At 40.4% G+C, this 144179-nt stretch overlaps 1 protein-coding gene across 2 annotated transcripts; it reads left to right on the forward strand.

Moving 5' to 3' along the window:
* Positions 1 to 30097: 30097 nt before the first annotated feature.
* rapgef6 (Rap guanine nucleotide exchange factor (GEF) 6) lies at positions 30098 to 113760 on the forward strand. 2 transcript variants are annotated; one of them, XM_030746995.1, is made up of 27 exons: positions 30098 to 30670; positions 31927 to 31944; positions 63339 to 63470; positions 69605 to 69785; positions 71437 to 71573; positions 74227 to 74385; positions 75453 to 75605; positions 76683 to 76847; positions 78255 to 78362; positions 79148 to 79351; positions 80981 to 81089; positions 81247 to 81490; positions 86798 to 86955; positions 89271 to 89285; positions 92500 to 92740; positions 96116 to 96283; positions 96827 to 97042; positions 99298 to 99509; positions 100042 to 100165; positions 102521 to 102741; positions 103736 to 103909; positions 104375 to 104521; positions 104793 to 104909; positions 106544 to 106802; positions 109612 to 110147; positions 111127 to 111483; positions 111728 to 113760. In XM_030746995.1, the coding sequence occupies exons 1-27, from the start codon at positions 30098 to 30100 to the stop codon at positions 111748 to 111750; spliced, it is 5151 nt and encodes a 1716-aa protein (XP_030602855.1). In that variant the 3' UTR covers positions 111751 to 113760. The 2 variants fall into 2 exon arrangements, with proteins under 2 accessions (XP_030602855.1, XP_030602856.1); XM_030746996.1 differs by lacking the exon at positions 89271 to 89285.
* The last annotated feature ends 30419 nt before the right edge of the window (positions 113761 to 144179 follow it).

Consider the following 144179-nt stretch of genomic DNA (forward strand, 5'->3'; position numbering starts at 1 on the left):
GTCTGTGTCTGTGTCAGACTGTGTGCACAATCAGAAAGCGGTGTCCTGACTCACAGATGCTTAAATGTTGCTGTTCCTTTCACACACACTCTTAATGTTTTGTCAGCTGGTCTGATAGAGTACTATTTTTAGGCTGTGGTTGGCTGTAGACGTGTGTCTCGACGCTGTCATGTGCAAACACAAGTATTATGCCTGCCTGTTTGGTTTCAGGGTGTCAATCTGACAGACAGCGTTCGGCATAGTTCAAGTAGCTCCTGTCAAATCACAGCACTAGATGTGATTTACACGATTTACGCTCACTCTACACAAGGAGCTAATCTTTAAAAAGCTTTCAGTTTTCAAACATCGTTCCAGCAGATTTCACAGACTTGTGTGTTAATACGCTGTAAATCATTTGAAAAGACAGTGAAACTTTTTTCACCAGTGTATGTGCCACAGTTTAGTCTGTACAATTACTTTTTCCCTCATGCGTGCGTGCGTGCGTGCGTGCGTGAGTGAGTGAGTAGAAATATGAGATAATTTAATATTTTCATGGTAGATAACATCTTCAATATTGGTTTCATTTCCATCCTGCAGGACCTGCATACCATCTACTGCCACCTGTACCACATGGATGTTCTCTCTCACCTTAGGGAACACCAGCTAAGGTGAGCCATTTCCATTTCACTGCAAAACTTAAATAAATAAAACCAAGTTTCACTCACCGCTGATAAGTAAGTAAGGTGCCAACTTAATTGTAGCCTTATGGCCTGCTTTCTACACAAATTGCATTGAATTGTATTATATTAAGCATATCATAGTCAAACAGGTTTTACAAATTGTTCCTGCAGAGGTCTTATGTTCCACGTGGGTTTTCTCCACCCTGGCGTCCTCATTCATATTAACCTCAGAGTTTACTTCCACACAAGCACATGTTCATACCAAACAAGCTTAAATGTTGTTCCTGTTAGTCTGATGCAGGTGAGGAGGTGACAACAATGGCATCTCAGAGGAAGTGCTTAATTTAAAATGTGAGTCTGATTTGTCACCTCACAAACAGTGGTGTCAGATTATAATCCAGGGTGTTTTTTTTTTTTTCCTGGGAAGATATCCATGTACCCACATGGATATCTTCCTGGGAAGATATCCATGTGGGTACATGGATATCTTCCTGGGAAGATATCCATGTGGGTACATGGATATCTTCCCAGGAAAAATATCCATGTACCCACATGATTGGTCCATGGAATGTAAAGGCCTCTTTATGTTAAGGTCTCTGTTACTTGAACTGATCAGTTGATCCTAATAATTCTGACCCTTTGCTAAACAAATCCCATTCTTAAAAAAAAAAATAAAGTGGGGCGCACTGTAACTGTGTGAGCTTTGGTGACACACAGACTCACATAGACATCTAATAGACTACCCAGTTATCAAGATAAGGCATATGTGACTTGAATGTACAAACTCCAAGTTTCACTGACCAAATGCAAATTTGGGGCTGTAGCCTGAACCTGAGAGGCAGGTGACCTAAATTTTTTTTTTAAGCTGGCGGCCAGAAATCAGGGAGCTGGTTGATGCCTGAGAAATAAGTATGGATGCAACAATGGGCTGGAAGAGCCAGAAAAGTGCAAGATATGTTTTAAATTGAGAAAAAGTTTCTCTCTCTCTCTCTCAGGTCGATGTGTACATCTGCCAGGTATGAAAAACATGAGGCTAACCACGTCTTGTTCTAGTAAGTACACATTCTCACACTTGCACCAAATACTGCTACTTTGTATCTTTACACTCATGTGACTGTCACGAGCCACGATCTGCTGTGCTTACCTGCTCTATGTGATTGTCTTCTACCCTGCTTCACAGTCATAGAATCCTTAACATTTACACTTCATAGCCGAACAGAACAAGTGTTTGCAGCCTTTTTGGGACTGATCATGTGAGGCTGGTGGTGGTGGGGAGGTTTGCGGAGGCTTTGGTTCAGCTCTTGAAAACCACTGGCCTAGAATAACGATCCTTTAAAGCAGCTGCATTGGGGCTCATCAGCAGTTTTCTGCATATAAACATTATAGGAACAGAAAGCTAAAGGTTTCTCCCTATTTTTTCTCACTCTAGTTTTCATTATCCAGATGAAAACACCAATAGCTGTTATCTTACCCTTTTTCATTTTTGACTTCCTGTCATGGGGTGTGTATACATAAATACTGAAATAGATGAGGTTGATGGTTAATAAAATTTGAGCATCATATACATGGTGGAGTTAGAGGAAAACTAGAGAAGAAGAAGGAGAGAAGACAAATGAGAGATGAGCGATAGGCTTGTGAAAGCAGAGGTAACAGAGGATGATTAAATGAGGAGAGAGTTCACAGTGTAATGAACAAAGGCGATGAGAAGAGAAGGGAGTAACAAAAAGTAAACATAAAGCTTCACGGGGGTATATTAAAATGAGAGGAGTGCATGATGAGAAGGAAAGAAAACGAGGTAAATATGTTCAAGAGGAAGAAGGAGGAAGGGATAGCAAAGTGAAGAGGGAGGCAAGATGACAAATGAACTGAGGGCAGGAATGTGAGCGCAAGGCAGAAGAGGGATGTGGAGGAAGTGTGAAAGATGGAGGGAGGACAGAGACAGATGAAAGGATGAGAGATAACCTTCACCTGTTATTAATGATTTATCATGCTCACTGGAATCACATTAAGCACTCAGTGGTTTCATTTAGCATCAAGTAAATACACAAATCTCTCTCTCTCTGATACACTCCATTGCCTCTCTACCAGAGGCTTGTCATGTGTGCCTTAACCCAGACCATGTCCAATTAGTCGTCTCTTACACACACACACACACACACACACACACACACACACACACACACACACACACACACACACACACACACACACACACACACACAAAAAAGGCTGCAGATGAAAGCAGTCGAGGTCTCTGCAATGAAAGTGCAATAAAAGTTAATCATGTTAACCTATATTAAGCCCAACAATGCAAAAACAAACTATTTCCTCTGTCTGCTTTTAAACATAATTATCTTAGGGTATCTGCTTCCCTGCGCCACATTCAATGATTAAAAAAAAATACACAGAAAACATCAAATGAAACAACTTGCAGAGAAGTGGATGTGATGCAGATGAGATTAAGGCTGTAAAAAAAGATTATTTTTGCTATTGGTTTTGCCACTTGTTTCTCCAATTAAATCAATACAGCCAGACAAATGTGAAAAATGCCCAGGGTATCTTCCAATATTTTTTTTGGGGAAAAAAAAATCAATTTACCATGAAATAAAGCAAAAAAAAAAAAAAAAAGAGAACGACTGGGTCATAAGGTTCTGTGTCTCACTCTTTTCATTTCATTTTTTTTTTTAAACCACATTGGCCATTCTTGCTTCTTCTGTACTACAAAGAGATCAGTTCCAGTTACGCAAAATGGATCAAATGTATCACCTTGAATAGCATGCACTGGCATTTGTTAGGTCTTGTTCCCAAGATTGGGTATTTGCAACAAATGTGAAGGCTTTGAACCGCTTGCAGGCTGAATGAACACACATTCACTACAGAAATGACTACTTTAATTCAATATTTATCATAGACTCTCACTTCAATACATGATGTGAAGGCTACCCTGAAATCATGTTTCTCACATCAGATCTCCTCAAACAAACGTTTGGGGAAATAGTGAGGCTCATGGTGACGATGCACATAGATGAAAAGAAAATGCATAAAGGGAGATGCATAATGATAATTTTCAGGCCCTGTGTAGATTCAGGTGAACGTGAGCTCACATACAAAGTTCGGTATTTTTTTTTTGATTGCTCAGGAAGACTAATGCAACAGTTACACTAGGGAAAGGAGTGGTTGGAGTCCGTGACATGGCCAGAATAATAGCAACCGTATTCAATGAATTTGCAGTCTAGCTGCTTTTGAAATGGTTGCTTCAGTGACGGGGAGCAGGTCTGGGGCCGTCAGTCGCTGTCTTCAAAGGGACTTTGGTGCAACAAGACGTGTTTTAAACTGCAATAAGACAGTCAGTCTGCTATCAGATTGCTGTTGAATGAATTCAAGTCGACAATTACGTGCAATCTGTTAGTGATAATATGGCGATTAACTGTGATCAACTGATTAAAATTGAAAATCTTTTGCCGTCTGCATACACAGAAATTTGCATTAAACTTTTTAACCTTGATTTTTATATAGGAATATAACCAGAATACAACCAGTTGGCAACCAGTTGAGTTTAGTTCCTCATTACAGAGAGACACATTGTAGACGAGTTGCACTTACAGCACAGATGTATTCACACAAATTGCAAAGTGTTGGCAATCTGTTTGCATTTCTAAATTAGAAGACAGTTATTTGCTAATCTGAGAGTGATTGTAGTCAGTCCGAGTCTAATGTTATGCTCGCATGTAAAATTCAGTTTCTTCAAACAGGAGTTGACAACATAAACGGGGGGTGTGGAGGGTGTGGTGGTGGTGTACCCTTGAACATTTGATTTAGAAGAAAACTGAATCTAGCCAGCCCATAATTTTTATGTAACCCTTTGTTTTAAAATTACTTTATTTATAGTAATTTATTTCTTGAAATTTAAATTTTAGTTTAGTAATTTTCCATAGCTGTCAATTAAAGATGAAAAATGTCTGATTACATTTATATTAATTAATCAAATTTGCAGAAATTGCTATTCTGCGTGTATAGAGTACATCAACTGTTATGTGTTTTGGTGTATTTTCTTATAATTCTTTGCTTTGGTACAACTTTTCATCAGCACTTTTTAAATACTTCATATTCACACCCACGGGCTCTGATACTGTGTTTTCTCCCCCGACTCGCCGCTTCACGTATGACTGCATCTTCACTTACTGCTCACATGAGCACTTTGTTGCTGCGGCGTTAGACTGGTGTTTGCCATTACTGGATATCATATATACAGTGTACATGGAATACCATGGAAAGTCACATAGCACGTATTTTGGACCTGTTTATTTTCAGATAAAATAATTCCATGTCGCAGCTTGGATTGTGATACTTTACCAGCTCTGTTCATCCCAGACCTGATGTTAATAGATCATTTGCATCCTGCAGTGATGGCACATTATTATGATTCTATAGCGCTTGACATCCTAAGCATGCATTTATGCTAATGCACGATGCAGCACTTGGGATTCAGAGTGCAAGTGTGATTTTTTTTTTTTTTTTTTTCCCTTGCTCTTCAGTCCTCTAGACACGACTCCTGCATTTTTTCAAAGCCCTGAAAAAAATGTCTCAAGTATCTTAGCTTTTTTTTATTTGTTCTTTTTAGCCATGTCAGTCATAAATGTACAAATACAAATGTGCAAAATTAAACAGATTTTAAATTAAGAGTCCATCTGTTTTATTTATATATATATATATATATATATATATATATATATATATATATATATATATATATTATTTTTTAAATCTGCTTTGTATGGGATGCATATGAATCTGTGGTAGAGAGGCAGAGCTCACTGATGGACATTTTCTTCTACTTGATATGCCTTTCAAATGTGTCTGTAATGTGTCTTATGACAACCTTGGTGAAGGCCAAAAGCCAAAACATGTCATTCAAATATTACAGGTATTGCTGGAGGTTTAACCTCTTCAGACTATATGCTTTTCTCCATTCACCTTAGAAATATGTGAAATTGTGCCGGGAACCTCTGCTCCTAACAGATGAAAGAACCTAGACAACCAAAGGAACTGGAAAGCTGAATTGAATAGCCTAAGGAAAACCAATCTACTTACCTTCAAAAAGCACAAATTTAATTCATTCATACTGTAACAGAAGTTCTGAAATGATGCCGGAGGTTCACATGGTGTGCACTTCAGACTTCAGTATTAATCACTGCGTTTGACACACGTGATGTTTCTCTCTCTTCCAGCCCAGACAGCATTGCTACCTGTTGGTACATCCTGCTCTCAGGATCGGTCTTCGTCAAGGAGCACATGTACCTGGCGAGGTGCTGGTATGTATCACTCACTCAGAAGAAAAACAGCATCATGGGGTGAGACAAGGTGACATTCAGTCTAGGGAGATGAGGTGGGATTAGATATTAGACATCTACACTCCATGTGACATGCTGCCAAGATAGTGCAGCTTCTTACAGTACATTCTTTATATGCTTGCCTTCACCTATACACTAGATAATGGAAGTGGCAGAACTGTGAGGTATGAAAAGATGGAGCTCTGTAAAGGAACTGTTTGTGTAAATGTGCACGCACAAAAACGCACACTTGTATAGCATGTTTGGAAGTCCATGTTAAGCAGCATGGAGCAGATTCTTTTCTCACATTCTTAAACAGTTTTTTTCCAACTCAAAATGGTGCAAATATAAAAGTGAATCTCCACTTTGTAAATCTTCTTCTTTCTTTCTTTTTTTTTTTTTTAAATAAGTAACTTTTTAGCCAACAATTATGGTGTCTCTGCGTGCAGTGCTTACTAAATCATTGTAAACCTGGGACTGAGCGCTTGTTTTCTATTCTGAAGAGAAATGCCTATGCAGGAAGTGTAAAGGTACAGCTGGGTAACAAAACACCTGCTCATACATTTATAGCTTTGTAGAGAACATGCTAATATGTTTGGTTTATTTCATCTGTACAATTTTATGACTGGTTGTTGTGTTGTCGTGGCGTAACTTCTGAATCTCCACTCATCTTTCTATCAATATTGTACAGTTCAAAGTTATTGGTCCTTGGCTGTGACTTGCCTATGATTGGTATAGTACTGAGATATATTATACTAAAGTGCATCCATAATGGTCATTATGTGAAATCAAATGGGAAGGCTGTTTTAAATGTGTTGAAAAAAACCATAGGCTTTCCTGGATAAAAATGATGGTACCTCTACAAAAGACTGAAAATAACTTTGCCACAGGGACATATTAAACTAAGGTGTGTCCTGTAATTAGCATCACAGGTGTTTTCTAACTTGGAAGCAGTCAGTCTGCCTATTTAAAGGTTGAAAAGTAGTCACTGTGCTGCTTGTTATCATCGTGTGTACCACACTGATAATGGACCACAGAAAGCTAAGGAGAGAGCTGTCCCAGGAGATGGGAAAGATAATTATTGACAAGCATGTTAAAGGTAAAGGCTACAAGACCATCTCTATGCTGCGTGATGTTTCTGGGACTACAGTTGCACATATTATTCAGATGTTTAAGGTCCATGGAACTGTAGCCAACCTCCCTGGATGCGGCTGAAGAGGAAAATTGATCCCAAATTGAAGAGATGGATAATATGAATGGTAACCAAAGAGCCCAGTAAAACTTCCAAAGAGATTAGAGGTGTTCCAAGGTACATCAGTGCCAGGTCGCACCATATGTCGCTGTTTGAGCCAAAGTGGACTTAATGGAAGACGACTGAGGAGGACACCACTGTTGAAAGAAAATCGTAAAAAAGCTAGACTAAAATCTCAAGCCTATGAAGCCATTCTGGAGCGAAATGTGCTTCCCAGTGCCAGAAAGCTTTGTCTCAGTCACAGGTCGTGGGTCCTCCAACAGTATAATGACCCAAACCACACAGCTAAAAACACCCAACAGAACACTGGAGTATTCTGAACTGGCCCTCTATGAGCCCTGATCTAAATCCTACTGAACATCCATGGAAGGAGCGGAAACATGCAGTCTGGAGAAGGCACCCTTCGAACCTGAGACAGCTGGAGGAGTTTGCTCATGAGGAATGGGCCAAAGTACTTGTCGACAGATGCAGAAGTCTCATTGAGAGTTACAGAAATCGCTTGCCTCAAAAGGCTGTGCAACAAAAAGTTAAGTTAAGGGTTAAGGCACTGAACTGTGACAGCTGCTACATTTTGGTCATGCCCCATGTTTAATGACAATAAAAGCTTTCTATTTCTATTCTATTTTTGTCCAGGCCACTTTTATTAGTTTGTTTTTTACCATAATTCTGTTAAACCACAATTTAAAAGCAACGTCTGATTTTCATTAGTTAATTTTCAGTAATTTTTATTTGTTATTACTTTTGTCAGTTTCAGTTATTTCAGTGGTCGTTTTTTCTTTCTTTAACGGAAGGGTACCAAAAATTTTATCCATGTACGTATATAAGACAGAAAGGTTTGAAAAATTTTGTATGTCGGTCGGTAATCTCTCTTTCAGTGAGAGAAGATGGTTTTAAAGGCTGGGTGGAGATTCATCAGCAACATTTGTGATTTAATAAGCCCATATCGTATGAAAATGTCAACCCTCCTCGCCTTCAGGGCGCTCAGACTGCCAAAACAAATTACAGTACTTTAAACAGCGCCGTTGCACCTGTTAAAACACCGGAGCTGATGGTAATAGAAAAAGCTGTGACAGCAATTGCTTGAGGCCGGCTGTTCGCTTCATGTATACCTTTCCCTCTGCTGTTGTAGTTGGACTAAAACAGAAGCAAAAGGTGCCAAAAACAAAAAGGAGAGGACCTTCTGTTCAGTAATATCTAAAAACAAAAGAAACAGCTGACTTTTGGCTGACTGCTTTATCTGTTGAAGTAAACTAAACAACCTGACAATCATGGCTGAAGCATGGTCTCACACAACATTTAAACAGGATCATAGATTCATGTGTTTTTTGCACCTATGGCATTGGTCTGTGGTTCTCCAGCAATTATCTACAGTTGGAATTATTATTTACAATGTGAGAACATTTCAGAGTTGGAAGAAAACTTTGAGGATTCCAATCAGAAGTCAATCTTACATCCTTGAGATGAGCGTTTCCACTGTTGCCATCTTGGTTGTTTTAAATAAAAAAAAAAAAAAAAAAGTGGATGTGACTGGTATAACTATGAAACCATTCATACCACAGATAATCCTATGAGTAATAGTATTACCAAGATTAAAAAAACAAAAAACAAAATTAATTTATTCATTTTTTATTCAGTTTATTCAGTTTTACCATAGACTTCTATTGAGGGTTTCTCAGGCACATTGCTCGAGAGTTGTCCGCCATATTGGACGCGATGCAACCACTGGCTGCTAGTTCCCTGACTAGGTGGTAATGCTTCCTGGAGTCGGCTCACTGTTATTGGGTGAAATCCTAGTGATTGCTTCGCTTGCTAGCAGATTTCCCCAGATGCCTGTAGTTTTTCACGTGTGTCTGTAAATAAGTAAAGTGTGAAAAACGTGCAAGCAAATTGGAAATGGAGGCTTGCCTTGAAAGTGAAAGTTGTGCCTCAGAGCTGCAGCCAACATGTTTCAAAAGCCACAGCTTTTACTTTGAAGGCAAGTGGTCCAAATTTCTGGTTTGTGTTGCACTTTTTAGTTTGACTACAGCTCGGAGAGTAGCTGGTAGTAGTGTTTATAGAAAGGTTCGTCACTGCCATTAAAAATATAACCACAGCAATATGCTAGCAGCCAAAGAAATCACAAAGAGATTGTTGCCAGCCAGTTGGGGAATACAGATCTTTTTTTCCCCACCATCAGGTGGGTCTTTAGCAATCATTTTCCCAATAACTGGTAGCAACCACTTGCAACTGGTTGGGAAATATTCATTTTTCACTGACGACTGGTGATTGGTCTGGGACTGGTCATGTGTCTGCAAAACCTCAGTAGGACTGGGAGTCTTTTTGTAGCTTTTGGCCTTCAGATAGAATGCAGGTATAAGGCTTTCCTGCATTGGCTTAATTTTTCCAACCCGGATGCTACATCCAGGTTTCATACTGGGTATGATGCCACCATGCTGATGAAATAAATAGGAGTAAATAGCTAACAAAGGCAACCTAAATATACAAGTGAGCAAAATTCAGAAAAAAAAATATGATTGAAAATGCAAAAATCACCTTAAAGTCTAGTTAACAAATATTGCTGTGGCTACAATCAGTAGCCACAGCAGGTTTTGTTGGCTGTTTTTTTTTAACTTTTGATCAGTGTTAGCAGGGTAAGCAGAACTGAAACCTCCGTTCAACAGTTAGTGCTGTTTTTTATAATAAAGACTTTCTTTTAATTGTAACACAAAGCACCAAATGACCAACTGACAGAATTGTTGGCCTAGTGTCAATAACATCAGGGCAGCTAGGATTGTGTGCATGTGTATCATTCCAGTGTGGCCCAGTTGATAACATAGTGAAGGGTAGGATTGGCGGGGGAAGGTTGGCTGCCTGGAAAGGACTGGAGGGCGTGTGTTGGAGTATGAGCAGCAGCGGGGGGGCTTGAAAGGGGTCACAGAGGGAGCTAATAGGGTGTGTGTGCGTGTGTGTGTATGTGTATATGTATATGTGTGTGCGTGTTCGTGAGTGGGAGAGTGAGGAATGCGGAACCCCTGGCAGAGCAGTGGATGACCATGTGTTCCTGAGCAGCTTGCCTGCCTAGAGCCTTGCCTGCCTGGAGCCAGCAGGAAATGAGCAGACTACACACACACACACACACACACACACACACACACACACACACACACACACACACACACACACACACACACACACACACAAAAATAGAAACCTCCACTGGAGCCAGCGGACAGACAGACAGAAGTGAACAGAGAGGGAACACACTTCTCGCTGAAAGCAGCTTCTGCTTTCTGAGGAAACTTCTCACTTGTTCACACTTTGGAGTGCAAAACAAACACACTTGGATCTAATCCTGGATTATCTAAATAATGAACTTTTCTCTCCTCCTCACTGCGGATAATATGTTGGATATTATTTCACATGCAAGGAATCCAGAGGAGTGGAGCCCCAGTATTCCTGATCCTGGTTAGTAATGTTGAAGCTTTCGTTGCACTCTTGCTGTAATGCAGTGTTGACTGTGGACTAATTCAGGAGAGATTTTTCAAAACTCCCTCGCTCTTTCCTTATGCATTCTTCAGCCCAGCACGCTTCATTTCCTGCCTGCCAGCCTTTAACCAGCTGGACAACCAGGATCTCCCTAGGGCACTGTGGCATAGCACTTATTTGAAAAAGCATGCTACTGAGTCCTGTGTGTTATCGTACGTAGCTGCAATGGCTTTCTTAGAGAGGTAGAAACACCTTTAAACGTGTATATAGGCTGAAATGCAGTATGTAGTGAAGAGTGACCAACGCAGTGGAAATTCAGTTTGTTACTAAACATATTATTTATGATGTTATAGATACAGAAGAAAAAATTGTCCACATTCAAATGTGAACACACAAGCAAAATATTCAGATTTTTTGGTGTGATTACTGCAGATACTGATACTTCTTGTCCAAGAGTTCACACAAAACTGCTCACTTCTCTTTGTTTTCAGAACATTGCTGTGCTAGGAGGAAGTGAAGATTACAACATCACATGCAGGGGAGGAATGAATGAACGTTAATTTTGTTGAGTGTGCAGGATTCATTCTCTAAAATTTGTGAAAACTCTGAGTCAGTGCACTGGAGTTGAGCAGTAGTTCTTGCTGGTGTTTTTTTTGTTTTTCTCTTTAAACCCTGATGTGGTTACGTTTGAGGTCACCCTTTTAACTGATAGCTGGTCTACACATGAATATGTTGTGATGATTCTGAATGACCCACTGCATCATTACTTGCAGACCGTCTGGCAGTCTTTTTGTGTGCTGGTGGTCTGATGGTGACTGCTGGCTAGCGCTCCACTCTGAATATGAGTCAGAGCAGTCAGTGTTAGCCAACCAAGCACTAAAAATCAGAGGAAGAACAGCCGAGGAGACTGAAAAGTAGAAGTGTGTGTGTGTGTGTGTGTGTGTGCGCGCGCGCTAAGCTGTGGCCTGTGGTTTTCTTCCTGTACTGCTGGTCATTATTACCATAGAAACATGGGTGCCAAATGGGCACAGACCTCTGAGGTTTAATTAAGGTATTGCTTTCAAACTTTCTGTTGATTCAAATTACACACTCAGATGTCCAGTATAACGTAGCTCGTCTGTTTGGAAGTGGAAACTTTTCTGGTTGCTTTTTCACACATGGACTAGTAGAGTTGTAAGTGAGACTGCAAATGTTTGAATCAGTTGAACTGGATAATCAACGGACTCCTGCCAGTTTAGGGTCTGTGTAACGTCAGGGCCGATGACTGAATAGCACAGGTACCTCACAGTGAGCGAATGTGCATCATATCCTGCTTTCTATATGCTGTACTCAGGCGCCAAGCCTTGCCAAAGCCAGAGCATTTCCACTAGTGAGAATGCATCTAACATTAAAAGATCTGAGTGATAGACAAAAGGGCAGCTTGTACTCATTGGATTTATTTGTGCATCAACGCATCATGTAGTTACATTTCTAGGGAGGATGCATGTCAGGTTATGGCGTATGGTTTCAGAAGAATCAATATCTGTGGCATAGATTTAACACAGAGGTATAAATCCCCTTGTTAGATCCCCTAAGTATAGATCCCTTTTCATTTACTCTTTCCAAAAGACACCTCCCTTACCTCTTGAACCACAACTTCACTGTGGAATCAGAAGGTAGAGTGGGTTGTCTCCTAATCTGGAGGTCAGTGGTTTGATGCTCTGCTCCTCCAGTCTGCATGTCAAAGTGTCCTTGGGCTAGACACTGAATCCCTCTTCCCCTGACGCATCCATGTTAGATTAAAGTGCTGTAAAAGTGTTTTAAATGCTCAGTAAAAGTAGAAAAGAGCTATTTACCATTTAATTAATATTTTGTGCACAACTGAGCATTTTGTTGATTTTTCCAAGCTTCAGATAATAGACAGCTCAGGCTGTGTGGATGTGTGTGTGTGTGTGTGTGTGGTCAGTTTCTATGCCGGCTGTCATGGTTTATTGCCCAGGGCACTGCAGCTGTCACTGAACCAGCACTGAACCTGTTCTCAGCTCTGCCGACAACTTGTTTTTGCTGGAAAAGAGGGGAGAGAAATCATCACCTGCTGAAATCCAGCAAAGACAGCTTCAGTTCTAAGGGAGAGATTTCTGTTCCAAAAAAGATGAAAGAGATGACAAAGATTAAAGTTGATTTATTTTAAAACTACTCCTCACTTATTAACTTAAGAGGGGTTTATTATTTAAAGCTTTTGTCAAAAATGAATGCCTCACAGACATAATAAATTCAGCCATTTAAAATAATCTGGATATCCTAAGGGGGATTTCTTTAAGAAAACAGATAAGGAACATCCATCCATCCATCCATCCATCCATCCATCCATCCATCCATCCATCCCTCCATCCATGCATCCATCCATCCATCCATCCATCCATCCATCCATCCATCCATCCATCCATCCTCCACTTATTTGCCTCTATTTGGAGCCTATCATGATGATAGATTTTGTGCTGTGTGTTGTAATATCTTTAGACCAACATATATCATCCATTAATGCAGTGTACTTTATTGATGTTTCTGCTCCATAATTGCAGGAATGCATCTGAAAGGTAATTTCCTATCATTTACAACTCATCTGGCACGACCTGAACTGTTTGATATTGACTAATGATGTCATCTATCTGGTATTTTATAGAGGTCTGAAGAATATCTATATGTTCACACCACTATAATAAATGGACTGGACCACAAAAACTCATTTTATAGAAAGGTTATTTATTACTGTATGAATAATACTATCTCTGAAACAAACAACAGACATACAAAAGAAATGTCTACATTTACCAAAAGAACCAGAGTTTTTATGCCTCTATCCTGTTGTATTTGGTAGTTTGGAACCTTCCTGCGCTTCCTGTACTTGTGCAGCTGTTTGCTGCTGTTTGGACAGTGCTGTATATGTTTTCATGCAGCCACCTATGTCTTAATAGCCAAGACCTTTCTTAAGTTTAATGGTACAACTCAACAAATCACTAGTTAGAAACTAGTTGGTAATTAGCTTAGGCCTCAGTAGCACAGGGCAGAGACTGGTTGTTGCTGGCTGTTACTTAATGTAATTAGTTGCAAAGAGGTGTATGGTGCTGCACCAAAACCTGCTTGCATTTGCTTTGGTAACTAGTAGGTTGCCATGGCCGCATGTAGTTTGCATTTAAGACCCCGACTTGTTTGCAAACACCTGCTAACTGCTCGCAGAGCAGAACTGTAAAAAGTGCGACTCAAACAGAAGTGGAAACCGTTCGCCTTCAAAGTAAAACTTGCACCTTTTGAAACATATTGGTTGCAGCAGTAAAACACAGCGTTTTACTGTGAAGGCGAACCGTCTCCATTTCCCATTTGTGTTGCACTTTTTCAAGTTTCACCACCACTCAGCCAATATTTGGTGAGTGTTTGCAGAAAAATCGATGTCTTCAATGCAAACTGCAGGCGATCTCAATAATTTGCTAGTGACCAAAGCAGTGACTAGGAGTTTTTGGTGCAGCACCCTCTTTACAACCAAGATTACACATCGTTGCTAGTGGATGTTGCTGGAGGTCGCGCCTGCTCTCTGGGCCTGTGTGACTGAGGCCTTGGGTAAACTTGACATTGGATTTTGTGGTGCAGCTAAGCGAAGAGCCTCAGTAGATATTCTTTGTCTGTATGAGACTTATTTTTCAACCATCAGCTTCTTCAAGTTTGCTCAACAAGAAACTATTTTCATGCAGAAATAAAGAATAACTACCAATGAGCTGGAATGCAGTAAGACCTCAACTATTGCAACCCCACACACACCAGCACTGTACAGAGGAATGTTTTGTGCAGCGGTGTTTGTCAGCGTGTTTGTTTCATGAGTTAATGGAACTTTAAAACCACTTTCATCCTGTGAGATTGAAGGCTAATTTTTGGCCGTAGTGTGGTTTTAGAGGTCTGTCTAATTTCCTCTGTGAGGTACAGATTCACACCAAATGACAGCAGAGAGAGATCACATTTCAGTTCAGTCAGGGCAGCAGCATCATTTGGTGGGTACGCGCATGTGCGCCCACACATAACCTCCGTAACTCATAGTTGACTCAAGTTTGTTTGGCTCTTGTCCCTTTGTGGAAATGTGGTATGGTCAAAAAAACAAAAGAGAGAGCAAGCAAACACAAAGTATAATACTGTGGATGTGAGAGGCTGAAATCCTTTCTTCTTTAGCAATAGCAAACTGGATCTCTCCTTTATTTCTCTGGCACAACCTGTCTCGCTGCCCTGTGCACACCCGCCCACACACACAGTGAGGAGACAGGCTTGGCAGGCTTTGTGTAGCGCTGACAGGGACCAGGCGTCTCGCCTCAGTGGAGTGTAGAGAGATCCTGTCAGAGTCAGCCTGACCTCCAGGCTAAGGGCTCTGAACAAACTCCCTGTCCAGCTGACTGCATTCCTCACTGGGAACAATTGGGTGTTCATGCTCTGGTGGGAGCTGCCGTACGGTTAGTGTATGAAATTCATCATATTTGTTTATTCACTCACTCACTTGTGTGCTTCTGTTTTTTTTTCTAATGAAATCAGTAAAGAGACATTATTGATTTGCAGATATGAAAACAAGAAAATGCTGTGGTGTGAAACACCAGGATGGAGAATGTAAATTGGACCCGATGGTCAGACCCATGTGCTGTGTGTCACTGATGGATGAGAGCAAACCTTTTGCAGCTGTAGAAATGCTTTCTGCAGCTGATTTCTGCCTCTTACCTGTAGGGAGGAATGAAACCGCTTAATATCATCAGAGCTGCCCAATAAAGTATTGTATAATTAATTGATTCAAATACAGTAAGCATATATAAATGCTATCAAATTGAGAAAATCAATGTAACTGATGCCCCCAGACTCACCTGACCAGAGCACTTTGTGAAAACAAGTGTCTCTTATTTTGTAGGCTAAGTGAATAATTTAGTTTTCTATAGAAAAGTTAGTGTAAATCTGTTTTTATCCTTTTATCATGCTGTCAAAAAAAAAAAAAAAAAAACAGTCAGTAAGGGGAGTGCCTCTGTCTGAGTGCATGGGCCAGGTACGTGCCAAATAAATCCACACACAGATAATTTTGGCTTATTTCAGGTACAGTGAGAGATTTCCAGCAAAATTATGTTCATCCAGTGACGGCTTCCACCATCTCCTGCGGCTGTAGATTTATTTCCTCCCTCCCAGATTTTTGATTTCACATCCTCTTCACAACACTTTACCTTTAATTTTTCCTGGAAAATTTGTCTGTCGGAAGAAAATTATGTTTAAAAAAAACAAAAAAGAAACAGGACTTTCATCATTGTTTCTATCATTAGAACACATTACAAAGACAGACTTTTATGTGAGCCCTAAATCCAGAGTGTTATTTGTGTTGCTATGAAGCTGTGGTTTAAGATGTGATGAGATGAAAGTTTGCTGTTTCTTTTTTTTTTTTTTTTTTTTTTTTTTTGACCTAGAGAAAGCAAAGACCCGCAGTAAAAGGAGTGAAGGAAATGATCAAAGGGAATACAGAATGAGATAAGGAGAGAGGGGAGGAAAAAATGATATAGAAAGGAGATATACAGGGAGAGAGGAATTGGGCATTGGAAAGGAAGCACATGAATAAAAAGAGAAAAGGAAACATGAGGTTAAAGGGAATTATTTAGAAGTGACAGAATATGGGTAAAGGAAAAAAAGGGAGCCATCGAAAGGTTAAAGATGATCAGAAGAGAAAGGGGATGGAGGGGAAAGTGTGGAGCTGAAGGATAAAAAGAGATGTATAAAGGAGACAAGAAGGATGTAAGTGAGGGAAAACAAAAAGCTGCAAACCAGATGGACGCCACCGTGTGACAGTGTGAGAATGAAATCAGAGAGGAGTGAAAGTTGGTTCTCTCCCAGCTCAGCACGCTTCCATGATTAAAACCAGCCTCTCCCCCTGTCCTCAAACAGTGCTCTGGTGCTTATTTTTTTTAACCTCACACACTTTTCACACACTCACAGGGCATGGGAAACATGTATCCTTGCTTTACGTGCGTGTGCCAACAGACATAAAGGTGCATTCAGAGTATGTCAGCAGTGCTTCAAGCACAAGTCTCAAAAAGGAAACTTTGAACATCCAGATGATCATAATGATAGTAATTTGATTTTAGTCATCAGCTCAGTATGGTTTTAGAATGAAGTTTCATCAGTTGTAAATGGCTGACCGTTTCACAGTGCTGTAGCATTAAAGTCAAACGTAGTTTATTTGTAACAAAGATTTGATTGTACCATCTCCGTGTACAAGAAAAGGACAAACTTACCCACATGGTCTCACCACAACATCAGCTGCTCCTCTCCTGCTCATCAGTGGACAAAATTACCCAGCTAACTGTTGGGGAAAAAAAAAAAAATTGTATTTGTAATGCTTGTAATAAACATCCATGTTCCCAATGGATCTTCTGAATTTAGCTGTTTTTTTTTTCTTTTTCTCTAGTTAATTGAGAAGCACAAAAGTTCTACTTCCATTATAAGTGACCAATTTTTTTTTGTGCTAACATACACCGTGGTAGCACATTGACAGATCAGATCACTCAATACGTAACCACCAAGACCCCAAATGATCCAGTCACTCAAATCAGTTGGTGATGTGGACTGGGACAAATTTGGCCAGGATGTGCTGGTCCTTTCTAAGAACTGTTAACAGACTCCTTGTGTAAAAAGTTCTCAACAAGTACCTCTAAGATATATATATATATATATATATATATATATATATATTTTTTTTTTTTTTTTTTATTTAATGGTCATTGAAGTTGGTTTAATATGGATTGTATTTTTAGTCTCTCTGGAAAACATTAAACACAGATGTTTGGAGAGTGCAGTGGGAGATTGACAGACGGATTGGTGTGGCATCTGTTGTGTGGTGGTCTGCTGTGGTGAGGACATAGCTGAGGTCATGACCTGTGGGTGTACAAATGGTGTAAAGGAGGCTCTTCTGAAGAGTGGGCGGAGCTGGACTGAGAGGATACCTGCCACTCCTCAGCATTGAAAGAAGCCTATTGAGGTGGTTGTGGCCTCTCAGTAGGATGCCTCCCAGGTGAGGCGTTTCAGGCATGTCCAACTGGGCGGAGACCCCCAGGGCAGATAGAGGACGTGCTTATGAGATTATGTCTCTCAGCTGGCTTAGAGTGCTGCACCCCCAACCCAAACCCAAGCGGCATAAAATGGATGGATAGATGGATGGATCAAAGTGGAAATCTGCCTTTCAAAGCTTGCATTGCTGCTGACACACACTGGCTAGCATGGAGCTTGAGTTTTCTATTATCACACACGCATTATAACTAACTGTAGCTCTTCTACTGTGCACAGTGACTTAGATGTAAAAGAGTGTCAACATTGCACCAACTGAGCAACTGCCATTACACATAAAATTACACACAGCTGTGGCTGTCCTTGAAAACTGCATTGTTAGTTGTCTTTATTTAACATAAGAATAATATTGATTTATGTCCAGAGGCTGTACCAGCAGAGACAAAATTCTTCACAATTATGGATAAAGACCATTAACACAGAGAAGAGATTACTCAGATATCAGTAAAAATATTTTTTCTTGTTTGGTTTCTCTTTAAACACGTCAAAACAAACAGTAAAACTGGTCATTATCCTAAACGGATATTTCAGCATTCAGTCTCTTACCCTTTATTTCCTTTTACATCTCATGTTGCCCACAGCTCTTTCTGTTACACTGAGTTCATCTGGTCTGAAATATGTGTGAGGTGCGCACACTGTCACTGCGCATTCTTCTGCCTACCTGTTTCTGTGACGTATGTAATATTATTTGTGTATAAAAGTTGCACTGGATTAGTCTTAAGTCAGAGCAACACCATAAAGTGGGTATAGCACAAAATTGTTGTTGTAAATTCATTGGCCTATAATCCTGGTGGTGTTGTCTGTGGGTGGGCAAATATGATTGACCGCATCTGTTTGTGCTGTCACTGTGATATTTGTGTCATCTCTGCAGTGGCTTTATTTCTGTTTTAACGCTCACTTTGTGTGCACCTCTGCGCTTTCTCCGCAGTTTTGGCAAACAGCTGGGAGGCAGACGAGGCTGTGAATGCATCACTTTGGAGCCATCAGAAATGATTGTGGTGAGTAGAGACACTGGCTCTCTCTCTCTCTCTCTCTCTCTCTCTCTCTCTCTCTCTCTCTCTCTCGGACTCAGTCTGCCTTTTGTCCCTCTCCCAAACACCTCCCTTTTATCCTCCCATGCACTCTCCCATCTCTGCACTTTGATAATAATCCTGTTTTTCTATCTTTATTTGATGTCTGCAGTACCTTTTCCCCCTCCCTTCAGCATCATTGTCCTGATCATCCTTTTCATCTTTTTTTTGTCCATGTCTACTCTTTCTTCTCTGTATGTTCTGTGTATATCTCTGTCCTTGCATTCAAAAAAGCCTTATTGACAGTGCATAATTTATTTCTTTTCCCCCCAATGCATTTTCTTATAGCACAACATCCACATCATCTGTTTGAATATGTAACAAAATTTTAGCTGAAACAGTATGTAAACTATATACATCTAGTTTTGCCAGTATTATAAAGACATTTTTAAAAAAAAAATTAAAATTACATCTAGAAGGTGAGAGTTATTTATATTCAAGAACTACACTGTATACTCAGATTTTCTGCTTTGCACAGAAACTAGCAGAGCTGTTACAAAAATTTGCCGGCCAATTTTAAAGACCCAATCCTACAGACAATCCTAGTCTAATTCCAACTTGATAGATACAGACTTTTATGTATGTTATATAAGTATTTGGACAGTAATACAATTTTTTTGTAGTTTTGCCTCTCTGCAGTTTCATGACTAGGTGAGGCCTGTTCGCTCATTGTTTCATGACAGATTAAGCAGATAGTATTTGCATTTTGTAGCTGTTCCCTGGGAACTCTCCATATGGAACCCAAAGAGATGTCAAGGAGGCCATTGTTAGACTGAAAAGGCAAAATAAAGCTTTACAAGCATTAACAATCTGATACATTCCTAAAAAGGAATGTGCTGGCCAGCTCGGCAACATCAAAACACCTGAAAGATCACAGAAGACACCTAAAGTGGGTGATCGTGGAATTCTTTCCATGTTTAAGAAAAACAACTTCACGACATCTAACCAAGCCAAGAACACCCGAGGAGATATACAGGCGTATTATACAGAGGGTTTACAACAAGGTTCAGACCACTGGTTACACACAAGAGCTGGAATGGGCTCATTAGTATTTGTTGATGATTTGACGGCTGATAGAATTAGCAGGGTGAATTCTGAAGTTTACAGGGCTATACTCTCTGCTCAGACTCAGAATAGGAGCCATTCTCACCTTTAAACTTTTGTGCACAAGCAAGGATGCCTGTGGTGCCGCAGTGAAATGGGTCCCCACTGAAACATTTCCAGACACTGCTGCACACGTTTGTTGGGCCATGGATATGATAACTGGGGTAACCTATGAGGCCTCTGTGAATCTGGATTCATTGTAAATGCCCAGTCTGACTGGGATCTATCGTGTTTGTAGGGCAGGTCACTACCTTCAGCCCTTTCTTATGTTGATGCAAAAGTTTATGAGGAGTTTTTTCAGTGTAGCCAAGCTCATTTTCCTGTTAGGAGATGGGGTGTGTACCATAGCCATCAGGGATGTTTTGGTGTGCAGCAGTCTTTGAGAGGGCGGTATCTAAATAAAAAGGACATCCACATGAATGCCAGCAGAGCATTGCATTGTAACAGGATTAATGCTATTTACTTATTTACCTATCTGCAGTTTTAATTTTATGGCTGACAGTAACACAAGGACTTCATTCAGTTTGAGTTTGCCATAACATTTAGTATGTAAGAATGCTGTTTTTGTTTGCCTCCACAAGGTTGCAGCGCTTACAAATTTCTATCCGCTTCCTACCTAATTGTTTTTCCTGTTCTCATTTTCCCCTTTCTCCTGAGCTTCTCTAGCTGAGGGAACAGAAGGATCAGATGGGATGAGACAGGATAATTTGTTTTACACAAAAAGAGGGCAGGTAACACTGGTTACACTGATGCTATTGAAAAAGAAAAAAACCCAAAACAAACCTTAAACAAATTCAACCCCATCATGTAACAATGAGGCTGAAGAAAAAATGAAGCCTAATGTAAAAGTTTTGCAGCCATTGAGGTACATAATTACACCATTAACTGTAATTTCTGTAGTGGGAAAGTGATGAAACCCTATTATCCTTAGACAAACTGTCACTCTCTTTACTTAAAACTGAGGCAATAATGTGCAAGATTCTCATGCAAATGAATGCCAACTATTCCTCCTTTTTATCACCTCCTGTTGTACACAAAAATGAAAGTATGAGTATTTAGCGCTCTGGGCAGAAGTCATGCTTCCAACAAAAGAAAAAATTAGTATTTCTTACAAAGGCTTGAAAAGAGATGCACACCCATGGGCAAGTGAGGAGATAAATTGGATATTAATCGAAAATATCCTTTTACACTGAATGAGCTGTGTTTGACACTCTGTCTTGGCAATGGACACTTCTAATTGAGAAATGGTATACCACATTACACATTGTTATCCTGTGTATATATATATATATATATATATATATATATATATATAGACACAGTGAAAATTGTTGTTATTTTGATGGGATAAAAGAAATTTATGCCATAAAAGTTATAACAAACACACAAACTTGTGTGTGTGTGGTTTTTTTTTTTGTTTTTTTTTTATCATAGATAAGAAGCCAGTCATTATCAAGCAGTTTGAGTTAACTCTCATATACAGTTGTACTTATTGTATATGGTGTTTGATGTCTGTGAAGAAAGCGTAGAAACTGGGGGGTTGTTGTAGTGTTGTAGTCAAGACCACCTAACCCGAGACCGAGACAAGACCAAGACCAGAGGGTATCGAGACCGAGACAAGACCAAGACTTTTAGGGTCCGAGACCAGTCGAGACCAAGACCGAGGGGGGGCGAGACCGAGACAAGACCAAGACCAGTGCCTGACACTACATGACACAATAAAATGTGAAACATGATCAAAATCACTTCTCAAATTGATCTGAAAGATCCGCATTCCCATAAAATCATCCTGATATTAAACACTCACAGCTCAAATAAATATAACCATCTTTATTTAATACTCCTGGGTGACTTCCATCATTTATCACAGAATGTAAAACAATTATTCATAGTTCATCACAATAGTCTTAACTTTTCTCTGCCTTTCATAAACTATGCATAAAGTTGTGTTGTTTTTAAACCAACAACCTTTGTAAAAATGGGTGCTTTTTCAAAACCACATAGCTAAATGTGTAAAACTGAAAAAATGGCAAACACTCATCAACAGTAAGAACTAAAGCCTTTAATCTTATACAGATTAAAGCTGCAGGATGTAACTTTTATAAAAAATCTGGTTTTTACATATTTGTTAAAACTGTCACCATGTCAGACAGTATGAGACCGATAATCTGCGAAAAAAATGGAGCTCCTCCACCTCCTCCCTGAACCGCTCCCAGTCAAAAACAACCAGTCAGAGCCAGGAGGAGGGTCTTAGCACTGTCAATCACTCCTGGTGTATGCTGCTCAATGTAGTTGTGTGCAACACTTCATAATTTGGTATCGATCCTATGTAAAGTAAACACAGGGCCATTATCACCGATACTGATACCAATACTTTTTAATAATTATGAAGAATTTCCATGAAGTTTAACTGGTTTGAGATTTTTTTCCTTTGGATCATTAATTAGTTAAAACCCAGGATAGAATTGGGCAAAGTTTATATGTAAGTAGAAAATACTTTATCAAAATAAAAGTTATTGTTCTGAAACAATAGAATAAAACAATTTTCCCCATACATTGATGTCTGGAATTTTTTTCATAAATTAAGTGTACAAAATCATCACTCAAGAACAAATGCAAACTTTTTTCCAGGTAGATTTTTCAGAAAGTATAATAAAAAAATTTTATTAAAAATGTCCCTTCATTCACTAATTTTCTACAAATTTACATTTAAATTTGATTTAAATGTTTCATAGCAAAATCCTTTTTTTTCCCAAATAAAATGTTATGCATCACATGACAGTATAACAAAACACTGTGGGGAGGGGAGGAGCAAAGTGCTCTGTGCTGTGACAGGAGCGACACTTAGACAGTCAGCCCGCATCTTTGATGAAACTGCAGCACTGCATACAGGAGAGAAACTGAAGCCAAAGTATCGATCTCATCACACTGATATTGATCAATACCAATACCAACGTTGGCATCCATATTATCGATACCAGGATCAATCTGCCCACCACTAGCTCAATGTACTAATGGCGGAGAAACAACTTACTTACTTCTCTGCTGTTACCATTGGTGGTGGCCATGGTAACTTCCGGGTTCTAGCAAGAAATATTTCTCACCCCAGCACTAATGCTAATGCTAATTAGTAAGCTAATACTAACCACCAAATGCCGCTCCCACTTGTTAATTGAGTGATGGGGCCTAAGACATAACCAGAAAGCAGTAATCAGTTTTTTTGGACGTGTAGTTACATTTCTCGAGGTGCATGTCAGGTTTGCTTCAGAGAGGATTTTCAGTTATACACAAAGGATCAATGCAGAACTCTAAATCAGGCCTTATTAGATTGATAGAATGATCATTTTTGCATATAATCCAGAAAAGTTACATTTATACATCACGCATTTAATGTGTCCCAGAGTGCCGTTTCCTTCCACTGTGTTTGCAGAAATCACATAAAAAAATACACAACAAAAACATAATCCAGATTCCTCGGCTGCTAATAGCATTTCCTACATTTGAATATCAGCCACCATATTGTGAGCATAAACTATCACGTTTTTAATGCAACAATAGGAAGTGACATCATCTTGCTGGGAACTGTAATATTTTATTCTTGAAGGCCTCTCATAGCTCTACTGGTGCTGAAAACTAATGTTTGAATATGGCTTTCTGAATACAAGTAGGGCTGCAACTATCAATTATTTTAGTAATCAAGTATTCAGTTGATTACTCTGTCAGTTAATCAAGTAATTGGATAAGAAATAATTTTTCATTTTAACAATTCATCAGCATATTTTAACTTCCGTACTGCAGATGTTTCTCTGTGTGAAACAAACAGGGTGGATGGAGCAGCTACAAAGTTCTCTGTTCTTCATGTTGCTGATCAGGTGGTTGATAAAAACATTTTGACGGAGCCCCTTTGTACTGATGGTGGTGGAGGGGGCACCGAACGATTGCTAGTGCTAATGGCAGCCCCCCTTTCCCCAGTACACTGTGGTTATAGATCTGTTCTGGTGGCTACAGCTGACGTAAAGAAAAAAATAACAGCTGACATCCTCTGCACAACACGCGCACATTCAAACATGCGCACTCACAGCACAGAGAAGTGGGGGCGTGAAAAAACATCTCAGCGATCCACTCGCGTTAAAGGGTCGTTTTTGGTTTTTTTGGAAATGCTCCGCTTACACGGAGACACCTGAGCTGCAGAGCTGAAACGAAACATCAAAGCAACAAATTTGTGTCGAGGATTTTTAATAATCGAATTGCGTTATTCCAAGAATCGTTGCAGCCCTAAAACTTGCATTAAATTTTTAGTTTGTGTATCAAAATACATGAAGGTTGGTATTTACCTTTCATGCTGGGATTTTTTTGTTGAATCGGAAGCCTGAAATTTTCCTTTGATCTTCATTTTCCCTCTTACTTCTCTTCGTGTTCATGCCGGTTGTTATTTCGATTTATGCAGGACACGCGTGACCATAGTGAGATCAAACGTACACACTGTGAATGAAACTGTCCGTGCTCTGTGGTAGATTGCAAACTGCGGTGAAATGATACAGGCGTAAGCAGCGATAATAGCAGCGACCTAGCCGGGGCGGAGTCTGTGAGGTGCGCTCCTTTGAGAGGCAGAGGAGCGCAATCTTTGTTGGATTTGAATCAGTACGTTTTGCATCCAATAAAAGCAAAGATGTTAACAAATAAATTGGACAGTATTCTGGCAATTTAGTGATATTTCCACAGCTGTGGTCTTGACTGGTCTTGAAATAAAATCCCGAGTCCGCAAGGTCCGAGTCCATGACAAGACCGAGACCATCAAAAAGCGGTCTCGAGACCGGTCTCGAGACCAAGACCGATCTCGAGTACTACAACACTAGGTTGTTGTATAGATGCACACTACAAACCAACAACTAGCCTTCATTTTAACGAACTAGTCCTGTGAAGGAGCTGCAGCAACTACACTTAAGAACTTAAAAGTACTTGTTGTGTTTTGCAGAGCTAAAGAACAACAATTATGTAATGGTGACAAAGCAACAACTGTCCCACTGTGTTTTTCCTGTTGCTGCCCTTTCTCGAGTTCACACAGTCTATCTCTTTATCTGCTCAGCATTTCTAGTTTGGTGATAAGGGTATTATCATATGACAAAAAAAAAAATCTCAGTACTCACATGTTCTTCGTGGCTTTTAGAAACCCTACATCAGAACTTTCCTGGAAATGTTCCACAATGAAAAAGGATCATAATAATAAGGTGCTCTTTCAGCAAGGCACTCAATCCTGAACTACACCCGTGGGTCTGTTCAGAGGCTGTGGCTACCGTAAAAGAGAGCCGTGATACTGTCTTCCAGATATGATTGTGATAGTTTGTGAATGTGAAGTATGGCATTGGGAAGAGAAGAGCCAATTTCATTATGAAAAAAGAGTTTGTGGCTGGGGGAATGAAATTGGTTTGAATTAAACTGACCTTTGAATTAAACCACTGAATTAAACAATTCACTGTGTGTGTCATTGTGGTAGAGTGAAAAGAGCGGGTGAGGGTTAGGAATAATGTTTTTTTTTTTTTCTTTGTATATGACATTAACCATTTTTGCTTTTTTTTTCTCTGGGAACTCAGAAACTTGATTGTTTTGAAGATTAGTTGTCTATATAAATGCCCGGCCTGGCTTATGTTACAGTCACATTATGGAAAACGGTGGTCAGAGGTCGCAGCATGACGTTATTGCGGCCATGTGCAATGAACTTGCAATCTTGTTGCCTTTGAAATGGTTGCTTCGAAGACAGGGAATAGGTGTGTGACCACTTGCAAGATGGTGATAAAACGGCAATAAAAAAAAGCTCAATAATTGCATGTTAGGTTACGAGCAGTGGTGCCTTGGAAACTGGGAAGTGAGATTGAATGATAATAGCAAAAAAGGCAAAGAAAACAATAGTACACTATGTGACAAAAGTATTAAGCCTAACCTCTTTCTTCCCTCCTAGATATGCCATAATCAGGTGTATGTGTGTTATTGCAAAGTAGAAGCATTTAGGAATGAATGACCGCAACTCAACTTAAGCCACGAAGTGTTAGACCGCGTAAAGTTAAAGAGCAGGTTCCCCGAGCTCTGAGACGCATAGTTTGTAAAAGTCACTCGGCTGACTCAGTAAGTGCAGAGTTCCAAACCTCCAATTGCATTAACTTCAGCACAAAATTTTGTGTTGGGAGCTTCACTGTATCAGTTTTCATGGCTGAGGACCTCCTTTAGGTGCAATTTGGCTATATGCCAAATTGAAGGAAAAAAAAAAAAAGACCATTCCTCTGGTCACAGTAGTTGACAACTACAGTATCTAGAAAGTACTGTGTAAAAGCACCTCAGCAAGTAAAAACTGGAGAATTATTGAATAAACACTTAATTGGATTGCAAAATGACAAGAAATGCTAATTGAAACACACACTTCTATACACACATACACACAAACACACATGGGCAAATAAGCAAGTGGACAGAGGGACCGTGGTCTAGTCACACTGCACTGCAGCCAATCAGCTAATTAGGGCCATGGGAATAGTAGAGGGAATGTAATCTGTAGCTTCTGTCATGATTCTGGTCACAGGATGACAGGCTGGCATTCAAAGACTGTCAGGGTGGGGTTGTTTGTGTATGTGTGTGTGTGGAAATGGAAGGGAATTAAAAAGAAGTATGCAGCAGGAAGAAGGGAGAAGGAATGAATAAGCGGAGCAAAAAAAAAGTACCTGATGCATGCTGGCGGGCAAATGATCAGATAGACAGAGTGGAATGTAAACCGAGAGATGAGTAGACGTGAAGTTAGTCACACAGGCATATTAAAATGTTTAGAGGAAACTGGAAACTTACTATAGCAGTGACTGCCAGTCAGAAACATAACTGGTGGTCATGGGGTAGAATAGGGGTTATATTCAGTTGAGGAGACAGAGAGATATGTGTTACAGGCTCACAGGATGAATGTGAAAGTGTAACCTTCCCCTCCACAATTTTTTTTTTTTTTTTTGTGTATAACCTTCAGGCTCTCTGTCTCATGAGGCTCATTAAAATGAGGCGAGATGGCATTTTTTGTCGTGAGAAGGGACACATTGATGCCAATCCCCGGCCCCTTTTACAACTGTTATTTGGTATTTTATTGCTGAACTATCCTTCACACGGTCGTTTTCGAGACCATGACAGCTAAACTGCCCACAACACAGTTTTAACTCTGTACATTAGAGCAGGACTCCCTGAGACAAGGTTTTTCATCTGTCCATTATAACCCAGAGCAGCTGTTGAGTCCCTTTTCTACTGTGACAGAAAACCTTTGGGTCAGTCCTCTCTTTGAAAGCTGGCTTCTGATCGATTTGCAAGATTTTCTAAACTCAAACTGCTCTGTGGTGTTTCCCTTATGAGTTTTGAAGTAAATTTTATTGTATGCGAATACATGAAGGCTAACAGCACAACTGGGAGTCTCATCTGGTTGTTCTTTAACTCTTTGTCTTCTACTTTTCTCTCAGCACACAAGCTGCAGTCATTCCCTCATCATCTCTCTGTGGTTGGTCATGGGTCTGTATTAAGACCTCTGTTAATGACTGACACATGACTGACCGGAAGACAAAAACACGCAGTGGTCACATACAAAGGCGCTGTTTGTGGTGTATGTGTGCTATGATGAAATCTGTGATATGAAACATGTTAGTGCGAGTTCAAAGACTGAAGAAAAAAATCATAGCTTCAAAAAATAGCTTGTTTTTATATATATATATATAAAGTTTGTACAATTCCAGCAAGCTTGAAAATCAACATTTGTTATGATCACCTTTATTCTTCAGCACAGCCTGAACTCTCTGAGGCAGCTTTCTTGTCATTTCTTTAAATAGATTTCAGGAATCGTTCTCCAGGCTTCTTGAAGGACATTCAAAGCTCTTTGGATGCTGGCAGCCTTTTTTCCCCCATCCTCTGTCAAGATGAACCCACAATGCTTCAATAACGTTGAGGTCTGGCCTCTGGGAAGGCGGGTCCATGACTGATTTTTTGTGTGTGTGTGTGTGTGTGTGTGTGTGTGTGTGTGTGTGTGTGTGTGTGTGTGTGTGTGTGTGTGTGTGTGTGTTTTGATCCAGGTATGCTTTTACTGCATTGGCAGTCTGTTTGGGATCATGCTGAAAAATGAAGCTGTGTCCAGTTAGATGCTTGCCACATGGTAGTGCGTTGTGGATCAAAATCTGACTGTACTTTTCAGAATTCCTTCAAATTTCACAAGATCTCCAACACCACTGGCAGAAAAGCAGCTCAAACCATGACAGAGCCTCCACTGTGCTTTACAGATGGCTATATGGCTGTTGGCTGTATGGCTGTTGGCTGTATGGCTGTTGTACCTCTCTGGATTCATCACGTCATAAGACCTGTTGCCACTGATTTTCAGTCCACTGTAATTTGGCATTCGTTGGCCTTTTCTCCCTCTGTTTTTTTTTTTTTGATAACTAAGTACCTTAAGATACAATTTAAAACTGCTTCTTTGCTAAATTGCCTGTCATGTGTAGACAGTGCTGTATATGAATACATGCGAACTCGGTGTGTTGCAGCATTTTATGTGTTAACAGTTCTTCAGCGTATTATATAATCTGACCAAAAATAAATAGAAGATCAAGGGGTGAAAGAAATTTCACAAGCAAGGAAGTGAAATTAGAAAAGATAAAAGACAAGAAAGCACAGATAAGAGAGAGAGAGGAATGGAAAGATGACGCCTATGATGATGTTTAAACATCAGATATCAACTGTGTCCTTCACTTGGCTCGGCCTCTTAGACAGGCAGGTTTGTTGACAGAAAGTGGATCAGTGGACAGGACTGCTTTTAATCTGACCAAACAAATAGAAAAATAGAATCACGTTTAAAGATGTCAGATAATTTAGTCAGGATTTTTTTATTTTTTTTTAAATTGGCCTTATCATGACAACAAAGTCACAAGAAGGAGTTAGGTCTTTGTAATGTAAAGGCAGTGGATCTTTGTTACCGTATTTGCCACCAATCTGTGCCATTTCTGGCCTTTTGATAGATAAAACTGTGTTATATGCTCGAGGACATGAAAACCTGGTAAACTTCTGCTGATTTTTTTTTTCCTTTGCTTCTGGTTATGCCTCTTTAGGGGGTGTTAAAACTTCAATAAAAATCTTTTGTTGGTGTATGAAGTGGTCTTTCCTGACTTCTTTGTCCTGTTTCTTTTCTCATTTAAAGCTTTATTGGCCACTGTTGGTATGGCACAACCACACATCTAACCAGACTGTTTCCAGTGTGTTTGTTTTGTTAGTAAGTTTTTGACAAGGAAATAAATTAGAATAACTTTCTCTGATCCTTGAATCACCATGACTTTGACTGTGTTATATAGCGTGTCAGAGCATCTAGCACAAAACACATTATAAAACAAACAAAAAAAAAAAAGTTGAAGTAAATTTAAAAACAAATCCAAGAGTCTTGAAAAATCAAGACAGAGGAGCTGAGTTACATCATTTATTTATTAAAAAAAAAATGTGTTCATTACTGGCATAATAAGGCTGTTGACTTCACTTAGCATTATGCAATGAAGAAAGAAAACAAACTCCTCCTGCAACAACAGACCCGCACAAAAGTCTAAGAGGAATGAATTGTATGGCCGGAATCTGTGCTGTGCTGTTGTTTTTTTTTTGTTTTTTTTTCTTCCTGCCTGACGAGGATATTTGTGTATTTACGGTTTCCTGGAGGAAACTGGGGGCTCAGTGTGTGCTCTGCGCGCGTGTCATACGGAGGCAGAGTACGAGCAACCATGTGAGTAAGTCTGTCAGTATGCAACATGTCGAGCAGATGAACTGTGTCTCGAGGAGGACTACTCTTGCCAAGTTTGAGACAGAAAGAGATGCGGCGCTTACTTTTCGGTCCTCGTCGTCCATTTGTTTGTTCATTTAATTTGGTTCCTTTTGTTTTCGCCCTCATTCTGGATGAGTGACCCAGAGGATGAAATGCTGTGGGATCCCCCAGGATTTTGGACTTTGTTTTAAATGTTGGACACTGCAGTTCTATTCATCTTTTGTATAAGAGTGTTTCCCCGCTGTTTTTTGTTCCCTTCCCCCTGTGGTATTTCCTGCTTTTATGTGTTGCTCTGGTCCTGTCCTTGAGTCCAGATGAGTGTGCTCCGCTGGCACCGGCTCTCTGCGCTCTGGAAGAACTGGATGTTCAACCAGGAGCCAACAGAAGAGCAGGGCCAGATTTCAGAAGCTCCAGGGCATGAAGCAGAGCCAGGGGGAAAGGAAGGGAGCACATTCGGGGGGCGCACCTCTGACTTTCAGAACGTGACGGAATCTAAAACCCAAAACTTGGATTATAAGAAGCAGAAATCCGAATCTGACACCCAGAATGTGGAGTTTAAAAATATGACCACAGTCCCTAAGATCCAGAAGTCTGAACTGTTAAAACGTAGCTGCTCCGAGCCATGCCCTGAAGTCTCGTACTGTGAGGATCAGTCTTCCAGCTACCCCCAAACACCTGAAGGTTGTGGGGGCAACTCCCGTAGAAGTTTCTGCTCTGAGGAGAATGTTCCATGTGTCTTGCAGGTGGATAATAGCAGCGAAGGGGACGACAGCTTCTTGCAGAGGGAGGGTTCCCAACGCAGGTCCAGACGGCGCTTCAGAAGGGTCAACCCCAAGGGAGAGCGGGAACTGATCACAGACGGCCAAGACCCAGCCAGCTACAACACGGTGAGAATGACAGCTTTACTAACAGCAAAGGCTAATGCTAACCGCATCAGGATTTACATGTTATATGTGTATTATTGCTTCTGTGTTAGTGGCACAGCAACCAAAACATACTCTTTGCTCCTGTCCATTATATTTCTTACACCGAGCAGACATGGCGGGTTGGGTATAATATGTTTAAATTATTGGTTTTTGAGAGAGATGTTTGGTCTTCTGAAACTTACTGACATCCCAACTAATGTTTTCAGTTTTAGCAGTGGCAGGTGAGACTGGTTTTAAAGTGTCCTCATCATGTGCTTAGTACTTTTGCACAGGGTGCAGATAGCCATTCAGTCTCAGTACAGTTTTGCTTTAATGAATTAAACAATACATTTAAAAAAAAATGGACTAAAAAGCTGCAGATCAATGGTAAAGCATATGGGGGAACACTGCTTTGCAGTTTGCATGTATTGTGCTAGTATTTAACTTACTTGCCAATGTGACAGAGAAGAGAAATGCCTGAGGCATTGCAGTCTAACATACATTAAATCTGAACTTTGTTGGAAAAAATAACATTGTCTCTCTGAAGGCCTGTTGATGCGCTGACACTCTCAGATGAATTCTCTTGAACCAAGGTTGTGTAGGAAAAGTCTACACAAGAAACCGCATCTGTAGGAATTTCCCTCTCTCTGATAGCATCACAGTGTGTCAGTTACAGTTTCAGCTAATCACTAGAAGCCACACTTTGCCACAAACACACAGTCGCAAAGGCATACAGACACATACACAAACACTCAGCTCGTATACACACTTTTCCCAGCTCATTCAAAGCTCCTCGGAGAATTACGAAGGGGCTTAATGGAGAGCTTAAAGCGTCCTCTGTCGACCCTACCTGCCTCTGTAGTCTCTTGGTGATTGTTCCACTTTTTAAAATTACATTTCTAGCCTTCAGCGTTGCCGAATCCCACCACATTCTTTTCTGTGCCTGCGTTTATTATGTAAAGCCAATCCGCTCTGATGTGCTAGCACAGCACTGTTCCAAAGAAGCAGGACTAAAACCGATGAAATATAGAGAATTGTTTTAGGAGTGCATCAAATTGGACATGTATTATACTCATTCATTGTGAGGTGATTGAGTGGCGCCTTTGGCATGCTAGCTTTTTTTCTTTTTGAGAGCGATGTGCTGTGTTATGCTAATTTCATTTTCACAATGCATAGTTGGTATATTTTTCTGCTCTCATTATTTCTTGTTTCTCTTCCCTTTTCATGTATCCGTTCAGGACTATGTCAACAACCAGGTAGGACGAAATACAAAAAATGAAACTTTGCCTTTGTTCCTGTATATATGTTCTTTTTTTTTTTTTTTTTGGGTCTTGATTATTTTCACATCTGTCAGGACTTTTTTGTTCATGTCTCTGTCAAGTGTATGTGTGTGTGTGTGTGTGTGTGTGTGTGTGTGTGTGTGTGTGTAGTTTGTGAGTCACTCTAGGTTCAGGCACCTGTTGTGAAAGCAGTGTTGGGGAAAAGCAGGTCATTTAGAGGCTGCCACACACATGCACACACTGCTGTCTGCTTACACTGTGGGTGGTAGATAGGACAGGCGGGACGGGTTGGTGACAGAGGAATAAACAGATGCATGCTGGGAACAACAGAACAACAACCGACTTCCTGACAAATGGAGGATGATTAAGGTTTTTCCAGTTAAACCTGAGAGGACACTTGATGGTGTAAGTGTCAGATTCCCCCTCAGATGTAAGCCACATTGTTAGCACATATGAAAGTGGAAACCTGTGATTTGTTTTGTGCCATGAGGGCTGTCAGTGGTACCAGTTGTAAATTTCCATGCATTACCTGTTAGAGGTTTGAAAAAAAATCCCTTCTTGCGTATAATAATTTTAGTGTTCAAAGGTCAGCCACTGAGACCTCATGACCTCTCAATCTTAAGAATGTGATACAACAGGAATTCCTTTACAACTGGTGCAATCATCCACTTGGACTCACAGGTGTAGTTTTTAGAATTTATTTGACCAAAGGTCAAGATCACTCTGAGGATGCTGACACACTTGTGGCATACTTGTGACAAAATTTCACAGAATTGTCGGAAACGGGGGGTCTTGAACCTGCAGCTCCTCAGCCGCATGCGGCTCTTTAGCCCAGCTCCACTGACTCCGTGTGGCACTGACAGAAAACTGAATGAATAAGGACATATGCAAAGGTTCATTTTTTTTTTTTTTAGCATTCTTTATTAGCATTGTAGTAATTCTTTACATTCTCAAAATTTAAAAATCTTTAGCCTATACAGTGGGGGGAAAAAAGTATTTGTTGACACTTAAATTATGCATCATGTACCCTGTATCTATCACTTGGTGATAGATACAGGGTATCTATCACCAAGTGATAGCGGTGGCAGTTAGCGGTGGCGGTCTTCAAAAAAAAAAAACCCTGAATGCAGAAGTAAATAGAGAATTTAAAAATGCATCAACAGACTTGTTTGCTGTCACTGCCAATGCTGTTGGCTTACTGGTGTATTATCTGGAAGCTGGACTTTTTAGTATTTATATTGTATTGTATTTATTGCTTATCTTATGATCAAAGTTGGCTATAAATATGTTTTCCAGCTTTGTACCAATTTTTTTTTTCTTGGTCAGAACTTGCTGAAAAGTGCCTCTTTTGATGGTTGAAAGGTTGCTGACGCCTGTTCTAACAGAAAAACACGATAAACTTAATTGGTTGGCAGCGGTATACAAACGTAAGGTGGAGACTCTGTTTCTTTACTGTTAATTCAGTGCAACTTTAGGGGTTCCCCAGTTGTGATGTTATAATAACAATAGAAAATGCAACCCATTCTGTAAATGCATACTGTACATACACACATCTACACACATCTACACACATACACACACAAAGCAGCGCTGTGGTTCTGGCAGTGGATCAGAGGATGTTGTTTAGAGGCCTTATTGAACCATAATAACATCAGTAATCCATTATCGCTGCTCTGTACTAGTGTCTGGCGTGTCTTGCTCGCTCTTAATGGCTTCTGTTGGAGTGAATGAAGTTCCTGAAGCTATGAATTAAGAAGAGTCCAAAAAGGTGATTCACAAAAAAGAAAAGAATGGAGAACAGAGAATACAGCACAATGCTGGCTTCAAATTTTAAAGTTTTAGAGGCAAGGATAAATGGCTATGCGATCAATATTTATTTTATTACCAACTGTTACTTCTTTTATTCAGTGTGATGACTGATAGGGCTGCGATTGATCCAGAAACCCGACTCCCCTGCAAGCAAGGTGCTAGACAGAAGATCCTGCGCACTCTTATTACTACAGCAGACCACTGGGATTTACCGATGACTCAGATTCACACTGCACACAGACGTGCACGCGCTTGCACATGTTGCACAGAAACAGAGAGTCACTCTCACAGAGAGTCACTTCATTTAGACATCAGATGCTTCACCGGGTTACTGCCTTCCTCCTGCTCGGGAGATAGATGGATGAACCCATCACCTCATTTGCCTTGCAGGGGAAACCTGCTCTATGGGCTTTTACTGCCAGGCTACTCCATGGAAGCCCGGGATCATTAATTTAACATGATGCAGGTTCAGCCATCTGCACAGTTCACCACTAGAATCAAATCAGGAGAGTGTTGTTATGCTTTTTGTTTCCCAGTTGGGCCACTTGCTCAATTTAACTCACTCATTTTTCAAAACGAAGCTAGTAACACTGTGGAAATATAAGTGTGCAGGTTTTTGCACATTGGATTCGCTTTAAAAATGTGATTTGTTTTCAATACTGTTTTAGGGCTCGTTTGTCAGTGTGTGTGTGTGTGTGTGTGTGTGTGTGTGTGTGTGAAGCCTTATGTGGCTTATACAGTAAGCAGGTAAATTTGTGAATGCTTGTGGAGCATGAAGCTACATCCTCTCGGCTGTTTTGTAGCAGGCGAGCGTCGCTGCACAGCAGGTCGGAAACATACTTGTCTCTTGCAACGTCTGTGGTTGGTTAATTTCCTGTCACAGGAGGCAAAATGTCTGACGTACCCCCCCCCCCCCCCCCCCCCCTCCCCACTCTACAAAACACTTCAGTATTTGTTTTGTGATCTCAGGCTGACTTGGGTCACTCATCTCTTGTAGATTAAAAGCTTGACTCTCTTGTACATGTTGTGAATGACCCCTTGAAGATTTTACATTAGATTGCTGTATGCTCATAATTCATATGATTCCAGTTTCTGTTTAAGGATCCATTAGGAGCGTCTTTTGTGGTATCCTTGTGATTCAATTTGATGATCTTGCGCTCGCATTACTTAAGTTACCTCACTGCTTAGAATCAGGTTTAAATCTAAGGTTGCGTCCCTCGTGCACTGACTAAGCGTGACTCATGTGCATGCTTTGTCATAGCAGTGTCAACCCGGTGGTGTGAGAAGTAACGAGAAAATTACTCTGCATCATCTCTCAGCCTCCCCTGAGATTGGAAAGTCACCAAGGTGAGGTGACGGAAAGATGCTTTCTCATGTTTTGTTGCCAGTTTTGATCAGGCCTGGTTAGCAGACTTCTCCGATTTTCTCTTTGGCTGGTAAAAAAATTTCCTTAAGTTCAGCAGGCTGCTTTTAGCTCACCAAATAGAGTTTTTCTTGGCATCGTCGACAGATGAAGTTGTTAACTTTCCGATAATATTCCTGGCTCCATTTTCATTGTCACTGGTGTGCTTGCGTGCGTGGTTTTTTGCAAATCGGTGTGTTTGTGAAACAGCACATGTGCTATGCATATGCTTAATTCTTAGTGTTTTGGGATGTCTGGCTTCTCAGTCGTTTAAGTGCTTCACAGCTGTGGGTTTTAATGTGAATACTTGCGTTATGGCAGCTTCATATTTATCTGTGTTGCTTCACTAAGCCGTGCTGGACTGTTTGTGCTTTGAAGCTCCTTGCAGATGTAATGCCACCAGTTCTGAGCTCTCATGTGGACTCATTCTATCAGAATGCAGGTGGGGCCAGTGAAACCCCAGGGTCTAACCAGTTCTGCCACTGCTAGCCCCCAGGGAGAGCCCGAGAGCCGGGGAGAACGGGGTGGAAAGAGAAGGATTGAAATTTTCACTCATGAAATATTAGATGCCTAAATTACATTTTTATTAATTAGCGATATAATTAAAATACAACAGTCATAATTCCATTATCTTATCTATAACTTATTTGCAGTGCAAACTGTTTATCTTGATATGCTGACAATTTTCCCATTTGCATTTGAGCTAGGCATAAAAATAAACAGTAACTGCTTTCTCTTGTGCCAGATTTCTTGTAAGTAATCAGATAATTGCTGCATTACATTTCCTCCTTATTTTTTTTCTTTTATAAAATGCCATCTTTTCTTGACAGCATTGTAAAAGGGGCAAAAATCTCATATCCTCCTGACAAGACAGCTTTATTTTGACGTAGATTGTCAAACGTGTCCTCACTCTCTCACATTTTGTAAGGCAGAGATGCCATAACAGCAGCCTTTAAAAATATCTAACAGGGAGGGAAGAGGGAGGGAGGGAGGGTAGGAAAGAGTGAATTGGAAATGGAAGTAGATGATGACTAGCAGAGAAGTAGGTGAGAATGCAAAGAAGAAGTGGTGAAAAGGGAATGGGGTGATAAGTAAACAGGGATTAAGAAAAGATGGATATATATCTAGATCTAGATCTCGATGAGTTGGCTGAAATGAAGCGGATGAATTAAGGAAGGAACAAGGAATGTGAAAAGAGGGGGTTGAGAAGTAATGGAAAAAGATGAGTGGGTTTGCAGCAGAAGGTGGAGTGGTAAGTGGTGGGGATGGTTGGCTTAGAAAGAAAGGTAAGGTTGTGGGAAGGTCAGATGGGAGTGAGAGAAGTGGGAGGATGGGGTGAGAGAAAGGCAAGGTCAAAAGGTGTTACGGAGACCAAAGGAGCGATGCTATAGGATGAGACTCTAAGGTAAATTAAAATGTTAATTCTTTTTTTTCTTTAGCACTGTGAGGAGGGACAAAAAAAAAAGTGATAAACTGTTTAACTGCCAATGAGTAGAAACAAGCAAAAAACCCAAAACAAAATATTTTACACGAACAGCCGGCGGGGTGCAGCAGTTGTGTGTCAGTCAGTGATGTGTTTACTTCCTCAAATTCTGACTCAGACCCCAAAAACTCTCAGCTAATTGTTGCACGTGTGTCTTCAAATAGCCAACAAAACCACAGAGCTGAACGGTGCCCCGGCTCTGCTGCTGGACTCCTGCTGCGTTCTTTGTTATGCACAATGCGCATATTTAATACATGGGCTTGTGTAAATGAAAGGGGCATGCAGCTCAAAGAAACCTTTCTTTACACACTATAGAATACACAAAGCATTTATTTCAGTCGGCTTTCAAAACGTGCAAAGTGCAAATTGTACATCCTGATTGTGTGCACGTGGAGTACAGTATGTTGGGCAGGGCATTGTACCAGAGGGGGCACTGTCTGCGGCTGTTGTTGCTGCTAATTTTAGGGATTACATCAGCAGCACTAAGATGACAACCTTGTTGAACTCTCAATATATTTCTCTCTACTTCATCTCCCCTCCTCCCTCCCTCCCTTTCCTTTCGTTTCTCTTTTACCTTATTGTGTGCTTTTTGGGGCCTTTCCTTGATTTTCACGCTTTCCTATGAATTAAACACAAGCCATTGTCTTGAAGCCAGGAATGTTGTCCCTCAGTCCTTGACTCAGAGGGTTTAAAATCCAAATAAGCCCTTATTTATAATAGCATCCAAAGCAGTCAGGTTGAGCTGAAGGATGTTTAAGCCTCTCTACAGATCATTTTGTTAAAAAGGCTCCCCACCAGAACAGGAGAACAAAATCAAAGTGTCATAGCCGTAGAAATAAATTGAAGCTGAGCGCTAAAAAAAAACACAACCAACATCCTGAAGGAAAAACAGAGCCTTCACTCTTCCTCCCTTAACTCTTTTTTCATCTTGTGAAATCTTTTTGGCAACTCCTCCCAAACCCCCCACCCCCACCCCCGCTCCTATTTGTCTTCTTTTTACGTCCACAGACCTGCTCCTCTCACTCAGACATATTTTTTTTGTTTTTCTGTCTTGTGTCCTGTTCTCTGACTCACTGTCTCTTGTTAATGGTTTTCAGTATGTCTGAAAACCATTAACAAGAGACAGCGTTGCATGATTATGATGATGATGATGATGATGATGATGCTTGCCCATTGTGTGTGTCACATCAGACTTCGTTTCAAGGTTTCATTTTGCCAGTTTGAAAATCACAGCCAGAGTGAACCTAAAGAACGGCTCCAGTTTATCTGCTGCAGTCGTTTGTTTACCTTTTGCATTTACTTTCTATGATTTCACTCCCAGTTTAATGTGTTTGCACCTAGACCTTCTAGACTGGAATCTGCGGCAGCCTCTCTCTGCAGAGACCAGTCGGAAAGGGAAGGGCTGGTTTAAATAGCAGGAATTCCTGTCCTGTCTTCCTGACAGTTACGCAAACACATGCTGAGTGCGCACACACGCCAACACGCTTGACGACATGGCTGCAGCAGGCAATGATCGTAGCTGATTCTTTGTGTGGGATACTTGAATGCATGTTTCTTGCTGTGCTTTGTGTACTGTTGAATACAAGAAATGGATTAGATGTGATTTTGAGCAGTGTTGCAGCCATGTTAGCTGGTGTAAGGGGGCATTATAATAATAATAATACCCAAAGACACAGAATGATGTTTGTGCTAATCCCTGGCATTTGAAGGAATTGCTTGCTTTTGTGTGGATGGAGATGTTTTTAGGTGTTTTTGAAAGTGAGTGAGAAGTTAGCCAAAGTTTCACTGGCACAGCCACTCAGAATGGAAATTACTGGTAAATTGGGTTTTGGGACTTGGTATATGTCTGCTTCAAATGGGTTATTTTCACAGTTTTCTGGCATTTTATAGACCAAAATATTAATTGCTTAATTAGAGAAATAACTGCTACAGACTATATTATTTATTTGTTGCCCAAGTAGATTGTTTTAGTCATGTAAACTCTAAACTTTGGTCTCACTTCAGTATTGGTGACACCAACCAATAACTTTCAATAACTCATCACTTCTTTGTGCACACACAGCTCTGTGTTAAAGAGCTATTGGGGCTTTAGTCAATTGACTCTTTTTAATTAGCCTGGAAGAACTGATTGGCTGAGACCAGATGGCTGTCTAACACACACACACACACACACACAAAATATATATATGCAATTGGCCACTCTCTGTTAGCATGTGTGTATACAAATCAGTGTGTGGTGTCTCACGGGAGCATTTGTCCCAATAGCATCATGCTGAATGAGAAAAGAGATACAGGGTCCCTCTCAGTAATCACTGATCCATGCGGCGCCTCACTGAGCAACACGCAGGATGCTGCTGTATGTGTATGTTTAGTCAGTGCTTGAGTTATTCATATGTTCCCGATTTTTTTGTCTTTTTATTCTAGTCAAAACAACTCTCTTCCTGGCTTGATCTCTCACTCTCTCTGTGTTCCCACCCCCGCTACCCCCTTTCCCATCCTTCCCTAATTCTTGCTTGTTCATCTTCAGATCCATTCTAATATTTGTTTTCTGTCTCACTTTTCTCTGCATGTCCATAAAGCAATTTCCTTACCAGACAGTTGCACACGAACGCACACATTCGGTCGCAGACCGACTGTTACTGTTCCAGGAAGCGTTTCCTGTGTGACGTGCATCCTGCTCTGTGTTTTGCAGAGACATTCCACATCTTTATGTACAGTTACAGTAAACAGTTGTCTCAGACGGTAGTGCGTGTGTCCTCACATTTTCAGTTTGAACTGAAAATTGGATTAGTCACACATGGCGAGACGACTGACGACTCTGAAATGTGTTGTTTTGAAGCTGCATAATGGTGCGCTTCTGCAGTTAGTATGCGGGACTTTTTCTTGTTATGAAAGTTTTAAGTTGAATTGTAAGGATTTTAGGCTTGTGGATGCTTTTAGTTTGTTTTTGTCTCCCTGTGCCACTTTTTTTTTCTTATTTCAGGTCAGACCCAACATATTACCAAATCTTCAGAAAGGCAGGTGTTCTATAAAACATAACAATATAATATACTATATCAAAACTGTTTTTCTGTACAAACAATGAATGCTACACTAGGTTAAACTGTTAAATATGAACCTTTAGGTCACTTTCCTAGTGTGCATTCTTGTAGGTCAGTTCGGACTGTCTGAGAACAGCTTTATTAATATACAGTTTCCAGGTTCTTGCATCCTTCAGTGTAAGTTTCTTTTTGATTTTTTATATTACTGTATTGTGACTTTTATGGTGAATTTTCTTTTCTGCCATTGTGGTATCTAACACACCACAACTGCCACTCCCAGACATGTAAGAGTTATCTGATTTATCAGCGTGCAGCAGAGATTTTTTTTTCTTCCTCCCCAGAGTTACACGAGATAGAATAGACAACTAGATTCATAAGGATTAATGGGTTTGTGACTTAGCTAATGGTTATTAATTAATCAGTATTTCTGTTTTTGCTCTAAATGTGAACTGGACTAGCATTTATATAGTGACCGCTCAAAACCCTTCAGGCTACAAGCCACATTTAACCAAACATTCACCATCTTCTTGTTCTTCTATTGTCTGCTCCCTTTAGGGGTCACCACATCTCATCTACCCTGTCCCTAGCATCCTCACACCAACTCTCTGCATGTCTTCCTTCACTACATCCATTACTCTTCTCTGTGGTCTTCATCTTTTCCTCTAGCCTCGCAGCTCCATCTTCAGTATCCGTTGTCCAATATATTCACTATCCCTCCTCTGTACATATCCAAACCATCTCAGCCTTGCCTCTTTAACTTTGTCTCCAAACTGCTCAACCTGAGCTGTCCCTCTGATGCACTCATTTCTAATCCTGTCCCTCCTCACAAAAACTTTAATTATTCTGTAGACTTATCTACCACTTATCAATGGCCAATTTAGAATCCCCAGTTAACCTAACATGTTTGGCATGGAAAGAACATGCAAACTCTGCACAGAAAGGCCCCAGCTGGGGTTTGAACCAGGAACCTTCTTGCTGTGAGGCAACAGTGCTAACCACTGCTAACCATTGTCTGTAACTGCCTTCAGGGTGTTCCTTCAAACCCACAGGAGCATAAATAAAGCAGCTTCAAACTTTGTTATATTTCTTTACACACATCAAACATTGCAGCTCTGTGTGTGTGTTTTTGTGTGTGTGTGTGTGTGTGTGTGTGTTAATTAGGGCTGAGTCTTTTTGAGGGCAAGGAAAGGAGATGATGTAGTGCTGCACATACTAGCATACAAAAGGGAATATACTGCAGCTTTTAAGCACTAAAACACACTTAGTCGGATCATGCACTTACACACACACACACACACACATACTGTATACACGCACTGACAGAGCCCTACATTTGTCCCAGAGTCTTTAATCCATTCAGTGTTCTGTAATTTCATTCATGTGGAGAAGTGGGGGTTAAATAGTGTGTGTGTGTGTGTGTGTGTGTGTGTGTGTGTGTGTGTGTGTGTGTGTGCGTGTGCGTGTCTTTGTGTGGTTCATCTTTTTAGTCCACTTCAACCTTAATTCTGTCTGTCTCTCTGTGTCTTTATCGCTCTGTCTCTGTGTTTGCCTACTTATTCATCTCTAGCCCCCCAAAACCCCCCACCCCTCTCTGTCTGTCTCTCTTGTGTACATAACGCTCCTCTGAAGGCTGGGCTCCATGTGCTTCCATCTGATTGGCTGCAGAGTAAAACGATGATGTCATTCCTAGTTGGGAGGTGTGTTTCGGCTCCTATGCACACCCACGGAGGAGGGAGAACTGAGGGTAGAGATCCTAGTGCTCAGCAGTGAACAGAAGGAGTAAAAATAGGATCCTGGAGACAGAATGAGAGGTAGACAGATGTAAAAATAAATAAATAAAAAAACAGAGAGGAAGGTCGGAAAGCCAGAAATGGTGAGAAAGATTCTCAACTGTCTGAAGTGTCTCCTGATGCAAGCTGGCATCTCTCCTGTGTTATAGGAGAATTGGCCATTCAGACAGCCAGACAGCTCCTATTGTCTCTGCTTTCAAATCTTCCCTCCACTCTGTCATCTTTGTTTGTGCATCAGAACTGCTTCAGCATACAGGCTGATACTGCAGGAGGAATTAAAGAAAAGAGGGGGGAAAAATAGTGTGGAAAAAAAAAAAACAAAGATGTTTATTATCTAAGTAAAATAAATATATATGAAATTATTGACAGCTTTGCTTCACTTTTATTTAAAACTATTTAAAAATGTAGTTTGAAAGGGACAAAAGTGTTAAATTGAACTAATAGTAACGTTATATTTTGTATAATGTTATACTTTATTTTTCTAAGATTTAATTTAGATTAACTTAGATGAATTTTTATAACTATGAAAAATTATCCTGTGGGCACTTAAACTTCTTACAGCTTCCTAAGGAGGAGCATATATTTAAAAAAAAGGAAAAAAAATAGCTTGAGAACCACAGAGTCATAAGATTTTTATAGGTCTCCATTAGGGGAAAAAAAAAATAAAAGAAACATTTCAGAATCCAGAGAAAACTAGTATTCTGCACCCTTGAGGATTTCACCAAATATTATTGAAATATAATGGCCTATATACATACATTCAAGATGTGGGTTTTCCATTTGTTTTTGCTAAGTTTCTGCATCACTTGCTCTCATTAAAAGCATCGTTATTCTAATTAGGAGCTGATTTGGTGATTTGGAAAAAAAGACTTGTAGTTGTTGAGGTTGCATGGAACTGTGTGCCTTTGATTGAAAGCTGAAAAACCAGTCTTGGGTACTTCTGTCAGTCCCACTTTCTTGGGTGGTATCCCACATCTGATGCATAGTAGAATAAACCCCGCTCAGGATTATTTGTAGCTCCTGTCAGAACCAGGTCTGCTTCAAATTGTTTACAGCTGCAGTTCTGCTCAGCCTAATGCCTTTATTACCTCAGTATTTTTGGCCAGCAGTGTACTGTATTAGAGTGAGTTATCTGTGATTAATGCCTTTCTTGTACTCAAATTCTGTCTATGGTGTCACAAATCTTCTCGATAGGGGCTTTTTAAAGGGGGAAAACCTATTATCGCCTTGTGCTATTGTGTCACATGTTCACATTTGGCAAAATACTGCCAGCGTCTGTCTGTTGTATCTAATAGGGACTCTGAGATTTATGCCCCCCCCCCCTTTTTTTTTTTTGTAATTTATGCGGCATGCTCAGAAAGGGGAGGAGGTTGCCTCAATATACTGAGCTTTATGTTACCAGCAGATCAATAAAGATGCTCCCTCGCTTTCCTCTTTATCTGTCTTTCCCATTCTTCCTCTCTGTCCATCTCTCTCTCTCTCTCCCTCTCATCCACATGTGCTCAGCAGCCAATACATCTAATGCAGTTTCCCCCTGCTATCTTCATCCCTGCCACCTCCCATCCCATCTCTTTCTCTCTCTCTCTTTCCCCGTCTCTCTCCCTCCCTCGCTGCACAGGTGATGTCATTCTTTTCCAGCTGGATTCTCCTCCCTTCTCCCTCCTCCCTCGCGCTCACTCTCTCCTCCGTTTCCCATTAGCGGCTGTCTCTCCAAAGCGCAGCATCTATCCATGGTAGCTTCTTTCCACGGGTGGGAGGGGGAGGAGGAATGCCGGTGTGAGGTGTGAGCGCTAACCAGGGAGGAGAGCTTAAAGCCGGGGTACAGGAGCGGGATCACTGGCTCTATGCCATGGAGCTGCACTGATGGGCGCACACATGCACCACTGGAGCTTTATAGACAAGAAAGAGTTGCAAGAAACAGAGAGAGGAGTTTGACAGTGAATGAAGATCAGAGGAGAGCTGCAGGCAAATGATCCAGGCTTTTGGGAGGTGAGGGGGCATTGTTTGGATGAGTTGAAGCCAGGCAAGAGGCTCCTTCCCAGGGGGGCTGCAGATGCACAAACAAACCCCCTTTTTTTCCTGAACTGGCTCATCTACTGAAGAGAGAAACCTGTGCTTCATTAAGAAGTAAAAGAAATCTTGAAGAGGGCACAATTGGCTTGATGAGATTTTGCACTGAACTTTCAACAGAAAAATCTGCTAAACTTGCATGTTGAACTGGATGGCTTTTTCTTTCACCGTGCAACTTCCTTCTCCTTTGGATTTAGTTTTGAGCATTCAGCAGAATTTTTTTTTCCCTCAAGGTTTATCAGCTTCTCTGTTGCAGTTGAATCCTTGAGCGAGAGAGAGAGAGAGACAGAGAGACAGACAGAGATAGAGAGAGAGAGAGAGAGAGAGAGAGAGAGAGAGAGAGAGAAAGCATAACACATGAATGGATCTGTCTTGACTCTTAAATCTCCTTCTGTAGTGACATCTGACAGTCATCCAGCGAGACCTCTGCCTTTTACTGCCAGATCAAGGAAGAGTTTTTTTAACAAACCACCTTCTGGACAGTTTGTCTCTTGCAGCACAGAGAGAGACGTCCGCCTTTGCCCTTCTCTTTTACTTATTTTTTTTTTTTCTTCATTTATTGGTGAACGAGGGGAAACTTCCCCTTGGTGGCACCCTCCCTCCTGTGGAAATGGCTTTCCTGGTCCGTTGCTATGCCAACTGCTTGCAGCCGTGGTCCTCCAAAGTAAGCGATGTCGTAATCCCTTTTTTGGCCAGTGCCTCTGGCTTAGGATGCTGCCGCCTCTGTCTGCGTGCGTGCGTGCGTGCGTGCGTGCGTGCGTGCGTGTGTGTGTGTGTGTGTGTGTGTGTGTGTGTTACTGGGAGAAAGATGGGGTGGGGATGAGAGAAACTGAGCTTGATTCATATGCATATATATTTTATCTGTTTAGAAATGCCTGCATACTGTGCTTGTGGCTGTAATTTGAATTTTAACCAGTGTTCTCTACTGAAAAGGACTGATATCCACAACTGCTGGAACCATGCCAAAGCTTTTCCCACTGTATTCAAGGATGAATTTAAAAACTATTAATATGCACAGAATAAAGCCAAATTGTGTCAATAGTTCATAAATAAGAGGAGGAGTTTGTATCTCAGGATGACTATGCCTCCTTTTATTTGGACAGTGTTCAGTCATCCAAGAGAATGAGCCTGACATATTAATCTCCATTTGATGCTTTGATCTGTTGGAGGCAATTTTTTTTTCTGGCTTTGCACCAAATATTTTATTGTTCTCAGCAGCTGCAACAACAAGAGCAAAGTGACCTGAGGGGCTTCCAAAATATTTTGCTATGAATTATGTGTTTGATACCTTTTTGAAACTTTTGTTTATAGTATGATGATTGCAGATGTTGGGACAAGGGTTATGAAGAAGACTGCACTGATTGAAACATATATGCAAGTCATAAAACCTGGTAGCATTTGTTTTTATAGCAAAACCTCTGCATGTAAATTTACAAGTCCTTGGTTTATGCAAAACATGCAGCCATGGCCAATGATGACAAGCGTGTTCATTGGTGATTTGCTTTCAGTCAGTCCATACATGTTAGTCATCTGATCTGATCTGTCTGCTGTGTGTACGTTGCCTCCCAGATGTCAGAGCTGAACTGGTAATGATGTCGCTGTGTGGATAGTTATCAATTACTTTTCCTAGTTTACGGTTCTTAAGATAATCTGCCAGAGTTTGTTTCTGGTGAGCTTCTGGTGGTGCAAGGAAATCCCCAACAGTGAAGTATCGGTTCTGTTTTTTTTTTTTTTTTTTAAATATTTAACAAAAAACAAAGATCATACAGGGTCATGTGCTGTGCCTTTGCTTCAGCAGAATGACTGTTGCTTCTACCCTATGTGTGTCTCTTTGGGAGTAACTGTCTAGGTGCTGAAAGCCTCAGAGATGTTTGTCTTCATTGTGTGTGTGTGTGTGTGTGTGTGTGTGTGTGTGTGTGTGCAGATGCTTTCAGTAGGATAAGTAATAATTAGGTCCCTGGAGATGAAAAGGGATAAAGAGAGAAGATGTTAAGTCTAAGAGAACACATTAAATCTGAACCACACATAGTACAAAACTAGCTCTTAAATACCTTGTTACCCTTCTGTACTGCTCTCCATCCCTGCTTCCTGTCCCAAATTGTACATGGAGCTCTCTCTACTTACAACGTATAATGTATGTTCTGCCAAAGATCAACCTAAATCTAATTCTGGAGTTTTTTTGTTTGTTTTTGGCTCATTTCAGATTCTGATAGCTCAACCCTGCAGCCATGTACCATTTAATGGCAGCATTGCATTCAGTTTGCTTATTTTAAGTGGACTTCCCCATGGTTTTCTGTGCATTGGGTTGGGTTGGATGATCATTACTCACATGTTTACAGTATATGTAGAGAATTGCACAAATTGGACTTTTGAGGCTGATGTCATTCAGTTTTTCTGCCAAGTCTTTTTTTTTTTTTTTTTTTTAAGCAATCAAAAAAATATAGTCACTAAAATGTATTCAGAATTAATTAATCAGTATTACAATTTTATGAAGCCTAAGGTGATGTCTGTTTGTTTGTTTTTAGTTTGTTTATTCATTTAAACGAGTGATTGGGCTCTTTCTTTAATCAAGTATTAGTTAGTGAATCCCTAAAATGTTAATTATCATTGTTTTTGCACTGGCTTAGCTTGAGCTTGTTTATCTTTATGTTATTACTGTTCCTTCTATGGGCTGCACATGCAGAGCTAATTTATCGTCCATCTACAGCTGTTAAGGTTTTATCCAGCATGGCCTGTTTGAAGTCGGTGCTTAATTGGTCGGCGTCTGTGATGAGCTCACCTTTTGGAAAGGTTAATTAAATTTCCCTGGTTTCTCTTATTACTACTGCTCTTTCTGAAGGTACAGTTGCAGTGCAAGAGCACTGCTCTGTGGGGTTAAAAAGAAATAGAAGCAAAGTGATTTGATTTTTTTTTTTTTTTTTTTTCTCCTTCTTATGACGGTGTAAATTCATCCATCATGAAATCTCAGGGAGGAAGGGATAGGGAAACAGAGAAGGCGTGATTTGAAGATAAGAGAGAGAGAGAGAGAGAGAGAGAGAAGAATAAATCAAAGCATATAAGAAAGTAATTTGATTCCACATGAGGTTTTCACAATTTTTTAATTGACTGCCTTCTCAGAATGGCAGCCAGTTATTTTCTTCAGAAGCGAGTCTCCTTTTGAAAGTTTTGGCTGGATTGAACTAGCTAGGAATGGTGATTTCCTTCCTTGCTGTGATCTTGGTTTCATTTTGAGTGATCCATCAGCCGGCACAGCACCAGTGCAGTCCGCGCAGCTTTGCAATGAATGACGACAAGTCCGAGCTTTAATTTGCCTAAACACAGTTATAGCTTGAAAGCTGAACAGGCTTGCCTACTAAAAGAGATCCAAAAGACCAAAAACATAGTGTAGGTTATTTGATTCAAACAAATCACTTAAGTTTACTTCTCTACAGGGACTCCACAGCTGCCAGCTGGCTTTTATGGTCTGCAGCTTAGTTTAATACAGTCTTGGAGAAGAACCATCTTGAATGAGCAACAGTGGAAATTAAGCAGTTTATTTTGCCATGTAGGTTCTTTTCTTCAGTATTGTTCCACATAGCAGCTCTTACCGGATACCATTCTTACTTGGTCTGACTTCAAACATCAGAGAGTAGTTACTGAAATATTGACTGAGTGACTGGAAATTTGGCATCAGATGACAGGCAGCCAAATCTAGGCCAGTGAAGCTGTTCTGTGAGGCCAGGAGGGTTTCTCTTTTGAGGCATTGAGGCCTAGATTTATTTACTTCTCCAATAAACAACCCAGAACATTAAACCTGAGGTCTTTTTTTTTCCTGGGGTAGTCCTCTTTAGAAGGCAATCACTTGCATACTTTAAAAGGCTTTCAAGGTCTTGCTTAGATTTTATTGTTTTATTGTGTTGCGTTTCTGGACGAACTGTCCCTTTAAATCACATCCTGCTCATCCCAGTGGATCACAACCTCAGTCTACATCCTCCCGATGCTGGAAGACTTGTCAAAATGTTCTGCTGCTGAACTCTCTGAACCTCCCTGCTGCTTACATGTGCTCTCTGTTGGGCTTCCTCAGCTTCCTCTGTTTTTTTTTTTTTTTAATATTTTTTTTTTGGTGTCTCTTGCGTTTTCTCTGACTCTATCTTTAACTCTCCCTTCTGTTAGCAAGAGGATATCTTGCCGCCTCTTGCCCCTTTCCTTCCTTTCTCAGGGACTCCCTCCGTCCTCTCCTACTTGTCCACCTCTTCTTCTCCCTCTAGCTTTCCATCTCTCCATCTGCATCTATTATTAAAACGCCAATAATGGGGCTTGTTTTTGTTGTTGCCGTCCTGATGCTGCTGTCACTGCTGTTGCTACCCTGCTGGGTTTTATCCTCACTCATGTGCACCTTCCTGTCTTATAAATCACACCAACTCCTAAAACCAAGCTCTGCACTCTGTCTCTGCACCAAATCCCACCCATGACTTATTAACCTTCCAGATGTCTGGTATTTCCTTTTCGCTCCTTTTGCTGTAGCTCAGTATCAAATCAAACTTAAAATGTTATTTTATCCCTCTGTATTATTGTGGTGTGATTTCCCAAGTTTTGGCATTATCAGCTCTATAGTAAATGGACTGGCACTTACATGGTGCATTTCTGCTCTAACTGAGCAATCAAAACACTTTTCACTGTAGTCACATTCACCCATTCACAAACCCATTCATACGGCACTTTAGTCTATGCCTTTAAGAGCTTTCTAACTACCATACACACACTCACACTGCAGTGGATGCATCAGGGATAGTTTGGGGTTCACTTTAACGTTCAAACCCAGTCGCTGGGATCAAACCACTGACCTTCTGATTAGTAGAATAGCTGATCTTCCCCTGTGCCTGAAATGTCTCCCTCTGCTTTGACTTAATGGAATAAAAAAAAAAAATACATGATTTTGATATTTGGGTGAACTCTCTGTGTTTAAAGTCATCTTACAATCTGCAGCACTAATTCACGATTTGTTTATTCACACTTCTCTGAACGTTCTAGTTTTTGCTTAATTGATGAGTATTTTTTCCATTTTGACTCAAGTTTCATAGGAAGAAGCGAGGCATGCTTCATAAAAATGACCTGGTAAGGAACCCCAGGTTGGCATTTAATCAGTTTTCTTTCTTTGCTAATTATTTGTATGAGTTTGTTCCTCATCTTTTTTCTTGTTTTACTTGTACTAGACCAGATGAGTTTGCTTTTTGAAACAGGAAATGTCACACATTGCTGATAAAAGGATTCGTGTTCAAAACAAGCGCATAACTTAGGTTGAAAGCAATTTCCCCTCAGCTGCAGTTTCTCTAACAGAGGCCACCAGTTTCAGACTCATGGCTGACCCAGGCCGCTGCATTTGCTTCACTCAGCAATCAATGGGTCTTGCTGAACATTGACATAATCAGCTTGTATGGACCCATACTGGGTCGAATAGTAATGGGGCTTTAGAGGCATTGGTAGGGGAGTGCTAGCGTGGGATGATGGATTTAGTGCCAGAGCCGGCAGATCCAGGCAAGGCAGGTCAGACAGATGGACAGGTAGAGAGACAAAGCATCTGGCATGTGCAAATAAGTGCCAGACTTTACTCGCAGCAATAACAGGAAAACTCCACAAACTCGTTATCATGCAAGATGGAGCTGAGCGAGTGAATGGTTGGTTTAGTAGAATTTAACAAGGTCCAAATGAGATTTGAATGACCCTGAAATTATTTAACCTTCCAAAATACTTTGCATGTTATGTAAGATTTATATGATATATGATTTTAGCTACAGTTACTGATCTACCATCATCATCAGATCAGACGGGATAGATGGCTGTATTAAACTGCTGAAACTCTATTGAGTGGAATGCAGAGATTAATTATTCGTCAGCGCAGTCTATTGACCCTTTGCTTAGTGCTGTGGCTTCATGCCCAGACAACCATACAAGTCTGATTAGGAACTGAACACCTCAAGCATTTTTCACAAAGGGGTACTGCACGTGTTGCTCCAAGGGACTAAAATAACCCACAAGTTATTAACAAACTGATTTCATTTCAGAGATAACGCTCTTGTTCTTGACATGTGATTGCACAGTATTCCTAATTGTAGGACTTTTTCCATACTTGCGAAAATACTGGTGAATTTGCAGCTGTAACATAGACCAGTGTGATTGTGGTAATTTCATTTCATTTTTCAGCATCTTCTAAGTAAATATTTTATTTTTTTTCTTTTTCTTTTTCTCAAAAGAAAATACCACAGCCCACAGGTTGAAGTCAGAGTAGCTGTCAGTCATAAAAAGCTCTTTGTACTACAATCCTCTGCATCATGAGATTAGCCGCTGAAATATTAAGTGTTAGATAGATGCACCTTGGCTCCCCTGGCACAGGAATATGTTGACAAAACCATTTTTGTGCTCTCAGAAGATGACCTTTGCCAGGTGAGGTAATGCCACTGCCTCTTCACATTGGCCTTGACAGATTTACCCTGACCTCTGCCCTGCAGACAGGCTAATAGACAAACTGACAGAATTCACAGGGGCCGTCTTTGTAATGTGGCCTTTAAGCTCAGTAGATGGGGAGGAGGGGCATCCAGATAGAGAGAGAGAGAGACGAAGTGACAAAGGCAGAAAACAAGGAGAGCGAGAGGGAGAATTTGAGTGAGAGACAACAATAGAGAGAGAGAGAGAGAGAGAGAGAGAGCTTTTAGCATACCAGGGGAGGTCTAGAATATCATATGCACAGGAAGTAGGGGTGATAAAGATCAATATAGATTGCATTAAGCCCAGCCATGCCCTGCTCACCTCCCATAAGTCATAAATTACTTTTCAGTCCTTGTAAACAAAAACATGCATTGCTTCTTTCTCATTTCCATGGGCATCTTCTGTGGAAGTCTAGAAATTTTCCTAAACCAAAACATGATTACACATTGTGCAGTCAGACAGCAGTTACTGTTGTACCATTCTCTATGTGACAGTGAAGGCCTCAGACTGCATTTGGATCTCACAGCTTTTTTGAGAGTAGGAACTATAAGACAAAAACCATTGTTACTCCATTGGTCAGAATGGCCACTCAGTTTGAGTTATATGTTGACTGCAGGATATTCAGATAGACTGCACATTTGCATTCAGTCTGCTGCTGCTTCTTTGCAAACCCCCCCAAAAAGTATATGTTTTGGTCGACAGTGCAGCATTCTGATTGACATCAATATCACTTCAAGAGTTCAAATGAACTCTCAGCTTTACACAGGTGTACAATGTGAGAAGTCAGTAGGCATTTGGATGTGTCTTTCATGTGCCTTGCTCACTGACATTAAAACTGTGAAGCTGGTGTATGTGAGAACCAAGTCTTGGTCCAATGGAACAATAAAGGACTTTAAACCCAGAGTGTGAAAGAAGAGCTCAATGCAGTTTGAGCACACTTGCTGAGTCTGAAATCTTTTTTTCATGCTGGAACAACTGACTGCCATGTGATGGCTTGTGTACACTTTTATACTATTTTACCCCTGCGTTTGGCTAGTAGGTTGTCCTTGTCAAGCTTTTGGAATTTGCTAATTTGCTGAGAAGCACGTTGTTCCTCCTATTTACCTTTTGCAATGCAGGATATGCTTTGACGCACCACAGTATATTAAAATTGAAGTTGCTATGAAGCAGGGCAAAGAAAAAACTCTTGCTTTCTTAGTACTTTACCACACTTTCCTTTTTCATGCAATAGTAAGGGGGGGGAGCTGTGCGATTGAATGTTTCAGTACTTAGCGGCATAAAAGGGCCTGTGTTGTATCCTGAATGGTGTAATTATTGTCCATTAGCTTTGATAGGCTGAAATTTTAGAGTGAAAAGCCCACTCAGGCCCCGTTTGTGTTCACTTGCCCAAGCTGGTCAACATTACAGCATTAAAAGGAGCGAAAGTGAGACTGCTCATATGGAGACACTTTGTGCATAGAACACACACACACACACACACACACACACAGTCTTATCATGTGTCAACATCCACAGCCATACATGTGACCCATGAACTCAGCAGCCTTGCACTCACATGTAGTTTAACACTCACAGATGCATAAATACTGGCCTACATACTGGCACAGTACAGTACCCACACACATACAGTAGATATGCAAATAGAATCTCTTTGTATGCACAGACCCCATCTACCTACAACTTCCAGACTACACATCTCCAGCACGAACACGCGCACACTCTAGTGCTGATATTTAAGCCATTCATTGCTCCCACCCACTCAATTTCACTTGCTCCCATTATTTCACTGCTATTGATCCACATCCCCTCATCTGCCTGTCGATCCAGAGAGCCTTTACTGGATAATTTTCAAGGGCATTTATAAATGTAGCATTGGTGATTGCCACATGGGTGTGTTTTTTTTTTTTTTTTTTTTTTTTTTTTATGCTGTTGGCCATTTGTGAATTTGTGTGGTAAAATAAAAGGGAAAGAGAGCGCAGGGACGCATTTAGAAATGGGGCTGGTCGTAGAAGCCTCCTTTGTGCATTTCTAACTCCCGGGAGTTAAATGGGTGAAACTACAGCAATATTTGACATTTGTGTGTTTCATTTGTTTTGATTTCAGTTGAGTTTAAAGATTTTTCTTTTTCCATTGGTTTTCAGGCATTATTACAGCCACTTTGCAGCCTTAACATTTTCGAACTGAATATTTAAACATATATAATTCTTTTTAAAATGCAAGTGCACATCTGTAGCCTGTGTTGTGGCAGGAGAATGAAGTCAAATGATTTTTAGATATATATACAATAATGGGAATAACGTTTTCAAATGTAAAGAGCAGGTCATTTGTATATACTGCCATTGATGGCAAGAATTGTTTTTGTGAAGTAGAATAAAACTAAAGCTCTGGGGCCCGGGATTAGTTTTTCTTTCTTTTTTCTTTTTTTAAACACAAACAAGAAAATTTCCTGTGATACCAAAACTGCAGTTAGTTCTGTTTGTCTGGCTGAGGCGAGCGAGCGAGCCAACATCGGAACAGGATCCAACATTAACAAAAACACCACAAGAGAACCACGGGTGGAGCTGCCCCTCAAAGCGGCCCCTGGGTCAACCTGTAGGGGTGCCAGGGACATGCTGTATGTGCGTGTTTGTGTGTGAAGCATGGTGGATTGGGCTTCAGGGCAGGAAGCATCTGTTAATGCAGGGGGCCAGGAGGTAGTATGGTATATTTGTGTGTGTGTGCGCACATGTGTGTGCATTTGCATTTGTAAGCGTGTGTGTCTGTTTTGTATCAGTATTAAAGCCCAGTGCTTTGCTGTCCCTCCTGTATCCGGCAGACCTGGCCGTGGCCCACCTTCCTCAAGGGCTCAGACAGAGACGCCGTGTAGCTTCCTCTGACACACACTCTCTCTCTCACGCACACGCACACACACACAAACAAAACCAAAGAGAGATAGTGTTTCACCCCAAAGGACTTTGTTTACCAACAGAGAGGGAAAATAATCCCCCATAGCATCCATTTGAGAGATATAAGTTGCATATGCAAGTGAGCGAACTCTGCATACGCTGCAGAACACATACAGTCTAAATCAGGGGTCTCAAACTTGCGGCCCGTCTCAGACTTCACTAACTCCTTTTAATTGGAGGAGAAAGCAAAATGTCAAAGAAGTAACTTAAAGGGCCAAATTGTCTTATATTTTTGACATCAAATCATGGACCCGAAGTAGGGGGCGGGGCCGGATGTGCCTCGCGGGCCGCGAGTTTGAGACCCCTGGTCTAAATAGTAGCACCAGTGAAGCTGTAGCAACAACTTCTTAACACCAAATCTACAGATTCAAAATTCCTCCTGTAACTTTTATCTTGCCACAGCTGTTTAAACTAAAGCAGAAACAAAAAGAAGATGATCAATGAAGGAGAGAGGTGAAAGATGGGAGAGAAAAGGCTTCATGTGGCAGGAAACAATCCAGTGACAACTGGAAGATCTACTGTACCCAAAAAAAACCCCTCCTTTTTCAACATACTGCTTTTTTATCTTAACAGTCTTGATTGCCTAATCCACACAGTTTGACTCCTCTTCACGTGCCCTCCCTTCCATGAAAATGTCCTCACCCAGGTGTCAGATCGAGTGGAGAAGGAGGGCAGATGGGTTGTGACAGGCTGAGTTGTCCTTTCAGAAGCAACCAACTCTTGGGCAGCGACTACCGTCTGCTACCTGCTGCCACAAATATGCGCGCACGCGCTCGCACAACACACACAACACGCTAGATGCCAGCTGGAAGGAATTTCCACTAAAGCCTGGCTGTAGTACTTCCAGTCTGCCAGAGAAAATTACTGCGGGGATACCGACCCGTGCTAATTATCTTCTTCACTGTGTAAGCCACCAGATGACTGACTGAGTGAATGGTAAAAATTGTGTAGGATGACTTAGCATGTAGCCAGTTTAGAGCCCATCGTATTCCAAGAAAATCCAGACTATTGCAAGTTCACACTAATGAAGGGAGGGAGGCTGAGAAGTAATTTACCACCACTCCAAATATCTCAATTTATCCCCTAAAAGTCACTAGTATTGCAAAAGAAATTAGCACTTAGGTGTTGGACTGGCACTCAGGATTTCATAGCCAAGAATTTGGGATTTACTTGCATGTTACAAAATTAAAAACTCCATTCCACCCCCTAGTAATTTTTAGATTTCTCATTATTGTGTGGGCCAATCAAGAGCCTTTGAAGAGCACACCTTCTGCCAAGGCCAGTGCTATTTTTTTTTTTTCTCTCAGCTTTAATGAAAGCGGTCAGCTCTTGCCTTGGCAGACAATAAAATATTTGAGTACAATAGCTCCAAAGTAGGGCTGGTTCAAGGTGATGACCATTTCTGCCATCTCCAAATACTTAATGGTCACGCACGCTCATAAATACATTCAACACGCATATACCAATTTCACCTTCCATTGTTCAGGGGTTAATCCCTTTGTTTGCCAATACAATAATGTGTTAGGATTTTCAAATCTGTGGATGATTCATCTAATAAATGAGGACAACACACACATTAAAAACTTTATATTCTTCCCTGTTTGTCTTTCCATTTTCCTCATGCTCTCTGTAGGTCCCCTTCTTTCATCAGACTACTGGGGCAAAAGTCACAGGCCTTTGGCAGCACCGGTGCCATTCAGCATCCCGTCTGTCACAATGCTGGCAGCACACAGTGCGCAAACTGCCAACTAATGGCTGTTTATCCACTGCAGAAACTTGCCAGCCAAGGATTGTTGAACCTTGTACCTCACAAACTAGTGCCTGCCAAATCACAGGATGCAGTTTCTTTTTCTCAACTGAGAATTAAATGGATTTCAGAGAGTTTTGGATGGATGCAGAATTCCCAGCTCTTTTTTTTTGGGGGGGGGGGGGGGGTGTCTTTCTTCCATGTTGTCCCACTTTCAGGTTCCAGCAATTGGTGCCTAATTTCTCTTCCAGAACATTTTTTAGCATATGTTTCTGAAAGAAAATAAAAAATGTTTTTTACATCAGCAGTATATTTTTTTTGTTCAAGATTGTGCAGCTGAAGCTAAACAGCTCATATATATATATATGCTCTTTCCCTACACAGTGTGTTGTGTCTATGTTTAAGGTGGTGCATGCTGGCTTCAGACTCAGTATAACTTCTAAACATACTACCATTCCTTTGTATTCTCCTGTGGATGATTCCTTATTCCTTTTCCAGCCGTTTAATGTTTGCTGTTTGTTGTGCAGCAGAAATGACGTGGACAAACCTTTTGTTTGGGCGTTCATTTCAGAGTTTATCTTGCGAGAGCCAACTTTTAGAAAGTAATGCTGAATGTGGAGATAAAGTGGAAAGTCAGGACAGTGTTTATGTGTGAGAATCCATTCACATGCAGTCTTCTCTGCTTGGCAGTATTTGAGTCCTCGTCTCCTCATCTGGTCCCTAAGTCCTCACTTTCTTTCTCTCTATGTTACATGCTTGCCTTTGCAGTTGTCACCTCTAATTTCAACTTCAATTCATTAAATCTCCCCATGCTCCAGCTGGTGCAGACACTGTCTCGCACATATGTGTACACACACACACACACACACACACAGTAACAATGCCAGAGATATGGCAGTCTGGACTGAGGTAGAATTGGATTCTTAAGAGAATATTGGAGACTTTTTATCTTCATCTGTTCCCTCACTTTGACTTCATCCTCATTCTACCCCACACTGTCACTCTTATCAGAGAGAGCGTGAGGCAGAGTGTATAACTCTGCCTCACGCTCTGCTACCTTTACTCTATCTTTCTCTTTCACAAAGCCAGAGATACACACTCATTTCAGGTTCAATCATATTCTGCACTCTTGCCTTTCTCACTCTCGCTTACACTTCTTTCTTTTGGCCCGATTTCTCTTTGTCTCTGTCGCTCACATTCACGTCAGGTCTCTCTATTTTCTCCCCATCTCCATCTGTCTCCCTGCACTGTATCTTAATCCAACTGTCTGTGGGCTTGCCAGTAATGGAGTGGAGCATGGCTGTGTGCTGAGCCCATTCAGTAATCTTAGTTCTCCTGAGTGAAACCCTTAGGTGCATGCAGTTTGCAAATCGCAAACTCTGTCTGAGAGTGTAGGTCTGCATGATTCTGTGTCATATTTTGTTGGTGATGTTGTAGGCTTTTATATGCATAAGTGTGTGTATTTTTTCTTTTTCCATTTGTGTGTGTGTGTGTTTGACACTGTCCACTGCTTGCAACTTCAGAGCTAACAGTGGCCTCAATTGATCAAAGCTTTCTCCAGCGCTACAGGGCTAAATCCGGAGCTTCAAAATTTATGTGTGCGCGTGTGTGTCCCTGTCCAGACATCAGAGCCAATGTTCTCACCTAGCCAGTCTGATGAGGCTACTTGCACTCATTTTACTCCTTTTTGCTCTCTTATGCAAGAATGAACAGAATCGTCAAAAACTAGGCAGCAAATGGGTAAATGCCAGAAAAGAAGGTGACAGAAACCAAGACAGGAGTAGTGATGGGCGGACTAGACAGCAGAGGTTGTAACGAGGGAAAAAAAAACCACCAGAAGAAAACAAGAACTGTGGTGATAAACGACCAAACAGAAGCAGAGAACGCAGAAAACCAGCGGAAATCAGATTCAGGGATTACGCAAAGTGTTACATCAAAGAAATTATAGCTCATTGTTTCTCTGTGCGAAGGTGCATTGCTGCCGTCTCTGTGGTTTCTGGTTTAACAGCCTGCTGCTGAGAGCAAAGTCAACATGGTGATAGCTGTTTTGTGTAAAGAGTTACTGTCGCCAAGGCTCCCGGTTTTGAAGGATTAGGCACTACAGTAAATACACAGGGGGAAAAATTTTGCAAGTTTCTAAAGCTTCTCTTTACCAAAATATTGCTAAACTTGTCGCCTTCTTGATACGTTTTACTTGGGTGAACAATTTTTGGACATGTGATATAACTTAAGTTCAGTTATACATGTAAACACCATCAAGTTTATTTTTGAGTGTTTAAGCCTTCTAAAAGTCATTTTAGGTTATTAAAAGTAGAAGTTTTGAGCTGACTTTTTTTTTATTTTTTAAAAATGCATTTTGAATATCAAGCTTGGCTCTACAGCTCAGGTCATGTCAAGGCAGTTTGTCACTGCTGACATCTACAGGCCAACCATGTTAAGTGTCAGATACCCCACTACTGACCTCACTGTGCATCGACATGCTGTAGTTACTCAGCTATGAGGTTATGAGTAGTGTATAGTTGGCACTTTGAGCTCAGCATGGTAGTAGAAATGAGCTGGCAGCTTGGCTGCCTCGATGATTAATGGCACTTGAGTCTTGACTTCGGTCAGACTCAGCCCTCTGCATCTATATTAAGAACCGTCATGGCCCATTTTTATTGTGTATTTTTGGATGTTACAGCAGTGAGTTATAAACTTTTATGTGTGGTTTTGCTTGGCTTGTTCAAGTGTTATTAATAACCAGGATAGTGCTATACATTAGGCAGCAGGCATTAAATGGTACCGCTTTTGCAGAGGCAGTGTGGGCAACTCTTTGTGAGCTAAGTGACACATGAATATCCTGATTTCTCCTCCCTCCCTTCTTTTCTATACCTTTCACTATGTGTACAGCTGGGCTCAAACGAAGATTTCTCATTGATCATCAGCAAAAAGATAATATCATTCTGTTTTCTCGTGGCATACATATCACAGTTGTCATTAAATACTCATTAGGCTTTGTTTGTGTCACTTTTTTTTTTGTTTTTTAACCCACTTTAATCATCATCCTCATCAGGATTCATCAGCCTCATCGCACTTTCTTTAATTTCTTATTTGTCCTCTGTATTGTTCATCTTAGTGTAATGTTCTAATTTATTCTCCTCTGTTTGTCTCGTTTTGATGTGCCTTGCTTTTGATCTTTGCTCTATCTCTGTAACCTCTTCCTCATGGTAACGCTCTCTGTTGTTGTTGTTATCGAGATATCTGATGGTGTACAGGACTCTCTTTCTATCTGATTAGCAGCAGTTTAGTGAAGTTTCAGGAGTCTCCTGCTGAAATAAACAACAAACATCACAAGTATATTAGAGCAAAACATAAGCACCATCTTCTCTGGTGTTTTCATATTTCAAACCAACCAGCATACTATAGTAAATGGCCCATGTCATCCATTAATGTCTTCAAGACCCCACAACATCTATTTAACCCACAACCTAGTAAAGATTATGCCAGCACTAAAATGCTTTTGGGAAAGCCTGTCTCTGATTTTTGCTGGCAAATGGCCAGTCTGAGCTTTATAGCCCACTTTACCACTGAGGTAATAGGTGGAACAGAGCATTCATGTCCACAGCCAGTTAATCTCATTGTTAAAACTGGATGCAATAAGCAAAAGCGGGTATAGTTTTCTAGAAGAACGGAAGAGAAGATCTTCATAATATATTCCGAATGCTATGGTTTGCTTTCGGGGATTTAAGTAGGTCTCCAGAAAGACAAATGTAGTTATAAAGAAGGCTTAAGATGCAGAGCTGCAATTTCAGTGTTGGTAATGCATTTTTCTCCTTTTTGGAGGCAATGTCCTTATTTAGGTGGTAGCCTGCAATGAACTATGATTTCATGTGACTGCTGGCTTTTATTCAGACAGTCTATTTATATTAGTTTTTCTACCCACAAAATCTTTATTACTGCTTAGTGGGTGATTATATGAATACTAAAATAACAACATGGTACCTCTATGGAAAGTTTCAAGTGGTGGTTTTAACATAAAATAATGTTGCAAAATGATCATGCATATAACTCATGTCCCGGTGAATTGTTTAACTCTGCTGCATTCAGTTGGCCTGTTGTTCATCTACAGTACAAGCTGCTAATGATTTGGGAGCTCCTCATGGATTCTCACCATCATTGGCCTCTGCATCTTACTTAGGCTAAATCTGTGCTACACCCATTATTTCTCTGGAGTTAATCGGGCCCTATAAATAATCGCTGCTGTGAAAGCTCGGTTTGTTTGGTAACGTATACAGCCTGCTTGAGCCTCTTATGATTGCGCCTGCTCGTTGACGTGATAGAATTGTACAGCTGAAGGAACCTTTCACATTTATATTTAATCTCCTAACACTCATCCTTAATGCATGAGGAGAATGGGAGAACCAGTCAACCCGCCCCCCACCCCATGGTTTGGCCTGTTGGGAGAGGAAGGGAGGGGGATTAGGGCAGGATTAAGTCTGGGAGCCACGAGACCGCCACAATTATTCACTTCCACCATCGCTCAACTTCTCCCCTCCAACCTTTTACTCTCTCTACAAACCTACAAACACACGTCACTCTGTATTCTTTCTCGCACCTCTAAAGCACACATCAGAACCAAAGGATGATTTTGAACTTTTTAAATATTGGACACCAGCCAATATTTGAGGGCTTCTGGAGTAGCTAGCAAAATATCTGGGCCAAGACTTTGTCCCTTGCAGTGGCCATTGATCATAGATGCAGATAGCATTTTTAAAAGCTAATAAAAAGTCAAATCATATCCAAGTTATGGTTCTGAGATCACATTTTCAGCTAATTTGTTCCCCATTGGGCCCAAAGCCTGCTCAAATGGGATTTGTCAACAAGAATCTGGAGAATTTGAGGTACTAAAAACTGAGTTCCTTGTTGACAGATTCTTCATATTCAAATACTGAATTTGTTTACAGAGATTAGTTAGATCACTCTGGTGTCTTAGTGTGGTGACACTTAAATTCAGCTGCTGTAATAGCACGATGCAAATATTAAGACTTTCAGATCTACTGCAGATGGTCTTTGAGTGAGCACCTTTTGAAAGTTACAGAATCTTTTTGACATAATTTCCTGTCTGTGTTTCTGTGGAAAGGGTCTCTCAAACTCTAAAACCGTGAAGTTCACAGGGATGCACATTGATTTAGATTTGATGATTCTGAAAGGTGATTAGTTCAAATTTACAGCCAAGTCTTACGATGAAGTTTTTGCTGCCTCAGCTTACGTGATCAATTTTTTTTCAGACCTCGTTGAGCTTAACCAGTTAATCGATCAGGATCAACATTTTTTTTCCTCACTGATATCCTCTGTGGGTGTGTTTGCGAGTCTTGATCCGGCGAGCAGTTTGATACATTAGTCTGTGCCTCTGTGTGAAATCTGAAGAATGTGTCTAATGGATTAGGGTAGGAGTTTCATCATCACTGGCTGATAATTGCTCCGTCACACAGAAATCAATACGTACGTATTTGTAATGAAATTAGCAGTTGCTCTTTGTCCTGCCTCACGCTTTTTCTCTCCCTTCTTATTCACAAAGAAGCACAACAAACAGCGATGAGCGTTGCTCAGAAATAAGCATCAGGACTAAGATTAGTGACTTATGCTGTTTATGTGTGAGTGTGTGAAATTTAGTCAATAACATCAGAACAGATTAGGAATATATGTTGTCTACTGGTCAGTATGCTTACATGGCTGTACTGCAATAGGAAATGGATTTTACTTAAATGCTCTTTTAGTCACGACTTAAACCCCAGGCCTGACCCATTACATGTGTGTGAATGATATAAAAGGACTCTTTGTAATTAGAATCCTGCTATTTAAATGCCACAAATATGACCATTAACACTGGAATACTTAAGTGACAGAAGGAAACACAGCAGTTTTAGAGTCATGTACTCTCAGATTTTTGAGTATATGTAAACATATGAGGGAGAGTGAATCTGATGAGCAAAGCTAACAGAGTTAGACTGTCTACTCATTCACAATGAACCAAAAGTGAATGGATTACTACTGCTTCGAGCAGTGCTGGTTTCCTCACATGGCCAGGTTTTAGCCCTAAAATTCATGCATTAATAATAAATCATTCCCTAAATTTTGCTTCACTACCATCTGTAGCCCTACGTATTGAGGTTGAGCTTTCTCTCATTCCAGTTCAGGGAAAGAGGTGTCTGTGCACAGATTGGGAATAACTTGTAATGATTGCAGGATAATAAGCGCACTTGGAACAAATATGCCTGTTAAAATTCAGTAAAGAACTGGCAGGTTGATTTGTTAGCATGTACCTGCTGTTTTCTACAACAACAGTTTTTTTACTGTAAAAAAAAAAAAAAATCTATATATTAAAAAAACATACTGTTTAATAACTTGTAATGAATGAATGCACACATGCCGTAACATGTGTTCTGTTGTTGTTTAATCCAGTACATAAGGATTCATAAATTTGGGAGGGGAGACAAATCATTTTGAGGTTGCGTCGGGAAGGGCATCCAAAATCTGCCCAATCAAACATGCGTAGCTACCCGCTGCAGCGACCCCTCATGAATAAGGGAGCAACCAAAAGCAGCATATGAATTTGTAAATTAAACGCCTCCCACCTTTTAATATGCCACACATTAAGAACAAGCCATTAAACTGTTTAGACTCCACCCCTCAGTACGGATGTGATTGCACAGTACAACAGGCCTATTAGAAGAGAGTAGTGAGGGGGGCCGTACCCCCCAGACTCAATGTCTTTAATATTGCATGTTGGCACTATGGTTCTGTGCAGCCTCGCCTAGCTTTAGATTGGCTTCGTATGGCTTTGCACGTATAACCTATGGTGGCATATGTGAGTGTTTATGTGTGCGTATGGATGGCCAGTGCTGTCTGATGTGACCATGGAGGAGGTGTGCTGTAGGTTTGCTCAGTGTCGCAGAAGGACATCCTCCCTCACCCTGACACTGTCCCGATCCAAACTGGTAAGGCTTGAGATTTTAAAGACTGTCTGGGTTGCTTCTAGAGCAGAGAGGGCAGTAAATACGTTGGCCCACCTGCACACAAGATTGAGGTTAAACCTAATTGCCCCACTTTATATGAATGTTTTTAATTCCTCAGATTCCCACTTTGTCATCCTCATCTGATTGTAGACTAGCTCTGTTTTTTCTCTGCTGTTTAGCACATAGAGACAATTGTTTTCTAATTCTGAATCTCTCCAACCTTGAGTTAATAGATTTGTAGTAAAATCTGGACCTGACCTTTCGTTGAGCTGCTTGTACACAGACACTGTTCAGACAAGGAATCTGTTTCCAGTCTCGGAGAACTCCACAGTTTTTCTACATTGCATCTCCGAACAGTGATTACCGTTATTCTCTGCTTCAGTAAGAGCATATCAGCTTTCTGTTTCATTTTCCCTGAAGGTCTCTATATTGGAGGGGCACTGGGGGTATTTTTTCGTTTTTGTAGGAATTTTCCTACTGGTGTGTACTGTGTTGTGTATTTGTATGCAGTTAATATAGATTTCTCTAAAGGAGGGAATTCAGAATATCACTAGGTTTGTGAATTCCCTTACCAAGAGTTAATACGAGGTTAATTAATTGGTATTCTTAATCAGTCACTTAATTAAGGGAGGAGGATGTCAGTAGGACGTTAGTTTGCTCACCTTCACAGAAACTGAGGACCGAATGTTTTCTTACTCCAAGGTTGTGTAAATATTTAAAAAATAAACTGCATTCACACACTTATTTAAAAAAAAAAAAGTAAATTTAGCACAGTTCAAAAAGAGATATTTAGATTGTTTTAATTGCACATCCTTGAAGTAGCTTTATGGTATTTGAAGTGAGTGTGAAACTTGCTTCACTGAAAGTTATGCAGATGTTTAAAAGCTATGCCAGTGAGGCCGCTGGTTAAGGCTACAGTGCTTCAGTGCTCTTGTTTTTAGAAACCTCTTGACTGTCTGACTGACAGTTTTATCTCATTCTGTGTCTGGATTGGTGTGTTATTGAAGAGTGAGCTCTTAGCAGTTCAGATTTTGAAGTGTGTGTGTGTGTGTGTGTGTGCAATTTTCTGAAAATGCGATAACAAAATATAAACAAATTGATTTTGTTTGTATCAAAGCTCAAACCTCTTTGTGCAAATTGTCTTCTTCTCTAGAAGTAAACAAACTGATTGATCGCAATGATTTATTTAGGGAATTTACTTTCTTTGTGGCTGCTTGTATTTTCTGATTTAAGTGTTTAACATGTAGTTGCATGTGTGTGTTTTTGTGCTTATTTTCTTTGATTGTCACTCCAAAAGTATAAAAGCAGCCTCCAACCTTCACTGTCTACCAGAAAACATATCAGTCTGCAGCCCAGCTAATAATTCACCAGCATGTGGAAGATCCCCAGCTCCGTCTTCTTTAGGTTAATTAGCCTGGAGCATGTGAAACAGTGCCAGCCCAGCTGTGGCTTTTCAGGCTGATGAAACAGCTGTACGTGTGTGCGTTTGTCATTGTTGAACTGTATGTGTGCATGTTTGCCTCTTTTGAACCCTGTGCATGTCTTACCTCAGTTGAACTCATATCCTTTTCACCCTCTCTGTTTGTCTTCTTCTGTATCTCTCTTACTTCCTGTCTGTCTGAGCAGCTTCCTGCCGATCTCAATAAGATGCACCTAACAGACCATGCCCACCAGCAGGTGATGCACATGCCGCCCAGCCAGTCGGGATGTAGCATCGCCAGTGACTCGGGGAGCAGCAGCCTTTCAGATATTTACCAGGTGGGTGCTTTGCTGTTTGTTTAAATGATTTTATCGTAATAGTTTATTTTATGTTTTCTTTTATAGAGTGCACACACAACTGGTGGAAAAAAAAAATGAAACAAAATTTAGTGTACATGCATATACATGCAGGCTGTGGATTAATAATAATAAAATACAACCGCCGCATGAAAGTAAATAGCATTCGGTTTGTGAACTCAGCAGAGACTTTGAGTTGGTGGAAGGTCTGGACTGCAGGCAGGCCAGCTCAGCAGCCAGACTCTTCTACTACAAAGCCATGCTGCTGTAATAGATGCAGTTTGTGGTTTTAGCATTGTTTTACTGAAATATGCAAGGCCTTCCCTGAAAAAGATGTAGTCTTGAGTGGAGCACATGTTGCTCTAAAATCTAAATAGCATTGATGGTGCCTTTCCAGATGTGCAATCATCTACCCACTACCCACTACCGCGCGCTCAGTTCTAACATTTTTGTTCTATTGTGAAAAAAATTTGGGATTTGCAAATCATTGCGTTGGGTTTGTAATGAATGGAGTGCTATAAAACATCGTGTTTTTAAAGTTTTCTATTCAAGTTGGGGGATTTTTTTTTTCTAAATTCCTTTTTACTTTTGCTTTGAATAATGAATTTGAACAATCAAAGTCAGTATTATGTAAAATAGAAAAACCAGGCCACAGAAGTAAGTTTGTTAAAATAACTCTTGTCTCTCAAATGAATTCTTTAAATACCATCATGCTTTTTCTGCCAACCTTTTAAGAAAAAAAAGCTTATGATTAATGACTTTTTAAAAAATATTATTATTATAATGAACCCTATCCAATCTGGTGGCACACCCCTGTCTATTGTCAATGCCACCACTACAGTACACTGCTGTAATATCTGGTCAGCTTGAGAGTGCTTTAGTGAAAGGTGGATTCTTTCCAGCTTCGTATCATGTGCTCTGTTTGCCTTCCTACCTGTAGCATATCTATCAACCCTCCACCCACCTTCCTTCTAATCCTTCTGTCTCTCTAATTATTGCGCATCCTGGTGACTCGTCTCCCTCTGTACTTCCTGCAGCAGATTAAAGGTCACATGTAGGAAATGAACCTAGTCCTTATGGAATTATCTTTATTATCAGTGTAGCCACATTAATAGTGATCATTTTGCAGGTATGCATTTGGTCTTCTACTATGGGTAATAGTAAAGAGTGCCAGAACAGTTAGAAAGATTAAAGATTTGGATGATTTAGATTAGTGTTTATTATAATGCCCCATTTAGGCTACTGTGAGGAATCCATGAAACAACTGTGAGTAAATGCTTTGGCATCAATTTCAAATTTGATGTCAAGCAGTGCTTTTCAAATCACAATGTAATTAGGAGACCAAATGAAATGTGTGATTGAATGCCTTCTAAAAAAATTCATATCATAGGAAGCAAATAAGACTCATTCATTAGCAGGTTAAAAGGCAATTAGCAGATTGAGAGGATTCCTTCTGCTGTCATTAAAGAAGCCCAGTTTATCAGAATGCCTGACTTCTTATACTCTTTCACATCTACATGACCAGAACCAAGTTCTACATCCAAACATTACCAAATCAGAGCATGCTAGTTGAAGATATTTCACAGATTGTGTTTCAGTCTTTTTTCCATTATCTTTCATCAATGCCTGAGCCCCCGTGAAATCTGGCTTATTCTTTCTCGTTAATCTGAATCTTCAGTGACTGCTGGGGGGGCACGGTGAATAACAGCACACTGTGGGTTCTGGACTTCAAAGTGGTGTGCAGGACTTGGCGAGCTCTGCTCAGATTTTTATTGTTTAGAACAAACATATCTAAAGCGAGGCACTGGAGGCTTTTGGAGCCACTTCTGTTTCATGTAAATAGATTCATCCATTCTTGCATTTTGGCTGTAATTACTCCCCTTACTTTCAATGTCAGCATTAATTTAAAGGTGCAGTTTATTAAAATCACTCAGCTTGATGCACAAAATGTAAATTCCTACATGTAAAAGTAAAATAGACAAAGAAGTCTAACTTTTTCTGTCTTCTCTTGTATCTAACATTTCTGCAGCATTTTTGGTAATTCAACAAACTCTTAAGTGTAAAGTATCTAAACGACTGTAAACCAGTAACCCATGAAAGCATACATAAGCTTTCCATGTAATCATTTTAATCCCTCAGCTCTCCTAATCTCCCCTCTTTACACAGAAAGTTGAACTAAATCCACCAGCATTTCAACATTATCTTTCAGCTTTGACTGTTCTTTATACATCACTGCAGTGATTTGTTGCTGTTGTTGTTCCACTTCACAAACTACATGCTATATTCTGCACGTTTGTGAATATGTGTATAGTTCTTTTTGACACTAGCTTGTTAGCGCTGTTGGCTTTAATGGGAGCCCGCGTGCTCTGTTTGCCACACACTAATGAGCTCGTTGATGTGCCGGTGTGATCTGTGGGCACTGCTGGCCGCAAAACTAATTTGTTTGTTTCAGTGAGGAATGTTAATGCATCCTGTTTTTTTTTTTTTGTGTGTGTGTGTGTTTGTTTTTTTCAGGTGCTTGTACATACTGTAAATGTTATAACAAAACTTTCAGCAACAAAATAATGATTTGATACTCAAAGGTTAGGCAACATGGGAGAGCAATAAAACCAGACAAACTGAGGAAATGCCCACAAATTACTGAGGTCAAAGGAAAAAAAAAAAACCTTGGTGAATTAAAAACTTTACATAATATTTTATCCTCCTCATTTCCTGCCCCCTGTCCTACTCAGGCTGAGTGTGAGTGACTGCAGATTGATGTAAGTCAGGTCAACCCGGGTCAGATGTTTAACACACCGAGACCCAATCTGCTCATCCTCAGATTAGGTATTTATCACACGGATCTGATCCCATCACTTGTCGCTGACCCGGCTCTGTGTTTGTTTACAGCTGTCTTAAAGTGCTGACCCTCCAGTCAGCTGTGATCCGCGGCTGTCAGTGCAACAGGCTGCATCTGTTGTGGGTTTCTCCTACACATTCTTTCTTCCCCTCCACTCTCTCTTTTATCTTGGCTTAATACTCGGCAGCTTTTCTTTCTTCTTTCTTTCTTTCTTCTTTCTTTCTTTCTTTCTTTCTTTCTTTCTTTCTTTCTTTCTTTCTTTCTTTCTTTCTTTCTTTCTTTCTTTCTTTCTTTCTTTCTTTCTTTCTTTCTTTCTTATGCTCTCATCTTTTCATCACTTTCTCCATCTCCTCGTAATCCTCTCGTCTGCCTCTTCATCTCTTGGCTCTATGGTATGTCGTGGTCCTGGACCAATCCTGCACCCCCCAATTTTTTGAAATGCAGTAAAAGAATGCAGTGGTTCTTGTAGATCTGATGCCACTGATCTCTAAGAAATGCCCTCCTGGCTTAGACTTGCTCTGAGACCAGGGGTATTGGACTGAAAGGGCACACGATGCATTCTGAATGAACTGGGCTCTCAGAAGCACTGACGGATATGTCAGTGACAGTTTGATGACTGGGGAAGAGAGTGAGTTTTTGCCTCATGTTACCACTTTTCACCCACACTACCTTAATTTGCACTTTTTTACATAAAAGTGTGAATTTTCAGGAAGCATTCAATAACCTACACACCAGCCTCTGACTGACTAACTAGCAATTTTTTTTTGTCTTAATCTTTATAACGATGTTGTGATGAATTCATGAGGCATATTAAGTCCCTGAACTGATAGTTAGAAGTGAAATAAAGTTGTTTCTTTCTTTTATGGTAGATTAAACTTCTGTTTTATAGCAAAACAATATACAGGATAGCTGTTATTAAACTATTTGGTGTTTTGTACAGCTAATAAAAAATGTAATTATCTCTGGATTGTAAAGCTTGTGAGTTTTGCAGTTCAAGATATTAAAGATGCTCCATAGACTGGCATTTCATTTAATTATTACAAATCATTCTCTGTCATTTATTATGTTAGTTGTTTTTCATTTGTGCACTTAAGGAGAAAAACACATGAAAAAAAAACAAAGTTAGGTTTTATACTTTTCAGCAGTGTTTTTCTTGGCTTGTTGTTTTTTTCATCTATTATTCAACCAGATTAAATTCATCGGGTACACCGGGAACAGGAAAGAGTTCAGGAGCAGGTCTGTTTTAAAAGTCCTCTAAATGGTTTTCTCAACCTAATTTATGAAAACAACAGTCGGCCTGTGTCTGAACTTTGAATGGACTATTTGCTCAGTACCCTTGCCTTGTTATATTATGCCTGCCATAGAACACACATTGGCCATGTCCCAACTATCTATAGAACCTAAGAGCTTGATTGTATTGTTACGTAGCTGGCAAAAGCCATCTTACAATCTATAGACTAGGAGTCTAGACTAGAAGATCCCAGAAGTTTCTGTCTGGTGACCGTGGAGGTCATTTGAATACACTGAACTCACTGTCATGTTCAGGAAACCATTTTGAGATGATTTGAGTTTTGTGATGTGGTGCGTTATCCTGCTGGAAGCAGACATCAGGAGATGGGTACACTGTGGTCATAAACGGTTGGAAATGTCTGCAGTAATACTCAGGTAGGCTGTGGCATTTACTGGTATTCAGCTGGTGCTATGGGACCCAAAGGGAGCCAAGAAAATATATCCCACACCATTACATGCCCCCAGTGGCCTGAACTGTTGACATAAGGCAGGATTGAGCCATTCTTTCATGTTGTTTACATCAAATCCTCTAGCATCTGAACATTGCAGCAGAAATCAGATTCATTAGACCAGGAAGCATTTTTCCAGTCTTCTGTTGTCCAATGCTCTTCATATGTTGGTTGTAACGGGTGGTTATATAAGTTATTATTGCCTTCCTGTCAGCTTGAAGCAGTCTGGCCATTCTCCTCTGACCTCTGGCATCAACAAGAGCATTCTTTGTACACCAAAGAGATGGTTGTGTGGGAAAATTTCAGTGATTTGCTGCCATGTTATTGGTTGAACAGGTGTGCCTAATAAAGTGGCTGCTGAGTGTGATATGCATGTGTTGGATCTGTAGAAAGATCCCTGTCAGTACTGTGCGTGGCTGTTTTAAAGTGCTTTCATTCTCACATTAATTCTTATAATAGTAAACCATAATTGCAGTGCAATTCTCTTCCCTCTCAATGGATTTATTTTTCAGTAAAAATGATAAATGCTGGAGCTGTGAGCGAATTCTCTGCCTAAGTGAGCACATCAATGCAAGTTACTTGGAGAGCAGACAGAAGGAGCGGTACAATCAGGCTCATCTCTGCATTTTAGGCCCACCTGGAAAAGCTAACAACAGGCAGCGATGCTGCCGCTACCAGCAGAAAGGTCCTCTGTTAACCTTTAGGGTGATGGTTCAATTCCCAACTGATCTGAAAGCCCTTAGGCCCCTTTAGATCCATACTCTGCCACCCATCTGTCTGCCTTTAACAGGAGAAATACAGTGAAATATGAATTATTACTGATGGATTTAAATATTTGGCTGTTGGCCTTTTTTTTTTTTTTGGCACTTGGTGTCTGGGTTCAGCTCAAGGTCATGGCTACAGCTGCTTTTTCCAAGGTTATTTTTCATGTTTTGTGTGAATAAATTGTTACTGAAAACCTTAAACTATAAATTTAGAACTGTACGTTTCTGCTGTTGCTGCTTTTTTGAGTCTTTATACTGTTAGTTGCTACAAATTGAAACTATAGGAAATATAAAGATTGCACCCTTTGAATTTAGCCACTTCAGCATTACTTAAAATGGCTTTTGTGTGTCTGTCTCACATGCGCTTTTCATTTTTCAGAAGTTGCAAGTAATTGATCAGTGTAGCACTCTCTAAACTGTCTTGTAATAGCATTGAGTATCTTTAAACCTTTTTTAGAGAAGATTCTTGTCATTGTAAATATCAATACCCCCAATTTTAATTTCTAGGTCACATTATTTTTGGAATTGAAAGGTCTAAATTCATGTGAGTCGAGCCATTTAACACTAAGGCAATTTCAGCCCCATCAAAAGTGATTGAATTTCATAATTTCATCTTTTTCATAACCCAGAGGAAAGGGCCTTTCACATTTAATATGTTAAACGTTCAATTCATTTCTCATTTTAATGAGACAAGATGTACTTCAAAGACATCTTCCTTCCTTTCTAAATGTTACTAACCAGCCAATGTTCTGTTCTTTTTTCTTTTCCCTTCAGGCCACAGAGAGTGATTTGGGGGATGTCGACCTGTCTGGACTTCCAGAGGCTGCAGTGGACAGCGAGGAAGAGGAGGAGGAAGATGAGGACCTGGAGAGAGCTTCAGACACTCTTCTCGGCCGAGACCTGGTCCGAGAGTGTCTAGAAAAAGATCCAGTCGACCGCAATGATGACGACATTGGTCAGTAGCCATGGTGCTCTGAAATTAATGAATGATTTGATTTAAATAAATTGGGATAAAACTGACCTGATATAAATTGACATAGACTTGGGCGTTCTCAGTTGCTATTTAAGAACTGTCATTTAGCACACACTTAAGAGTGATACACAAATATCTCATCTTTCATAAAGGCCGCTTGCAGTGGTCCCAAAACACCAATACCCTTCCAGTATGCATTTTCAAGCAGGCAATGAGAGACGACCTCATTAGTGGAGCCCAGTGTGGTCCTAAAGGAGAATGTGGCCACACCAGATAACTGAGAGAAGCAAAGACCCGGCCTGCTGTGTGCCTGTAGGGAGACTGGCCTTTTCATGGCCTTCGCTATTACAAACATAGAGAGCAGCTGAGGGGATAACAGAATGAACCCAAATTCAATCTTGGCTCACTTCAGTTTAGTTTTGCAAATTTTTATTATTCTATTTGATGTTATCATTTTTTTTTTAATGCTATCAGAAACTCTCTGGAAGTCTTTACCTGAATAAACAGACAGAAATATTTTCAGTTGGCTGTCAAATGTTTAAACAGACCTGCACCCCAAAGGGTTGATAGATACATTATTGAAATTAAAAGAAAAATAAAGCAAGAGAGGTCACTTCTAGGAGAAGTGAGGATGAGGATAATTTTTTTCTTTCACACTTAGGTTTTACACCTCTGTGGGCCTCTAAAAGTTCAAATAAAACAGTCTTGGACAGAAGGAAACTAAAGTCTTCAGTTCACAACCTAAAATATGTTGAGGGGATAAATGAAGCCATAGTTTTTATTTTACACTGTCACAAGATACTCCAAACACTATTGCACTTTAAGCTACTTCAGACTGCTAAGAGACAAAGAGGACACGAACGAGGTGATAAAAGCAAGAGGAATGAAAAGGAGCTGCTGAGCCAAGTAGCATAGTTTGCAAGTCGGAGCTGGGTCACTGTGTTCTCAGCTACAGTACAGAGGAGGCAGAGTGAAAAGATGAGTAGGAAAGGAAGAAGTTGTAAATGTTTCTCAGGAGCCGTGAAACCTAGCAGTTCACACCGAGCCGCTCATGCTTGAGGGATAGAACTAAACTGAGAGTTTCAGTGGAGGAATGTTTTTCTTCGCTGTTTCTTTGTTTGTCAGCAGGGGCACGCTAAAACTGTCCAGCCCGATTTCATAAATCTTGGCAGGGAGGCAGAACGTGGGCAAGGGGAGACTTAAACTTTGGTGTTAATCAGGATAAGACTGCAAAATGTGTCGTTGAGCTCTTTGAGCGGTCTTCTAGATAGGATTTTTGATTTTAATAATGGGTTGTAACATATCATTGCTTAGAGCACCAATGCTTGAGGCTGCAAATATCCTAAAATGTTTTGTTTGTATTGGAATTGACAGTAGCTCCGGTGAAGTGTGTGAGTAACATTTGCTTGCAGAAGGGACCATTTAAAAATCCATAGATCGTTTTGGGCATTTGAGCATTGATCATCAATGAGCATTTTACCCTCAACACCTGAGATGCCTTGCTTTAGATCCACAGTTTAGATACACGTTATAGTCAGTGCACACTCTTTTCAAGGTTCGCAGGATTTTATGTTTGTTTCTTCTTTTTCATTTGAGTTCTTGTCTCTGCTTCTTTTCTTTTTGTGCCAAATAGAGCAACTGCTGGAGTTCATGCACCAGCTGCCTGCCTTTGCTAACATGACCATGTCTGTGCGGAGGGACTTGTGTAGCGTCATGGTGTTCGAAGTGGTGGAGCAGGCTGGTACAATCATACTGCACGACAAACAGGAGGTATGAACAGACTAAAAGCGGACACAGAGAAACTGAGTCAGTTTTGTATAATCTTCAGAATTTAGGGCTTTAAGAAGTGTAACCGTTGCTTCTGCAGCAACTAGTGGTGTTAATTTTTTACCATCCTCTTTTGCCACTTTACTGAATTAGATTAATTGCTTCCAGTGTAATTATGGCATGCAAAATGTGTTTTTATTAAATCTGCTTCAGTAACACCCCAAATGCCTTTAACAGTTAAATGAGTGTTTATCTTTATTCAGTCTGACACAGGACGTGTTTGCTGGCTTGCTGAATCTTAATTGGGCGATTAATATAATTACAGTTGAAAACATCTTAACTTTGTCTTTTATTATCACACAGAATGGTGATATAAGCTTTTAAAAACACACATAAGTGTACACCAGTTGTAGTATGGATGCAAACATGCAGAAGTACCTATAACGGAAAGCGGTCATATAGATACGGAAACACATGCAGCCTTGCGTGCACACACACACACACACACACACACACGCGCATAGGAAAAGAACAAATACAAAGAAATGCATGTTCTCTTGTGCAGAGATGCACACACACACATCCTCACCGTCCTAATTCACAAGGCAAAACTGGTGCGTGCAAAGTCACTGCAGCATATAAGCCCCGTCAATCACTCGAGCTGCAACACAGCTAATTAATTAAGTTACATGCCTGAGAAACGGGGGCCCTGTCATGGCTGTTTGGTTACATGCAGCAGCATTAGAACTGACAGGGTGATAAATGGCAATGAACTGCCAGCCGCCAAGCTCAGGGGGATGGGAAGAGACATCAGCAGGACAAAACCATAAACACACACGTTAGTGGAAAGAATACACGAATAGGCGATGTGCATCCTGTATGTGTAAGTAACTCCATACTGTCTGTGTCGAGGCAGTTGGGGGGCATTTTTCCCTCCACTTCACTGTCTCTCTGTGGGCTCTGTTTTGAAGGTCAGAGAGAAGCACTTGGCCCCTCTCGGAAGTGAACATGACTTTGCTAAGTGAATGTGAAGTGAGAAAGGAAAATAAAGATTCTAAAGTGGTCTTACAGATGTAGAAAATAGAGGTAAAGTGCTTCGGTTGGCGGAAAGGAAGAGAAAATGGACCATGATGGAGTCAAGGGAGAGTCAAATGGAAGGAAGGAAGTATTTTTTTTTTTTTTTTTTTTTTTTTTTAAACTTGTCAAATATTTGTTCTTATAATCAGGGGTTAAAGTAAGATTTCACATGTCAGAGAAACCTCAGATCAGGTGTAGCAGCGCAGTGTGAAGAAAATAATTGTTTAGAAATAAGTAACATAATCATTGTTTTGTGAGCTCCTGTAGATTTTTCTTTGTTTACAGACTCTGATCGTTTGTGTTGAGCTCACCTGCGCTGCTACTCCGAGATGTTACGCCAGCTATATAGTTGATTTCAAAAGGTACCTTTAGGTGATCTAAAGGTCCAGCAGCTGTACCTTTAGATCACGGACGCGTTTTAGGACAAACTGCACGAAAACAGTTTGTGTGTTTGCTGATTTTTGTTGAGCTGTTTGAAAAGTTTCATTCGAAATTTCCTTTCCATGAAGAAAAAAAGAAAAACACTTCCTCTGTTTATGCTCGCTCTTCTTCTGAAGGGCTAGCTTTATGTTTGCACCATGCAAAGGTAAAGGTGCTGAAGGTGTGAGCAGGACGTGGGATGTCTCCGTGCTGTCCAGGCTAGAGCACACTAAAAATTAACTCATTCAGTAGTATTATGCAATAACCTGCCTATTAGATTTAATTACTCATTAACTGAAGGTGCCAGAATGCCACTGTGGATCGTTCCAGCCCACTTTAACCCCTGGTTATAATAGGATATATTAATAATTGCTGCTCATGGCATTGATATTCATGACAATAAATTCAGAGTGTATGTGCCACAATAAGCATTATATTTGTGTAAAAAAACTGCCCCTGAAGAACTTTTGTGCACAGTGTGTCTGTGGGGGATCAGGTACCACACCTTATTAGCATTTTATGATGGCTGAGGAATAAGATTGACAGGCTGACTGGTGGAAATAGAAAGTGCTGGGGGAGCGAACGTGTGAAGTACAGAGGGTAGAACTGGAGATTTGCTAGGTGAGAAACAGCAAGAGAATAAAAAGGCAATGAGAAGGAAATATCAGTTATTGCTGCAGAGGGAGCCCAGGGCTCGTTCACCCGCCCTCCATCCACTCACACTCAGGATGAATGGCTTGTTATATTATGCCTGCCAGCATTTCCTTTTCAAAAGCCACCACTAGAGACACAATACCTCTTCACCACTCTACTCATACCTCACACAAAGCGCATTATGCTCACAATTTACTACATGTCATTTAGTAATCTATTGCCATTTTAATAGACATTCTAGTGCAGCTGTAAAGGTCTATAGAGCTAATGATTCAAGATAAACCTGCGCCAGGTGATGGTGATGATTCATGAGTCATTTGGCTCATCTGCAGTCGAGCCGTTGTGTATTTGACACTGGTTTTAAGAGAAGTACATATATTAGAAAAGTCAGCAAAAAAATAGAAACAGTAAACATTTCTGTTAGAAGTAGAACCTTTCCAAATTTACGTTGCGTATTTTGATCTTTTTTTTTTTTTTTTTTTTTTAATCACTTCTATGTCTCCAGCTGGACCTTTGGTATGTCATCCTGAACGGAGCAGTCGAAATCAGCCATGCAGATGGAAGAGCGGAGACTCTCTGTATGGGCAACAGCTTTGGCATCTCACCCTCACTGGATAAGCAGTACATGAATGGGGAGGTTCGCACCAAAGGGGACGACTGCCAGGTAACCCCCCCCCAAAAAAACAAAGAACACTTTTTTTTTTCTTTTTTTTAGCTGTTCGGTTTACAATATTACCAAAAAAACACATCTTTTTATAATTACACTTTTTCACGGTAACTTTTAGTCATTATATTTGCAGTAAGAGAAACTCTGAGAGGTTTGTGTTTTCTTTGAACTCTTTCTGTGTCTGTCATTTTATGGAAAATGTGTGCCACAGTTCAAGAATCACAAAGTGAAGTCCTGCTTTCATTTCTTCTTTCAAGTGCAGCGTAGTGGCTTGAAATCACAGCAAAATACCACACGTCAAAAATAATACATTTTCCCTTCGTCCATAATCTTTTAAGAAAAAATACATTTGGCATGCTTAAATAAAGCAACTTTAAAAAAAAAAAAAAGCTTTAAAATACAGCATTTCAGTTGTAAAGATGGAGGCATAATGTGCATCATATTCCTCACATCACGTGTACTAACACTCTTGTGTGTTTCTAATAGCCTTGTGGGTTTCTCGGAGAAACACAGTCTTAATATAGAGAGGGGACCTGAAAGGCAGAAGAAGCCTAGCATGTACTCGCAGTGCCTTTGTCCACACTGCCTAGTTCCTCTGCTGCACACATCATTTCCTGTCTTAAGCTGTAAAGGAAGTTGCAGAGGTGGGCTTGGTTAGACAAATGCAGAAACTGATGATTTAGTCACGGAAAGCATACCAAGAGATGATGCTTTAGAGTAGCACGGACTTGTGTCACTCTGCTTTCTTGTCATTGTGGTATAATGGGAGGTTAGTTAAGCTCTGGTGTGCAACTGCCGCAAAGGATGCTTCTACAAAATGGCTATCTGAGACGATTTTGGACCACTATAGGTACTTAAATTTAGCCATATTGTGTCAGGTTTAGTTTTGTCAGAGAACAGTGTTGGACATTCCTTCCTTCCTTCATCCGTCCATCCCTCCCATGCCTCTCTCTGCCCTCCGCAATGCTTCTTCTATGCTGTTGTTTGAGTACCCAAATGTGGTGCAGAGCAGCGTTTTGCTTTACTACAAGTTCACTCGCTGTCCCCATGTTATCCTCGACCAGTTTGTCTGCATCGCCCAGGAGGACTACTGGCGCATCCTCAACCATGTGGAGAGGAATACGCACAAGGTGGAAGAGGAGGGGGAGATTGTGATGGTGAAGGAGCACCGGGAGCTGGACCGCAGTGGGACCAGGAAAGGACACATTGTCATTAAGGTTGGTGATTTTTAAATGTTAAGCAGCAGCAAAGGAGTCACAGAACAGGATTCAAGTGAAATCCAAACCAAATCTACTTTACTTTTTACATGAACCCAACCTCTAGCAAAGATCAACAGTCACGTGAAGAGGTCAAAGATGTTTGTTCAAAAGAACGGTCAAGTGTGCGCCAACTTTTGACTCAGTGCAGAAATACAATTAACCTTTTGCAAGAACATGCCCTAATCAAGATGAGACAGGCAAAGACACGCTGAAGGATTAACACCCAAGGTTAAGTTTAAGCTTATAATCATGCCAGAAGCTAATAAGCATGTTTAATCTCACCCTGAGACTGTAACATGACTTGCTTCTGAAACCAGAAAATTAAGTTTTATCTACTAAAAAAATATCGAAATGCCCTCAATTGATTCGAGTACTACATCATTCTAAATTGACCATCCCCTCACATACATCATCTTGCAAAAGCACGAGTGTAGCTGCTTGAAGCTGTTCAGTGATCGTTAAGAGACAGAGATAGCACTATTAGTGTTTGCCGGAGCATTTTTTATTTTTATTTTTTTGTACGCTACATTGTAGTGCCTTCCTTAAAGCCTTTTGATCTTTTCCCTGAATCTCCAGTGGCAGCCAAGGTATTGATCGGATAATGGGCCTGAATGATTCTCTTGGCTGCTGCTCCAAGGAAAAGCTCCCGGCTCTAAAACACGTTCAGCGGATAAGAGTCGATTCACAAGTGTTAGCATTTCCGCTACTGTTTTCGGCTTTGTTCTTTTTTTGTGTCTGACAAAAGTGGATTCCTTTCTAGTTTCTGTTCCCTGTCAAATGAAGCATTTCCCCCCCAGAAACCTCTGCTGTGGTGGCATTAACAATAACAAACTGACAGAAACAAGAAGAGTAGAGTTTATACGTCACGGATACTTTAAATCTGCTGCTTCGGAAAAAAATTCTGCACTGAAATCAAGAATGTAGTCCCAGATTTTTGAAATATTTTATCCCCGTACAAATCTAAACCAGCAGTAATTCTGCAATAAAAGATTGTTTGTGTGTGTGTGTGTGTGTGATGTGTCTTTTTCACCCCAGGGAACCCCAGAGCGTCTGATCATGCACCTTGTGGAGGAACCATCGGTGGTGGACCCCACCTACATCGAAGACTTCCTGCTGACTTACAGGACATTCCTTTCAAGTCCCATGAAGGTTGGCAAGAAGCTGCTGGAGTGGTTCCAGATGGACAGCCTTCGTGACACAGTGAGTGTGTGTATGTGTGCATGCATGCCAGCTTGTGGCTGGTTGTCACTTTCTCACACACCTTCAGATGTCTGTTTCAGCTTAGTGACTTAAAATAATAATAACCTGCACTCTAGAGTGTTATGTTAGGCAGGTGTAATTGTGATGTTTAAGATGTGGTAAAGGGCTTTCTGATACTTTCACATGGTATGTGGATAGGTGTGTGAAAGCCTGTATAAGCTGTGCATCAGCAGGAGTGAGAGATGTAAAAAGCCACATAGTCTAGTTTACTTTAATGGGAATGGCAAGGCTGATGCTGCAAAGGTGCAAAGACACTTAGTTAAACCTGTAATTATACAGCAGTTGTTTAAATGATGGTCCCATGCTTATATGAGCTCTCTCGATTTTTTTTTTTTTTTTTTTTTGCATTAATTCATGTTGATGGACATCCACGTGTTCTGCCACTCACACGCCGATCAATACAAGTTCAGCAAGCTCAGCTGTCTTTGAGCTCTGTAGCAATTCGTTCATGCCTGACACGCCCGTTGTCCACAGCTGCTTTAACCTAAGATTAGTCTTGTACAGTCAATAGTCTTTATGTGGTTGTCATTCAGGCTTATAATTTTCAGTCCCGTTAAAGAGGATCTAATCTTGTAGAGAACGAACAGAGAGACAGAAGCAGAATATGGAAAGTGGGGGGGGGGGGGGGGGGATGACATGAGCATAAGCTGCCTTAGAAACACGCACATACACACACAAAAAAGAGTGGAAAGTGGAGTGTGTATATTGATCCTCTTTATTGATGCATTGTGTTCTTCTCTGACCTTTTGCAAAGGTTAGAACAATGTTCCCACCAGTGTTAATTTTCAGATCTTATATTTTCCCACTGCCTTTTTTTTCTTTTTAATTATTGTGACACAGAATTAAGCAGTCAACTAGTAGTTAACAGCTTTTCTCTGTAGCCATGCACCCAGTTATTATATAGCCTCCCTGCTGTTTCTTATATGTTACCAGCTACTATGGATTCTTTTCTTTTCTCAGAAACTAAAAGCAGATATCTATAACTGGACAGAATTAACAAAAATCTCTCCCCTGGGTTTGCATTTTGTTATAGTAACAGTCATATTATTTATCGCAAAGCTACCATTAACTATAGTAAGAAAGGTTGTATTTAATAGACTCACATTTCCAAGTATTACGCCCACTAAAGTGTCTTTGAGAGTCTGCCAGCTCCATAACACCTGCAAAGTAGATAAATATGACCTCTGACCTGAACAAGCATTATAATTAGCAATCCAGTGCTTGTAACAAATTTCATGTCAAAGCATAGTTGAAGGTCTTTAGAGAGTCGAAGTATGAAAACATTTACATGAACTTGATTTGTATGCTTTGCTTCACCACCGCTTAAAGCTGCTGTTGGTTTCACAGGTAACTAGAATAGTGCTGCTGTGGGTCAACAACCACTTCAATGACTTTGAGGGTGACCCGGCTATGACGCGCTTCTTGGAGGACTTTGAGAAACATCTAGAAGCCACAGTAAGACCAAATGAAGACTGTTAACCTTTCACTTCAGTGCATTCAGGCTCTAAATTGTGTTAAACGTTCATCAGTGTTTTCTCAAATAGTGTGTGTGTGTGTGTGTGTGTGCTTGATTTACCTCAACTGCAGGCTTGTACAGTTGGTCATATTTTTAGTAAAGTGTCTTGTTTTGATCTGCTCCTTGATTTGCCTTATCAAAGGTGCTGCATTTCCCTTTTAATAAACAACACCTCCAAAGCCCTCAATCAGAAAAGCTTCATTTCATGCAGTAACAAAGACATCAATAAATAATAAGTCTTTAAATGCTAATTCAGATGAACAAATTCTTGAAGGTAGCAAGGCTGTCTCTGTGAATTTATTAAATTATCCATTAACTAGCATGCACATTAAAGAAAAGCACCAGGGGTTTTTCCACTCTTTTTTTTTTTTCCCCCTCAGCTTTTTATGTTTTTCAGATTAAATTGCCTACTTTGTTTATTTGAAGCAATACTGTAGATTTTATGCTGTTCCTGAAAATGAAAAATATGTTTCAAATATTAAAATCATCATAACCATAGCTAAATCTCACATGTCTAGTTTTATTGGTGTATCATAACAACTCTTCATGGTGCAGATTCCCTGGAGTGGAATAGTAGATAAGGTCAAACAGTTAATACATCATCATTTGTGTTCTTTTTATTTTTTCCCTCATTCTTATCCAAAATTCTTGCAAGCCTTAGGATACAAATGTAAATGCGGGTCTCTTTCAGTTCATAATTTTCAAATTTTTACCTCATTGTCAGAAAATGAAGGGCCATTTGAGGCTGCTGAACATAGCATGTGCAGCCAAGGCTAAATGGAGACAGATCACTCTGCAGAAAGCGTCGAGGGAATCGCCGCTCCACTTCAGCGTGCAGGGCGGCAGTGAGAGAGGATTTGGCATCTTTGTTGAGTCGGTGGAAGAAGGAAGCAAAGCTGCAGAAGCAGGACTCAAAAGGGGAGATCAGGTAAGAGGATGTCTGAGTTAAATCAGTACCATCACTAAGAAATAGCTATCTTTGCTTTTGTAAGCAATTACACTGCCACAGCTGAGTACTACTGTCTGTAAACATGTGCTTTTAAATATAATTTACACATATGTCTTCTAAGCAGAAGGACAGATCTTTCACCGCTGACCAGACTGTCATTTCAGAATAGTCTCATGATCTGGTTAGTCCAGCAAGGTCAGCAGTCTTATTTAGATGATGCAGTGTGACAGTCTGGTTACCATACAGTGGACCAGCAGACAGAATCTTCCCATTGCTGGTGTGTAATGAGCCTTTCATCAGCAGACTAGCCAATTAATTACAAAGTCAGATCATGTTTAGAAACTTCTCTAAAAGTAATAAACAAAAAAAAAAATGCAAATCGTATCTCGGAAAATCATCTTTTCTTCTTTGCCTTACTATACCGAGAGACTGTGTTGACAGAATCACACGTTTCTTCCCAGCAGCGGGAGCTTGGAGGCTGGTCAGCATTTAGGGAACGGAAAAAGGAACTAAATACAGAAGTGATATCCTTATAGATAGTCTGCTCTGGGGTTTGATTTACATCAAACTGGAGAAAAGATTTATTTCTCAGCACAACAAAAAGCTGCTCACAAACATTTCAGCAGCAGGAGCTTATAGGCCGGTCAGTATTTAGGGAACGGAAAAAGGAACTTGAAACAATAAACCAAAGTCCTCGCAAATATCTGCCCTCAAACTTGGATGAAGATTAACTCATTGGAACAGCACTGGAGTGGCTTTGAGAGCTAAATGTAAATTTATTCTGCAACTAATGATAATAAGCGTCATTAAAAATGATATTACTAGCTGGAATTGAATTTTATTTGATACGTAGTGAAGATGTTTGAAATCCGTGGTTCTGTTACATCTGTGCTTAAAGTGAAGGTCTGGTTTCCTGTGGCTACACATCTCGTTTGGGAATATAGGTACTCAGAATAACTGCTTACTGACTCATTTTGTTCGTGTTTAAGCTCTTTAGTGCGGGTGCTTCTTGTTGACACATTTATAGCTCATATATTCTTATGCTGAATGTGTCACAGTGAGGAAACAGGCCTGAGCTATTTTAATTTAGGACTATTTACTCTTGATGTTGTTGATGGGGACAATGTGAAAGAGACTGAAATAGCTCATGGCTGTTTGACAGTTTGTGGAAGCACAGCTTTTTTTTTCACAGTCCTACTCTAAGGACTCCTATTGGATGCAGATGAGCTGCTTTCACTTTTTTTTTTTTTTTTTTTTTTGGATTGATTTACGGCTTTTGTAAAATAAACTGTTTATTCTCAGAAGCAGATTCTGGTCCTCTAAAAATGGCACGAAATGCACATTCAACATCATTTAGAGAGAACTACAACCACCATGTTAACAGATATGTTGAGTTAAGAGCATTAATAATACTACCAGACAAGAATCATGCCAGACAAACCAGAATCCAACAAATATGTTTTCGATTTGAGTCAGAAATGAGGGAAATGATGATTTTTGTCAGGGTAATTTGATGGGTGTTTCCGAGACAAATGGCCACATTCACTGTGCTTCAGGCAGTTTTGATTCTATGCTCTGTTTTTCATTTTTCAATCTGTCTTGCTTCAGATCATGGAGATTAATGGTCAGAACTTTGAGAATATCTCCCTCTCCAAAGCTGCTGACATCCTGAGAAATAACACACACCTCTCTCTCACAGTTAAAACCAACATATTCGGTGAGTAAATTTGGATTTGTGCTCACGCATCATTCCGCTTGTTGCGCGCCAGCTTTTGAGTTCCTGTCACAAGTTGAAGAAGATGTCACAAATGTGCCAATTGGTAAAACGAAATAAAACAAGGGCTGCATTTCTCTCTGTACCTCCATCCATTCAGTCTTCAAAGAGCTCCTTAGCAGGCTCACGCACGAGAAGAAAAACGGCGGCCTTCACATTCCCAAGATCCAGGAGAAAAAAGGGAATCGTTTCTCCATTCCCGACCTTCCCGGAGACATGGAGTTCCCTACTGACAGCAAGAGCACTCGCAAAATGAAGGCCAACACTGTGTCTGGAGGACGAAACAAGATCAGGAAGATGCTGGAGAAGACACGTTTCAGTATACTGCCACCTAAACCATTCAGGTAGGCATCCACAATTAAAGGAAAATGAGGTAGAGAAGAATGAAAATACTGTAATACTTTATAAGCAAAAAGGGTGAGAGGATGTTTTGATTTTGGCAGAAAGTGTGGTAATTTGTCACAAACGTAGTGTGCTATGAATTGAAGGATTTATGGGAGAGCATTATAGCATTAGTGAGCTCAAGTGGTTTTCCTTGACTGTTTCGAGCAGGGTGGCCTCCTGTGTGACTGCATCAGTTCGCTTCCATTTCCATTGGTTGTTTTATTTGTACAAAATTTTCTTCAGCATGAGTAGAATTCTAACTTTCTGACTGAACCAAGTCCCTTAGTGCGCCTCAGGAAGCATTGAAAAAGCACATTTTACTTTCTTCTTTTGGCTTGTGAGAGTAGGAAGCTGAGCAATTTGCTGATGACTAAAGTGCCCGCATACATTTATGGGTAAGTGGTCATTCAAAGACCAATCAATGCAACAGAAAAATTACAGGAACCTTCTCCTGAAAAAGTGGCTTTCACTTTTGTACCTTAGCTGCGTGAAATGTGAGATTTTCATCAGTAAGCACCACAGTGCAGGTTTACAGCCTTTCGACTTTGGAGGCAGCACTGAAAACTTCCAGGAACTGTTGGGTACGGATGTGGAATTTTCATTTCTGGAAGTTTTACAAGCTTAAGAAGCCTGGCAGTTCAGCCCCAGTCTCTAGCGTAATTGTTCGCTTATTTTCAGATGCTGTAATGTATATAACTTCCAAGCAAATGACAAGAACACAAAAAAGCGTCTTACAATCATTGCCATCCATAACCAGCCATTGTACTGGCAAGCATCTGGAGCAATTGTACAGATGAGGCTCACATTCAATATTCCTCCCGTAACACGCTCAGAGAGGCTTTCATTTCATCATTTCATGCCTCTCCAGGCCTCATTTAACTCCATACTGTGTCTGTGTCTGTTTGCGCCCTGTTAATTACAGAGCTCGCTCACTTCTCTGTCTCGCTGTCTCCACTCTATCAGTTTCCATCTCTGCAGTGATGTCCACAAAGCCACATAGTTCGCATGAAAAGTAAACGCACTGTGTCTCATGACGCAACACGCTATCACACAGCTATCGAACCGACTTTCCGCTATCAAAGCAAAAGTACTTTCATTGCTTCATTTTTTTTTTTTTTTTTTTTTTTTTTCCCTCTGCAAGTTGGCACCATTCAAAAGGCTCTTTGGTTCAAAGGAATAGATGGCTGATTAAAGGGAGTGGAGATGAGAATGGAGATGAGACTGGTGATTTGGGTCAATCATGATTCATCAGTGCCTGTTGTGGGATGAAAATTTGAGGGGAGGCCATCATGTGAAGCTGTCTACTTTTCTGTGTGTCCGTTTGTGTGTATATGTATATAGGAAAGGTACAGGCTGTTCCGAGGACAGTGCAATTTATAATGTGCAGTTTTAAGTGCGCGCACACATACACACGACTCACTGTCATTTTAAAGACACAGTGACTGTGCAGTCTCTCTCTCTCTCTCTCTCTCTCTCTCTGTCTCTCTCTCTCTCTCTCTCTCTCTCTCTCTCTCTGTCTCTCTCTCTCTCTCTCTCTCTCTCTCACTATTTACAATGAAGTCAGACAACCTTGTTTTAACACTTAAGGTGCTCTTGCTAAACTGGGTTATTTACAAAGTGAACGTCACAGTGGCAGCTTCTTCTGATCTTGGCCATCATTGTACTCCACTTCAGACTAGAATTTTATATGACAAGGGGACGCTGGCAATAAACATGTTGTTTCTCTGCCAAATTAAGCTGTCCAGCCCTGTACACATCCCATATTATTCAACCCAGATGATTTACGTTACACAGATTGGAAAGCAAGAGACAGAAGTTTTAGCCTCTAATCAACTTGTCTCTGAAGTCTAATTGATTTAAGGAGACAAAATAAACCCAATTATTCCCACAGTCCCATGATGCCATTTGCATCCTCCCTTTTTTTTTTTTATACATTTACATGTGGTAACTCGTGATATGCACTCCAATAACTGTTGTGTTTTGAAGCGGTTGTGTCCACCAGAATTCATCAAGATATCCACATTTTATTGCAGTTACTGCTTTACAATGCTGCTGCTACACTGCCTGAAAAAAGTATTGTAGCGGGAAATTATTGTTTTTACAGATACTGACTTACCTGGACAGCAGATTAAACAATAGTAAGAAAGTTTTGGACTAGTTAGAAAATGAGATTTTGTTGCAGAACTATTAACAACTAGTAAACTGGAGCTCCTTCTTGAATTCTGGGTTGAATGGGCATCTTGATGTGCTGTTTGGTAGGCAGACCATTGAGTTTTGGGACAGCACTTTCAGATTATGGGAAAAGTGGTGCTACTATGTATTTTGTTCAATATTTATGTAATCTAAAGACTTAAAAATATGAGTTATGACATAAGGAGGCCAACAGTCGGACACAGCAAGCATGATGTGTTGGTAACTAAGACGCAGTGCTCATCTGGTAAAGAAAGGCACGGCAGCAATGAAACAAGTCTCCAACTGCTGTATTGATGTAGTGTTGTAATTATATTATACCACTCTATGATGTTTCACTGTTTCCAGTTCATCAACAGAAAATGGAGCAGAAAATTCAAGAAAGTAATTTGCTAATCTAATCTAATCTAATTTAATCTAATCTAATCTAATCTAATTTACATTAGATCTGGATTTCAATAGAAATAACTATGTAAGTTTGATCCTTCTGTTAAAATATAGGTACTTTTAAAGGATCAAGTTTATCAGTTACACCTACAGTAGCTAAAACTCATGCAGTGTCTTACGTTACAGCTTCATGAAGCTTCTCAGTGTCAGTTATTGCTCAACAGCAGGAACTTGTTGGTTTAATGTTATGATAGTCTCTATGTTGCTGTTGAACTGCATTACATCACACAGAGAGGTGATTCTAATATTTAGCCTACTTTCAAATGGGATAGACGTGTGTGTATGTGTGTGTGTGTGTGTGTGTGTGTGTGAAATCCTTACGTGTGTCCTGCTGCTTACTGAGGTCTCATGTTGGGACTGAATCTGTGCTGGCATTATGAAGTTGCTGCTGACATTTTTCTGCTTATTTATTTCAGCAAACCTGTCAGTGTCTAAACTCTGGCTGTCGTATACCCCGTCGGCCTACACGTTTGTTTGCATTGTGCATGTGTGTGAGGGAAAAAAGAGGCCCTGTCATACACAGGCATTGTCACACTGCTGCACTGATTATTGCTGAATCACTTCAGCAGAATTCTGCTTCTCTATTTTTTTTCTTTTTTTTCTTTTTCACGCTTTTGAATGTTGTCTCTCTCCCGTTTGCCTCCGCTGCTTCAGGGGCCTGTTTGGGTAAGACCTCTTGCGTAACTCCCCATCCTCCAACCATTTTACTCAGTATCCATCTGACAGCAGGCAGCCACACTCTCGCCGGCACTGCTGACCTTCAGCAACATGACTAGAGGACTACATTTGTAGGTTTCATGCTAATTCCTTAAACACGTGAATACCATTTTCCCACTATGCCACGGTGTACTTTGCTTCATTTTTATAATCGCGCGAACTCCACAGCTGCATTTGTGTTCAGGATTTTATTTGAACTCAGTTACAGTGCGTTACACAGCCTAATATATTCTGCAGGGATGCTGCAAAAAGGCTACAGACTGTTTTGGTCCATTTAACAGTCAGGACACTTGCCATCTAAATACAACAAATGAGTATTTGAACTATAAACAAATGACCTTCTTAAAAACTTTGTAATTTCTATCTCAAACCAAAATAATTTGGATTTTTGGATATTGTATGCTTGTGGTGCAGGCTCATTATCATTACTCAAAGTCGTAGTGTAGTCTTTTGAGCCCCACGCTATCATCATCTGTGTCAATGTCACCATTGTCTGCGTTCTAAATCTTTCTTTTGTCCTTTTCTTGCCTTTTCTTCATCCACCTGTGCCCCTTTTTTCCGCCTTTCCATCTCCTCTCGTCTACTCTTTGCTCCATCGTGTCGGTGCAGTACCTGTCAGCTGGGTGATCCAAAGATTACAGAGGCTTTGCTACAGCAGCGTGCAGCTGTGTTAGTGGAAGCTATGCATTACTGCACCGTGTTCCGTACATGCTGTACAGACGCTCACACCTAGAGGGAAGCTACAATTAGTATGCAGGCAGACTGAGATGAACCCTTATTGTCAGACACTGCAGTATCTCAGAAAGATTCAAAGCCAGATTGATCCATTTGCAATCAGCAGAATATCCAAGCTTTGTTTCTTATTTTCAGTCTGCAGCATTTTAAATTTGCTGCTTTCAATCTAAATTATAATGTCTAGGAGCTTCCACAGGTTTTTCTCGAATGCTCAGGTGCCCCATTTTTCATTTGAGGTTGGATTTAGCCCGTAAAATCCCAACTCCCGCCCTGTGTTTTAGTCTCCAAAGAGTTACCGTCTGCATCACATGCATGCCAATCAAGGAGGTTGAATGATGCCGTTAATGTGAAGGTTGAAGTTTGCATATCCCTGAGCGTAGCTGAGGAGCAAAGTATAAAGGCACCTGTCGCTCAGACTCAGTTTAGGGTCACAATCTGTCCAACTGGAGACACACAGGAGGAAATAAAAGAGCCAAATCCTGACACTTGTCTGTAAAAAGCAGAGCAACCTACACAAATGCAAAGTAATGGTATTTATTGGATTGACCAAAAATCCCATGACTTTCAAATGTGCTCCTCTGAAATGTTCCTATTTGTGCTAGCGTGCTCTCATTGTCTCTTTGTGTGTATGTGTGTGTGTGTGTGCGTTTGTGTTTGCTGAACATTTGGTGTGTCTCTCCCTCTCGCTCCATGAATGCTCCTTATCAGTTCCTGCCATTCATGAAATCTCCTCATGGATGAATTTCAGTGTTGTGACTGCTGCATATTAAAAAACAAATATAATGATATTGATGTTTTGTGTTTTCATTTTGCAAGAGTAAACATTTTGATTAAATCTGTTTTATTCCGTGGTGTTATGAGTTATGATTTTTTTTTTTTATATCTATACCCACGAGATGAAGGGAAATGCATCCATTCTAGTACCTATGCTTAAAACTCATAACATTCTTTTTAATTGCCTACTGCTGAAAAATAAAACTCTGCTGTTATTATAGTTACAGTTTAACTATAGTGTTGTCTTTAATGGAATAAATCTAATTTTATGTCTCTCTGTTTTCTCTCCTTTCTCATAAAATTACACTTTTTTTTTTTTTTTTTTTTTTTTTTTAAATACTGCCCTACCTTTCCCCCACTACAACCTTTATCTCCCACTCCACACCTCCTGATTTTGTCTCCAGTGATGGCGGCTTGGGTCACTCTCAAGATGACAGCATTGTGGGTACCAAGCAGTGCCGTCACAGCGTGGCCATCATGCCCATTCCTGGAAACCTCTCGTCAAGTAGCCCAGACCTGCTGCAGCCAGCAACCAGCATCCTGGACTTCTCCATCCCTGCAGGTAAGAAAAAAAGTGTTGATGCAGTAAAATCTTCTGATCTTCTTTTTGTGTGCTTTTTTTTTTTTTTTTTTTTGTACACACAGGTGAAAAAATATTTTACGCATATACACAAAAAAACAAAACAATTTTTTTTTAAAAAACCAAACATTAAAATTATTCCACAATCAATGTCCATCACAATTAACAGACAAGTCTGCTAGTTCATCTGAAAAAATCCGTAGCAAATATTGTTTCCTGAGATTTAATAAGTTGTTCTTTCATTTTCTGTGGCGTTTATGAAACGGTTTTATCACCATTCACGTTTAGCTGTAATAGTCTCCAGCTGTGAGCGGTACCTCTAAATGCTTTATGCAACACGCTGTGATACAGTAATGCTGATACTCAAACGAGTGCATAATTTGGGATTGGAACATAGTTTTCTTTCTTCTTTCCAATGACAGGCGATTACTGACAAATCGTTTATATTTACTTTTGGTTTTCATTCACAATTTTTCTCAAAGCCCTGTCGTTGTAAAAGTTCTGCTTTTCTCATGTTTCTCAATAACATAACTAAAGGAAGCATTAGCATGAATGGGCAAAAAAAAACCCCAAAACTTTTATTTATTGTATCAGACAGAAAGTTGTGGGAAATTGTGCTTTCTTATTAAGTGAATGATGATGATGATGATGATGTTAGTTGTTTTTTGTTTCATTTTCTTTCTTTGTTTTTTCGGTGCTTACTGAGTGACGCTCTTGCAAACAGCCCGTCACCCTTGAATGTGTAAAGCATCTATATGGCAAGTGTAGCGTTGTGTGCACTTGGTGGGCTGGAGCACGAGCCCTTCATCTTTCCTCTTATTATTTCACCTCGAAAAACAGGCAAACTCCTCAAAACACTTGTGCTGACAAAGGAGGTTTGAAGCAAAAAGTTTACATACCTAGTAATACAAATACACACATCCTGAGTTATTTCTTTTTTAAGCGTCTGACAAGACCTGACCTCCGCTGGACTTTTTAAAAATCCTTTCCTGTCAGGCGAGTTCCTGAGCCTATAATTATTTAAACTAACATGGAGTGCTCCCTGTGGATTTATGCGTTATTTATGTGTGCGCATAGAGAAAAATTGAGAGAAGGGGCAACAAGAAAGAGAAAGTGGAAAGGGGGGAATATGGTCTTGATTTATTTCACTAGCCATTTGTCAATGAGCTGCACACGCTCAGACACACATGCACGCACTCTGTAGTTTGCAGACCTATACATCATATGTGGTTGTGCTGTACTAGAGTGCAAACACACAACTGTGCCGCATTAATCATCTGCCATTAGATCAAATTTCCTTCAGTCCCGTGGCCTCCCATTAGCTTTAATAGTAGAATGAAGAACAGCTTGCAGAAATAAAAACCTCCTTTTCCAGATGCTCTGCAGAGCTTGTAATACCCCCAACAATGTCCTGTCTATGCACTAATATTTCTTCCCCCTGCGCCAAACTGGGCAGTAGGAACATATAAGCTGTGTGCTGTCAGTGCTGGCTGCCAGTGTTTAGGATTTTTTTTTTTCATGCCTTTTGTCTCATTAAGTTTTGAATTGATTTTCATTTTGATGGTTTTAGACTTTTCTTGGTCTTCTTTTACAGAGACCTTTAAGTTGCATTTTTAGAATTATTTTAACAGAACTGTTTCTTTGTTCTTTAAATAATATTTTGAATTCATGTTGTGGCATTTTGTGTTGTAAACCGTTGTCATTATCGCCTGTCTTATCTCATGGAGGGTTTTTGGTGTTTTAAAAAAAATATCACCATTAATGTCATTAATCAATATATGCATATATGGACAACACACCTTATGTTGCCCATACATCACAAGCTGAATCAGTTGGGGAAGCTTTGCAGGTAGAGTACCTGTGTTTTCTCCGGTGGCTGCTGTTTATGTCCTACCTCATTTTGCAAAGTGCCGTTGTGTCTGTGTGCCTTATGTATAACTCTGTGTGAAGCTAAACTCTCAGCTGCTCAGTTTCTTCTGTGTCTTTGTGCCTCTCTGTCTCTTTTTTCCCCCTCACTTCTCCGGTCCTTTACTCTCTCTCCTCTTGCGTGTTTCTTGCTGTGATTTTAAACAGATGTTCTGGTGTCGACATGTTGAGTCATACTCTGCCTCTCTGGTTTCCCATGAGCAGATTCAGGATACACTAGAAACTCCGCTGGTCTTCCCTCCTTTTTTTTTTTTTTTTTTTTTTCTTCTTCTGTCATAATGTTTCCAACTGCTGTGTCTCTTTGTGCTCCTCCCACACTTTCTTGTACTTGTAATTACTGTGTTTTCTCTTTTTCTTCTCTGCTTGCCAAGCTCTGGGACTCTACTGTGAGTATAAGGATTTTCATTGCCACTGTTAGGATAAATAAAATATAGCTCCCAAATGTCCCCCGGCATCTTGATATTTTTTTTTTCTAAATCAGAGATTATTTCTATGCTTATTATGCATGTAGGGCACTCTTCAGGTTTCTGAGATTGTGTGTACCCCGTTGTGTGTTTCTTCTTCTACTTTTCGTTTGTTATTGTGAAAACTTAAGAGTGTCTGGGGGAAGACATTTCAGTCGGTTTTAAGCAGTCACCTTTGGGGTGACGTATACATGTTTGTGAGATTGATTTGTTGTCAGCAGAACATGGACACTCACACTCATATTCAGCTTTAAAGAGGATGAAGGAATGTGGCATCTAATGCGACTTTGCGATTTTTGGAGATGATAGTGGGATCAATTCACTGAGACCACATAGTCATATTATTAAAAACACAAAGTAATAGCATAATTTCCTTAAAGGTGTATGCTCAGGAGGATATTCAGGTGTCAAACTGAATCAAACTTTTTTTTTTTGTTAGCCACCATGTTTGACCTCAGCTCCTTCACTCTCCTCTCAGGAACCTGAACCATTTGCCTAGCTCTCTTCTCTCTTCTGCTCTTCTGGATGCTTTCACTTGTGATTTATGACTTCCGACTGTATGATGGAGTAACTCGGAAAAGCTCTGGCAAACAGTAGAAAGGAGGGTGAGGAGGAGGAGGAGGAGCAGACTGGTGGGAAGTATGCAGCCTTTGTTAGTGCTGTGTTTGCAAAATCCCATGAAGCCTTTCTTTCTCGTGTCGAAATCCTCTTTGGCTTCTCTGGTGTTTATGTAAATGAACAATATTTTATTAAAGATTATAATTGATTGGATGTTTGGCTGGGTGGGCACTATTGTCCTCCTGTGTGGCAGGTCAGGTCATAGCTCACTGAAAGGATTAAACATAATTAGGCCCCCTGGATATGATAGCCAGCTATTTATCTGAGGGCTTTCCACGCTCTAATCACAAATTACAGCTAATGAGACACAAAGCATTTAGCCTCCAGTCGGCCTTCTCGCAACACCCTGCTGCACATAAACAGAGGGGTGGCTTCTACTGCAGCATCACGGAGGGAGGAGGAGAAGCTGCACTTAAAACTCTCTAATGCAGTCTTTGCCAGGATACCTGTATGCCTACCTCCATCTTCAACATAAAACTCAGCAATCATTTGAATCAGCATATGAAGTGTGTATTTGTGTTTGGAATCAATAAACACACAGTCCGTAAAGAGGTCATTGATGTCCAATGAAGGGGTGCAGACATCATGTCCTCATTTTAGGAACCAGTGAGTGCAACGTAGCAAAAGGCAGGGAAACATCTGGAACCTGCTTTCAAATTAAGCAATGACTCATGAGTAGACTACAAATATGCACAAATATTACTCGGTGGCAGGTACAGTTCAGCAGAATCATCAGATAGAAATGAAATAGAAAAGAGTTGTTCAAAAATAGCTGTTTAAAAATACATTTTTTATGTTTGTCAAAATATCACGCATAAATTAAACTTGCAAAGTGTAAACTAAAAGCAGCAGCAGCTAAAAAAAAGAAAATAATACCCTCCGCTTACATGCACCATGACCACAACCACAACATTGCGTCATTTGAATACAGGCAACCGACTTTTATGTTGAAGATGGAGGTCTGAATCCCGAATGCACGTACACTGACATGCGTAGAGATGTACAGATGTACACAAGCAGAGGATATTGATTATTGGCATCCACTCTAACAATATTATTATTATTATTGGCTTTGCTTTCAGCTATTTGTTTCTGCTTACTGTGGTGCTGCTGGTGTGAGGATGAAAAGAAACGTGCCAACTTTTGCCACCTTATTACACTCACAGCCACAGCCAGATCAGATATCTGTGCAAATAAGGGTGAACTTTGTGTTTTACCCTGTACCTACTTGATAAACAAATAGAAGTGTGTGTGTGTGTGTGTGTGTGTGTGTGTGTGTGTGTACACGCCCCCATGCCTGTCTATTTCCAGTAAGGTAAAACACAAAGAACGTGCAAACACGCACACACCGAGGTTCATGTTGCAGCTGTATGACAGCTTCATCTGAGTGTTGGACTCTCACCAGTTGTCTCTGTGCAGCGCTCAGAATTCATTTTTTTTTTTATAAAGCTCTTTGCCTGCTTGTGGCTAATGGACCGTACCCTCTTCCTTACTCAAACACAGGGATCTTTAATGCAGGATTTCACTCAGGGGGAACATTTCCATTATTTAACGCACATCGCACCATGACAGTCGTGTGCAGCTTCTCCAGGATCAGCAGCCCCAGAAATCTGTTGTAATCGGCAACATTCAAAGCTTTTATAATGGACTAAATTCAGCAAAAATACTAAACAATAAATAACAGACTCATTGTGGGAGGGGCTCAATTTTACACTGGATAAGATGTTTCTATAAAGCGTTCAGGTTTAAATAATGAGTTATTGGAATTTCAGGCTTCCGCTTTTACATTGACAGTGATCTAAAATTACAGAGTTCGTTGCTTTGTTGTGCTTGATAATGGGCGTCTCTGTCATGCTGTGCTTGCAAAAGGAAAAGGAAGACCTTTAACTAAAAAAAAAAAAATATATTACTGCTTGGTGCTAAGAACAAACCTACAACCAGGACAAATCACAGGGACAAATTTAGAGATGATTCAAGATGAACATGTGCGTATCAGAGGTCAACACAGGGCTGGCTGAGCCCACATGTGTGCTGACGAGTGAAAGTGTTCTGCAGTCATTTTTGCTGCCCTTGCATTGCATGCATGCATATCTGTATGCTTTGTCTTTTTTTCCTTTCTTGTCTTCTGTTGCTCAGTTTTGTGTATTATTTGTTTTGGTTTTTTTTTAATTTAGGTTATAATACCAGAAACTGAAAGTTGTGTTTTTGCCCTTTTGCATTTAAATTTTTTACACCAAAGAGGGTTTGGGCAGGAGAGCTAGTCATCTCTGCTAGTTTGTCTTTTTTAGCTTAAAGCTATTGATAATAAATAATTGTCATCAATGGCTGAGCCCACTTTTTCTAATGGTTGCACAAGTGACACGCTATTCAAACAAAGTTATTTAAGCAAATAACTTCAAAATTGTTTTAAGAAAGCTTTCTCTTGCATGCTGCATGTTTAAAGCAGTCACAGTCACACCCCCCCTCCCTAACCCTGATTTGTCAGTGATCGTCTGTTTACTTTCTTTTCCACTCTTAGACATCCCAGACCAGGTAATTCGAGTGTTCAAGGCCGACCAGCAGAGCTGCTACATAATCATCAGTAAGGACACTACTGCCAAGGATGTCGTCGCACACACTGTCAATGAGTTTGGACTCGTTGCAGCACCTGAGACCTACTCCCTGTGTGAGGTATCGGTTAGCCCAGAGGGAGTCATAAAACAGCGCCGCCTGCCTGACCAGCTCTCCAAACTGGCTGATCGAATTCAGCTCAACGGCAGGTAAGAAACATAGATATTACACTCGTGTTGATTACCATGTTTTGGAAAAACTCAGTACTCTAATAAATGGCTGTATTTGTGTTTTATGACCCATCTGACTCAGTCTTACGTAGTTCTTATCAGTGGCATGTTCTTCAAAGTAACTAAAGTAGTTGCAGACTTGAGTGTTTCAACATACAGTACACAAACACAACCCAGCAGAATACTTTAATAAAGCAGGAAACAACAATATTTCCAGGTCCAGGAACATTGTTGCTCTTGGAATAAAGGTTTTGGATATCTACCTAAATCTGATCCTCAGTAGGGAATCTTGAGGAGAAAACAGCTGGAGCTGGAACAGAGGGTTTGAGAATTTATACACGACTGTGGTCGTGTTGAAGGCTTGAATGGCTAAACCGAAGCCATGACCTATAGTTGTTGGACTCCAGACCCAGAATGTTGAGACTGAAGGATTTTCCTCCTTTTTTTTTCCTGATTATTTCTGGGTTCCTGTTTGTGAACGTTCGCCCAATCCTCACTGTGTTGTGGAATTACTCTGATTCTTACCCTCTCGCGTTATTTCCAGCCTTGCTCTGTATGAGATTTTAATCCATCCAGTGCCGCATCTTTTCCAAATCAGCACTGAGAGAGGCTTGGATATCCTTCTAAATCAGGGGTTCTCAGTCCTGTTCCTGGGGATTTGGGGTAATATTTTTGTGAAGTAGTTAATTTGCTTAATGCTAACTGGCTGCAAGGCTTCAATAAAAAAAACAAAAACAAACAGGACGGGTCCAGGTGGAGGAACATGAGGCAGAACCACTGTTCTACGATGAATCCTTTAAAACGGTGGAAGATGTTTTTAGTTGCCTTGCTGAGCAAAAAGAAGCCTGTAGTTTGACCATTTTCTCCCACTTAGCCAATTCAGGGTCACTCACATTCACACACATGGGCAGTTTAGAATCACCTGTTAACCTAACTCCATGTCTTTGGACCGTGGGAGGAGTACCCGGAGAGAATCCACACAGACGGGGAGAACACGCAAACTGGACTTAGACAGGTCCCAGCCAGATGGTGGATTCAAACCCCAGTACCCAGGGGTACCTTCTTGCTGTGAGGCTAACCACTGTGCCATCGTGCTGCCCCATTGTTTGTCTTATAAAAAAATAAAATAAAAACAGCAGTTTACACTGAAATGCTTCAAAAGTGCTGCAGTGATGTGACACACCCAAAGAGTCAAGGGTTCTCCTTTTTCTGAAAGAACAGCAATCTTTTCACTTACTTGAAGAAGTTTCAACATCATTTTGTGGAATTAATGTTTTCTTTCTTTTAACCCAGGATGTTTTTGGGTGTTTTTTTTCCCCTTCTTCTTCTTCTTTTCAATGTCTCCCAGTTTGTTTTTGTATCACAGTTATGTGCTAGTCACTTTTCCTTTTAAGATGAAAGTAAGTAAGACATGAAGGATAATTGGACTGCAGCTGTTAAGTCTGCCCTAAAGTGACTTTCTCCAGTTTTCTCCCTCTTCTCTTCTCGTCTCCTGTGGTCCCTCATCGGTCCCCTCCCAGCTAGGCTAGCATGAATTTTTCATCCTCTGTCAGGGGCGGAGGCCTCTGCAGGCACGGCTGGAATTATTCATGCACACACTCTCACACACACACACAGACGCATAGCAAGATGTCGGCGTGTATCTGTGCAGATATAGATATTTTTTTACTGTGTTTAAACAACTGACTGAAATTGACTGAATATATAAATGTTCTCTTGTACTTTCCTCTTTCTTGAGACTGTTAAATAAAGCCTTTCCCTGTATTTGCTATTCCTCTTTTGCTTGGCTGTATTTTATTACCTGTATACAAATGTAAGTGGGCATTCGGCAGTCCACATTGCAGTAGCTGTTTTTATCTGGAGCAGTAGGCGAATATATCTCTGCCGGGCTTCTCTGTCACCATATCCCGTCTCATCTGTCTCTTGCACTCTGCAACTGCTGATTGACAGCAGGTCTTTGGGGGTGGAGGGGTTGGTGGTCAGGCCAAGTCAACACAAAGCCTTGTTCACACTGCCAAAATACATGTACTGGTAAATGCATCGAGGGGATCTTTAGCGCTTACACACAGATCTGCACACCTAAACACCGCCCGTGGCCGTTTACTATGGCTTGGTTCCCTCTCCCAGTTCTATTAGGCACCACTTTGTCTATCATTAATTTAGACTCCTCTCCTCTCCTTCCCCTTAAGTACCCTGCTCGCAGCTCGTCTCCGTCCCTCACTCTTTTCCACTCATCTTCTCAGCTGCTCTCTTGCCCCTTTCTCGCCTCTGACATCATTTAGTCCTGCGTCCTCTCCTTGTCTCCTCTTGTCAGTTCTTGTCTCCTTTCATTTTCTCTTCATCTTGACTTCTTTTTACTCCTCTCCCTTCTCGTTTCTTTTCCTCTATCATTTTGTTTCATCTGCTCTTGTTTCCGACTCATTTCTTCACTCCTTTAATGCCTCCTCCTGTTTCAGAGGCATTACAGAAGTGCTTTTTCTTATGACCGCCTCTACATATTCAGCATGTACAGACTCTAATAAATGATTAGATTTCTAAAATGTCTTAAATCTAAATATGTTAAGGATGTTTTTCCAGTCTCTTCCAAATCTGAAACAGGTCTCATATTTTATTCTAAATGTAAATTCAGCTTGATCTCACTGCCTGTCTTTGCTCTTCTCTGAGATCTTCTGACAGAGTAATTGAGGGTAGTTTAGAGGTACATCTGTGCCAATACTTTGCCCCTGAGGGTTGCCCTCTCTTGGCCTATAATGCTCTGATTTGTGGTTCAGCATTCTTAGATGGCCACATTACAGCTCCATTAGTGTGGAAGGCTCTCCCAGAAAACATTTGGAGACTAAGCTTAAAGAGAAGTGGCTCGTATTTCCTCCTACTTGAGCACCTGTCATCTTTTTTTTTTTTTTTACACCTCCCTTTGCTAAGAGCCCTTCTCTCACTCTTTCTCTCCCCTTCTTTACCTCGAGTTAAAATATGTCCATAATCTGTCAGCACCATCAGCGTCAGAGGATTTTTGCCCATTCCTGAAGTGAATTTTTGCTTGGAGAGAGAGAGAGAAAATGTACCCATTTGTAAATGAAATGTGACTGAGAAGAACATTCAATTTATCAGGTCCAGAGAGTTTTATCAGACTGGAAAAATGGATCCTGTCCACCCACTTGTCTGCCTATATTAAAGCATCTGAGGGCGCTGCTGTCTAGTACCTACTATGCTAAGATGTTACTATTAAAGTGTTTTGCATCCTGCATCTCTGGTACAAAATGTAGTTACTGTCAGTTACTCTAAGACAATACTTTAATAAAATAACGTTCCATCTGCCACAACTTATCCACTGTCCATCTGCTCTCTTCCCTGTAGGTATTACCTGAAGAACAACATGGAGACAGAGACATTGTGTTCAGATGAGGATGCCCAGGATCTGCTCAGAGAGAGTCAGATCTCGCTTCTGCAGCTGAGCACCATGGAGGTCGCTGCCCAGCTGTCCATGAGAGACTTTGAACTCTTCAGGAACATCGAGTCCACCGAGTATGTAGATTTTATTCAGCAGTTCAACAAAAAAGTTGAGTTCTCCACATTTTCTGGTCCTCGGACATTGGCTGCTTTTTCACTCATTTTCAGTCCAGTATTTGCACCTAATCATTTTCAGGGGAATTTTATCTTTTTGTTTGTTAAGCCACTAAACACTGACCTATGAATCATTAATAGGTTAGTGTGAATGCAGAAAAGTACCATCAGATTTTCATCCACCACACAACATACCAATGAAGCTGTTGCCAGTCATGTGCAAAGCATCTGACTGGCAACAGCTTCATTTTTTCAGCATGTCAGTGATCCCACACACACTGCCAATCCAGTAAAAGCATACTTGGATAGAAAATGTACTCTAAGACTGTCAGTCGTGGATTGGCCTCCCCAGAGCCCATACTTCAATATTATTGAAGCAGCGTGTTGCTCATTCATATTGACTTTTAAGCTCATCATAACACGTGCAGATGTTTCAGTAAATCACTGCACCTTTTTCTTGCCTTTGCACTACTTATTTTTGAACTCTTCTGTCATGTTTCTCAGGTATGTGGATGACTTGTTTAAACTAGACTCCTCTGTGGGAAGTGGCAATCTGAAACAGTTTGAGGAGGTAATAAACCAGGAGACCTTCTGGGTGGCCACAGAGATCTTGAAGGAGCCCAACACTCTGAAGAGGATGAAAACCATCAAACACTTAATCAAGATCGCCCTTCACTGCAGAGAGTGCAAGAACTTCAACTCCATGTTCGCTATTATCAGGTTGGCTCAGTGCAGCAGCTCTCCTCGACTGTGTGTCTGTGTCTTTTATTATGCAGCGACAGCTTGCATTCACTCCATCTCCTCTGACAGCATGTGCTCCAAATGAGCTTTGGTGGTACGTCTCCTTTCCCCACGTCCTCCGGAGAGCCGGTCTAACCTCCTCCCCTCTTTCTCTCCTGCTCGTTCATATAATCGTCCCCAGTTCTCACAAAGCACACAGAATCTGCCTCTGCAAAATTACAGCATTTAAAATCATTCTCACAGCGGTAGTTACGCTTATTGTCTGCTGCAATGATTGAGTCCCTCTGGCCTCTGTGGTTTGGCTCTAGATGAGATGAGCTTTTATGGACTATTTAAAAAAAAGTGTTAGTGTATTTTATTTTAAGAATGGACGTGGTTGAATCCATCAATATTTTCATGTATAACTGTGTGAGTTTCTGCATCTATTTCCCCAGGATTGAATACAAATGGGATGACCACCCCACAGATTAGATTAGATTAGATTAGATTAGATTAGATTGAACTTTATTGTTATTGTACACAAATGTACAACGAAAACTGCCATTCCAGAACACCCATCCAAGCAACAGAGACGAGAGGGTCTGGGCATTATGGAGCCAGGATCTGGCTCCTCGCCTAAACACTTTGCTGATAGTGATGAACGTGCATCAGCGGTTGTGCACATTTAGCATTGCAGTAGCGTTCAGCATTTGTTTCCTGGAACACTTTTAATTTCTCCATATTTGTTCATTTCTAAGAAAACCCAAGTTTCATATTCATGGAGATAACGCAATTTTGATACTTAAACGTTTTCAACTTTTATATCAAATAATTTTTTGAAGATTCCCAAAAGCTCCTGCTGATTTTAATCCGGTTTTACATATCCCTCGTTCAGTCCCAGGAGGGACACAAATTGCATCAGGAAGGGTATCCGGCGTTAAAAAAAATCTGCCAGATCACACATGCGGAACTACCCGCTGTGGCAGCCCGTTCTGAATAAGGGAGCAGCCGAAAGGAGCTTCTTCTACTTGAAGTACAGAAGACATACAACTGAGGAATGCTAAAAAAACATCCACTTAAATATAAATGGATTTTTGCTATAAGATTAAAATGGGAAAAAGAAAAGGGGGGGTAAGAAAGGAGGGAAAAAAGTGGGCATCACCGTGTCTTCACTGTCACACTGTGTCCAAACATGGAGATGAAATAACACCTGATCACTCCAGATTCTTACCCCATGTTTGTCCTGCATTCTGAGTCCTCAGGAGCTTTGAAACTTTATTGTTTTGCATCGCAGCGTGCTTGTTCTTAACAACATGATAAATATAAAGAGGAACTGCCTGCATTGTTAGCCTGGCATAAATTTACATATAAGTGCATCTACATCAGCACTGCTCTGAAGGCAGTACTGATGTAGATGTCGCATAAATGTGATGAATTGAACTGATTAGTCTTTTTTCTTACTGCGCCGAGGATAAATGTTAGCACTCTTCTCGTACAGTAGTAAGCTGTCTACTCGTAGTGATGAACAGCACCTGTGTCCACTCCCAATCTGGACGCGTGTTAAAGGAGCTCAGCGGTATGGAGATGCTCTGTTTGCTGCTGTAAAAAGGCGCTTTAAAGCATCAGCATCTGACCTACTTGTCTCTTTACATTCCTGCTCACAGCAGGATGTCTGTGCACATATGGGTGCACAACCTGCCTGCTGACAGGGGCATGGCAGCTGCTGCTGCTGTGTAATAGGAAGGTGTTAGAAATGCAGGATGGTGAAATAAGGAGAAAGCCAAGCTATCTCCCCAGTAGAGTATTGTTTGACCCACATGATCAAGTGTGACAAAGCGATGAAGAAAGATATAGGAAAGCAGCAGAGTAGTGGTGAACTGTTGACTTGAATGAACAAATTAATGTAAGAAGAGAGCAGAAAACAAATGCTGTGCTGCTCATTATTATTAGCTGTCTGAGTCTGGTCAGAGCTGGCATTGCCTCAAGGGTGTTTTTAATTGTGGAAACAATGTCCTCACTCAGTGAAGTTAGTTAAGTCAAAAAAGTAGAAATTGTGCAAATGACAGAAAGGTGTTTCTGTCGGTTTGTATTAAACAGTCGCACTAAACCAATCCTCCTTTCCTTTTCTTCTCTACCCTTGTTTCATCTCTTTCTCATTATTACCTGCACTCTTCCCTTCCCTTCTATCTGCCGTAACCTATTTATCTCTGCCTCCCCGCCTCTCTTCTCCCCACCCTCTTTCCTCTCTCATGCAGCGGACTGAACCTGGCACCGGTGGCTCGACTGCGGAGTTCCTGGGAAAAATTGCCCAGCAAGTACGAGAAGCTCTTTGGGGACCTGCAAGATCTCTTCGACCCATCCAGGAACATGGCCAAGTACCGCAACGTGCTGAGCAGCCAGAGCATGCAGCCACCTATCATCCCGCTGTTCCCAGTGGTCAAGAAGGACCTCACCTTCTTACATGAAGGTAGAAGACTTCATGTGCCTGTTTTCGTTCTCAAATTAGCTACTTACATGCTGTCCATTATGTTTCTTAAAATTGCCTCAAAACTGTTCCCAGTTCTCGAGGTTTAATTTAATCTTCCAGCTTCTTTTGTGCTGTGCCAAAGGTCATGTCACGCTCACTGACAAGGTTTACTTCTGCTAAAGGCTTCCTCTTCTTTTCCCTTTTTTAACTGACTCAGAACTACCCAGACTTCTGCTTAAAGGCTTGCCTTAAAAGTGTTTGTGTAAAACGGAAAGTTGCCCTCATTGTGCAAGTTGCCAAAAAAAAAAAAAAATCTTCAAATTAACCAGGGTGAGTAATAATGGAAAAAATATACACAGAGGGAAGGTCAGAAAGATACTAGACTAAGGATGTTTCTCCTTTTTTAAAATGTTGTAGAAATATTATTGCACATCATTTGTTGCAACCGTCCAAATTCAAATGTGAATTATTGTACTTGTCTCCACTTCACTTCAGGCGACTTCTCACTTTCTGTTTCTGTTTGCCCTCTCAGGCAATGACTCAAGTGTTGACGGCCTTGTGAACTTTGAGAAGCTGAGGATGATCGCTAAGGAGATCAGACATGTGGTGCGGATGACCTCAGCCAACATGGACCCTGCCCTCATGTTTAGGCAAAGGTCGGTTGGTTTGATACTGCGGCATAGATTTACCCTTTAAAGCCGTTTTAGGAGCTACTTTTACAGATATGGCTCACGTGCAGCCAGAGATGAAAAGCATGTGTAGATTTGTATGTGATTATATCAACAGTTTGCTACATGTATTTGCATCAGGCTATTCTTTCTATACATTAGATTGTACAGTTTCTTACTGGCAAAAATGTGCTCATCAGGGGAGCATGTGTGTGAATTTTGTATTTAAAAAATATCATTGGACACAGTGACTAGCTAAACGTCGTAGTGTGATAACATCCAGCTTATGTGCCTTGAATAAATAAGGTGATTTCATAAGTGGAACAAAATCCACAACTTCCCTTCAATCTACAGCAAAACTGACTCAGGAAGTATAGCAAAGCAGATTCTATGGTTTTAAAAAAAACGTTACCACTGAAGGCTGCAATGTTGGCAAAAAGGGAACCACAGCACCATACTTCCACCAGCCAACCTGGATCCTTCACCAACAGGATCAGGCATACACTGAAGGTCTGGTTCAATCAATTCCCATTCACTTTCTATCCAGTTCATGGCTCTCTGTGTTTGGATTGCATTCCTCTGCTGGAATGTAACCACACGAGGACACAAGTTATGGACTGAATGGAAATGAAGGTAGAACTGATACCGGCCACAGTGTGTAGTTCGTATCACTCGGTTTGTGTGTGTTTATCACAGTCTGTCACTGCTGCAGTGCATGACTGCCCCCTGCAGACACTCCCTTCATACTACAAACCCAAGACATCAGAGAACATACTTCAATTCTAGACATAACAATTACACATCACATTTTTTTTTTCAAGTGTTTTTAAAAACACAACACAATGTGCTGAATGCATCATGCACAAAGTCACAACACACACTCTTCAGGTTGACATGGGGAGATGTCCTCTGTTTGGTGTCCTCCCATCTCCAGTCATTTCCTGTTTGTTTGTTTGTGGCGGCATGACCTCAGCATAGTGTTGTTTCCTCCTCCCCTCCCCCAATCCTTAAACTTGTCTTTAAGTCACGCTTCAATCTTCACGCCTCTTGCTTGCAGGAAGAAGAGGTGGAAGAGTTTAGGGTAAGTTTGTCCTGCGTACTGGATTCATCCTGTTTTGGTCTGGCCCGGCAAAAAATTTAATCCACCCTGCATCCCTGTCACCATAAACTGCATGTCTCCCATACTTTATATGAGTGTTCATGTGTCTGCCTCTGCTTGGTCATGATTAACCCATTTGCATCACATGAACCATACTAAAGTCCCTTATTGACCCATTAATTGTCTACCCTACTTATTAGATTGTATGTTGAGTCATATAGTACCTAATGAAGAGCAGCTAAATTTTGAATTACTGGTATTCAAGTGCAGGTTCAAATTTAAGTATGTAAGTAGATAATTATAGTACACATTTGGATAAAATGTCATTCTAATTTTTAATAAAAGTACTTCTTGCCGTGCCTGGAAACAACAGGAGAGAAATTGTTCCATTAAGTTGGCGTCCTGGAACATTCATTTATATCTGATAGTCCTCATCGGCAGGTGTAGTTTGTGATGAAAATGTTACTAAATCGCCCGAAAAGCTGCTGAAATGAACTGGAAAAAAAGTACTACACTTCCACAGTGCAAGGTGCAAACTCCGTCTGCTGATGTAGCTCATGTAGTATGATTGAAACCTTAAGAGCAGCTACAATATAGCACTTAAGGGTAGATGAATTTGTCACCTTTGTGCCTAAGCTGAAAATCTCATAGAACAAACCCCACCTGTGTAAATTAAAAAAAAAAAAAAGGCAAGGAAAAAAGCACTGATGAGTATTTGAGTGATACTATTTGACTCAGGTTTGGCATTCGTTCATATCTGCATCATGGCATAATATTTGTTTCCTAACCCTTTTTGCCTCCATCTGACAAAATGTTCTGCTGTTCTGTTCTGTGATAGCATGGCACACCAGGGAGTGCTGCCTCCCTCCCAGTTGCATGGTCCTATTTTAAAATGCTATGCTCCAAAACAAAGACAGATGTACAGATTTTATAGTAAAAGCTGTATTTGATTAAAAAAAAAAGTAGTCGTTCATGTTTTTATGGGTGGTTAAACTGACAGCTGCATTTCCCCCCCCCCCTTTCTTTTTTTCCTTCTTTATACCTGCATGTTCTTTTCTTCTCTTCCTCCCTTCTCTTCATTGCGGCTCTGTCCTCCTCAATCTTTCGTCTTCTGTTCTGTTAACCATTTCTGTCACCTCTTTTGATTCCACACACTTCTTTCACCTCTCCTTCCTCTTACTGCCTGTGTTATTCTTCGACCTTTCCTTCCTTCCTTCCTCCTGCCTTCCTCTTACCCTCAACAGGTCTTTGAGTCAGGGCAGCACTAATTCCAATATGTTGGACGTGCAAGGCGGAGCCCACAAGAAGAGAGTTCGTCGAAGCTCGCTTCTCAATGCTAAGAAGCTGTATGAAGATGCTCAAATGGCCAGAAAGGTGAAGCAATACCTTTCTAACCTTACAGTGGAGACAGATGAGGAGAAACACCAGATCATGTCCCTGCAGTGTGAGCCGTCTTACAACACTTGTGAGTAACTCAGAAACTGAGAAAAAGTCACTCAGGAGGGAATTCTGTGGGCAACCCATATTAGGCTTGTCCACAGAATACGCTCGCTGGCCCCTCTATAGGGCAACTCATGCAGGCCCCACAGTTGTTTTATCCCTCGGGGCCTCATAATGGTTTTCTTCTAACCCATAGTGGGCTTGGACCTATGCAGGCATGTTTGCCAACACATTATTTATAATAAGGAAGCACCATATAAGGAAATGTGACTGCTGTGGAGAAGATGAAGCCATATGACACGTTTTATTACACTGAAATAAAAGGCAGAAATATGAGGCAGAGAGAAGGCGACTGATTCCTAACCTCAGTAATATGGAAGTTAAACTGCATTTTATTTAAATGCTGCAAAAGTAGTCAGCAGGAGAAAGACAGACTAGTTTGTTTAATAGGATTTGTTTTTTTAGCAAGTGGTTCTATAGTGTAGTGGTTTACATGCTTGCCTACAAAGTGAAAGATCACCAGTTTGAGCCTGGACAGAAACACAAATCCTTTAGCATTTGTGAGCATGATTTGGGCATGTTTGCTGACTTGGTTCAGCTGGCAACCTACATGCCAAAAGGCATCCGAGGCCCGGGTTTAATTTCACCTCAGACCTCTCTCTCTCTACCTTACTCTTTACTCTCCACCGTTGTCCTGTCCAATAAAGTGGTGAAAAAATGGGGGTCTTCACTGCCACCTAGTGTATTTGCAAATGTTGGTCAGAAAATAACAGGAAGTAATTGATTAGTTTGTATCATCTAAATTTAAATTTTCGATCTTTTTTTTTTATATAGGTCTTTGAAAGTCTGACGTTGATCTAAACATTATTATTGCTTTTAGCTGGTATTAATGTTGAGTGCAGTTTTGCCTTTTTGACTGCAATATTTCCTGTCAGCTGCAACTGTAAAGTGCAAAATAATTCTTTTTTCACATATATACTGTATATATAATTATTTATGTCTCCTTCCTGTGATTGTAGTGTCTAAGAATTTGAATGAGAGGCGATCCACTAAGTCGGATATGTCTCCAGTGTCTCTACGGTCAACTCTGCCCTCTGGAAAAACACACAACAGGGTGTCACAAGTCCTACAGGTCCAGGTCCCACTGAACCCTCTACGAAAGAAGAGCACTGCCAAGGACATAGGTTCACTTAGTGAGTATGCCCCTATTATTTTATTTGTTATCACTAAGCTCTTTAATGTAACTCTTTATTATCATTAGACTTTTTAATATGCTTTATTTCCTACTGTGTGTTTGTATTTAAAGATTCACTGTAATCTATAATTTTCTACTTCTAATTGTTAATACTTCTACTTGAATTGCACAAATTCTGCATAAGCCACTGATAAGTGATGATTAACCTGCAGCACTTCACAGAATGTGGGTGGTAATGTTATGGTGATAAGTGGGTACTTTTATGGTAATTGTATAGTTGTAGATAAGGACAAAATTCAAAGAAACTTCAAACTTTTTGCTAAGCAAATCCCATACATTTGGCTTATTGTCATATATATTCAAAGCGGAGGTAAATGAAATGTTACATTTCTGTGTTAATAGAAATGTAACCAAATCCCTGATTGGGCAACATTTTTGAACTTTTATTTTCTCTCTTCTTCAGATTCCAACTCTCCCCAGGTGGTTAAGAAGCCACCAGTGAACTCATCAGAGGAGTGGAGCACCAAGAGACCATCTGATGACACCGTTTCCACCATCTCCTCCCTTCACTCAAGCCCCACGGTGTCGCCTCAGGGCTCCCCGCGCAAAGGTCTGCAACCAAAACTGATTTGATTTATCTATTTATTTATTTTTTAAAACTCTGTTTGCTTTTATCTGCTTCAGGTAGGGTTGAATCTGAGTAGATTTAGAGTAACACTCACCTCAAGACAGAGCTGTAAAACAAATGATAATCTTACAGAGAAATCAGTGTGGTGAGATTTATTAGTCATGCATGTTAAGTCTTAAGTTAATTTATATTTGCTAATGTTTTAATCTATTTTCTGTGTTTCATCTCTCCTATTATTCCCTTTTGCTGTTAGTGGGAGGTGTGGCAAAGTCCCAGAACTCCAGCCAGATGAACTTGTCAGGATCTTCATCATCACTGACCAGCGACGCCAGCTCAAAGGCCACTGTCAGTCTGCGCAGCTACGGCATAGGTGGGGCCATCCTCCACAAGAGAATCCTATTGATGACCAGGCAGTGCAGTGAAGAGAGTAGGATGGAGAGAAAAGAGCAGCAAGAGGAGGATAAACAAAATCAACTAGAAGAACAGGAAAAAGTGATGATGCAGGAGGAGATGGAGGCAGTTGAGAGAGGCTTATTTTCCTCAGAGCAAAGGAAAGGGAAATCCAGACAGCAGAGCAACCAGGGTGCACAGACAGATGCAGGACAAATTTTCCTGATAAGAGCAGGAAGTCCTTCCCCAAAAAGAAAAAGTACTAATGGAGATCATCCTATAGCCCAAATTGGCTCTCCATACAGTTTTCCATCTCTTTCCCAGTCCCATTTAATGAGACCAAAACCTCCAGAGTCCCCCATTAGGAGGAGACTGATGTCACCATTCAGGATACTGAGGGGAAGGAGTGAGTCCAGGGAGAGGCCAGCAGCAGTCAGCCCACATCTGAACAGCAGGGAGGAAGCAGCAGAGACTATGTCCTCCTCACCTCAGGAGGAGACACGAGGGCAGGCAGAGCAGAGAGCCAGGAGATCAGTCAGCCCCAACCCCTTCCTCTGGCTGTGCAGGGACAGAGACACCAAGAGAGAGACTTTCTAACAGACATCACGCTAAGACAGTTATAGCAAAAACAATAAAGTGACAGAAGGCAGTGGTATTTGAGAAAGACTTTTTGTTGATGATCATTTTGTTTTTGATGCATAAGTGCAAGTGCTGCTTGACAGTTTCAGATCCACCGTGAGTCACAGAAATGTGACGCCTGAGAGTTTTCACTGTGAATATTTGAAGTAGACGGTGTGACACAGATAGGGAAAAAGTACATCTGAGGCAGTAACAACAGATGGAAAAGCATTTCAGTGTGTTCTCGAAGCTCGCCCGACATTTATTATTCACGGGATGATGCTTTGAATTATCTTGTTAAAAGTGTTTGAATGTCACTGAACAGCCGACAGTCACTTTTGTCGCAGTGAAACGTTCTTCGTTCCTCAATTTTGAAATGAATTTTAAAAAAAAAAAAGAAAGTTCCTTCATTCCTTTTTGGTTGAAAGGTTGGAGGCTGTATACTTTTGATATATGGATCTCTTCTGTTGGATGCAGTATTTAATTGTAATGTTCATTTAGTTTCCTGACAGTTGATTTGCTTTTTTGTGATATAAAGTTCAAACTGTGACCCCACAACAGTGTGCTTCACAGTAATTTCACAAGTGCACAACTAACTTTACATTGTAGAAGCTGTTCTGATTTCACAGTTTCACGCTTTCTGATGGCGATTTGTAATTTTAAAAATCGAAGGCCACCGAAATTTAAGGTCGTCTCTTCAGAGTCACAAACTGGGACTGTTATACTTTTTTGTCTTCTTTAGAATGCAGGCAGATTTAAAGTGCTCTCACTGAAGAGAGCTTAATTTGAGTAGAGAACTACATTAACACTGCCTGGCTTTGGCTATAGTTATCATCATTGCCACCCAGTAAAATGATCTGCTTTCGTACCACTGCACTGAACTTCTGTTTAAAAAAATACACTGCTGGCCTTTTTCTGTTTTGTTTTGTTTTTTCTTTTACCTCTCCATTATAAAAAATCTCCAAATGTAAATATCTGAAATGTTCCTCTGTCCAGGTTATGCCCTCCTACCAGCCGGTAAAGCTGACAACCTGTCGGACTCGAGTCACAGCGAGATCTCCTCCCGCTCCAGTATTTGTTCAGTCGACTCGGTGCCTGCTCCTGGGCCTGATGACCGATGTAACAGCAGCAGCAGGACCTGTACTACTACTGCCACTATTGCTACTACAACTTCTACAATGGGTGCTGCAGTTCCTGAGAGTGCAGCAGGAATGCATGCTCACATGAATGCTGATTATAACCAGCCCGGCACAAGGTAATCTGGCTTCAGTTCAGTTGATCTAATCTGTCTGATTAATTTACTAGAGTGCTTCTGTTTTGATAGTTTAGATTGATGGACCATTTCTTTATGTTTTGCAGTTTGCAGTGTCATGACAAAATACAAGCACTGATTATGGTTCTTGACCAGATCCTGACAGGAAATGATTCAATAAGGCCTCAGTCACATAGGCCTAGAGACCAGCAACCCTCTGGGAACATAAGGTCACTAGGGGAAAAAGTATATTCCCGAGTGGTCGCTGCAGGTTGCTGGCAATCACTCGGTCAAATCGGTTGCAAAGAGCTATATGGTGCACCAGAAACAGCTTTGTGATTGCTTTGGTTGCTAGACAAGATTGCCACTAGTCTCCAAACACTCGCCAGCTACTTGCTGAGCAGCGGTGAAACCTGAGTGATGTGAATCCCACCTTTCACATTTTCACTGCCGCTCAGCGAGTAGTTTGCAAGAGTTTACAACCACTCACCAAATGTTCCTGGAATACACAACCTGCAGTTGCCTGGAATCACAGACCGGTCTCTAAGGCCTGTGAGACTTGCATGTTGTTCACATTTTGAAGCCTCAACTTTAGCATTATGCATTATGTTGCCATTTCGGTCGTAGCCAGAAGAGACCATATTTGGACACAAGGGTTATTAGCTAATTCTAGCCAGCTCGATTAGCGGGACGCAGGTTCTATGGGTGCTTTGAAAAGACACAGAGAGTAAGTCACCAAAGCTGTTAGTACAATTAACCACTCGACAAGCAATCTCATTAGTCAGATAATTAACTTAAAAAGCCTCAACACCACAAATATGATTAAGAGGTTCAGTTCAGTGACTCCAATTAATGTGAAACATAGCAGTCTTGTAGAGAGCACCTGGCACTCAAACAGCCATCCCCATGCATAAATAAATAAACAGGTTGAGGGCTTAGGATTATAGACCTCAAAACTAAATGATTTGTCACGGTGGAGGTTTATTTTTTTTTTATAATGTGTAAAAATACACTCTTGAAGGTTGCTACATGTGAAGAAACACAAGTCAAATCTGACTTTGAGCTAACTTGTCTGAAGGTATCACCCTCACCTCGAACCACGAGGACACACAAATACACAGCCGTCACAAGCCTCGCTGGCTGCTGCCACTTTTTCTGCAAGCTGGATTCCAATAACGTCCTTTCCTCATTAAACAGGGAGTCCTAAAACACAGCGGGAGGTTTTATAGGCATCCCACATTTACTGACCTCCTCTCCTCAACTCTGTTAACAATGTATCGGTATTCGCGCGGGCGGCTTTTTAATCTGGCTGAGTTAACAACACAGCTCTTTTATTGTCTGCTGTTTGTTTATTATTCCTTCATGATCAGGCCATTGTGTCTCATAAAGAGGAGACTTTAAAAAAAAAAAAAAAAAAAAAGTCAGACGCAGTAACCCGTCTCCCCACTCTGATATATTACCTCGGCAGCCTCGTCGTATAACACCAGTTTTATGAAATATGGCTCGGTTTCACCGAGTGGCCTGTTTTGTCCAGTAAGACGGTGTCAGTGAATCAAGAAAACAAAAACAGCTGAAGAGGAAAAAGTTTTTCAAAAGTTTATTTTCATTTTTCGTTGAACAGATGAGGCATAAATAATACCATAAATAAGCGAGTAAGTATCCGTATTTCACAGATAAAAACCGCTAAAACACAAATCTGTGCAGTTTCTTTTGGGATTCTGTTTCCATTTATCTTCTCATGCTGGGGACTCTCTGACCGACGTGTCCTTCAGCAGTGTTTTATAGTTATTGAACCTCCTCCTTTGCCCTCTTCTCCCTCCCTTCTTCCCTCTTGTTTCATTATCACTTTATTTCAGTTTGACTTACCTCCACCTCCTTTACCAGCATTCAACAGCCCTGCGCAGATATCCTGCGTCCTTTCTTCTTTTAACCATTTTAGTCTTGGTAAATTTACCCATATTTTTCAAAAGTTTCAACAGTTACCATACTAACTGTATTCTATTGAGTATTCCTTAGACACACCAGTGCGTTGGTTTCTACACTGGCTTATTATTATTAATTATATTTGGCCTAGAGCAGAGATCCTCACATCCAGGCCTCGAGAGCCGGTGTCCTGCAGGTTTTAGATGTGTCCCTGATCCATCACACCTGAATCACATGGCTGAATTACCTCTTCGGTATGCACTCAAGTTCTCCAGAGTCCTGCTAATGACTTCTATATTTGACTCAGAGACACATCTAAAACATGCAGGACACTGGCTCTCGAGGCCTGGATGTGAGGATCCCTGGCCTAGAGCATGAGAGCTCCTTGTGCAAAACTCACGAGCCACCCTTCATTTCTTTGTACTTTGCTTCCAAGGAGCCGGACTTTGTTGTCTTTTTTTTTTAAAGTGGTCTTGAGCAGCAGGTTTTTTTTTAGGCTTTCTGAAGGTCTTTCAAACATGGTGGAGGCTCTGTTATTGTTTGGGGCTGCATTTGAGTCGGTGATGTTGGGGATCTTGTCAACAACATTGATGGAATGCAGAAAAGTACTGCCAGATTTTGATCTACCATGTAATAAAGTAGTTTTCTTTGGATATTGCCTGCATTTTCACTCATTTTCCATCAGGTCAAATCTTTACTTGGATCGACAAAGAAAAAAAAAACAAAAACGCCACAGATATCAGAGTTTGATGGGCATAAAATAGTTTTGTACTAACAAGATGATTCAAGAGAACACTAAACATGAACCAAAACTAATATTTAGCATCTGTTAAATGTGCAGATGTTTAAAAGCTTTTTTCACCTGTGTATTATTGTCTCCTATCTACAGTAGTTCCTCATCAGCTCGAGGATACGCAACGCGAGCCTCCACTTTCACCTCCTCAATCTCAACAGAGGAGCTGACCCAAGACCACACCTCTCTGGACTCGGTGGCCGACAGCGGCCGCGGCAGCTGGACGTCCTGCTCCTCCAACTCCCACGACTCCTTCCAGAGCCTCCCCGCCTCCTCCTGTCGGCCTTGGGACCACGGCATCCACGGCCACCCGCTTGCTCTCTCGCACATGCACTTCAAGCACACGCAGATAGCCCGGCCAATAGCGGAGGTCGAAGCTGCCACGCCCATGTGGGCGAGCGACAGCAGCGCTAAGCAGCACTCCAGAGACTCGAGCTCAGATCTGTCCAATCAGTGTCGGCAGAGCTGGGCGTCGTCCGGTTCGCTCTCGGACACCTATGAGGGGAATTATGGGACGATAAAGCGGCGAAACACCTCGGAGCACCCCTCCTCACCAGCCAAAGAGGAAGGAGGGCAAAGCACAGACCCTGCCTACAAAACGGTGACATCAAGCACAGAGAAGGGCCTGATAGGTGAGGGAACAGCTTGCGAGTTTGATTCCCTGTAAACATAGCACAGCGTCGCAGTGGTCAGCTCTTAGTGTGTGTCTGCTGAGGAAGTTTTGAAATAGTTACAAAAAGAAGAAATTATGCTTTGCCATCCTAGGCTTTGTTTGTGAGGCTATAAAAATCAACTTCTGCTTAATCTTTCTTGATGCCGAATATAAAAATGGGCCATGATTTGACTTATGTGCAGTAAATAAAGCTGTGTGGGTCAGTTTTAGGTGAATAACTGCGGTTTTTTTGTTGCTTGGCTTGCTGTTATTTTTTGCTAAGATCCCAATCAGAGCTCATTCTTGTCACTGCTAGCGTATGGAGGAGTTATGCTGCATACATCGCAGTTACCTAGTTTCATAAGGACAACAAACCTTTTTTGAAATTTTAAGACAGAGTCGAGTTTATTGAGTTGTGGGTGAGAAGGTTAGCTGTACAGTAGTTGACTGGAGCAAGGCAAAATTAATTGGCAACAACTGTGATAATCGATCAGTCGTTTAAGTCAGTCACTCTGCCTGCATCGCATCAAATGTGAGAATCATAACAAGATTATCATAAATATCTTGTTGGTCAGATCATTATGATGGGCATTTTCACCGTTTTGAGAAACAAAAGATTGATTGATTGATCTGGTAATAACTGACAGAACTAATCAATACTGAAAATAATTATTAGTTGCAGTTTGAGTTCTGTCTGTATTTGCTGCAGCCTTCCATCTCATTGGTTGTATTTTTTTTTTTCTTTTAATTTTTGACACATTCTGATGCATGTGTAGCTGCCTGTTGTGTTAGTGAAACATCACATTGATTTAATTTTCCCATTATTTTCTTTGGTTTCTCCCCTCTTCACAACAACTCCCCACACACCCTCTTCCCCCACCGGCAACCTTCTCACCCTCCCTCTTCCACCTCTTTCTTCACTCCATCCCTCCTTTCTTTTGATCTCCACCTCCATCCAGTGTATTGTGTCACCTCCCCTGCCAAGGATGAGCGTTACCGAGCTCCCCCTCCCACCCCTCCAGGCTACCAGGGGCTGGCTCTGGGGGACCTTGGCCTCACAGACGGAGTAATAGGTGGGCCAGGAGGGAACCTCCCCAGGCCTCCTCACCTCAAACCTCCAGACTACAGCGTGGCATTGCAAAGGAGCAAACTCCTGCAGAGCCCCAGAGCGGCCAGCAGTCTGGCTGAGGCACGCAGGCTGGCTACTAACCTTCACCTCCAACACCAAGATGCACGGACAGCTGGGTCCACAGCAGGCCACTCCAGACCCCCAAGCACTTGCCACCCACCACAGGATCTGGCTGACAGTGAGGATGGTAGGAACCTAACTTAAACCAAGAAATCCAGGTGGCATTAAGTGTTTTCCTATCAGTACGCACCGTGGGAAAGAACAAAAAAAATGTTATATGACAGTGACAGATTTTATGCTGTATCATCCTACTTTCCATCATAATTCCAGGCTTTGTTGTGAACATGAGATTATATATTTAATTGTATATTATGTGGTACCAAAGCTCTGAAGACTCCCTAACAAACACCGTCCTCTCTTCTCTTTTCCAGATGAACAAGTGTCAGCGGTGTAAAGACGCCGACGTCACATCTCACACACGGACCGAGTGGTTTTGATCAGGCTTGGGACTAAACTAGCGAGCCTGTCGTCATCAAATGTCAGAGCACATTCTCCGAGCCCCACCCGACCCAAGGCCCCTTGTGGCCACCCATGAACCTGACCAGTCAGTCAGGTGACCTCTGTCCAACTCCCAAGACTCACACAAGCACCTCTTTTTAAACTCATTTAACAAAACAAAGAAAAAAAAAAAAAAAAGACTTTTTTTTAAAAACTCTGTACAAAGCGGGGGGGGCGATGTGATGGGATCATATCGCGGTAGATGGACATAAAAAAGAAGGAAAGAGTGACATGCGAAGAAGTCACACTCCTCGTAAATAGACCATGTACCTCCATTTTGTGCTCCAAGCTCACTTATCTAAAAATGTTTTTTTTTTTTTTGTTAAATTAAAATATTGTACAGTGACTTTTTTTTTTTTTTGGAAAGTATTCATTTTTCTTCTTTTCAGTTGCATCTCTGAACTTTTACATGAGGATAGTGAGGCGGAGCGGACAAAAGGGATGGAAAGTTGTAGTCAGCTGTGCAGTATTGGAATAAACATGAACTCGTGGGGGATTTTCTTTTTTTTCTTGATTTTTTTTTTTTTTGCAAGATTGTCGTCCGCTCAAAAGGAGATGAATGTGAAACAGAGAGACAAACTGTGGCACTGATGAGATACATTTACATAGATGACACCATCCCCATGCTAATAAAGTAAGTGCACAAAAAACAGTTACAGTAGTTACACTTTGACTGCACCGGAGGTCAGGAAAGCCCCTCAGGCGCCATTTTTTTTCACTCCCTCTTCAGGTGGTGACAAAAGAGCAACAACAGAAGGCATGTCTGTTTACGTTTAACACTTATTGTACTTTGCTGAGCTTTACAGAAAAAATTTAAAAAAAGACAAACTGCGTATCTCAGGCAGTTTCCCGTGTCTCCGTGTTGCGCTCTCCACCGCCAGCCACCTCTGTTATTGCTTGTTTAGTGTGTCGCGAGGTACTTTAGCGGCATGCTGCCTCCTGGATGTTCTATAAAAACTGTATCATAACTTGATTTTAATGAGCTGAAGAACAAATGCCTTGCTGCTTACTGTAGAGTTTTAAAAAGTGTTGTTATTTAATTGCAGCAGCTATAATAAAATGATAAATTAGCACTGTGTGACCACACAATGTGCATGCATATATGTATACGCACGCGCACACACACACACACACACACACACACACACACACACACACACCGAAATCAAGCTGGTGTGCATAAAGACAAAGGACAGTGTTTACACCAGTGCTTAAATATTTTGTTTACAGTGTTTATTAGACTAGTTGTCTATTGAATTACAAGCTGAAGTGTTCGAGTGTAACGCTCCAGGCTCAGCCGCCCTTGTAAATGTGTTAATAATGCAGCAGGAATATGCAGATGCAGCATAACCTTTGATTATGTGCTCACAGTGTACCTCTCTCATCTTTTTTTTTGTTGTTTTTTTTGTTTTGTTTGTTGTTTTTCTTTTTTTTGCTTCCTATTTAAAAGAGCGAGCGTCAAACACAAGTCGGCGGATATTTTAAATCGTGGTTGGCATCTCTTGGCGTGTCCATAGTATATTTTGTAGAATATTTAAAGAGGATGTGCTTGAAAATCGTTTATTTGTATTGAAAACAGAAGCAAATTTGTACATTCAAAAATGGATTTTTTTTTTTTTTTTTGTGTATTTTTTTCCCTGCAGTTTGGCAGGGGTGTAACTGGAATTAGATGTTCTTCTCCTTTTGCTGTTTGTCGTGCGCTCTGTAATACTTCTTTTGTTTTGCCACACGAAGACTTGAAATGACTGATGCTAATGTATATATACCTGGCATATATATATGAAATTACACATATATATATTTTTGTTGTTTCTTTGCCATAAATTAATGTTATGATGAGAGAAGAGAGTACTCTATAAAGGCTATTTTTGAATATTTTGTTATAAGAAATAACACAAGGTGGTGATTGCCCTGTTTCTCTGTATCTTTCTTTTGGGGGGGGGGGGGGGGGGGCAGGAGTCTTTAAAGGAATTTCTGTTATTTTCTCCCCTCACTCTTTTTTTTTTTTTTGTGCCATTTCTGCTCTTTGAGTTTAATTGCTGCTGTGTTTTGGGATATGGTGGGCTGTGTGTGTTTGTGTGTGAGAGAGAGAGAGAGTGTTGTGGAATTATATTTGTGAGGCTGGGATCAACATAGCATTAAAAAAAAATCCCATTTTCATTCAGTCGGGGGACGCTGCGCATAAGGAAAAGCTCAGAAGTCATTTTCAACAAAAGCCTTTCTTAGTTTGCGGTTTTGCTTTGATTGCTTCTGTCTGCAGAAAGGTGGGCCCCTTGTGAGTCTCTCACTGCCAGTTTCATGACACACGGCGAGTTCATTCCCACTCAGACATGATGATTGAAAGGGTTTTTTTATGTTATTATATTCCTGTCTGTTTGAATTGAGCTGAACAAGCCCTACTACGATGCCTTGTATAGCATAGGCTCTCTCAGCCCCATCAGCTCAGCAGGACTTTAAACTTTTAACCTCCCTCCTCGCTCTACTCACTCTGCTTCCCTAATGGATTTCCCTCCATTGCTCAAGAGCATCCACTGTGACCCTCACCCGGGTTCCTTTTTCTTTGAAACTTTGAAACAGACCGAGTGTCTCAAACTGACAGCTCCTTTTTTTTCTTTTTTTTTTTTTGCACAAGATCCCTGAAATTCTTAAATTCTTAACCACAAATCAGTATTAATGTTTTCCATGGATTTTTCTTCTTTGATTTTTTTTTTTTTTGTAATCACAGAAGCATGTGTTACTGCCAATAGTTTCCCCTAGATTATATGAATAGCAGGGATTTTAGCACTGAGTAAACATGTCAGTGCTTCTGACTGCATAAAACTGGAGGAAGATACATGCCGCCCCCTTTACCTGGAAATGCCCCGTAAGCCTGATCATCAGTTAGCCCCCTTGTCTCCTGCCATGGAATGCAATAAGAGAGATGTGAATGTGTTTTATGTATACATCTTTTGGCATTACAGCAGAAATGCACAACAATAAGCTTACATGTGGTGAGTGAGCTGCACAGTCTGTACAAAGAGGTATTAACTTGGTCTGTGGCTTAAAGTTTGCTTTTGTCTCACACTTAATAGCTGTTGTAACTTATGTCTTTTAGAAAGACAACATGATTTTGCTTGTACGCTTTTTATGTATTTTTTACAAGTGTAAATAGTTGCTCTATTTTTGTTTAAGAGAATGTTTAAAAAGGACGAATATGAATTTGGACAATGAATAAAATGTTAAGAAAGAATCTAGTGTCTCTTTTTTGTTGTTGTTGTTGTTGTTTGGCTGGTGCTTTTATTGCCTCAGGCCTCAAAAAAACAAAAGAAAAACAAGCTTCAGCCATGCACTTAATTTGGGAAAGATCATTAAACTTAAATAGGAAATGAACTATATATGCTGCAGTCTCTTCGTGAGTACGTTTCTTCTACCAACTAGTGATGCTGGAATTTAGCTTCCAGGGAGGTTGAATGTCTTTAAACCATGATTTGGAAATGCACAAAAAAACCAGCATATTTCACTTAAAACCAATGCCAACCTCATGATGACACTGGATGAAAATTTGCAGCTTCACCCAATTTAATAGAATTTAGCTCCATAAGGTCATGTGTGTCTGCACTGCATGTCATAACAGTCCACTCAACAGTTGTTCAGTTATTTCACTCTGGAAAGACTTAACAGGATCAAACCAAATGCAGCTACTATAATATTTTTGGTGTAGGTTACGCTTTATTATTTTTTTTTTGTACTTGACCTAACTTCTCCTTGTGTTGTTCAGAAGTCCGCGCTGCCTCTCGACCTTCTGCTGCGTTAAGCACTCCATCAGATCTGATCAGGGCGGAGAGCAAGATACTGTCCTCAAGGTCAGGTTCCTTTTATTACTCATTAAAGGTTTAGTGTCACATGCTGGTTGACCTCTGTATGTGTCTATATGAAAGTCAGTGGGTACGTGCACTGCTGAAAACAGTGTAACCTTGTGAGCTGTTTGGCAACAAATATAGAATAACATCAATGTGGTGCATGATTTTGATTTATTTTGTTACTCTAGTGGTCTGTATCTTTGAGAATTCAACTCAGAAGATAAGTAACTCGTAAAGCACAACTGCTGAATAGCACTACAGAGTTGTGCCTCACGTCCTTTTAGTTACACTGATATGAAGTGGAGACTTGTGCACAGACTCTGATGGAAATTCTCTTCAGTGTGACCTGTTAATGTACACTCATTAGGTACACCTGTTCAACTGCTTATTAATGCAAATATCTAATCAGCCAATCCCATGGCAGCACCTCAATGCATTTAGGCATGTAGACATGGTCAAGTTGATGTGCTGAACTTCAAACTGAGCATCAGAATGGAGAAGAAAGGTGATTTAAGTAACTTTGAATGACATGGCTGTTGATGCCAGATGGGCTGCTCTGAGTATTTCAGACACTGCTGATCTACTGGGATCTTTCCCACACTGCTGGGTTTACAGAGAATGGTCCGAAAAGGAAAAAGTATCCAGTGAGCAGCAGTGCTTTGAGTCAAAATGTCTTCTTGTCGGAGGAGAATGACCAGACTGCAGGATGGAAATAGTAATTCAAATACTCATTTACATAACTCATTACAAACCATGGTATGCAGAAGAGCATCTATGAGTGCAGAACATGCTGACCCTTGAAGCAGATGTCACGACTATGTGAGGCTATTTCGATAGGCTCACCAGAATTGCACAATTGGAAAAATGCTGCCTGGTCTGATGAGTCTCATTTCTGCTGTGGCATTTGTTTGATCGGGTCAGAATTTGGTAGCACAATTATGAAAGCATGGATCCATCCTGTCTTGTATCAGTGGTTCAGGCTGTTTTAAGGCTAGTGGTGGTGCTGTAATTGTATGGGGGGGATATTTTCTTGGCACACTTTAACAACAACAGTCGCCTCAAGGCGCTTTATAAAGTGTAAAGACTCGGCAATATTAGAGAGAAAACCCAACAGTCAAAATGACTCCCTTTGAGTAAACACTTGGCAACAGTGGGAAAAAAAAACTCCCTTTTAACAGGAAGAAACCTCCAACAGAACCAGGCTCAGGGAGGGCATCCATCCATCACAACTGGTGCTAATTACTGAATGCAAAGTGGGGTATGAACACATGGAGAGTGAAGATGAAACACTCAGTGCATCATGGGAAGCACCCACCAGTCTGAGCCTATTGCAGCGTAACTAAGGATGGTTCAGGGTCACCTGATCCAGCCCTGACTTTAAGCTTTATCAAAAAAGGAAAGTTTTAAGCTTAATCTTAAAAATAGTGTCTGTCACCTCAAACTAATAAATGCATGAAATAGTTTTTTTTTATTTTTTATTTTTATCATCACTCTGAAACAGGATGTTTTTAATTTTAGCGATATTACACAAGTGCAAGAAAGCACTCCTACATATTTGTTTAATACGTGCACTGAAGCACACATCCTGGTCAAAATGACTCCAAGATTTCTCACAGTGTTGCTAGAGGCCAAGGTAATGGCGTCCACAGTCACCAGATCTCAATCCAATGGAGCACCTTTGGGACGTGGTGGATGCAAGAGAGCAACATCATGAATGTGCAGCTGATAATCCCTTTGTTTTATACTGGGCCTTGGTAAGTTGAGTCACTGTCTGAAATGAGGTAAGGGACCGAGCAGTCAATGAACACACAGTCACAAGTGTACTGTTCAAAAAGTAAAGAATATAGAGCATACAGAAACTTTTGTTTTAAACTAGTGAAGCAAACCATAATACAGTGGCTTGCAAAAGTATTCATACCCCTTGAACTTTTCCATATTTTATCACATTACAACCACAAACATAAATATATTTCACTGGAATTTAATGTGAAAGACCAACACAAAGTGGTATACAGTTGTGAAGTGGAAAGAAAATTATACATGATTCAAAACATTTTTTACAAATAAAAAACTGTGGTGGTGTGCAAAAGTATTGAGCCCCCCTGAGTCAATACTTTGTGGAACCACCTTTTGCTGCAGTTACAGCTGCAAGTCTTTTATGGTGTGTCTCCACCAGCTTTGCACATCTAGTGACTGAAATTTTTGCCCATTCTTCTTTGCAAAGCAGCTCAAGCTCAGTCAGATTAGATGGAGAGCGTTTGTGAACAGCCGTTTTCAGATCTTGCCACAAATTCTGGATTGGGTTTAGGTCCGGACTTTGACTGGCCCATTCTAACACATGAATATGGTTGGTTTTAAACCATTCCATTGTAGCCCTGGCTTTATGTTTAGGGTCGTTGTCCTGCTGGAAGGTGAACCTCCGCCCCAGTCTCAAGTCTTTTGCAGACTCCAACAGGTTTTCTTCCAAGATTGCCCTGTATTTGGCTCCATCCATCTTCCCATCAACTCTGACCAACTTCCCTGTCCCTGCTGAAGAGAAGCAGCCCCAGAGCATGATGCTGCCACTGCCATATTTGACAGTGGGGATGGTGTGTTCAGAGTGATGTGCAGTGTTCATTCTCCACACACATAGCGTTTTGCATTTTGGCCAAAAAGTTCAATTTTAGTCTCATCTGACCAAAGCACCTTGTTCCACGTGTTACAGTTGTGCCATACTCTTTCCATTTCCGGATAATGGATTGAACAGTGCTCCGTGAGATGTTCAAAGCTTGGGAAATCTTTTTATAGCCTAAGCCTGCTTTAAACTTCTCCACAACCTTATTCCTGACCTGTCTGGTGTGTTCTTTGGACTTCATGATGCTGTTTATTCCCCAATATTCTCTTAACCGACCTCTGAGGCTGTCACGGAGCAGCTGTATTTGTACTGAGATTAGATTACACACAGGTGGACTCTTTTTAGTCATTAGCAGTCATCAGGCAACTTCTGAATGCAATTGGTTGCACTCAGAGAAAAGGGGGCTGAATATTTTTGCACACCGCACTTTTCAGTTTTTTATTTGTAAAAAATATTTTGAATCATGTATAATTTTCTTTCCACTTCACAATTGTATACCACTTTGTGTTGGTCTTTCACATTAAATTCCAGTGAAATATATTTATGTTTGTGGTTGTAATGTGACAAAATATGGAAAAGTTCAAGGGGTATGAATACTTTTGCAAGCCACTGGAAATGCAGAGGCTACAATCACAGGGACAACTGAACTCAGTATAGACCCATTTACAGCCTACGTCATCAAAAGATGTGCGCGCATTTTGGCAACGGAAGTGAACTGCTACCCCATTCAAATCAATAAGAACAAGGAGACTGCGCAGCGTTTAAACATGATGTAAAAGCGATATCAGCATCAAGAAACCATAAAGAAACCCCATACCTCCATGCTATCACAGCAGATGGTTTGGTCCGCTTGTTTAGGCCTCTGTATTTCAACCCTCTCCACCCTCAGCCTCCTGTTTGTTTAACAAGGAAGCACCAGAGTGGCAGACAGGTGATCCAAAAGACAAAAAGAAGAAGAAGAAGAAATTAATTCAACTAACAATGGCAGAACAATAGAAACCAAATGCCTGTGCCATCATTTAGAATACAGTGTAGTGTTGTAAAATGCTTTGAGTCAAACTAACCAAATTAAATAAATCAAACAAACATACTGTAGCAGTTCCACTGACCACAGCAAAACTGCAGCCAGTGGAGTCACAGCAACAGCTGTTCATCTGACATGACCATCATTAGGATGCTGCCCCTCTATGACATCATACAGAGATTAGAGTAGAAAAAAGTGTCTGAAACTGAGCATATAGATCAGTGAAGCCTGAGTTTCTTGGACATAGGGATTATCTGTACATGTGCAGACCTCAATATTTGTTCTAACAGCCTATATACAAACAAACAAAAGAAGGAAAGAAAAAGCATAATAACATCCACTTTAATGACAATAAAAGGAAAAACAAATTAACTTTTGCCGGATTCTGTGATAAAGTTAGAGTGACGTCTAATGGAGTTGGGGTCAGGTTGGAGGCCGGAAAGGCATGTTAACCAGCATGTTCAAAGAGCTGGCCTCCCACTTCAGAGAGAATATTCCACAAGGGCAAGAAAAGTGAAAGCTCAGCTTTGAGTGGGATTCAGCTAAAAATGATCTGGTAAAATCACACACAGCTTCAATTATACATCACAAATGAGTGAAAGAGGCCCACCGGATGGCCAGGAAGTAAATGTGGAAAAAATAGGAACCTCTAGAAATAAGTGTGGCTTGCATGCACGCGCCTCTGTGTGTGTCACGCCTCTCCTCTGTTTTGACTTTGAAGTTGTGACTTTGTCAGGAGTGGAAGCCAAAAGCATGAGGTGGGAAAACTGAAACTTTACCACCTGGGGGTTGTGCGCACACATGGGGGTGGCTTTTAGCATATTCCTGTCTAAATGAAAATTTGTGAAGCAAAACAGTTTGGAAAATATTCTGTCACCTGTACAGTCTCAGCACTGCCCTTGAGCATGTCTATATATGTATGTGTGAGTCTGTGTGTGTGTATTTGCTCTCACATACATAAATGAAAAATAAGTTGGATTTCCTTGTGAGTCATCAACCTTTCATGTCTTGTTTTTTTTTTTCTGCATGATTGCTTAAATAAGCTGTTTGTACTTCCACATTTTTTTTCCTGTTACTTTATCTTTAAGTAACCTTATCTCCATAAAGTCTGAGGGCTTGCATGAGATCACTTCCCGTCTCTCTGTAACGACCTATGTCTAGAAAGAAGTCGAAAGTAGTTTATCATAAAATATTTGCATTGCAGATTTAAATGTTTTTAGTCATTCATTGTTTACATAGTTGTGTGACTGCCACAAAATGCCTGAGAATCATAAAAAATGTTCCCTTGCCATTACAACCCTTTAATTGCCCCCTACAAACCCATTATAACCCATTAAGACACTTAACTGATCTCCTTAACCCTTTCTGTTTGTATAGTAAGTGTAGTGCTGCGGTGAGTTGGAGACAGCTAAGAGTGGGAATTGCATAGCTTATGATACTACTGACCCTTTAAAGTTTCCTAATTAACTCCTAGCTAGATTAAATAAGTGTAAATGTAAAAACTAAAACTACAACCCATGCTTCCTGCACACAGTTTTTGTGCTCACGTTAACACCTGATGAGGTTTGGAGCTCTGCAGTTCTTGAGTCAGCAGAGTGAATTTTACCACTGTGTGCCTCAGCACGCGGCAACCCCACTTGACTGAATTGCTGTGGTTCCTAAATGCTTCAGCTTAGCAATTATACCACTTACAGGTGATTGTGGAATATCTAGGAGAGAACAAATTTCATGAAGTGACTTGCACCGTGCACGACCCATTCTTTCACAAATAGTAAGGGCAGCCTGCATGGGTAGGTGCTTGATTTTATATAACTGTGGCAAAGGGACTGAAAACACCTGAATTCAAAGATGTGTGGCCCAATACTTTTGTCCATATAGTGTATGATTCATTATTTGAACTAGAATGTCAAGGATGCTGTGGCTCATCCAGCTCACAATCACAGGTTATTGCCTATAAAACAATAAATACAAGTTTGACCTTGACCATAATTTGGATGAAGCTCCATTAGCTGATCATTGTGTGCAAACTTGATTACATTTTGACCAGTGCTCAAGGAGGATGATAGTGATTCTTGTGAATTGTGGATAGACAGACGCCTCGCCATGACAGAAGCCCATCAGTCCTTCGGCCATATGAGTGAAAAATGGTGCAAATTAATGAATTGCATTGATCCTATTTTTTTTAGTCTGTTTTCCCCCCATCATTGAATTTAAAATATGGCATTAGGTATTAATTATTAGTACCTGTCCATTTAGAGAGACCTTGATTAGTTAGCCAAGCTATTTATTAGTAGTATCTCTAATAAAATTTCAGAAAACTTTTTATTATACCGTGCAAACAGCTAACAACATAATGTCTAAAGCTTTGAGCAATAAAACACGTTTTTGTAGTATTGTTTTCACATCACGACTTTAAAATGCATAAACATGCCAAAGTGAGAAGAACAACTCAAATAGGACGAGAATTGAGGCGTATAAATGCCTGTTGAGATCTACTCACTTTATTAAAAACATCAGCACGCTGGCATTCAGCTATCAAGTCAGTCAGCCATGGTACGGCAGTGCAATGCATAAAGTCATGAGGATGGAAGCCACGACCTTCAACAGCTCAAGCCTGCTACTGGTGGTGTAATGGTGCTTGAAATCTCTTCTTGCTACACTTTGGCCCTTTAATGGTCAGGAAGTCATGATTTGCCCATCTTAGACTGGCTACGTTCAGCACGATGAATCCATGTCACGCAGACAAAAGCCATCTCAAAGTGGTTTTGAGTGAGTTTGCTGGACTTCAGGAGCCTACACCACCACCACAACTGGATTCAGAGGAACACCTTTGGGATGTGGTAGTGTGGGAGATTGGCAGTCATCTCAGGACTGAGCAGAACCTTAACATTTTGTGGGATCCACATTGCAAAGTGCTGAGGTTGTTTTAAGTGCAAAGGGAGGTCCTATCCAGTAGTTGTGTGGCGTCCCTAATAAAGTGCTCGGTGAGTGCACCTTGTTGAATCTTAACAAGCTCCTCCAGAGCCACAGAAGACATTATACAGCTTCCCTCACAGGCTCAGCACTTCTCTTTAGCACGTCACGTAATAACATTGTGTATTTTGATCGTTCTACATCTCATGCATGAAGTGCCATATTAGCATGTGTTTTGGCCCACTGTTGCAACAGACTGAGGGCTCTGAATGCTTGAACATTAATGTAATGTTTGGGGGGGTTTGTGTTCTGTGCCTTGGTTTTATTCGATGGGTTACAATAAGATTTCATGCTTCATCCTCTCTTTCCACATTCAAGTTCAGTGACTAATCAACAATTTTCTGTCTGAAAGGAGGCGGCATACTGTACATTACGTCCAGTCAGTGGAGTCATTTCTCATGAAACTTGCACTTTAGGCAAAGTCATCCTTGATTTTATTTTTTAAGTACATGTATTATGTTTGCTACATTGCCTCTTTTGACTCCACGTCTCCCACAAAGGTGAGATCCTGCTTCATTAGCAGCTTCTCCCTTTGATCACTTGTGAGATCTCGACCTGTGAATGTCAACACGGCCTCACGGAAGAAGCCTTCTATTTGTCTTTCATTTTCACGCTTCGCTTGTTAGTGTGCTAGCAATGTTTGCACAAAGATGGCCTCGTGTAATCAAGACATGAAAGGAAATATTTGACAGTTACAGTTTCACAAAATTTAAAAGGGGAGGGAAAAACGTGCGACTCGCGCTGTTTTTAGATGCAGGATGTCTCAAGTCTTTTTTTTTTTTTCTTTCTGGCAGCTCATATTACTTTATTGCTTTTATTTGTTTATTATTATTATTTTTTTAAATCAACGGTAAAGATGTTACTGTCTGAGAAAGAAAGCACCCAAAGGCGCCGCACAGGCACTGATTTCTCTTTTTTCCTTTGGCTCTCTTGGACTCCCAAGTCTGCGCTGCTGGACCATTCAAGGAGCTCTCGGTCACGCGTTGAAGTGACTCTCCGGGGTTGCTTTGGCCATTTGTCACCAGCCCTGAAGGCATTCGGCATCTTGTAAAAAGGGTTAAGGTCAGTGTCCTTGCATCTCACTGTCCTCAGCAATGTCAGCAGTGCAGCGCAGATAAATGACCTGACAAGCCCACAGAATGTAACCCAGTGTTTAAAAGGTCATGAGTAATCCATCAAGCTCCTCTTTTTTTTTCTCTTTACCTTTTTCATGACATTTAGGCCCTGGTGTGGCTTACTTGAAACTAACTGAAGAGAAATTTTCACTCTTGACGCTCACATCAGATTTGGGCAACTGCTAATTATTGTAAGGCTTCTATTATATTTTGTTTGCAGCAGTAACAATAACTGTGTTTGACTCAGTCCATTATGACCCCCCTCCTTTTTTTTTTAAACTTATCAATTCAACAGTTAACAGAGCTTCAAAACATAATAATGTGGCATGTGGTCTGACTGAAAACTAAACTAATAACCTTTTATTTTAACACCTCAGAAGGAGCTTTTAAATATTTCATTTCAGTATGTAAGTTACATCTGCTATTACAACGCAGCTGTAACTATTATGTATTCTTTCCTCTACAAGCATTATACATTCTTGCCTGTTTTTAAAAAAAATATTTTTGAAGATAACAGCTGGGAAAAAAAAATAATCAATATTTAAACGAGTTCAAACAACAGAGCTGACTCCGATGTACGTGATCATTTTCTCTGCTGCTGTTCCGCTGAAAGCCATTAGGGAGCAGTGCTGTATTACAGGAAAGGCCTCCCTCACTAGAGCACAACTTCAGACCCCTCAGCCTTAGGCAGAATTTGTGAAAGATGACTATTTAGGTAGTATATTTCCCCTTGGCTATTGTGTTAAGATGAACATTACCAACATGTTGCCGGTGTTGGAACAATCCTGGTCATATTGAGGTGATAGCTGCTGCCAAATATTGGTTCCCAAAGAGGCCTGGCGCTATACTAAGATTTGTAAGTGTGTGAGAACATCTGCATCGACTTAATTGTGTGTGTGCAGAGTGTATGTTTGAACTGATTGGTGTCATTCTATATTTATTATTATGTCTTGTTGTATTGTATGGTAAATGGTAAATGGACTAGTTCTTATATAGCGCTTTTCTACTCAGTCAGAGCACTCAAAGCGCTTATACAACACGTTTTTTACATTTACCCATGCACACCCATTCATACAAGCACTTCCATGTTAACTAAGCTAAGTGCTTTTTAATTATATAACATCCACACACATTCACACTCCGACGGAACGGTCGGAGAGCAACTTGGGGTTAAGTATCTTGCCCAAGGATACATTGGCATGTAGCCTGGAGTAGCCAGGAATCGAACCCCTGACCTTCCGATCAGTAGGTGACCTGCTCTACCTACTGAGCTACAGCCACCCCATTCTTGTATGTATGTATTGTTTGTGGGAGTCTTTAGGGAGTTTAATCTGTACTCCCAAATTGTGAGGCTGCACATAAGTGCATCATCATCATCATCATCATCATCATCATCTCCTTAACCAGCAGAGTGATCTGTCTATGCGAACGCATAAGCAAACTTTACTGCTTACTTTCTCTTTCTCTGTATTCTAAATTTACAAGGTCAGATTTAAAATCGTGCCTCTTCCTGTCATCCTCCACACTCGCAAACATCATTACTGCAGAACTGGAGGTGAGCTGTGGTTCACATCCTCTATTGTCCTTTTTAAGCAAAGTTGGCACAGGATCTAGAAAGGAGTGTGTGAGGGAGAGAGCATAAGCCAGTGTTTGTGTGTGACACTCAGCTCCAGCCCAGACAACCCTAAATTGGATAAGGAGTTTAATATAAATGACACAAATATACAATGCAGTGAAAAAGGGTTTGCCCTGTTCCCGTTTCCTTAGTTTTTCTATATTTCGCACATTTAAATGTTTTAGATCATCTAAAATGTAATTAGCCAAAGATAACCTGAGTAAATACAAAATGCAGTTTTTAAATGATGATTTCATATTTAAACCTGCCTAGCCTTGCTTGAAAAGGTAATTGTGGCCACCCCTTGTTAAATCATGAGTTAACTCTGATTAACAACAGTTTTTGGAACGGTGAGTTCAGTTTCAGTAGTCACACCCAGGCCTGATTACTGACAGACCTGCTGAATCAAGAAATCACTGAAATGAAACCTGTCTGACAAAGTGAAGCAGACTAAAAGATCTCAAAAAAAGCAACACATTATGTCACAATCTAAAGAAACAGCTGAGGAACAAAGTCACTGACATGTCTGGAAAGGGTTACAAAGCCATTTCTAAGGCTTTCTTAGAAAGAGTTCTAAGGCTTTGGAACTCTAGAGAACCATGATCCCCAAATGGAGAAAACGTGGAACACTGATGAACCTTCCCAGGAGCGGCCGGCCAATGACCTTAAACTTGTCCAGACTCTCCAGTGTGTCTCAATTAAAACAAATCTGCAAATAAGAGTGGGCCGAAATTCCTCCACGGAGATGTAAATGACTGATTGCCAGTTGCCACAAAGGCTTGATTACAGTTTTCACTGCCAGTTATTAGATTTAGGGGACGATTACTTTTCATGTATTTCCAGGTAGGCTTGGATTGCTCTTTTCCCTTAGTAAATGAAATCTTTATTTAAAAACTGCATTTTATATTTACTCACATTATCTTTGTTTAATATTAAAATTAGTTTGATCTGAAACATTTAAGTGTGACAAATATGCAAATAAATAAATAAATAAATAAAGTGGGAAGTGTGAAATGCTTTTTCACAGCACTGTGAATTTATTGCGGATCGGTTTGACCATCCCATCCAAGCTCTTGACCTTCTCATTCTCATCTAAACCATTCGGCCCACTTCATTATCAGAAAGTGGCTTCTAACCACTTTCCTCTGTCAACCGTAGATGCTTCCTCTGCATGAGTTACTCACACTTCAACATGTACGTGCACAGACACACACACATGAACTCAGATTCGAATGGATCTTTTAGAGGAAGCAAGTGGAGAGTAGTGAAGGGTGAAGGGAAATGGAGAGAGACTAGAGGGGTAATGTTGAAGGAAGAAGAAGATGGGAGTTGATTATTGTGTGTGTGTGTTTGTGTGGTAAGATGGAGGTGTCTGAAGTAGAACTAGAGAAAGAAAGAAGCAAAGGACAGAAAGGAAGAAGAATTTTTTTTTTTTTTAAAAAGGTGAAGACTAAATGAGATTGCAATCATTCTTGTCATTGTGTGATTAGATTGCACTGAAGCATTTTGGATGAGGTAGTAGATAAGATATCTTGAAGTATTTAAAAAGATGTTTCTAAAGTCTGACCACTCGGCAGCCACATCTGTTGAAGCGTACTTGCCCTTTATGCCAGCCGCATTTGGAAATGCATCATTTTCTTTCCATTTTGTTCCTCCGTACACACTAGGTTGGCATTTGTGACACCAAAAGAGTGAGACTTTCAAGAGCTGTCTCTAGAAGAGATACCTCAGGGACCTGTGATCAGCTGCACTGACATTTAAAATGTGTAATTAAAGAGGAAATTGGAAGAGACAAAAAGGTTGACCTACCTTTCAACCAGCCAGCTGGCTTCACATGCAGGACCCCTTGAGTAGAGAAGTGTGCGTGAGCTCTCTGATTTACAGTTACAGCTGATGGAGGAAGTAAAATACTTCAACATTAAAGTTGTAAAATTACTTCGGTAAAACTTAGATAATGAGATAAAAGTAGATGCATTCAAATGTGTTTTGGGTAAATGTCAGATTCCCATAAAAGGTTTTTTTTTTTTTTTTTTTTGCGTAGGAGACTGAAGTTTTTACATTGCAGAAGCATAGTTCTACCCCAGGATGGGAAAGCGACAGGTACAAGAAGCAGCAGCAGAGCGAAAATGTGAATAAGAGAAATAATCGAGAGAGAGAGCGATGAAGGGAGAGAAAGAGAGACTGAGAAGGAAAATCTAAATGCACCCCACTGAGGAAACTGGGGAAAAGCCGCAGAGACATGGATGAGAGAGGTGACGGGGGGTACTTAGTGGGAGGCCCCTCCTTTGAACTTTACGTCAAGAGAGAAAAAGAGGGAATGAGAGAGACAGGAGGCATGAAGGCATCTCAGAGTAGATTAAAGATGTGAGATCACAACAGAGTTAAAGAGAAGAGAGAGAAAAAGTAGCGACTGATATATGTTTAAAAAAGAAGAAGAAGAAGAAGAAGAAGAAGAAGACACTTCTGCAACTCCAGCAAAAATGGGAGAGGAAAAGAGACTGAAGGTCTAACCTCCTCCGGTGCCTCTGAGCTGCAGCCAGGTCTTTGATCCTGCACTTCATTTTAACTCCACTGTAGGAGACCCTCCCAGTCTGATGCACAGGATTAAAGGCGCATTCCAGAATTTATTCCACACGAGTTATTATTCACCCAGTTTCACAAGTAGTTTGAGCTGGAACTGACCTGCATTGCTTTTAGCCATGTTGTAGCTGTTACAGCTACAGCTCAGAGTTTGGGTCCACCTCTGTCGACTCTCATTTCTTTCCTTGTTCCTTTGTAACTGTCACAAAAGTGAAATGTGAACATATATATTTTTTTATCTGTCTGATTTATCTATTTTTTTTTACCTCTAATATGGCTCATGAAGTCTATCACCTACAACCATCACCACACAGCAATGTACTTGCATTAGCAAGGCAGGAAAAGGGGAGAAATGCTTAATCAATCATCAAGTTTGATGAGATAGCTCAGAAAAATCTTAAATACCACAAAGTAAATATGAGAGTCTGACTGATACAGCATTATTTTTTTTTTAAACAAATGCCAATATTTGGCGATCTAAAAATCAGATATATTGGCCGATATTTTTTTTTCTTAGAGACAAGACAAACAGATTTCGCTAACATTTGTTTTCTGTAGTTCTTTATGAGAAGATAATATGGCATTACAGTTTAACTTCTTTTATTATCACAAAAAATAATGTATTACTGCCCGACTCTGATTGGATGAGCAAGTTGTGGTGTTTGTGGTATGTTGCCAACAGGGAAGTTGCAGAGTGCCCTCTGCTGGACAAAATATGCAACATTAACACTCCTAACATTGTTGAAGGACGTTTCACCCATCTCTCTTCTGTTTTCAAAATTTCATTTATTGGCTGTTAAAAATGCTGACACCAGTATATCGGCAAATAGTTAATATCAGCTCATAATAATTAATTGGCCAACAAATATATTGGTTGGGCTCTGGTTAATATATTGGTAATGTGTGTCAGTTATATAATTGTATGTAATTCACATTACTTTATGGATACCATGCACTGAATTTCCACTTTTAACCCTTTCACATGCCCCAAAATTATAACATGTCATATGATTAAGGGTGCTGCATGCACAGTTTTCCCACTCGAGCAGCTTTGGTTATTTCATATGAAAGACTAATGCATTTTTTTGCGTGTGTTTTTTTCCACTGGCCTCAAGTGTGAAGGGTCACACAGTATTACTGTTCACCAATCAGAATGTTTAAACATTTGCAAAAAATGATGCTCATATTGCGAGGCCACCATCAATCGAATGTGACTAAAACTTAATTAAGGATTTAGTCATGTAGGGAGAAAGATTTTAGGTTTTCAGGGACTCGGAAAATCAAATGGGCATCAGAGCCGGTAAAACACTGAGTGAGACGCATCATACAGACATAAAGAAATCTTTGTCAGTGACGTAACGCTGGCTCTCACAGGGAGGGAGGAGAAGCATGAAAGAGAATTTCAAACCATGCTCACTTTCTCACCTCTGCACCATGCAGACATATATAGGAAACCATGTCAGACAGCAGAAGCATCACCTGGCATCAGAGTTGGTATCAGGGAATGTTATGGAATACATAGCAGATAGAAGAGCTGTATATAAATCATAGCAATGGTTAAGATGGGTCACAGTGTGCAAAACACAGTTGAGCATCTTCAGAGCTTCCCTTACTTTTGAGAAACACACAAATCTTTTTTTTTTTTTAGCTCTCTGGCACTGGGTTGCTTGACCATTTCTTTGAAGACAGCAAATTGATTCTTGAGCTATCCCACAGGAAAAATAACAACAAAAAAAACCCCATCAGGGTTATCAAGAGCACACCTCAGCTTTAAAGCAAATGCTACTCTTCTGCATGGGTCCATCCTCTGTGTCCTCTCAGGGGATGGACCAAATTCTCCTGAATGATTCCCTGCTTTATTTCAGCTTTTAAAAAAATTCTCAATACCCGAGCCTTAAATTGTTCTTAAGCTTAACTATTCACATTTAGGTTAGTCTAAAAAAATAAATAGAGGTATGTTAATAAATGCATATATTTTTAAAATTTCCTCATAAAAACAACTACACAGCATGCACTGGCATCAGATTCGGATTGTTTTAACAGCAGGGTTACTTTTTTCCTTTGAGGTACAGCAATAATAAGCTTTGCTTTCACAAGATTAACTTCAGCATAAAGGTCCTTGGCGAGCTCACTGGCTGTGTCATTGAGAAACCCTTTATATTTCTCAAACGTTTTTAGTAGCTGTAATAAAGGCAGATTTGCCCGGTGCTGCTCAACATTACCATCTACAAGCTAAAATCTTCCCATTACTTAAATTGTTAACAGCACTTTCATATTCTTCTTGTCTCTGTGATCCTGGATAATGAGGTTCCAGCAAACTAATAAAAGAAGCACAATAAAATATGACAAATTGTCTTTGCTGTATGTGGCAAAAAAAATGCTCTTTTCTTTTTTTTTTAAGTGTGTAAAAAAATGAAAAATAGCAAAACAAAAACACGCTGAGCAGCTTTTTAGGCAAATATGAGAACTTATCTCAAACATTTTATTGCAAGATAAAAATTACACGGGGCATTACGTTCAAATGTGTATATCCTTCTTTTCCAAATATGATCATACCCAGTTTAAAAAAAACAACCAAAAGGTGGGGTAGTCCACAAAACCATGGGTGATGTCAGGATGGGTACATCCACCATTTATTATGGCCTGTGTTATGGAAATAGAAAATGCAAAAAGTTTGTTTAGGCAACTCATAGTTGGAAAACCTATGTGGCTGGGATTGGCATTAAAGTATCCAGGTTAAATTCACCAATCCAAACAATTACCAACTGCATACAAAATGTCTGTAATAAAAAGTCAAATGGTACAGGTATGTGTACATAAACTTTTTCTTAAAAAAAATGAATGTCATAAAGGTGCATTTTACTGTGAAACATTCAACCAGTGAGCTTAAAATGGTGTCATATGGCCCACTGATGCAATAGGTTTTACTTCAACTCTTTACAATAATAATAATAATAATAAAAATAATAAAAATAAACATTTAAATGCTTTGATGCAAAGACATTGGACCTGCTATCTATACATCATAAAATTAATGGTCTAAGCAGTAAGTGCGACCTTCACATCACAATCAAGGGAAGAGGAAACAGATGGGAAACGAGGAACAGTTGAAACTAATTAAGATAAGTAATACAAAAGGAGTAAAATTAAATATTTAATTTAAAAACACAGGAGACTGGGAATTACAAAATAAACAGGAAGTAACTCAACTCGAAAACATTTAGACATGGACAAGAAAACAGCTAGGCTAATAAATGTCAGAACATGGATGAACTGAAAACAATGACAATTGCAACAGAACTCAAAATGGAGGAACAATGAAAATAAAGCTCGACCCACAATAATTATTCTACCTTCAGTTAAATGTTGAGTACTTTAGACAGTGAGCTAAACACTAATGGAGCCAGCAATAACAGGACGCTGTGACATGGTCTTTTTGGTCTTTACTGAGACCCCCCTTTTTTTAACTGTAAAACTGTAACAAGAAAGAGAATAAAGGGAAACACACAAGTGCTTTGTCATAACACAAATTCACATCCAAAAACATACAGGAATAAACTAATGAATGAACAAACATTCTTTAGCCATTCTTTAGCCGGGACTAGCATAGACAGAGCTAAAGGCTAGTAGCATTAGCTTACTCTCAATCAAACTAGAAAACTGGTCTATAAGCAGAATGATGAAAGAAACTACAATCAAATGGACAAAAAAATGTAAGATAAAATTAACAAATGAATACATCAAAGAATATAAATGTGCTGAATTGTTGGCATTTATTATTAAAATGATAGATGAAAAGAAACCCAGGATAAATGCAGTGAAAAAATACAACAAAAAACAAATAATCTACTGCTTGCTTCTTATCTAATTTAATTGGACTGGTCTTATTATAGATCAAAGTGAGAGTCATTAGGCTGCAAACTGCATTCTTCTCTCCTCACTCAGGTGTGAAACTGACAGGAAACAGTTGAAGTGAAATAATATTTAGTCGTTGATAACACATCATGTTACTGTAAGTACAATAAAAACTTACCAGCAAGTGTTACACTGAAACAGCATCCTTCAACTATTTTTACTTTGATAATACTGCATTACTGTGATAGCCGATGTTTTTTCCTACTGTAGTATACTTGATATTTAAAATGCTTCCCTTTAGACTTTTGTATCAGTTGTAGCAAGATTCAGCTACAATGGTGAACATCTGCAGTGACAATGATCTTAACCATAGCCTCAGTGCCTGAAGCTCATATATATTGTAGTGTTTCTGCCATGCCATGATGATAAACAGTGGACTCATGAATACTGAGGTTCTACTTGCTCACCACTCTTGAGCTGTAGTTGTTATTTGTGTGCAGGGAGGGACAGGCCAGTTTGATAGTATTTAAAGTGCCTTTTGCCGTTTCCATGCACTTTAAAAATAATTTAAAAAAAAGTTTATTATTACAACCAAAAGCAGTCTATTGCCTCTCCTGCAGTCTATCTATCTCATTTAGCTCTCCATTCAGTTGTGGCTCCATCCTTTCATTAAATGTGGCCAGTTTAACGTAATCTTCAATAATACATGAAGGTAAAACCTGTGATATGCTGCTTTCTGTAAAAGCTCCCAAGCTTTCATTTCAGATTAGAATTTCTTTCACAATTTCTAGCGCTTTAAAGTTTGGAAAGTCATTTGTTGAAATTTTAAAGGGATGTGGGAGATGTTGGCATTTGCAATTACAAAAATGATTCCAACATTAGGACTTTCTTATATGTTGATCTTAGATTCATTTATTTGATACCAGTCTCTAAACTACTACTATGTCTCTTTCCCCCCTCTTTCCCTTTAAGGCTGAATAAATGCATGATATAAATGTGACTTTGGATTGATGGATCCCAAAAGTGCCCACAGGCAACTATTTCAACTTACAAGTCTGTCTGTATTCTCTACCCAGCTTTCCTATCGTTTCAGAGGAGACACCATCTCACTTACACACACACACACACACACACACACACACACACACACACACACACACACACACACACACACACACACACACACACATAATGATGGCAAACTTCAACCTTGTTTTTTTTCTCATTGGTTTTCACCACCACTCAGCTTTGACCGGACCTCCTAGAGATACACAGTGACTGCAGTGTGTGTGGGTGTGTGTATATCTAACCTAATTTGCCTCAAACACGCTCCCCTCAGTGGGAAAGAATTATGTTTTCAGCTGAACCGGGCCTGTGTTGTTAAGATGCAGAGCTCCTCTCTGCTATCCCTTAGTGTTGTGAGGAGGGTATAATATGCTGTATCTCATTAGCAGGCAGACGTGAGATGGTCAATATGCTGCCCATACAGTACCTTAACCACGTGTGTTTGTTTTAAGATAAGATGTGCTTCATCCCAAACTTGGGGAAATTCCTTAATGCCCTTTATGCATGTGTATGCGTCTGTTTGTGAAACCGCTCTTCACAGAGGATCTCAGGTTAGCTATCAAGCTGCATTAGTTAGTTAGTATGCGCTAGCGGTGGGTTCTGATTACAGTGGTGATTGATGTAGCTCTGTACACGATCTTAGAGCTGTCTGCCACAATGGATCAGCCGTTACTTACATGCTATTTCCTCATCATCTACCACATCCTTTTCCCTCCTTCTTCCTCCTCTTTTCTTCTTCCTCCCACTCCTTGTTTGTTGACTCTTTTCTGTCTGATATCATATTCTTTGCTGGAAAGAAATGCAAAAACCTTAATGTGATTTCATGAAGCAGTGCTTGAGTTCTTGACTGTTAATGTGATGGCTCAGGTGGTAGCAATGAAAATAGTTATGACCTTGCTGAGTGATTAAAAGCCTCTCTTTTACTTCAGAATTTAGTCTATCAAGAAAAATTAATTTACTTCAACTGATTAAATAGTCTTTTTTTTTTAAACCTTATCAAGCAGGAAACTTTGCTGCTCCTCTTTTCTTTTTTTTTTTTTTTAAAGCAATAACATCAAATGAATCTCAGGTTTAGACTATTGTTTAGATGAAAAGCTGGAGAAGCTGGAGCTTGAATATTTTGCTGATATTTATTTTCAGAAAACAAAACAAAGAAAGATATATTTTTATGTCTGAGTTTAATATTTTGTTTCAAGTAATACTTTTGAATATTCTGATTCTTCTTATTGTTGTTGTGGAACATTGGTGTAGTGATTTATTGAAATATGTGCAAATATGCATAGAAATATAGTATATAACCCCAAAATTAAGTTTGTACAATTCCAATGAGCTTGCAAATTAATATTTGGTGTGACCACTTTTGTTCTCCTACACAGCCTGAACTCTCTGAGGCATCTTTCTTTGAATTTCTTTAAGTAGTCTTCAGGAGTAGTTCTCCAGGCTTCTTGAAGGACATTCAGAGCTCTGCTTTGGATGTTAGCTGCCTTTGGTTCTGTTCACTGCTTCAATAATGTTGAGGGATCATTGTCATGCTGAAATATGAAGCTGTAGCCAATCAGATGTATTCCACGGTGACTTAAAATTTGATGATACTTTTCAGCATTCATAATTCCTTCATTTGTAACAGGATTCCCAACACCACTGGCTCAAATGCAGCCCCAAATCATTACAGAGCCCCGATTGTGTCTATCAGATGGCTGTAGACGCTCGCTGTTGCACCTCTTTCCTAACCTCCTCCATACATATATATGGAGCGCCAACTGTTTCAAATTTGGATTCATCACTCCATAAGACCTGTTGCCACTGATTGTTAGTCCAGTTCTTGTGTAATCTGGCATTCTTCAGCCTTTTCTCCCTGTTTCCCTTCCTTAAGAATGGCTGCTTGACAGCTTCCACTGAGACCATTTCTGGTGAGGCTTCAGTGAACAGTAGCTGGATCAACTGAGAGGCCTCATGCATCTCTCAGTTTTTTTTTTTCCTATTTCTTAAGGACATGACTATCAGATAGTGTTCATCTGCTGTAGAATTTTTTATTTTTTTTTTTAGGACTGACTTCTTGAGTTTTTTAAGGACACACTGCACACCATGCTGAAATATGCCAAGTTTTCGGCCAATAGATTTTTGGGAATCACCTTGTTGGTGCAAAAATCCTATTTTATGCCTGTCAAACTGTATTTTCTTTTCTATGAATTATTTTTCATAGTCAACTAAAGAGATGGGCACATTTGTTTCTGTGGCAGGCTGCTAGTAGCAAAGTGCCTGTAGATAAAACTGGTTTATAACTGGTTCTTTGATAAGTTGTCTGTTATGTGCAGACACAACAATGGCTCATCCACTGAGTTCCCAGTTGAGTGCCCATTTTTATCCTTGAGTGATTTATAGGTCAGTGTTAAATAGCTTAAACAAACATAAAGTTCCTCTGGAAATGGGCAGGTACAAGGACTGGATGGAAAATAATGAAAAGGCAGCAAATGCACAAAGAAAAACTTTGAAAGACCTCCAGAAAGCCTGAACTGCTGCTCAAGGCCACTTTAAAACAAGTCTGCCTCTTTGTAAAAAAAATATAAAGAAACAACACTAAATCCCACATGCAGGCTCACATATGTACCCACATTTCCAAAGAAAGTTGGGACACAGAGAATTTTTTAAAAGAAATATGTCATGGTCCTGGGCCCTGTTTTTGTTTTACTTTTCGGTTTGTGTTTCTTAGTTCTTCTTACCGTTCAGTGTCTCAGTTTGTTGTTTGGGTGTTCTGTTATTTAGCTATTTTAATATTTATTAAATTTTTAAGTTTAATCATTATTCGAGCCTCGAGGGTCTTGCGTTGGGGTCTCCTGCTGATCGTGACAAAATGTGCTGCAAAAAAAGTGACGCCAAACCACATTCTGCAGGCTTGACAGTAAAAACGTGCTGACTGCCTTCCAGTTTGTTGACACTTGCTTAAAATATTTGACACTGTATAAAACCAAAAATACTAAAAAAAAAAAAAGACCCTGAACTGTTGAGCTAGTGAAATCATATATCAAGCAAGAAAACATTTCACTTTAAGTAAGAATTGAAGGTGATGCAACACAGTGGTAAACATGCCCTGCTCCAATTTTGGCAGGATCTAATTCAAAATTAGCATCCAAAAAAAAATATATAAATAAATAATTTTGTCTTGGTAAATATTCAAATAAATATAGGGATTGAATATTTTACAAAATATTCTATTTCGCTACAAACCACAAGAAATGGAATGTAACAATGTTAGTGAACTGAGATACATCACTATCATCGTCATCCATCAATTATATACCAGTGTGACTGACCTTTTATTATGTTAATAGTTTTATGGCATGAAAAATAAGAATCTACTGGACATTTTGTAGCCCATGTTATTCACCGTGACACATTGTCATATCCTCCTGAGACGTTATGTCCTTTGCAGTCGTCACCAAAAAGGACAAATTTCAAGATTCAAGAGCTTTTTTTCTAGCTTCTCAAAGGGATATTCTTTATTAACCAGCTGGACGGGTTATTGCCATTGAAAGCATCTTTTACTACAAGTTAACTTTACTGAGACACAGGTTTGGAAATCAATAATCCCAGTTAATTTTTAAATCATGCAGTCCTTATGCTAAAGAGCTGATCAGCATGATACCACCAAAAGTCTGGGATCAGAGCTTGCAATGAATACATGATGCTGGGGCAAAAATGTTGTGGGATTGGATGATCCATCAAAGGCTTGATACTCTTCCAAAAAGGAGTCGGTAATGGCCCCTCTGATAGCTCTTTCTTCTTTCACCCTTTCTAAGTGTGTGCATGTTTGTATGTGAGACCTTAAAAGGGCAAGTGGAGGTGACTGATTACCTTGGCTTGCTCTGTTTAATCGAATAGAGACTATATGCCTGTGGCTAGGACAGTTCTTTGTTGGCATGCACGCACACACTGCCCATCAGTGACGTGTGTATAGCATTCAGCTATTTGGAGCAATTTCAGTGAAAACATTTTTTTTTCTTTTTTTCAGGAATATAAAAGCAGTTGATCTGCCTAAGGGTGCGAACAATCTCCTGCAATCTGATCTCCGATTGGTAATCTAGCTCCTTCTCTAGGTGTCTCCCCCTCTTTTGCAATTCTTTCAGCATCCTCATTTCTCTTATGTGCCAGTGGCTGTCCTTATCTTTTTCTCCCTTTGTCTCCTAAGATTGTGGAGGAAATATTTTTGGAACAGGTGTAAGATCATTTACACCTCTGCAGTGTAGAGGAAGAAGCAGTAAAAGAGCGCATATAAAAAGTTATTAGAAGTTAGCAGAGTTTTTGCCAGTTGGCAAAAATATGTGAGTAGTTGAAATCTAAATTTTAGCTTTGTTAGGTTGATTTTACAGAGAAACTGTCCTTATTAAAAGCAACAAGTCCTCTGAATAAAAAAAACCCAAAACTTTTCTTTGTGCATACTTTTTTGGACTGCTCAGACTAAATCATACTCTGGGTTTGTCAGCAAAAATATATCAGATCAATCTACAGTGCATCAGTACTGATAGATTTTTTTTAATTAAAGCCTGTCCTGCCTGGCAGCTTTTGCAATCAGAATCATGATCTGCCAAACATATTTGCATTTCCAAGAAGAGCTCCTATAAATTCTCTGTAGACTCCACTTGTTAATCTTTTTCTTTTATTTATTCATTTCTATTATTAGTTACACAAGTGCATGTGTAATATAATATTGCCAGGTTGGAAAATCAGGAAGAAAAGAACAAGAATAAATAAAAGGAAAAGGGGAGAAAATAGGAGAAATAAGGGGACAGAGCACAGGTAGAAACATACGATGGTTTGTCAACTGCTGCGCCTGTTAAAACCATATAAAAAAACATACAAAAAACACAGATACACAAACAATCTTGCTCTGTGTGTGTGTGTGTGTGTGTGTGTGTGTGTGTGTGTGTGTGTGTGTGTGTGTGTGTGTGTGTGTGTGTGTGTGTGTGTGTGTGTGTGTGTGTCATAAAACGTTCTTAATAATGAGGGTGAGAAGCTACAACAATGCTCCCTGGGAGCCAGAGGCAGACAAAGAAAGACCTAGGGGACCCGGGCCATCCGCAGCCTCCCAAAAGCTCAGGATACTCGAGGCCATACATCCCGATGGCAATCGCATGCACACCCTAGAAGAGGAAGGAGGGAAGTCCTAGATGAAGCCCTCAGAGTCAAAAGGCAAGAAGCACCCCAACACAAGCTGAGAACACGGCCCTGAGGCCCCAGGCACCCAAGAACCACCCGACACCCAGCAGAGCCCCCTTCTGCACTGAACAGGCCCGAGACACCTCCAGGCCACAACCCTCAAGGGAGCAGACCAACAATCACGCCAAAATATCCGGCCACACACCTCAGAACCAACAGGCACCCACATCCAGGAGGAAGCAGTAACACCCAGTGGGGAGCTGTAAGGAGGGGTAGCCCCCACCTTCCATGATCATGTGTGGCCAAAGCTCAGCCTCAGACCCAGACCCAGCTACACACACACACACACACACACACACACACACACACACACACACACACACACACACACACACACACACACACAAGTGTGTTTTGCTATCTTTGTGGGGAATTTCCATTGACTTCCATTCATTTCTACAGCCTAAACCTTACCTTTACCCTTTTCCTAACCCTAACCATCACATACCTAACCCTAACCCTAACCTAAACTCAATTCATACCTTAGCCCTAACTCTGACCCCTGACCCAAAAACAGGGTTTCCCCTTGTGGGGACAAGGTTCCAGTCCCCACAAGGAGCAATTGGTCCCCACAACATAGTATATGTCAGGAAAATTGTCCCCACAAGTTATTATAAACATACGCACACACACACACACACACACACACACACACACACACACACACACACACACACACACACACACACACACACACACACACACAGACAGACCACATACCCATGTACATAAACACAAATAGGCCACTCATCCACTCACTTACACACACCCATATAGCAATCATACGAGGACATACAAAGGCACACCCATCCTCATCAACGCCTCCTACAAAGTGTGGGCAAGTGGGCACCCTCCAGAGCAAGCAGCCAGGGACCCAACCAGGGTACTGAGATAATAATCACAAGGTATTCATTAGATTTTCCAGACAGGAGACATTTGTGACACGTCAGGTGTAAATAATAAAATGAATGGATGTCCATGCTGGGGCACTGTCACAGTGTCAAGGCTCATTGGAACATTTAAAGGGAACAGAGCCCTTCATTAATGTTATTAGTCCTGTGATTTCTCCATGACAAATCAAAATGATCTTTTCTTGGCTTGTGAAAGATTAACTTAAGAAATTAATTTTCAACAGGTGGCTCGTGCACACATTGTAGCCTTCTCAGTAAGTTGATTATTTTCAGATTTCATGTAGATGGTTGTGCTGTTGGTTTTTGTGATAATATGTTTCTACAAAGTAAAGGGTTCAAACTAGGATATGATATGACATACACTAACTGGCCACTTTATTAGATATACCTGTTCAACTGCTTGTTGAAAATATCTAATCAACCAATCAGATGGCAGCAACTCAATACACTTAAGCATGTAGACATGGTAAAGATGACCTGCTCAAACTGAGCATCAGAAGGGCTGGTCTGAGTGTTTTAGAACTACTCCGCTGGGATTTTCCTCATACAACCATTACTAGGGTTTTCAGAGAACGGTCCAAAAAAAGAAAATATCCAGTGAGCAGCCGTTCTCTTGGAGAAGGAGGGCAGTGGAGGATGGACAGATTGCTTCAAGCTGAAAGGGAGACAACGGTAAGTCAAATTACCACGTGTTACAACCAAGGAGCATCTCTGAATGCATAACAGGTCAAACCATGAAGCAGATGGGCTACAGCAGCAGAAGACCACTCAGGGTGCCACTCCTTAAATAATCTCAGACTGGTTTCTTGAACATGAAAATGAGTTCACTGTACTCAAATGGCCTCCACACTCACCAGCTCTCAATCCAACAAGCACCTTTGGGATGTGGTGAAACTTGAGATTCATGCCATGGATGTGCAGCCAACAAATCTGCAGCAATAATGGTATCATATCAATATGGACCAAAATCTCTGAGGAACATTTCTAGCACCTTGTTGAATGTATGCCACGAAGAATTAAGGCAGTTCTGAAGGCAAAAGGGGTCCAACCTGGTATTAGTAAAGTGTACCTAATAAAGTGTCCAGTGAGTGGATGTTAGACTTCAGTAGCTTCTGCTGTGGTGACTGGCTTTGTAAAATTCATTGTTAAATATATTTTCAGGCCTTAAATAAATGGTTTGCTAATTAAAATGCAAACACACTTTAGATTTAAAGTCATTTTCATCCTTTGGGATTTTTGTATGCAGATATCCAGAGTAAGATTATTGTAATGTGCCTGCATGTACATGCACGTCTATTTCTTTTGCCAGTTATAAGAACTGCGGGGTGACAGTTGGAGTGCTCATTACCTGTTAAATTACCAGGATCCTGTGGGAGGCTTGCTCTGTCTGTACCTCAATAGCAACTGTGTGTTAACACTCAGAATGCAGACTCTGAAGTACTAAATGACTGGACTGGACCAGACTTTGAATTCGACTCTGTGCATATATCCAGTGTTTTTAGGGTTCACCCAGGACAGTTTGGCAAAGACAACTACAGACTCTCACAAACACACATCTGTTTATCTCAGGAACATCAGGCTGAGAACAAAAGTTGCTTAAATTCTTCACAGTACAAGAAGGCTTGAGAACTGACTTTGCTCAAGGGCACTTCAGCAGTAATTGCTGTATAGCCTGCAAATATTCCCTGACCCCATTTAGGATCCACTCTCTATTATCTGACCTTCAGCTCTCTGATCTGGATGCTCCCGTCAGTCTGTGTTTGGTTCAAGTCTCCTTCACTTGCTCTTGTTTTTGTAATATTTTTCATCAAAGTGTTTTTCCTTGCTTGTAAATCTGACATTTGTGAACTGTGGGATCAAAGCTAGATCCTCCTACACTTCTACAGTTTTAATTTCCAGGCAGAAACTGACCTTAAATCCTAGGAATATTAAGGCTGAGCTTTTAAGGGTTTAGCCTAAGGGTTAAATTCTCAATTTACCTATCTACTTCAAGTAAAACTTAATTTAGTTAAAGATTTTATTTAATTTTTTTTAGTGAATGTCTATCTTTTATAGACATATAGTACTGTGTTGTGGTGCATACAACATCACAACTAAAAGTAACTTTTCTTCACTTTACCAGTTCTCTTGTCTACTGGTCTTATGTGACATTTCCAAGCAATCAATATTTTGTTTGTGTGTGACATTTGCAAGAAGTTCATAATTTCTTATGGCTGCAGATTTAATGGTTTTGATCAGAGTGTACCAGAGAAGGTTGAACCAGTGATCCAAACTGTAGAAATCTCCAGATGACATGTGCTCATTACACACCACGTATAGCTGCGTTTCTGCTCTCTTCCAAGAAGTCTTTGCAGCCTTTTAAGTTGGAGTCATGAAGCAAATACTAGAATGCTCATGGGGCCATGGAAAAGGAAATTAAACCGTGACCTTGAATTGGAAAGGTTGAGGCATTGTCAGGCTTGTAGTGTATTGCACGGAGCTGACAGTCTTGTTACAAATGAATCACAAAGGTAGTTACCAGTACACAAGGTCTGAGATAAGCATGTTCTATATTGGGAGAGGTCCTTATTAGAAACCTAGACTGAATGTTAGAGGGAAAGAGGTCACAGTCTGATGAATTTGTCACACGTTTGTCTTATTTTAGTCATTTTTGCCTGTTTTTTTATAAAACATTGTGCCATGAAAAGGAAAAGCACTGAATATAAATGTAATGAACCTATCTATGTAATACTATTTAATTCTAATTTAATTATCAGTTTTAAAACATAAAGTTACAGTGCTACATACATACAATTCATGCATATTCAGCAAATATTTAAAATAAATCAGTCAGCTGACCAGACGAGGTGAAGAAGGATGTTTGTGTACAGATACTATAACCTCAAAAGCATGAATTTAAAATCATAACATGGAACATTTAAGAGCATAAAAATGTGGGCCAGTGGTGGAATGGATAATGTGTTAAACTGTGGATTACAAGCTTCTAGGTTCTAGGTTCAACTCCTGGCTTGCTTGTGCCTTTGAGGAAGTCAGGAATAGCAGAGGAGCATGTGAGGGTGGTGCAGGATGTGTGAGACAGCGGTGAGGTGTGTAGTTAGAGTGATAGCTTCAAAGTTGGGCTGAGAATACATCTTCTAGTTTGGAATTGTGATGTCCAGGCAGGAATCTCCTTGAACTATGATGTTTGCAGGCAATGTGATCTGTAGTGCGACTAGGAAGCAGGTGGAAAAGAGCCTGGTGTGGTGGGGGTATGCAGTGGCGAGAAGAGGAAAGAAAGTCAGTGGAAGCAAATGGTGAGACAGGTGAAATGGCAAAGATGTGAGGAATACAGGTAGTGGGCTCAGCCATCCAAAGCAATCGACAGTGAAGAAGAGAGTCCGGGCAGGGTTGTGAGGGAAGAGACAAGTGTCATGGTAGATGTGCGACAGAGGGATAGCAGCAAGAGTGAAAGAGAAGGTTTACAAGCTGGTAGTTGAGACCTGCCGTGATGTATGATTTGGAGACAGTGGCACTAAAAAAAAGACAGCAAGGAGAGCTGAAGATCTCAGGGGACCTCAGGGGAGGTTCATGGACATAGTGAAGAGGACATGCAGCGGTTTGGAGAGACAGAAGAGGATGCTAGAGAGGATGCTAGAGACAGGGTGAGATGGAGGCAGATTATCTGCTGTTACGACCCCTAAAGGGAAAAGGAGGAGAAGATCAGATGACTGGAGAAAGTGAGTGCTGCAATTTTTGCTATATACGTAAGTAAAAAGAAGGCCATACAAAACCTTGTGTGTGATTAATAAAATTTGAAAATGAATAAAATTTATTTTCACCCAAATTGTGCTCAAGGTCACGGTCGGATTTGTTTTCTCAGTGGACTGCAGGTCTCAGTACTTTGTACCATACAGCCAAGAAAACGTATCTTTCTGTAGTCCATGCATGATAGTAACCTGTGAACTGTGATGGATCATGAGTCGGATGAAGCCGGGCTCTTGTTCCTATTCCTGGTAGCCACTGGATTTCTCTGCAGCAATAAACCCTTAAACTTGAGGCTTAAGTTATTCTCATATTGAAAAACTCAGTCAATGTATCTTGGGACAAGGGTACTACATCCTTATTGGTGTATTGTTTTAAAAGTATGCATTTTTCTATTAAATAAATGAATCTGAGATGGGGGTAAGCCATCCACCTACTTGTGTGCCATATTCTATAGTTGACTATATTGTTTTGTATATTCTGTCATACAGAGCTGTTTGATGTTTGTTTCAGTATGTTTACAGCTCAGTTGCTTGGTTTATGTTTTATTTGGCTTTATGTAAAGTTCGGGAAGCTTTGAAAGCACTTTTCCAGTAGGTTACTTTAATGGTGACAGTCCCTGCGATGGCACAGTTAGATTCATTTAAAGTACCAGTAATGCTAACAAGAGGAATTCTTTCATGTCCATACATAGAAAGTGGTAGGAATGTAGGAAGGCCAGCAGCACCCCCACCCCTCATCTACGTACAGTGTACAACGTAGCCTACGCAAGTGACTGACTGCATGGATGCGGCATGTAGTTTCTATGGAGGTGAACGTCAGGTGACGGCATAGAGTTTCAGAAAGGTTACAATGTGCTTACAGCCTAGGTTTAACACAGAAGCACAGATCCATTCTAAATTAAAACAGATGTGACATGGATTAAGTCAGATAGAAGAAGAAAGAAAGAAGAAGAGAAGCTGGGGTGGAGGTGGATTGAAAAATGGCTTACAAGGATATCAGCTAAGCCATCAGTTGATGTTGGCTGGGGATGAGATCACCTGACCTGCTAGGACTGTGGCTGAGCTTGATTTTGTAGTCTGTCTGAAATAATGCTATGATTAATATTTTCATGCAAGGCAAAGGTAACAAGTAATGGTCCCACTTAATTACAATTGCATTATTTCATTTAAGTTTTTTTAACACAGTTTTTACAGTATAGTCTGATTTTAGTTGCTTTGGTTGGCTCATTTAATTGTCTGAGATTTTGGTAACATATCTGATACATGTTACTATGACAACTCAGCAGCCTCATCTGTAGGATAACAGCATCATTTATCTTCATTTGAATTATTATAGCTTGGGTCTTTCACTTTAAAACATTTGAAAAATTTTAAAAAGCAGTGTAAATGTGAACACGAGATGACAATTTATTAAAATTTTAATTAAATTTTTGAAGCCCAACAGCTCTAAAGCCATTGAATGCACTGTACGAGAATCCCTTGGGAAGACTTTTTGGTGACAATTCATTTCTGAAGCCATATCCTGAGTTCTAATAAAAATAAATGCTCTGTACCTGTCTTCTTAGCTAATATAATATTCGGCTCTCAGTAGCAAAAAAAGAAAGGGAAAAAAAAAAGTCCTAGATGTGTCAGAGCGTAGGAGCTATTTTCTCAGCCTTTATTACTGAAGTTATTCAAAATGCTTTGAATAATTCAAATGAATGTCTTTCTAGACATATTAGAGTAAGTAGTTCACAAATATCTCCCGGCATAATTTGATTGCCAGTTTATTTTCCAG

This window comes from Archocentrus centrarchus, chromosome 14 (assembly GCF_007364275.1).
Source record: "Archocentrus centrarchus isolate MPI-CPG fArcCen1 chromosome 14, fArcCen1, whole genome shotgun sequence".
Classification (NCBI taxonomy): Eukaryota; Metazoa; Chordata; class Actinopteri; order Cichliformes; family Cichlidae; genus Archocentrus; species Archocentrus centrarchus.

What these genes read in the sequence shown, in the direction of transcription:
- rapgef6 (XM_030746995.1), top strand. Translation starts at nt 30,098, where the DNA reads ATGAGTGTGCTCCGCTGGCACCGGCTCTCTGCGCTCTGGAAGAACTGG. An exon ending in GACTCAAAAGGGGAGATCAG is followed by an intron (nt 79,352 to 80,980) that starts GTAAGAGGATGT and finishes GTCTTGCTTCAG; the next exon opens with ATCATGGAGATTAATGGTCA. An exon ending in AGGAACATCGAGTCCACCGA is followed by an intron (nt 96,284 to 96,826) that starts GTATGTAGATTT and finishes CATGTTTCTCAG; the next exon opens with GTATGTGGATGACTTGTTTA.